Source organism: Lygodium microphyllum, chromosome 9 (assembly GCF_053477565.2).
Source record: "Lygodium microphyllum isolate KBCC chromosome 9, Lygodium_microphyllum_v1.1.10, whole genome shotgun sequence".
In the NCBI taxonomy this organism is placed as follows: Eukaryota; Viridiplantae; Streptophyta; class Polypodiopsida; order Schizaeales; family Lygodiaceae; genus Lygodium; species Lygodium microphyllum.
Genome location: NC_141143.1, coordinates 144,227,974 through 144,372,152, shown reverse-complemented (window position 1 = coordinate 144,372,152; position 144,179 = coordinate 144,227,974).

Here is a 144,179-nt window from a genome sequence, read left to right as displayed (position 1 = left end):
TTGTCAAGATATGGCCTAAAGATATCTTACATTAACCTGTTGAAGGTGGCAAGTGCACTTGTTAGCCCGAATGACATGACTAGGAACTCAGAGTGTCCATATCTTGTGTTGAATGCCATCTTTGGTATATCTTCTTCCTTGATCCTTATCTGATAGTATCCAGACCTAATATCAATCTTGGATCAAAATCTTCACACCTTGAAGAGGGTCAAGAAGTTAATCTATTCTTGGAATAGGGTACTTATTCTTAACGGTTGATTGGTTCAACCCTCTGTAATCAATACACAGTCCAAGCGTTCCATCCTTCTTCTTCTGGAACAACACTGGAGCTCCCCATGGTGAACTGCTAGGATAGATGTAGCCATGATCTAACAGTTGCTTGAGTTATTCCTTCAACTCAATTGCTTCTGGGATGGACATTCTATAAGGCTTCTTTGCAATTGGCACAGCTCCCGGCACTAGCTTGATCTCATGATCAACTTTCCTTTGAGGCAGAAGTTCTGTCAGCTCTTCGGGAAATACGTCTACGTACTCCTTTAGCCATCAAGGTTTTTCACTAGACTCCTGATTGTGATCTAGCTTGTTAAGCTTAATCAAGTAGACATGTAGTCCCTTTCTAACTCCCTTTATAATCTGAGATGCCTTGGCCAATTGAATTTTCGGCTTTCCAGCCTCTCCTTGAGTTGTGACCAATTTCCCTTCAGAGTTTCGAAAGGAAACTTGGCCATTTCCACAATGAATGTGGGCGTCATTAGGTTTAAGCCAATCCATTCCGAGCAAACACTCATGGATACCTAGGTTCATGACCCTGAATCTGACCGAAGTCGAATTTCACATTACATTACATGTCCACTTCAGCTTTTAGCTAAGTGACCAAATCACTTAACTTCTTTATGAATACTCATAGTCAAGACAATCCTTGATAAAAAAAAAGTCTTATTCCATTCATATGGGCATAGCCCTTTCAAGTACAATCATTCTTGGGGAGATGGAACAAGCTGATACATTAATTCGAGAAGAATAAGATGTTGTTGCATTTAGCTATGGGAACTGTGTAATAGTATGGATTGGGATCATGGATTTTCAGGAACCGATAAGTCATTGGAAGATTAGAGTATCTTTTCCTTTGATATCCATTCTTCTCATGACGTCCCAACACTTTAATTCTGTCAGCAAGGATTACTCGAGTCACTTCCCCGTACACATACTTATTCTGATTAACCCTTCGACCTACGACATGTAAGGTTGCGTTTGCGTGAGCCTCAACAAAAATGAATAGCTTTACGATCTTTAAGTCCTCCATCCACTTGATTCTCTTCAAGTTGGTTTGAAGGTACGCAAGTCGGTGGGTAGCTATGTAATAGATCCCTGAAACACCCATCCATCTCCGTTCCATGTACAAGGGTGATGGATTGTAGATGTGGTCTAGCATATTCATCATATCGATCCTTCGTCGATAATCCGAGGCATGCATTGCGGTCATAAACATGACTTGGAACACCATGAACCTGTTCCATGCTTCATGACTCTGCAAGACAGCATCGATAATTAAGGAAATGTTCTTAAAAACAACATTTGCTTTACTTCTTCTTATTAAGTTTTCTTATAAAGACAGATTGTTGGTTTTCTCTGATACCAACTATAACGTGTCCACCTATTCCCTTTTACGACACATCTTAGCAGTCCATCGGAAAGAGAGTCTAGAAAGCTCCGCCCGACACTCCCATGGAATGTTACGGGGTTTGCGATCTAGGAATTCCCGAGTCTGCCACGTAGCAGAAGTATTCCGGCCATTTTCACTTAGGACCGACCTAAATCAGGGTTTTCCTATTGGTCCAGTACCTATAAAGTAACTAGCGTCGAACCCTAGGCGACAAACTACTTTATGCAGAAACGTTAGGGTCGAAGCCGATTCATGCTGCACTTGGTTTAAGGATAATGGGAAACGAGAGGGATACAAAGCTCGATCTCTCAGCCCATCTGGCATAGTCCTATTTCGTTCCCCTAAAATAGCATAAATTGAGATTCTAGGAGCCTAAACTCTGGGTCAGGGCCCTTGCTTTTTATTTCCTTTGAGATGAGCTCCTTACTGTCCATTTCAATTAAGAAAATTTCCCGGCCAACCGGAACCACCCATCCATAGGACGGACCCATGGCCACATCAACCGCACTTTCCTCAATGTTGCTTTAGTTGTCTAATTACCTACCACATTTATTTGGACACGCATAAAACAACTTCCTTAATTAGCCAGTTAGACACCGATTTCTTCAGGTAATCTTAGCACTTGACATAGAAAAACAATGCCAAACAAGTTCCTTTTCAACAGTTTATCTTACTTATCTTTGGAATACATCCATATAATCTAGCACTCACGTAGGCTAATCCATAATCGGCCCGAAGGCAATCCATAATCTACCTGAAGGCTATCCAACAATCCACAGGGATTACTAATCCAAGATTCCGCCCGTAGACTAGTATGCGGGCCTCAAGATCCAATCCTAAGTCGCGTTGACCTCTTGTGCATGGCCCGAAAGGCAAGGGATTTACGGCCAGAGCCCCCCCTGGCACCCAAGTCCTCTTGCTCCAAGTAGTGCCCAACGGAGAGACCTCTCACGGCGGGTTCGGTCCACGTTCTTGGTGCGGCTAATAACCCCCTTCGTTAGGGTTAGGCAGACAGTCGGGGGTAACTGATGTTGCTTCTCCCTTTAGGCCTTCAACCTGAAGCATTAATTAACTTTCCATCTTTTAGTTCTTTGAGCAAACAATGCAAACAGTGCTCCTAAACTGTTACAAGCACAATCAATCCAGTGGTCGTTTATTTGGCCAACTGCTAAGGTGTGAATCCTTATCTCCGAATGCATCCAGCATTCGATCCCGGATCAATTGCAACTTGGCAAGATCTCCAAGGGTTTGTTTGTTCACCCTTTTGTCCTTGAGTTAGGGCCATACCCTGTTAACCCAACTTAACCAACACCTTAGTTTCATAAATCAATAGTAAATCCTGGCGACCATGTTGCTCTAACTTGGTTGATCCTTTGCTTCCAAGAAAACACATAACTTCCCTTAACTTGGCAATTGTCCCTAAGAAAGGTGATGTAACAGGATGATTACTCATCCTCTTGCAAGTTAAACTTGCGCAAGAACCTGCCAACCTCATTCCAAGGAATGGAAAAACTCTCTTGTGATCAAACCACAAGGCCATGCGACATTGCAACTTGTTGTACAAGTGTCGCATCTATTCCATGGGATCATTTCACCCATTGAAAGGCATTTCCTGGTCAAGGAATTATGTTTAGATAAGAAGCAGGGTTTAGGGTTTCTTCTTACCCAACCCAATCCTAATTGCACTAGGTCGACAACGTTCGGTCCTAGGGATTCCAAACTCAAACCGAGTTTTAACATTAAGTCGGTTGATCCTTAGGGTAGAGACTCTAGATCGTTGTTTGCATGGGCGTCAAATTGACCCAAACATTCCGTGAATGTGGGTAGGACCTTTGGGTTTGAGGATTTGGACTTGGCAACAAGTGCAAAACTAGGCCGAATCCTTAATGTGCTAAACCCTAGTTAGCACTTGGGGTATTTATCGTATCAACTGAACCATGCCTATACGAATCCCTTGCGGGTTAGGTGATTTAGATAATTCGATCTACTTATATTGTGACAAAGATGAGCCTTTCCTAGAGATGATAAACTTGATCCAAATGAGAAAAATAGTTGCAAAATGTCACAATACATGTAAACATGCGATTCATTTCTTCTACATACCCCTAGATTCGCAATAACCCTTATCTTTTCTAGTTAAAAGTCAAAACGCATGATAATTTGCAGAATAACTTTCATAGGACCTACTAGGACTTACCTCAAAGAATCATGACTACAACCTTTTTGTCTAGGCATTTGAGTTTCATGCTTTGATAAGCCATGCAATCCTTTCAAAATGCCACTCGATGAATTGAAATTTACGCACGACGATTGTGCAACATGCAACCCTTTCCTAACTACAACATAGTTAATGAAGTTCATGCAAAGTGAATATTGTAGGACTAGTGTTGGCTTATTCCATTTTGCAAGCACATGCTACATGCAAGTCCATATAATCATTTTTGTGCTTTTCTATTTCTTTTCGGATAACATCGTACGGGTGTTAACGAATTTTCCTCATGAATCATTACAATGAAGATATTGCCTAAAATGCAACATACATTTATTCCTTCCATGTCCAGTCAAAAATGCCCTTAACAATTTCATTCCTTTGCCCTAAGTGATAGGCATTTAGACTCATTACTTTGGAAATGCACCAAAATAACAACATGCAGCTAATCTCCTAAAACGGACAACTCTGGAAATGCAAATGATCCAATTTCATGATATGCACCAATCCTTATCTATCTTTCAAAGAGATAATTTATCGAATGTACTTTTATCACTATTATTTGAACTAACAATAAGTGAGAAATGCATTATCCCTATGCTAGGTGAATTAGAAACATGCATAAGTGCTTTAAAGCATTTCTTTATGTGGAAAATAAATTTGTGGAACTTGGGTTTGTGGATCCTCGGTGATGTCCACGTGAACGTTAGGGGAAGAACCTCCCGTAGGTGCGCCATGCAACTTCTTGGGAGCCATCGTGGACGTGATTATGGACTTCGGGTTTGCCTTCACCCTTATGCGATCAGTGAATTTCCTCCAGGCTTGGTAAACAGCCTTAAGATCTACCCTTTCCCCCCCGTGCGTAGGAAAATCTTCCACCAAAATGGGGTTCTTTAAAAACCCGGGAAGGCTTGTGGGAATGGGACTTATAGAAGCCCCCTCCCTTAGAAGTTGTGGGAATGGGACTTATAGAAATCCCCCCCTTCGAAGCCATGGGAATGGGACTTATGGAAGCCCCCCCCTTAGAAGCTATGGGAATGGGACTTATGGAAGCCCCCCCCCACCCCCTAGAAGCTTAATAAGAAGCTTCTAAGAAGCTTCTAATGTATAAAGAAAATGTGACGGAAGGAAATGATTGGGCAGGAGGTTGACGGCATCGAATTTAAAGGAGACCAGGATGAAGATGATGACTATGACATTGAGGGTGGCGCCTGGCACAAGCGGCGATGGCGAATGGGGGTTGGCGTCGAGGACAGCCTTCCTTTAGTAGCACGACCACCTCATTCCTCCCCTTCCATTTGAATGATAGCGTGGCAGCCTGCCCTCTCTTCTCCCTGATCCTTTTCTCCCTTTGATCCCACTAGCACGGCGGCCTCCCTTCTTCTCTCTTATCCTCCTCTCCCTTTAATACCACCAGCACGGCAGTAGCCTTTCCTCCTCACAGCACGGTCGCCTCCCTCCTCTTCTCTATCCCCCTTATCCCCACAGGGGAGTGCTTTTATAGGCCAAGGGGAGGAAAGAGAAGCTCACCACGTGGGTTGTGCATGGCTCCCCCCCCCCCCATGCAACCCACACCACTCTACCTAGCCCATTCCTCCCCACACTCCTTCTCCTCCAGCCATGTATCAGCTGGGGGAATTAGTTAAAAAAATTACTTTTATTTTCATCATTATTCATTTTTCCCCTTTCAAAAAGGGTGTTTCCCCACGGCTTCCACGGTCTTAAATCCCAACCTCGATCTCACAACGCGAAGGCCTAATTTTTGCGCGTGTGGGGTACAGATTAAGCTTCTGGTAATTACGATGCGAGAGATAACCTTGCACAAGTTTTATACGGGGTGTGGGGAGTCAGTTTTAATAATATGTTTTTTGAGTGGAAATATTACAAGTTTAGAGTGCACTCATTTTAAATTAAGGTTAGTTCAGAGTTCCAACCTATTTATCTATTTTTAAGCTAAAGATTGCTGGGTATTCACTATTGTTTGTTTATTTTATTCATAAAAATTTGTGAATGCTTCAGTTGATGTGTAGAGTAGGCAGCGGTGGCTTTGGGTAGAATTGGGCGTTAGCATAAGTCAAAGCATAAATTTCATTATTAAAATTATTACTCTATCTATGAGTTATAAGTTTAAACTTCTTTAGTAATAATTAGATCATTGTCCTTAGTACTATTGACTTATTTGCTTTTTTAAAATATCGATTATTTTAGAATATGAGATTTAAGATATGTTTTTATTTAAATAATCTTTCTTTATGGAATACTTGTTATTTTCTTAATGTGGTTAAGTTTAGACGGATTTTCTAGCTTTCTTTATAAAAAGCAATAAGATCGCACACAAAACGGGAGAACAAGGTGAAAACTTAGTTTTTTCATTTCTCCCTCATCCGGAATCGAAATTCAGAGCTTCAAGAGTTGTTTTGGGGATATTTGCATGCTCCGGATGATGTGATGGTGATGTCAAAACATTAAGATTCAGAGCATAGAATTTTCTACAGCAACTGCAACATACTACAAGATACCTCTTGACTCTTAAAACTCTAATTTCAATTGATATTTGTATTTTTTTTGTAATTATATGTAAGATATGTATGAAAATATCCATGTAAAACTATAATATATAATTAAGGATGGCAAACCATGGCTTTTGGCATGGGGGAGGTTGGGCCCAATCATGCGTTTTTCTCTTGTCTTTCTCAATCTATTGAGTTATTCAAATACTCTTATGTATTATAATGTTGTTTGTATTCAATAGTTGAGATGTTTGATTTATTATATTTTTCCACTAAATTTTTTGTTTATGATTGAGATTTGATTTGCTAGATTCGCCATGTGTTCCGCCTTACAGCACAAAATCCTATGTTTCATGTTCACATAAAACATATTGAGGCACATTACCATTGTGTCAAAGAGACATGTTGGAGAGATCAGCTTGACAACTGGCTCCTTTACCCTAAGAAGAAAAAAACTTGAAGAAGAACAAGAACAAGAAGAATGATTATGATGATGATGATGTCAATAATAGTAGTAGTAGAACTAGGAAAATGTAGAAGACAAAATTAAAAAGCTTAGGAAAAATCGATATGATTGTGAATATATTAGGATTTTAATGGCATAATTTTATAAGTCGTAAGAAGTGATGTGACTTGTCAAATAAAGTCTCGTGCACAGATCGGATGCTATAAGCGCGTGTAGTGAGCGTCAGAAGGTCCCCAAGAAGAAAAGAACTCTACTTTTTGTACACAAATCAATGTAGAAAGCTTGCATGACATGAACAAGAGACCAATTGGGTGCAATCTTCCCCCATGCCTTGTGTGAGCGCTCCACAAAGCATGTATTTCATATATTAATCATCTTCAAGCTCAAAAAATAGCCCAAATTACAAAATAGCACGCTTTAGCTTTTGAGTTTGCTTTTGTGCCAAATAGAGATAAAGCTAATGGGCGCCCAAGAAGTCAGGCGTGCCCAAATACAATGTCCAAATACAAATATCTAAATTGTGCGCCCATGTGCATACAAAAATAATAAATAAATATCAAGCACCTTGATAAATAAGCGCGATAAAATATAGGTGCCATGCCTAAGACACGCGCCCATCAAAATATTGACGATAAATTTGAATACATGCTATCTTCCAATGCTTTCCATTGCCACCGCTGCTATCTCTACACATCAACTAAAGCATTCACAATTGTTAGTAAAATAATACAATTAAACCGACAAAAGTGAATACCTAATAGTCTTCAGCTACATAAATAAATTGGTTAGAAATCAATCCTAACCTTAATTTATCACGAGTGTGCACTCTAAACTCATAAACGTTTATTAATTAAATATGTATTTTGCAGAATCACCCGCTATGGAATCACCCATGTATACATAAAATTAACGAAACGCCCGAAAAGGATAGGCATCCCCATCGACTTCTCGCACAAAGAATCCACTTTTTGTATGAGCCCTGGTAATAAAAGTTTACGGAATCCACTATAAAACCTCACGGAATCCACTGTGGCATGGAATCTGCCGTGTAATATGTCTCCTGGCATCATACCCCTGGGGTGGGATAGCAATGGTCCTCAATTGCTATTAGCTCAATGTGGAGCTAGCAGAGTGGGAAAGCATTTAAGTCTCTAGCGTGCATCCATTGGGCCTCTTCAATAGGATGGTTTTTAAACTTGACCAAATATCTAGAATATCTACGTCTAGTTCTAGTGGTCATAAAGTCAGTATCTATAATAGTATCAGGCTCAAGGATTTCAGTTTCCTCATCTAGTAAAGGTGGGTTTTCGTAGATAGGGTGTACAAATAGTTGGCCTCTAAAGGGTTGTAGTAAACCGATATGAAAGGTGTTGTGGATTTTCCAGTGTTGTGGTAGTTCTAGTTTAAATGCATTGTCATTGATTTTGTGTATAATCTTGAATGGTCCATAGAATCTAGGTGCTAATTTCACAACTGGGTGTTTATCTACACTTTGTAATGTACGTTTTTCTATGCGTAACCAAACATAGTCATCAACTTTAAAATTCATGGCCTGTCTTTTCTTATTTGCTTGTTTTGTATATGATTGCTAGGCTTTGACAATCATATTTTTAACTTCATAAAAAATAGTAGCATGCATGTTAGCAATATCATTAGCAGTCTCAATTTTATTTGATAATGATGCAACACGTGTAGGCAATCTATATCCATAAATAACTTCAAATGGTGCTTTCTTTGTAGCTGTGTGTGGTGTATTATTATATGCAAACTGAAGTAAATGTAGACATGTATCCCATGTGTGTAGTTTTGAAATAGTGTAAGCACGTAAAAGATCTAAAATAGTACTGTTAGTAGCTTCTGTTTGACCGTTTGTTTCAGGATGAAATGCAGATGAAAAATCAATCTTTATTCCTAAGTTAGCAAACAAAGTAATCCAAAAATTATTACAAAATCTAGAATCACGATCATAAATAATAACTTTTGGTAAACCATGATTAGTAAACACAGTTTTCAAAAACAATTGAGCTGCTTGAGATACAGTTAAAGTTTTCTTGCATGGAATGAAATGTGCTTGTTTTCTAAACGTGTCGACAATAGTCCAAATCATATCATGGTTAGCTTTAGTATTAGGTAAACCAGTGATAAAACCCATAGAAATGTGTTCCCATGGTCATGATGGAATAGATAATGGCATTAGTAAACCATATTGTTTACCATGGTGTCTAATAACTCGTTGACAAACTAAACATTCAGATACAAAGTTAGATACATCAGTGTCCATATGTTGCCAATAAAAATCTTTAGTTAATGTACGCAAAGTAGATATAATACCTCTATGATCTTGATATGGAGGACAATGAATTTCATTCAAAACAAATGATCGAAATGGAATTGTTACACATAATCTTTTTTCATAAAACATGAATCCATTATTGTAAGACAGTGAATCAATAGGAATCCAATTATTTGCAACTAATTTATTCCAATCAGCTTGAAAAGTAAGATCATGATGATAAGTATCTTTCATAGGGATAATGGAATCAAATGATATCACAGAAATATTATGAATTGTCGATTTTCTACTCAAAGCGTTGGCTACAACATTCTCTTTTCCTGGTTGATATTGTATAAGAGGATGAAGACTTTGAATGAAAGCTGCCCATTTAATATGTCGGTCAGATATTTGGGGTTGACTAAGGAGATGTCTAATGCTTTGTTGGTCAGTTTTAATCATAAATTCAGAACCCATTAAATAATGTTTCCATTGACATAAGACTTGTACTACATCTAACAATTCCTTATCATATGTAGAATATTTAAGTTCAGATGGTTTCAGTTTACAGCTAGAGTAGGCTATGGGATGATTATCTTGTATAAGGATGGCTCCTATTCCAGATCCACTAGCATCAGTAACTACTAAAAAGAATGGTCTATTGAAATTAGATAGTTGTAATACAGGAGCATGGGTTAATGCATGTTTCAATAAATCAAAAGATTTTTGTTGATTGTCAGTCCAGTTATAAACAATATCTTTCTTTAAAAGTTTAGTCAAAGGTAATGCAAGTAATGAGAAATTTCACAAAAAAAATTTGTAGAAACTAGCAAGACCTAGAAAAGAACGTAACTCATGCACATTTTTGGGTATGGGCCAATTTAAAATTGCTTCTATCTTTTTAGGGTCAACCTTAATACATTCTGATGAAATAATATGTCCTAGATATTCAATTTTTATTTGAAAGAATTCACTCTTTTCTGGATTAGCATACAATTGATTATCTTTTAACAACTTGAAAACTAAAGACAAATGTTCATAATGCTCATTCTCATTTTTACTGAATACCAATATATCATCAAAGAATACTAAAACACAATGTTGATATTTCATAAATATGCGATTCATCATTCGACTAAATGTAGCTGGCGCATTAGTTAAACTGAAAGGCATCACTAGAAATTCATAGTGTCCAAATTGTGCTCTAAATGCAGTTTTGAATATATTAGATTTATCCAATCTTACTTGATGATAACCATATTTAAGATCTATATTACTGAATATGGCAGAACCTTGTAGTTTATCCATAAGATCATCTATCCTAGGAATTGGATATCTATTCTTAACAGTAATTTTATTCAGGGCATGATAATCAATGCACATGCGATAAATATTATTATTCTTCTTTACCAATAAGACATGTGTACCAAATGGAGAACTACTAGGTCTAATTAATCCTCGATTAAGAAATTCTTCTATTTGATTTTGAATTTCTTTTTCTTCAATTCGGTTATGCCTATATGGTGCTTTACATGGTGGTTGTGTACCAGGAATTAAATCTATTTTGTGATCTTCAGGACGTGAAGGTGGTAGTCCAGGTGATAAATCATCAACAAAACAATCTTTAAATTGAGCAAGAAATTGTTTATGCCTAGGATGCATATGTTTTTCTTTAGCTTGAAGTTCATTTACCCATATTAAATAAGATTTGCTACTTTTACGTAATGCACGTTTAGCCTGAGTATGAGTAAGAAGTGGAAAATTATTAGAAGTGTGCATACCTAAGATAATATCACTAGACTGCAAGGCATTCCTAAGATAATATCACTAGACTGCAAAGGTACAACTAGGAAATTCCTTTGTTCAGTGTATTCACCAATTTTAATTTCTAAATTATGCACCTCTTGTGTGCCATTATATCTCGTGCCTAGGAATGCTACTTTAATGCGATAATGTGTAGAAACAATTTATAATTTCAATTCTTTCACTAACTTTACAGAAATAAAATCATGTATGCTACCATCATCATGTAAAATAATCTTTTCTTTACCATGCACAAAACATTTCATTGTTAACAAAGAATGTGGAGTTGGCATACCAGGTAAAGTATCCGAGTAGTACCAATGTCGTCATCATCTTCTATAAACTCAGGCATTTCTTCACGCTCTTCTTCTTCCATTGCTCAAAGATAATTGATATGGACAGGTGGCTTTTTCGATTGGCAATTGGCTGCTAGATGTCCAAGTTGATGGCATTTGTAACAAACTATGGATTTGGCTTTAGATACATTATTGGTAATGGCAGAAAGTTTAGGAATATTGGGATTTGGCTGTGAGGATGGCTTATGGTTTGGATTGGTATTTGATGGCAAAGCCGGTGGTCGTGTCCAAGACTTACGGAATGAAGATGGAAGAAAATGACTTTGATTGAATATTCTAAAATTTGAATTGAATTGTTTGGAACCATAGTTACCATTAGTTTAAAATTGTTGTGGTCGCTTGCCTCTTCCGTGAATCTTTTCTTCAGTGTCATGAGCTAAGGAAATTGCATCTTCAAGGATTGTTGGCTTGAACATATTGACTTCAGCATAGTAATGTCCAAGTAGGCCGGACATAAACTTGCATTTGTGAGTCACTTCAGGTACATCTTCGATCATGCGTAGTTGCAGTAGGGCATTCCAAAAACGTTCAGTGTATTGGGAAATAGGTTCACGTTCTCTTTGCTGAAGAAGATCCCATTGCTTTATGGCTTTTTCATGGAACTGAGAAGGAAATTCTGCAAAAACTTCTTTTGGAAACTCTCCCAAAGTAGTGAGACAATCAATGCTCTTGTGGACCACAGTCCACCATAAAGATGCTTGATCAACTTAATGATTAGTGACACATTTAATTTTGTCTTTTTCAGCATATGTCTCTTTATGAAAGTAATCATCAAATTGATTGATAAATGCAAGTACAGTCTTTCCATCTCGAGATCCATTGAAAGTACAAAATTTGAATTTTCTTTTACTTATCTTTGTTTCTTTGCGGATGGATTGAGCTTCGAGTGTCACATCGATGGTACGTCGTATAAGATCTTCGGGTTGCGGTCCATCTTTGTCAGTGGAAGATCGTTGCAAATTGGCCAATTGAGCTTGCAAAGCTTGTCGGGCTCTTCATTATTCTTTGAGCTGCATCATAATCAAATCTAACTTTTGTTCCATCGTTGGTTCGGGTAAATCACCTTCAGACATTAAATCATCTATGTTTTGTTCCGTCATCTGTCTTTGTTTGGTTGAAAAATGACTTGAAGAAGGAGATGTCCACGTGGTCCTCTGCCTCCTCAAGCCGGTCCTTCGCAATTAGAGAGTGCAGAAGGGGGTTCTTGACCGCCAAGAACACACCGGTATCAATCATTCGCGATGAAACTGACTGTAGAGCTTGACTGTTCCAGGAGCTCCGCCTTCGCGCAAGCTGGTAAGCAATTGGAAGCTCTTGATCTCAGCTTCGATCTGATACCAGTGGTGCACAGATCGGATGTCGTAAGCGCACGTAGTGAGCGTCAGAAGGTCCCCAAGAACAAAAGAACTCTACTTTTTGCACACAAATCAATGTTGAAAGCTTGCACGACATGAACAAGAGACCAATTGGGTGCAATCTCCCCCCATGCCTTGTGTGAGTGCTCCACAAATCATGTATTTCATATATTAATCATCTTCAAGCTCAAATAATAGCCCAAATTACAAAATAGCATGCTTTAGCTTTTGAGTTTTCTTTTGTGCCAAATAGAGGTAAAGCTAATGGGCGCCCAAGAAGTCAGGCGTACCCAAATACAATGTCCAAATACAAATATCTAAATTGTGCGCCCATGTGCATACAAAAATAATAAATAAATATCAAGCATCTTGATAAATAAGCACGATAAAATATAGGCGCTATGCCTAAGACACGCACCCATCAAAATGTTGACGATAAATTTGAATACACGCTAGCCTCCAATGCTTTTCATTGCCACCGCTGCTATCTCTACACATCAACTGAAGCATTTACAATTGTTAGTAAAATAACACAATTAAACCGACAAAAGTGAATACCTAGCAGTCTTCAGCTACATAAATAAATTGGTTAGAAATCAATCCTAATTTTAATTTATCACGAGTGTGTACTCTAAACTCATAAACGTTTATTAATTAAATATGTATTTTGTGGAATCACCCGCTACGGAATTACCCATGTACACATAAAATTAACAAAACGCTCGAAAAGGATAGGCATCCCCATTGACTTCTCGCACAAAGAATCCACTTTGTGTATGAGCCCCGGTAATAAAAGTATACAGAATCCATTGTAAAACCTCACGGAATCCACCGTATAATATACCTCCTGGCATCAAAGTCTTTTATAAATAGTTGATGTTAAAGAGAAAGAAAGGATGGAATAGAAAAGAGAGAGTAGCTGCTATCATCTATGGAGATTATGACCAACTTAAAATATAAAATAAAAATTTATAAGAGGAGTTGCTTTTCCTTTGAAAACTAGTTACAATTTGATCAAGAAGTTAACCTAGGAAACAATTTCAACCCTTTTGGTTTAAAACATTTGACTATTGCCATGACCCTTGGCTTCAAAGTGCCACATCCTACAACAAGTCAAAGTCTAGTCTTCTCACATATTATACAAATTGATGCTTAGTAAGGGTTAGTATCTCCATGATAACATCACAAGTCAAGACATTGAGTAACAATTAGTTCTTTACTTATATTTGGATATGAGATAAGTAAAGAACAAATTGAAATTATATTCATTAGTGAGGTAGATTGACTTCAAGAGTGCAAGCTCAATAAAATGAAGACAAGGGTTATGTTGGCATATGTACCTTGGTTGCCCATAGGGATTGGATGTGGCCATGGCGGCACCATCTTTGACTCGCTTGCCTGCTATGGGCTATCGTTCGTAGACAGGCCACGTGTCAGCGACCCCGCACTTTTTAAGAGTCGCATTTGTTTTTTCTCTGTCCACACCGTTGACCTGCCCCGTGTGCCGCCCATCACCTTCCACCTCGGCGGCGTCGACATGGAGTTGGACTACCATAGCGTCCTGGTCCCCGACCACACCGTTGGCGATGTCGTGGTCGTCTGCCTCGCCTTCATCCCTGAATCACCCGGCCAAACCTCCATCAACATCATCGGCAACTACCAACACCAAAACTACTGGATCGAGTACGACCTCAGCAACTCTCGCCTTGGCATTGCTAAAGCCAACTGTGCCAAGTTTTCGACCTCAGCAACTCTCACCTTGGCATTGCCGAAGTCATCTGTGCCAAGTTTTGATCAAGTTTGCAGATGCGAGCACACACACATACACATATATATATACGTGCAGCTCATGATGTTTTTCATAAATGATTTTCTTGTTCCATGTGTGCTAAATTTAAATTACGCTCATTAAAAAATTTGCATCGAATGCTGGAAAGGCCATTTCGTTTAAAAAGGGCAATTGCATTAAATGGAATGCTAAAACAAATGATTTAGTTTAAAAAGGATATATTGATTTTCCATCGATATAGTTAAAAACACCTTCAATTAAGCAAGACTAATATCATACATGAGAAAGGATACCTTCAGTACTTGTACATAGTTCAAAAGATACACATTCATTTTGCTTACCTATGGCTTAAAGCAACTTCGACTCCATAAGATTACTATAATTCATAAGGTGAACAATTTTATAATTTTTAGAGTATGCAACTCCATGCATTAACATTGTAATCAAAGGATATGATACTCATTTTTCTATGTAGAAACATAAACTAAATTCAACAAAGACGTTCTAAAAAAACATGTAGGTTTTTCAAACATAGAGAGTAAGATGTAAAATCATATCTCCAACCAATATAATGTTAGCGCAAAAAATGAAACAAGCTAGGGTCTGCTCAATAATATAGTCAACCTAGGCCAATGATAGGCATTCCAAAGAGTTGATCGATATGAGTTTGCATGCATTATCATGTGGTACAGTAATCACCTTCTAGAAATAACATCAACATTCAAAACAAATTTCTTGCCTATAAAAAATCAATCTCATCCCAAAGAAGGCACCTTCTTACGATAATACATGTATGTAATTGTCTCCATAAAGTGCAAAATGCTACATACATGGAAAACACATATGTAATAACTATCATATATGCCAATTTTGTATAATTTCAAGACACCATGTAAATGGAAAGAAGAAACCACTTATCCAATATCCTATGAAAATGTGTCTAATACATATACATCTATCAATAATGCATCAACAATAGTCTAGTATTGGAAGCCTTTTAAAACATAACACTTGTGTTAGACTAATTTTCATGGTAAGCAAGGCATCATGATTTTTGTGGACTCATCATCTACAACAAGTAATAGAAATATCTTCTTGTCGCTTAGTTGGGTTTCTTGAAAACTCCTCAAATGATATGGAAGTGAGGGATACCAAGGAGCAGTCTACTAATGGAGTTTGCAATGCTTGCTTGCTATGCATATTATGGCTATTTTTCTTTTAGTGTTTTCTTTTGCTTATATTGGAAAATAACATTCAATCATGACTTAACAAGGTACACATAAGCTTAGTTGCTAGACATACCCTTGGTTTTTGATTCCTCACTCTCTAGATTATGTGCTTTGATGTCGCTGAAATTGTTGTGCCCCCCTTGTTGCCTTCACAACCTCTTTTTCTACACCCATGATATTAGTGCCATTTTCTATCACATAATAGATTAAGACTTCTAACTACTTGAAATGAAAAATACACATAGTCCATGAGCATTAATGATAATCTTTGATAGTCTCGGTTTTTGAACTAATGAAATGCAACGACATTGCTATCACTCTTTTAACATTAGGTAACTCCCTTTTTTTCTTAAGAAAAACCATTTTTATTGTTGCTAAAAACCGTACACCCTAGATAAAAGTTTCTTAAGATATTAATTTCATAGATGGGCACCTTTTTCATTGAATTCTTTGAACTATTAAGCTCTAATGCATTCGCACCATCATCCACATTTGTGGGCCTTGTAGCTTCATGATGTAGGTTGTGATGGCATGTCTAAAATTGGAATCTTGCAATCAAACATCAACACAATTATCAATGAATGGTCGCATAACCATCACCAAGAATAAAGGGAAACCTTGACATGATAACACACTAGTTGCTCTTCCAAAGGTCAATCTCTTGTCTTAGTGTATCACCCAATGGATACTCTAACCACCATGGGCATCACTAGCACTAGCATGGTGTTATTTCCCACTCCAACATTGTTTTGGATTACATGCAACTATCACTTACAAAGGTCCAACCACTCCTCTAGTAGAGAAGACTGATCTCAATGCTTCCATCAGATAAAAGACCTCCTAGCTATCTACACTACACAAACATCTACTCCATTTAAATGAACATGTGCCAACAATAAAAACAATAAATATATGATAAAAAATAATACTAATCTACGTGCCACATGTTTGCTAGATTGCATTAACTTTGGCATCTTGTTAGAGTTTGTAACATTCTTTATGTCTGCAAGAAAATGGGAGAATGCTTTCAAGACATGGTGCCACCTTTTTACCTTGGAAAAAGCTTAAAATCCATATGTCAAGATAGTGCCATCCACTTGTAATCATCTAATGAGTAATAATGACTCACCAAGAAGGTGGTCCTAAAATATCTCTTGGTGCATATAAACTCAAAATTTCTTTGGATTGGCTATATGTGATATAGAAGGGTATTTTTTATTTGCACATGTTAAAGTGAATAAAATATCATTTTTCCTATTAAAAAAACAAATCATTGGGTAAACAATCTTGACATTACTTTACACATCACAACATATCCAAGATTTCTAAATAGTCTTAAATCTCTACCTTTCTAACAAAACAATTGCACTACAAATGGCATACAACTTGTCTTTTGTGATTGCCATCATGTTTTTTTCTCCCACCTAATCTCATAAAGCACAAAGAAAAAATCCTCCTTATGAGCAGGTTTGGCTATGTCAAGAGATTTGCATCCATTGTCTCTAAGCTTATTAAATTATTGGGTATTAGATTAATTTAATGTGCACATGGATGATTCCATAGAGGGTGATTTCATAAAATACATATTAAATTATTGGACGTTTATGAGTTTAGAGTGCACTTGTATTAAATTAAGGTTAGGACAAAGCTCCAACCTATTTAATTATTTTGTAGCTGAAGACTGCTAGGTAATCACTTTTGTGGGTTCTATTTTATTATTTTCTAACAATTGTGAATGCTTCAATTGATGTGTAGAGTAAGCACTGGTGGCACTGGGAAGCACTAAGCGATGGCATGTATTCAAATTACCTAGAATAATTATTATTTTTAATGGGCATGCATCTTATAACTAAAGGTATGGCATCAATATTTATTTAAGCGTGCTTATTTATTAAAGTGTTTGATAAACATTTATTATTTTGTATGTGCATAGACACTCGGTTTAAATATTCCATTATTTGACATTGTATTTGGGCACAGGTTGATTTTTGGACACCCAAACGCTTTACTCTTTATTTGGGCAAAAGCAAACACAAAAGCCAAAAGCATGCTAATTGTAAAGTGGGCTATTTTTTAGCTTCAAGATTAATAAATCTATAAATACATGCCTTGTGAAAAGTGCTTACACAAGGTATGGGGGGAGATTGCACACAATTGGTCTTTTTGTCTCATGTCATGCAAACTCTTTTTTTGCCTTTATGAAGCTTTTATAGAGTTCTTTGTTCTTGGGGGACCTTCCGGTGTTCACTACGTGCGCATACAACATCTGATTTACGCAGCACTAGTGTCAGAGTGAAGTTGAGATCAAGAGCTTGATGCTAGGTGGCATATTCCATGGTGGATTGTGTGAGGTTTTTATTCCACGGTCGATTTCGTGAGGTTTTTTCGGTGGATTCCATAAAACTATATTTATTTGCTAGGGCTCGTACATAAGGTGGATTCCTTATGCGAGAAGTTCCTTGTCATAAACCAACACCCAGTCCCCTTTTTGTATAGCTCGTGGTCAAAGTCTGTGTTGCTTGCCAAACCTCTTCTTGTTCTTGATCCTTGCAGTCTAGCCTTTTCATAGCTGTCTCAATGTCTTCAGGCATTCTTTCTAACTATGTAATGTGTAGGACCAGAAACTCTTCTCTATTCAAACCCTCTTTCCATGGTAAAACACTCCAAGTAGCAATAGTCTCCTCAATAGGCATGATTGGTTGTTGTCCATACATTAATTCAGCAGGCATATACATTGTAACTACACTATGAGTGGTCCTATCAGCCCATAAAGCAAATAGTAACATTCTTGGCCACTCTTTCATCTTGCCCTTGCATGAATTTGCTAATGCCTTAGTGATAGGCCGATGACCTCTTTCACTTTTGCCATTTTCTTTAAGATTATAGGGTAAAGTTAAAGTCAGCTTGATACCCAATCGTGAAAAGAAGTCACAAGCCTCATCTACATCCAATTCTCCTCTATTGGAAACCACTTTACCAACACAACCATACCTACAAAAGACTTCTTTCAATAAGAACCTGCAAACTCCTTGAGAGTAGTCTTTGTATTAAGAGCTTGACCTTCCACTTGATTTGTCAAGTCTTCTCATGCAAGCACAAGATATCTCATATTCCATAAACCTATAGGCATGGTAACCAAATCAATTACCCATTTGTAATGCATAGACAATGGATAGGTCAGTTGCAACCCATCTCTATGCTTTACCATCGAATACATATGACATACACTGCATGATTCCACATAATGCTCCACATCTTTATACATGTTTTTCTACCAATACTTCTCTTTGATCTTGGCAAACGTACGTCAAACTCCTCTGTGTCCAACCCATAAGCTTACATGAAACTTTTGCAGCACTTGTTGTTGAGAAGCCCTATCTCCCAATAATCGTACTGGAGCTCCTCTCTTTTTATTTGCATGCTTCCATATATATCCGTCTTTCAAGAAAAGCCCATAAGATTTTCTTTTAATCCTTTTGAATTTAGCTTCAGACCACTTAGCCTTCTTTGTCATGAGGCCGAGATATTGACCTATTTTTAACCAATCATTCTCAAAGAACTCTTCCAAAAATTGTGTTCTCATAGAACCATAACACTGATGATGCTTTCTCTTTACTGCTCATCTCTTCTCCATGGCTGTAAGTTCTTTTCTTACCACTGAAATCCCTGTTACAACAGTTGTACCTATAGTAACAATAGCTACACACTCATTCCTTGTTGTCATAAAATTATTTTCAACATCTATCACATCATCCTCTTCATCTTCTATCAACTCCTCTTCATCTTCAAACCTTGCTTATGAAAGCATGTTAGCCATGGGTTTTTCTTTACCTACAAGATGCTAAAAATCAGGGTTAAGTGACTGTATATATACAATCCACTGTAACATGACAATATCAAGAGTTGAGCAATTTACTATCATGCCCAATAGAGGTAGACAATTAGTCTCTACCACTACATGAGCTCCCATAAAATACTCCCTATCACACTTAAGGGTTATCACTACACCCAGAGCTCTCTTTTGACTTGAAAATACCATTGTTTCCATTCATTGAGGACCTTTGCTTCAAACCAAATGGCATACCTATTCCCATCAGCATCATCTTGACCCACTGCCCAGCCAATGCCAATTGAGCTTGTATCCATGGTGAGAATAATAAGCCGCCCATTCTCATAAATTTATCTCTTTAGCATTGGGATTGAAATCAATAAGCTCTTTAACTTCTGAATTGCCTTCATATGTTGTTTAGCCCACCAAAACTTTTTCCCTTTTCTCAAGAGCTGATATAATTTTCAGCCACATGAGCAAATGTGGAGTCCATATCAAGTAAAAGACACATGCACCCAAAATCTTCTCACCTTGGATACATTCTCCCGCATCATCCTACTTATGGCATCAATATTTATTAGTGAGGGATTTCTCCCATATGGTCCACACATGTGCCCAACAACCAAAACTTCCACTCCAAAAACTAGCTTTTCTCCTAATGAAGTCAAATGCACTTCTTCAAGATGGCTCAAAATCTTATCATAATCAACAATATGATCGGCCACAAATCTTCTACATCCATGCTCATTCAAATCTTCATTCTTCTCACAGATATCACATTCTTTGATCAGCGCATCATCAAGAAAGGGTAAGGTTAATTGAGGAAAATACTCCCTTAATACTTTATGCATAGCATTCATCATATGTGCCACTAAATTGGTTGCTTCCTTTGGAAGCATACACATCCTAACCAATGTAAGCAATGTCTTCATGGTAGTGACATCTCGGCTTTCCAATGCAAGGTGGAATTGATCATATCCTAAATATAAATCTCCCATAGAGTAAATTGCCTTGCCTGCAAATGCTTCTGCAAATTCATCCACTATCAGGCCTGATCCAACATTCCTTATGGTGACCTTATTAACTACTTGTAAATTTTGTATAAACCTCAAAGAACCATTCTTCTTTTGAACAATAAACCATCGATTCGAATATGGAGTTGAAGAGGGCTCAAAAATCTGCATCCTGATCTTCTCATTCAAAAGCTCCAGAAGCTTAGGCAAATATACCTGACGTACTAGAATAGGCTTTAAATTCCATGGCATATAAGGTACTGTAAAGATCACCATAGGTGCAACTATGGTTGCGGATCATCACATCCAATTTCATCTGTCTGAAACATAGAGGCTTTCCCATGCCTTACCAACATCTGCAAACAAAAGCTCTTTCTACAAGCAAAAGAAAGCTTGTTTTATCCATTTTCAACTTTTGTAAAGCTTCAGTTGTAAACTTATGTCCTACTCCATGTGGATCCCATAAACTAGCATGTTGAGCCACTTTTTCAACCAACCGATTACTTTTAGGCGGTAAAAGGAAAAGCCATAAGCTTAACCTTCTTTACAACTATTTTGTACTTTGTATCCACCCTTGCTTTAACCTTGTTTTTTAGCCCATAATATTCATGCTCAACAAACTCTTAAATGACTTCATACATCTCTAAAATGTCAACATAAATAACCTCTTTTTCTACCCTGTTTTCTACATTAATTATTACAGAAATTTCAGCCACTATATCAACATCAACCAGCCTTGAAAATAGCCTTGAAATACCTTCATTTGCAGCCATCAAACCATATGCCTTTAGCTCTTTTTCAGCCCATCCTACAGATTTCTTTTAAGCCATGCACATGGCTGAAATATTCTTAAAATTGCCAAGACTACATGTTGCCCATTCCTACAATCTAGACACAAACATGGTTTTCGCCTTTCTTGGAGACATAATTATATTCCTAGAGGCATTGCCATAGCCTCCACTTACATCAGTGCTATCTAAAAACCCCTAAACTCTCGTACATCAGGTGGCATGGGGTTATTCCGCAGCCTATCCAGATTGCAAGGATGATTCACACAAACAGTGATAAATTGTATTTCCTTTGTATTGTCTTTACTCTGAACCCAAGCATATGAAGAACCATCCTCTAAAGCTTTTGTTTCTAGCCTTGATTCCGAAATATACGGCTGTCCCAAAATCACTGGATAACTACATGAATCCTAAACAAAAAAATGATATTCATCCCTAACATCTCCGATAGTCATAGGTACATTCAGACAAGCCGCATAAAGATCCCGTGATAAATTGTTTGTTGCCCACATGTGCCATTCAAGATCCACAACAATCTGCCAACCTCCATTCTCATATAAGCTACATGCCATAACATTGATTTTGGAACCATGATCCAAGAGAGCTATGCAAGGTGTCTCTCTTTCTTCCACTTTAATAATTGTCTCTATTGTAGCACGAGCCCAATGTGTTCCTGAATAATGATAGCTTGGAATAAAATGAGCATCTTCTTCTTCATGTCCTTGTTGATGGACATCCCCATTATACATAGCCTTCTCTCTATGCTTATTGTTGCCTATATAAGACCAAATTTAGCCACAAGCTTGCTATCTACACTCCCATTTAACCCATTTTCAACATCAACCTACTCCAAATCAGTATTACATGCATCATCATATTCCCTCTAAAGTTATTTTTTCTATGTCTTTTTCAACCTGCATCAATGCTTGTAAAACTTCACTATCAAACTGTCTTTTTCATTTCAACATATCAATGATTGCATCATGAAATTCATGCTTTGCGATTCCAAGAACTTTGCCAAGTGTGAATTTCACTCTACTACCAAGTATGCAATTGGTCCAATACCTTTTTTAAGGTTTGTGGCAGTCTTAAGATCTGATTGTAACTTGTAAGTGGGATGCTTGTCCCTTTTCTTTCCTTTTTGTTTCTTCTCTTGAGATGCATCCTCCATAACATGCTCAGATATGGCTTTTTCAGCCTATTTTTTGCTGCCCCATTTTACTTTCTATTATGCGGTTAGATGAGCCTTAAGAGGAAGGACTAGTAGTGTCCTCATCTCTTCTCTTTTCTTCCACAAGAGCTTCTTAATTATGAACCTTAGCCAAATAAGCATAGGCTGAAAATGAATCCACTGGTGCACTCCATCCTATTCTCCCTCATATACTCCGACTTAGCTATTTTTCCCTTTTCCATACAATCTAATGCTTGCATCCAAACATGAGATTTTTCTTCAACCATGCCTCTTTTACGAGCTTCATCAATCCTTTCAGTTTTCAACCCATATGTGGATGCATTTGTGGCACCAAATGCTATCCTTGTAGCCATCTCTTCCAACCTCTTCTACATGCCACTATTTCCAAAATTTGGCTCTATTGGAAGACCGATTTCTGTTGCATATATTTTGTCATCTTTCCAAAAGACTAACCTTTTTTCTTCCTCATCATGGTAGGTTTTACAGGCTTGCTTTTCATGATGTAAACTATCACACCAGATGCATCTCCTCTTGTATCATTCTTATATGGCCTTTGGGATGTTGCCCAAGCCTTCTCTTCTACTTTAGCATCCAAATTTTCAACCTTTGCATAGATATTTGTCAAATTCAGTCTCAAATCATGCATGCCTTTGATTAATTCATCCACAACATCACCTTTAAGAGTCGAGACCAACAGGTATAGCTGGTTGTTCTGCCATAGCCATAGGCACCTTAGATGCAATTTCAGCCACCTTTTGAGCATTGGTAGGTGTGGTGCCTGTACCCCATGTTAATTTCATCTGCTCTCTCTTTACCAATATATGCACTACCTCAGTTACATTAGCTCAATCTTATTTCAGCCCCACTTCAGATGAGGCATATTCTGAACGATCAGTTAGCTTCTCTTGTAAGACATGATCTGTAGTCTTAAAAAACAAACCAATTTTCTAACTCTCCAATGATTGCTGCTCATTGGCATTCAATTGTGCATACCAACTTTCAAATTCACGGAGCAAAGCTGTAACAACAAACCCTTTATTGAACTTTTCAATCCAATCTATAAATGTATTTTTAGTTACCAATCTTGCATCTTTCAAGAAAAATGCCTCTCAAAGCTTTCTTAAAAGCTGCCCAAACATCATCTCTTCTATGTAACTCATCAATCCGATCATGCAATGCATGCATTGCCAAACAAGAGAAATAATGACTCCATGCATACTGTAGTACCCCATGAAACAACATCTTTTCTTCATACAATCGGATGAAGGCCGAAACATTTTGACCCTTAAACTGCTTCAATTCCTATCCCATTGTCTGCAATACATTCACAGCTAAGGAATCAATTCTTTCTGCTTCCTACTGAGTTTGCATATGTTGTTGTAATAACAACTGATGCTGTTGTTGTTGCTGTAACAAAGCAATCATTTGTTGTAAAGCATCACCACTATACTTGAACTTGCAGAATCCCCCATCTTTAGACACTTGTTGCAAACTTTCACATCGGGTTGACCATTGTTGCACCATTTAGGGTAGAAAATCTACCACGGGGGTAAGAGACAATAGGGTGAAGGGACATTTAGGGAGAGGAGTAGAAGAATACTCATAGAGGTGAAGCCTGTCAAATTATTTTTGCATTCTAAGAAGATATATCTCTTGTAGACAAAAATGAGCATAAAACAATAACTTCCTCTATGCTACTCAGACCACCAATCTGATGCTTCTATTGGCTCTGAAAGGGGGGGTAAAGTTCCAAGACACCTAACTAGAATTATCCCAGATCACTCCATCTTCTTCTCTTAGTTTAGGGTATTGTTCACTGCCTGAAAACTGCGATCACACGTCGCATGATTTTGCCAATACTTCTTTTTTGCATAAAATCCCCAAAAAAATGGTTGAAAGTTACTTGTTTTTTCTTACATGTCATCCTTTAGCTTTTGGATATTTACAAGAGATAATATCTAAAATATAAAAAATTGGTTAAACTTGTCCGAAATCCTAGTATTTTTGAACCATCCACACTACGGACATTGACATTAATGATTAATATGGCATCGGCTCTCTAGATCAATAAGAAATTCGAATGATGATGCACTCTAGAGTTTTTCACACTGTGACTGTTTAGCGGCATGACACTGCCGCTGGGAAATTGTCCCTAGATCCCCACCAGGGGCGCTCCTCTCCCACCCCCCTGCTCCCCCCCCTGCTCCCCTGCTACTAGGGGCGTTGCTCCTAGACCCCCACTAAGGGGCACTACCCCCCAGACCCCTAGTGGGGGTATTATTCCCAACCCCCCACCATGGGCACTACCCTCGGCCCTCCATTGGGGATGTTGCCTCTAGAATCCCATAAAGGGGTGCTACCCTTTGGACCCCCTATTGGGGGTGTTGTCCCTAGATCCCCATCAAGGACACTGGCCCCAAACTCTCATTGGGGGCATGTTTACCAAATTCCCCTCCCCCTAAGAATCCATGATTGGGATACTAGGATATTGCCCCTATTTCCACAACTAGAGATATTGCGTACATACTCTCTATCCTTCCATGTTAGAGATTCTACTATCGAAGTTAGCTTCAAAATCCTCAATGACATTATACATTACATATTGGACAAATTAAATATGCATAATATTATAATATATGATTTAATATATTTTAGTTATATTTATTAAGTATTAATTTAATTAAATTAAAAAATATTTTTAATTATATTTTGATATTATATTCTATAATATGCACATAGTATGATATATTAATATAACATGATTTAGACTTAAATAGTATAACATAAAAATAAAATGTAATATGTTACATTTTACCACTATGTATAAGTAGGTACTATAAGATTTATAAATATTTAACCATGATAAAAATTATATTTTATTCTCAAATAGCTTCTAATTGATGGTAAAATTTCCTTAATCTTTATAGCCTCATGTCATAGGGAATGAAATATCCTATACTTTGGAGATACTTCTGGTTTCAACATTTAAGCAGGAGGTCAATGTTTCTCATAAAATATCTTTATTCTTGTTGTCATACGAAGTATGTTTATTCTTTCAAGGTCCTTGTAGTTTCAACATTTAAGCACAAGGTCAATGTTTCTCATAAAATATCTTTATTCTTATTGTCATGTGGAATACATGAAATAAAGGTTTTGATCATTTGATCAAATATTTTCTTAGAGAGATCACAAAGACTGTTTATCCTTGTTGGCATGCAATAGAGGCTTTGACCATTTGGCTAAATCTTATTCTATGGACGTCACAAATAATTATTATCCTTCCTATCATCTAGGTATACATGTTTTGACCATATGGCTAAATATTTTCTTGTGAACATCATAAAGAATTTTAGTCCCAAGTACTCTTGTGTAAAATACTTGCAATAGAGGTCCTGACCATCTGATTAAATATTTTTCCATAAAGTTCATAATGAATTTTTATCATTCTTGTATGTATTTTGCTTAAGATTTTGACCATCTAGCTAAATATTTTTCTATGGAGTCCACAATGAACTTTTATCCTTTTGTCATGTGAAATACATACAACAAAGGTTTCAATCATTTGACTATGTCTTTTTCTATGGGGATCATAAAGGATTTTTATATTTGCTATATTGTGGAATACATACAATAGATTTTTGATTAGGTGACTAAATATTTTCTTATATACATTATAAAGAATTTTAATCATTGTTCTCATTTTGAATAGATATAGTACAAGTTTTAACCATTTGCTATATCTTTCCCCAATGAGAACACATAAAGAAGTATTTGCTTACACAAAGAGTAGCTAATAAATTAAAGAAAAATCAAGGGCAACTAAAAATAATAGAATAATAGGACATACATGAGAACATTTATTTTTGGCCATATGGTCAAATCTATCCCCTTTTTCTATAAGATGTTTAAATTAATACTTTATATTATGGATATTGGACTCATTCTATATAATGTCTTAGTGCTTTTTTCTTTTCAATGAAACTTGATACTTTATTGTATTGAACAATTTCATTACTTTTTTCTTCTTTCTAAGAGGTAACAATATACAAATTATGAAATCTCCATTTTCTCACTTGTATAGGTATCATGAATAACAAATTTTATTTTGGAGAAACTATGAATTTTCTAGTTGATGATGAGATTGTTGCACTTGGGAGAGTGCATGCAATACATCCAAATGAGACATGCCATGGAGAAACACTTCAAGTTTGATATATTTCAGTGGCTATTGATAAATGTCTAAATGTAGCCGCATATTTGCCATTCCCAACAATTGATGCAATGAAGGTTCATAAAGCTGTATAGGTGGTTTTGCAAAATGGGAAAATAAAGATGTAGTGGTTGTTTCAAACTCAGTAACAATTCATGACGATGAAGGAGATGATTACGAATCAAACCATGACCTACCTTCTGAGGATACAAAATTTTCTGTCTTTGCAACACATGAATGTTCTAATATTCCATCCTCATGTAGTGGATGGCAAATAGAACTCTCACGATTAGCAATCACAAAACCATCAGGAAGTGAAACACATTGGTGGCATTGAACAAGTATTTTTTCTATTGGTAAAAGGCCATATCTTTCCTCATGTAGTGCTTTAAATGCAACGGTAAATAACTTTCTAGTATGAAAAGATACATAAGATATCTTTTTTTTCTAGCAATTTGTTTCAATCCCTATATATGACGATACCATGTGCTCAAAGGTATAACACCAAAAAATGTAATGCGTGCCACGTCTCAAAATGTCATCTAATAACACGCCATTTCCTCTTACATGCTCTAGTGGTGAAGAGGTATCTAATTATCTTAATATTTGGAGTTTGTGTCTGGAGTTTTGATTGACTAAGAAGTAGGCAGAGCTTTCAATGTTAGAGTCTCAGGAATGTCTCTAACATATGTTTGTTTGATTCGGAATTTATCTAATTATCTTAATATTTAGAGTTCATGTTTGGAATTTTGATTGACTGAGAAGTAGGCCAGAGTTTCAATGTTAGAGACTTAGCAAAAATTGTAAGTTTCAAGATTGAAGTATCTCAGCAAAAAACTGAAAGGGATAAATTTCATCTCAAGTATTCGAAAGATGGAGTTTACGAAGTGCATGCATCAAGAGAAGTAGATTGCTTCACGTTGATATGCGTTAAAATCTATGCATAGCATAAGTAGCACATAAGATTCTAAAGTATCAAGCATCTCAATTAGTCTTTACTTAAGACAATATTGTTTAAGGTTCACAGATACACATAGACGGTACATGCATGGAGAAAGGTTATATGAAACATACATAAATGGTACATGAAAAAATATTGCATTAAAGCCTTGCATCCATTTCTATGAAGGTTTCGCAATTAAATAATGGTTAAAAATTTCACATTGTGCTGCCAAACCATGAATTGAGTACAACTTGCACAATAAATTTGGGAATTATTTTATATTGAAATATGGTCTTGCGTCATATAGGAGTTACAAATTTTTCTCGCATTCCTTGTCTTGGGAGAAAGGAAGATAAGGCCAAGTTAAAAGTTCTGCATAGTATTGTGCTAGGGAAAGGCTAGAAGATAAATGCCACTTAGAGAAGAGGCATAAATGCTCTTGCCAGATTGATTATCTCGCATTGAAATGATAGGACTTAGGTCTTGTATAGTGTTTGAAACCGAGAATATATATATCCTAGCTAAAGGAAGGAAGTGTTCAGTAAAGTTTACATAGAATTGCTCTTTGACCCCAAGGGAGAGAGCAAATATGCGATGGAAAGGGTATCACGACTATTCTTGCAATGTTTGGAAAATAGTACGATTGTTTTGTTGGTTGATTGAATAGCACCCTAAATGCTTTTACATTCAACTAATTGTTGGATTGTGGTTTGGATGATTATTCCAAGTGCTTGTGATTGATGGTAAATGCATGGTCGGGGTCTATGACAACAAGTTGCCATGGGGATAAATGAATGTTTTCTTAGAAAATGATATTAGAGCTGATTGCCTTGATTGTGCTTGATTCTTGATTGGATTAATTAAGGAAATGATATTTTGTGTGGGTGGATCATCTCCAAGGTCGTACCATGGATTAAACCGAGAAGGGCACTGCTTAATTCACGAGTTGAAGGTCGAGTGGTGAAAAGGCCAACCATGGAAATTGTGTTTCACTCCTAGGCCAGTTGTGGGTCAGGTGGAGCTCTGGACACCCCTTGCCTAGTCCAGAATGGAGTTGAAGACTACCAGGAGCCCAACGTGTGTGGCGTTGAAAGATCCTATTCTAGATAAAGGATGGAAATTGTGGTGCCATGTGATTTGGACCAGTTACTTCTGCACAATAGAAGGGATATACAATTTCTCTTGTATGGGCACAGGAGACAAAGATTAACTGAAAGTTAAGTTAAGGAACTTGTTTGAAAAAAGGACTGATTGCTCTATATTCGTGTCAGTGCTGTAAATTACGTAAACGAACCATGTTCCCTAAAAGAATCAATTAAGGAAGTTGACTTAAAATGTCACACATAAATGTGATAGGATCTAATTAGATAACTAAATAATGTCTATTGAGGGAAGTGGGTGGCGGAACCCTCGATGTTGTTTGAGCTTTAGGTATTGTTAAGTTAGAACCTGATTCATGCCTTTTTAGGGGACTGGCATGGGACTATGCCCTATGGGTAGAGAGATTGAGCGGTGCATCCCTATTGTTTCCCATTCTTTTTGAACCAAGTGCAACGTGGGTCTACTTTGGGTTCGGTAGGATGTCTAGGACCTAATGCTAGAATGCTATCAGGAGACCTTGACCACTGGGGACCCAAGTTTTAGTTCAATCCTAATGGATTTGGCAGTGAATGTTTCATTGCGAGGCAGACTCAAGAAACCCACATTCAAGAGTGGTTATCTCGTACACCTCTAGATGTGGAAATGTGTATTCCTACAAATGCCAAGTTGTGCTTGGGAAGAGGTGTTTTCCTCAACGCTAGATCTACTAACAATGGCAAGTTTAAAGTTTAGGGTTTTAATTTTGTTTGCACAACTTATTTGTTGGGGAAATTGGTAATGGACTTGTGAGGATGTCTAAGAAGACTGACACAATAATCAAAGTAGTAGTTTGTGAGAATGAAGGGTAGAATATTATTACAAGTGGAACATCAAAGGGCTCTTATCCAAATTTTCCACTGGTAAAATAGCGCAGGCATATAAAAAAATTATGATTTTTATTTTACTAATTAACTTGTACTATAGTTTTTTTGAAACTATTAGTGCTATACAATAATATTTTGTTGTATTAATGGTTCTGACTAGTTTTGTTATATAGGAAAATTTTACTATATCTATGGTTCTAACTAGTTTTCTCATCTAGGAAAATTTTACTAGATCATCAAATATAAAATTTTCCTATTTATAAATATTTTATTTCATCACTAACTTGTAAAGTATTCCACTTTCACTACTTGAGACATTTTCTAGATACTTTGACAAGTATCTAGAGAATCTCTCTTTTTCTACTATATGGGAAAGTGTTTATAGTTCCTTGTGTATGCAAAAACAATAAATTTTTGTTTGATAAATAGTACTTGAATGCTTTTTGATGAGGTCCTAATCTCCACATTTGCTTCCAAGTACACATGCTAAAGTCTACTAGAGAGCCAACAGTGCATCAAAGTGGCAGCAACTATCTTGGTATTTGAAGGAGTTAGCCAAGTTGTGTGGCCACTATTGGTGGTGGCTATTTGACTTATGGTGTGAACATTTTTGGTTGGAAATTTTATTGATGGTGTATGTTTCAAGCAAAGTTGGCAATTTTGGTGTTGAAGGCGAGCTTTTTCACCTAAGTTATTTTTCAAAAAAGACATTTGAAGTATCTATTAGTTAGAAAAGTTAAAATTTTGGAATTCTTTGTAAATAGAAAAACATGTTTCAAGGTTTAATACACAGAGAGAGAGAGAGAGAGAGAGAGAGAGAGAGAGAGAGAGAGAGAGAGAGAGAGAGAGAGTATGCTCCATCCATAGCTCTAAGAATAAGATTCACATTATTGCAAAACTTAGACCAATCATGTTGCTTTAATCCTCACACATCCTCATAACTATTGAATGTGCCCCTTAATTTGTGCATTGCATGTGAGGGGCTTATGGAATAATGATATTGTATCCTTGATATGAATTTTCTCTTTCATGGCTCATACCCATGGTGCCACTTATAGAACTAGTGTATCAACCATCAATAGCTTGAGCATTCCCTCTATATGTTTCCATATTGTATTGCCACATTTTTAAACATGTTCATTAGATCATGCACATAATTTATATGGAGATTGTCCCAATAAAAAAGTATATCATTTACGAGGAGGATGTCCCAATACAAAAATACATAATCACAAAAATATGTGAAAGTTCATGAAATATGTCAATATTTTCATGTCATCAAGGCAGTCCCCTTTGATTCCTACCCATGCAATGTGCCAACACCATGCATGCCATGGAGCAAGAAGCATTGGTATGTCTACACAATGTTGTGGATGCACTTTGAGTACTTTTCATTTCCCTTATATACTACCCTTCTATGATGCATGAATTGATGCATTTGAAACTCAAGTCAAACATGATATTCAACTATGGATGGCCTAAACATGAAATTATATTTGTGTATATGTCTAGGAAAAACAATCATATGGTAGAAAGAGACTAAATAGAACTACCTTCTCCAAATGATTGATTAAGTTTCATTGAGGCATCTATGCACCATGGTGAAGAGATTGATACGATGAGCTTGAGAAAGAGCTTAGGTGTGGGAAAGACCTCTACTTTCTTGCCTATTGGCCTTGATGAGTTAATTATAATGAGGAGTCTATTGGAGGTGATAGGATTTGTTTAGCAACTCTTCCACAGTGGTAGGCTTGCAACATTCTTCATGTTAAAATCTTGTCCCCAATATAGGTTAAGATTACAAAGTGTATCTCTTGTGGTTTTAGCCATATCTTGCCCAATTAGATGGCTTCATGGAGAGTAGAACAATTTTATGGTTGTCCCCTTAGATAAAAGATATGGTTTCATAATACCAAATATGTGGTTTTTTCAACTTGACCACCTAAAATATCACCCTCATATATAGATATATATTTAAGAGGTTCTACTCCCTTTCACCCTAGTCTCTTGATCTAGTCCATGCCACTTTCTCACTTCAAATTTTAAACTACCCCACCAAGGTGGAAATTTCTATCAAATCCTCCCTATATATCTCCACACGCACACACAAGCGACATAGAGGAGATAGAGAGAAGTAGAGGGGAGAGAGAGAGTGGGAGAGAGAGAGAGAGGAGAGGAAGAGAGGGGGATAGAGAGAGAGAAAGAAGAGAGATAGAGAGAGATGAGTAGAAAGAGAGAGAGAGAGAGAGAGAGAGAGAGAGAGAGAGAGAGTTGGAGAGAGGTAGAGAGAGAAGGATGGTTAAGACAAAGGGAGAGAGAGAGAGAGAGAGAGAGAGAGAGAGAGAGAGAGAGAGAGATGCATGCACACACACACACAAAGGAAACAATGTGATAGGAAATGAGAGTTAGTAAGAGAGAAAGAGGGGACTTATTGCAAAGAGATATTAATTGCCCAATAAATATGCATTTCCCTACCATCATATGACATGCAGTAGAGCAGGATTATTAATTCTAGGATTCTAGTGGCTAGGAAATTAATACTACTTTGAATGAGATTTAGAATAATTTCCATAAGACACAACAACTGATTAAAAAAGTTTTGTCCAACATTAAAAGAATGAAGAACTATATGGACTATGCCATCTCCAAAGGTTTGGAGTTGGACCTTAAGAATATGTATAGACATCCCTTTTTTCACTATGTATTAGCACATTAAGATTGAAAAAATAATTCCAAAAAAATATTTGAAGAATAGCACATTAGATGGAAAAAATAATACATAGGCCATTATGTTATGCAACCAATCATATGTGTTCTACATTTTCATAGAAGGGAACAAAGATCTAGATGTTAATTACTACATACCAATTACAAAGGAAGGTCATCCATAGCCATGATGATGTTTTTTGTGAATAGAAAATATATAAGTAGGATGAGTAGGTAGTTGAGGTATGCATGGTGATATTTTAGGAGCCTCTGTTAATGTATAACTACCTAGACAGACTGTAGCAAGTGTTTCTCGAGTGGCCGATAACAATGATATTAGACAGGATGTATAAGTCCCACAGCTTATTTTGCGATGATCTACTAGAGATAGATATCAACCTAATTGGTTTGTGCTCTTTGTGGATTATGTTATGGTGATAGATGCTAGTGAGCCTCTTACTTATGATGAGGCCATGCATAGAGGTGATAGTCACTCTTGGGAGAGGGTCATTGCAGTCAGGGTATGAGTCATGACTCATTACAAAAAAATAATACATAAGGTTTAGTTTCTTTGCCTAATGGAAATCATGCTTTGCTATGCAAGTGGGTATATAGGTTGAAGAGTACCCATGGGTGTTCCAAGTTAGTGTATAAGGCTAGATTGGTTGTTAAGGGTTTTAAGTAGGAGTATGGTGTTAGACTTCGATGAAGTCTCTCTCTTGTAGCCAAGATGATTGCCCTACGCTTAATATTGGCCTTGGTTGCATTTTTAGATATGAAACTTTATTTGATGGATGTCAAAACGGTTTTCTTACATGGGGAGTTGCATGATGAGATTTTTATGTAGTAGCCTAAGGGCTTTGAGAAAATAGGCAGGGAACACCTTGTGTGTGAGAAAGAGACTTTATGGCCTTAAGGAGGTACTTAGGAAATGGTACCACAAGTTTGATGCTTTTATGAATTCATAGGGATATATTTGGAGTGATATGGATGCATGTTAATATGAGAAGAAGGTTTGTGATGACAGCCTTATGATTTTGTTACTCTATGTGGATGATATGTTGATTGCTGGGAGAACTCATGATGATTTGGATGCCTTGAAAAGTCAACTTAAGAAAAGTTGTAAGATGAAGGACATGGGATAGGGTTCATATATTCTTGGGATGCGCATCATGCATGATCGCTCTAAGGGGCTCCTTTACTTGTCACAAAAGGAGTACATCTTGAAGGTCATCAAGTAGTTTTATATGCAAGACGTTAAGCCTATTGGTTGTCCTTTACCTTCTTAGGTTAGTTAGGTCAATTTTCCGTAGTCTAATGAGTAGAAGGTGGAGGTGGCCAAGATTCCTTATGCATCCACAATGGGTAGTTTGATGTATGCCATGATAGGCACTTGCCTTGACATAGCATTTGCAATGGAAGTTGTGGCACACTATATGGCTACACCTAGCATACAGTCATAAGAGTACATCTTGAAGGTCCTTGGAGCCTCAAGAGGAACACCAAGAAAAAAGAGATTCTACTTCAAGAAAATCTATATTGTAACATCAACAAGCTTTTATTTCATTCTTTTGATGACCAAAACAAACAAAACAACAAATCTTCACGCACATCATAGTAGATAACTCCCACGGATTTGATAGAATCAACCATAATCTTCAACATCTTCATAGAATCCATCAATAGAACAAAGAACATAAAAGAATACACCATTTTTGAATGGAAATCAATCAGAGAGTTTTCATCTTCAATGTCTTCATAGTTTTCTTTCTCAATCTCTCACATACATTTACACTCACTATAAGATATAGACCTTATACCGATGTTTAAAGCGACGAAAATACAAACAACAAAATTTTCCCCCCTCGTCGCAAAAAGCGTCATTATTGACGACGCCATAGAAATGTTGCTATTGGCATCACTATATGCGTAGCATTTGCGACACATATAGCGACGCAACCAGTAAATTTGCGACACACATAGCGAGGCCAATAGTGACGCGAGTAGTAAATTTGCGACGCAAATAGCGATGGTAACAGGGAAAAAAAAATTTGTGGCAAGGCAGCAAGCTGCCTGCCACATATAGCACTGTGTGCTGTATGAGAGCCATACAAAATAGTTTCTGCACTACTGCATACAAAGCGCTTGCAAACAAAAAGAATGTATATTGAAATCATAAAACTGATACATGAAATAAATACATGATCGCATAAAATGCGATTGGTACAATCATGAAAGGATATCACTAATACATAGAAATGTCTACATAGATCAGGCGACTAAAAACTAAAGGTGTGTGAGCTCCAAGGATCCAAGGGCGAGCTACAAATCCTCGTCCCCCAAAAGCTCGTCCCACCGGAAAGGAGCATCGAACGGATTCTGCAGAAAAAGAAACAACACATCAATCCACCATACAATAATGCATTCAAATATCTCATGGTAACTACAGACAAGAAAGATGAGTGACTTACAGGGCTGCCGCGTCTATACAATCGGTTGATCAATGCATTGAGACCGTGCCTCTCTACATATCGAGTCTCAGGCCTTGCGGATCGCGATTTGTAATGGAGTGCTGCAAAGAAAACAAAATGCTAACTGTTAGAAACATGATTGTCAGTACAAATAATATTTCAAAAAAACAAACAAGCAAAACAAAAGAGAAACTTACAAAGTCCTCCAAATATGTCATGTGGCCGCCACTCCCAAGATGATGGACCACTCCGGCCTCGAGTCGTGCCCTCGCTGCCTCTCGCTGCTGACTCCAACGTCCTGGAAAATCTGTAGCCTCCTCCCTCAGTCGACGCTAGTCGTCTGCATCTAACCACTCGGGCTTTGCAGCCCCACTCTTGATTGCCTTACGTGCGTCGGATCATCTATGTGACATTTATGCACGCATGCAATCCATCATCCAACCCGTAAAGAATCTATCTACTGTGGCTGGCACTGGAAACTCCTCGTGCAAGGATGCTACTATGTAGTCCTTGCTCCCCTCCGGTATGTTCTTCCAATGATGCAGGACGTTGTGCCAAAAAACTTGTTGGCACAACTCTCTCATGCGAGCCATCACCCTCCTCCCCTCATCATTCATGATGATGGCTCCTGACCTAATATCAACCAGGTATCCATAACCCCTAGGAGTCTGCCTAAGATGGGTCCTCTCCCATCTCCGTCCACGCTCCTGGGCATATCCAGGAGACCCCTCTACATCCGGTGTACTGACGGGGGTAACCTCTCTCGGAGTGGCACTCAAAGGGATGCCACCAAAAGGGGTGCCACCTGCTGAAGGCTGTGCAAAAGCCGGAGTAACTGGAGTAGACATCCCCACAGGTGTGACAAATCCTGGAGGTGACGCAGCTCCAGCTGAACGATGAGACGGAGACACCACATCCGTGTCTCCACAGCAGCATCCCCCTGATCCCGATGCAGTCCCTCCCTCTGGCCCAAGTCGTGAGCGTCGAGATCATCTGCTCGAAGCTGAAGCATCTGATCGCGCTGAAGCAGATTTAGCAGAGCGCCCTAACGAAGAACGAGACAGCTCCTGGTCTGCCATCTCTCTGAATCTCGCGAGCTGGTCTGGAGACATGCGTGCCATCATATTTTGAAACTCCTCATCGCTCATCCCTCAACTCATCCTGAAAATGTTACCTACACAAATAAAAAATGATATTAGAATAATCAATTTAAACTATACAAAGCACAGTAATATAAATCATTTATGAAAAATCCCTCTTAAAATGCATATCTTATGTATCTTTATGGAAGATCTAAACAACGAATTGAGTAATACAATTCTCCAAGAATGAACTATCATATGGTCCCATGTTAATCTCCTGACACAACTCTGTATACACTGGAAGGTCGATAGACATGTCACCACAGAAGAATGAGTCTACCTCATTCTCAAAAAATTCTTGGACTCCTATATTTCCATCATTGTTAGCCGATGCGGGCTCCAAGCTTGCGGCGGCCTCCACCCCTTGTAATATCGACCCCTCTATTTGCATATTATCTTCATCTATGCCCGGAACATCGCTTTGATCATATACTCTCACACTTCGAGGAGTTGAAGGTATAACATACCACCATCGAGGTTGTTAGGGGTTTGGATAGAAGATTACCTGTTCACAAACACGTACAAAGCGAGTTCAAACCATTGTGACATAAACCATGTTGTATTATAATTAGCAAGCAAATGACTCTATGCACCTGTTCACAATGGGCCGGCAACACAAAGGTGTCATGCAAATCCGTCCATTTTTTTTCGGAATCTATTTCGAGAAATCTAGATAGACCTCGTCGAATTGTTGCTCCAGCTCCTCCAAGTACCACTTTGAACCACTGCACATCGAATAGTATCATGGAGAAGCTACGGTAATCCACCGTAATAATACTTTTCAAGTTTCCAAAATACTCTAGCTCATCCACAACCGTGTTCAGATCCGTTACTCGTCGTCGGCTCTCTTGCTCAAACCTTACCATGACACCAGAGTCCATTGTGGAGCGCATTTTGTCAATACGCTCCACGCAAAAATGCCGTCTGCACGACCATGCTGCACTATATATTTTGTACTGTACATTAAAAAAACTCAAATTAGATGTTGCATATAAAATTTAGATACGACATATTCTAAACCCCTCATCACCTTTGGACTACATCCCCTCGAGAACTCCAACTCCTCCATTGAGACCTCTGTCCCTTCGCTAGATGCTACGGTCAAGGCTCCATGCAACCATCGTATTGATATAAACTACGGCATCTCCTCCATGCCTTCGGGATATCGAATTGGTCGATGATGCGTACTGCGTCAGAATTCAGCTCGCGCTTCCTCTCCATCTTGCCTTGCAATCTGGTACTTGGCGAGCCACTTCTCCATGGAGGCATGGTGCAACATACAAAAGCGATTCACCTTCTCTTCCATTGAAGCATCGATTCTTTTTTCTACCCCATTTCCAACCACCACATCTGCAGTCAGTCTATCATCATCCTTCAACGTCCATAGCATTTCATTGTTTGATTCCACCGTTGGTAGCCATTGTGAGATATGCACTAACGCCTCTGACACCAACCAACCTTCCGCCATGCTACCTTCTAGACGAGCTCCTTGTCGCACAAAGCCTTTCAGGGTTTTCATGAAGCACTGTAGGAAGAACATCCATCGCGTATGGACAGGTCTAGCAATCTCCACTTCGTCCACAAGATGCACAAGAAGGTGAACTTGTATCGTGAGCATGCTAGTGGGCAGGTATTTCTCAAAGAGACAGACCGTCTCCACTACTCCTCGCCTCACGGATTCAATAGAGGACATCTTAATCTCTTTCTGTGAGATCCATTGCACCAAAGTCGACAACTTGTAAATGGCCTCGCGAATTTCTGGAGTAAGGCATCCTGTGATTGTGATGGGTAGGACAAACTACCACAAATGAGAAAGCATTATGAATAATGGCCACTTTTCAAATTGCAAAATGCCCACGCTAATTACAATCCATTCTCTTCACAAACCTGACATATCTTATGCTAATCATGGGATTTTAGCCCTGACAATTGGTCATCTTTAGAAAATGCGGACCTGAGAGAACACATCATACCCGTCGAAGTGCGGATAGACTTGATTACTTGCTTCACAATGCGCTCTTCTTTGATGGACAAAACCCAAGGAGCGCGAGAAAGCTACACTCCCCCTTCAGCACTCGACTACGGCCAAAGCGCCTCCATCTTACCTACCTCCTTCAAATCCATTCGTGATAGTGTCTCTCTTTCTTGTGATGTGTCTCTCTTTCCTGTGATGTGGTCCCATAGCAAGCTGCCCACATTCTTGAAAATATGCATGGGATCCAACAAGTGGTTGACCTGTAAGTGGGTCCAATATGGCAACTCGTAGAAAACTGAGAATCGTCGTATTCCATTTGGATGTGATTCTAGGTTTACCATTTTTAGCTCGTACCAACTTGCATCGTTCATACGTGTTGGAGGTCGTCCAAGAAAACCTTCCCTGAGTGCATAATCCTCCGGCAAGAAAGCGACGTGTCCTTGATATACCATCTTCTTCATGGTTCGTGACCTTCGAGAGTCTAACTGTGGCCCACACAATGGACATGCATGATAACTTGAGGTAACCAGATCTGTAAGGCGAGGCACGACCTAGTGAATACTTGATTGAATGAAATAAAATATAGATATTACCAGCGAGAATGGAGGTCTGCTCACCTGAGCACTCTCCCAATCACCGGAAAGTCATGCGTCGTCCACATGAGAATGGCTCGAATGTTGGCTAATCGGCGACCATCACGCCTGCTCATATCTTGCACAGTGACCCACTCCTCCCACAAAATCTTAAGCTCATCGACTAATGGACGAAGATACACGTCCATATTTTTTACTTTGTAGCGGCCCAGGACGAGCAAGCTAAGGATGAGATGTCCTTTCTTCGTAGAAAGCCATGGAGGGATGTTGTAGTTGACAAGCACTATAGGCCACACACTGTAAGAAGTCGAGCACAGACAGAATGGGTTCACACCATCCATGGCGAGACCGAGCCGAAGATTCCTTGGCTCTCCCGCAAAGCCTGGGAAGGTAGAGTCAATGTGGCTCCATGCGCACGAATCCGCTGATATTCGTTGAACTCCATCCATGGACCTATTCTGCACATGCCACGTTATCAAGCTTGCCATGCCAGACGTGCAAAACATGTGGTTTATGCGGGGGGTGAGCGAAAAGTGTCTGAGAACTTTTTGAGGGATGGTTTGTCCTTGCAAGTCCTGTTGATACCTGTAAGCACCACACTTTGGACATGTCTCCATAGTCTTGTATTCATCTCAAAACAGTATGCAGTCATTGATACATGCATGGATGTTATTGTAGTCCATGCTAAGCTTTCGTAAAACATGTCGTGCATCATCACGAGACTCATGCATGGTATTTGCATATATGATATTTCAATAACCTGAAAAAAATCATAAAACACCTTAAAAAGCACAAATATTTGCAATAATACTGTAAAAAATAATAATCAATGAAGCCTATGTGCAAGGTACCTGAATAACTCGGTCACACTCGTATCGCTCCAACCGTATTTTGCTTGCACACTTAAGAGTGCAAGCAATGTCTTCAACCGAGATACTCGGCACCCATCATATAATGGTATGGATGCTTCCTCTCTAAGCGGGTCAGATGTCTCAACATCCATGGGAATCAATGCATTGATCATTGCCTCCATCTCAGGCTCCAAGATTGTAGGTAGGTCGGGAAGGTTGTCTATCTCCTTTGGCATTGATGGTATTGACGGTATATCCTATACTCAATTTAAGGGATTTTTCTTCTATAACAATACTTTTGGGTTCATTTTGATGAAGTACCGTAATGACCATTAGCTAGGGTATCATTTTCTTTTAGTCCTTCCGTTGACTAGTTGGCATGATTTCTAATTTGTTATGCCTATAAAGTTAATACAAAAACAATGAACTATGCATATCACAATTAGATCCCCTTCTTGGACATTATGAAGGACATGACCAATTTTAAGCCATCTTAAAGAGTCACCAATGTACGTGGCCCATGGCAAAGCACATTGCATACCATTATCGATAAGTCTATTATCGTGCATCTTAAATCACCTAATTAGACTTTATAAACGGTATGACTAATTTTCAGCCCCCTTAAGGAGTCGATGTAATGGTACCCATAAAAAAAGTAAAGTGGATACCATTACCATAATCATGGATATGCTATCATTCCAATATATGTTATCTTTCTCTTTCTCTCCCTCTCCCTCTCGCTCCCTCTCTTTCTCTTTCTCTCGTATTTCCTCTCCCTCTCACAATATATCTTAACACTCTCCAAAAGCAAAAGGGAGAGGGAGAGAGAGAATGCACTCTCCCTCCCTCTCCCTCTCCCTCTCCCTCTCCCTCTCCCTCTCTTTCTCTTTCTCTCCCTCTCTCATTTCCTTCCCCTCCCTCTCCCTCTCTTTCTCTCCCTCTCTCTCCCTCTCCCTCTCTTTCTCTCTTTCTCTCTCATTTCCTCTCCTAAACAAGCAAAAAAGAAAGTGATTCAAACATTAAACAAGAAAGAGGGAGAGTAAGTGAGAGAATGCACTCTCCCTCCCTCTCCCTCTCCCTCTCCCTCTCTTTCTCTTTCTCTTTCTCTCCCTCTCTCATTTCCTTCCCCTCCCTCTCCCTCTCCCTCTCTTTCTCTCTTTCTCTCTCATTTCCTAAACAAGCAAAAAATAAAGTGATTTAAACATTAAACAAGCAAAAGGGAGAGGGAGAGAGACAATGCACTCTCCCTCTCCTCCTCTCCCTCTCCCTCTCCCTCTCCCTCTCCCTCTCCCTCTCCCTCTCCCTCTCTTTCTCTTTCTCTTTCTCTCCCTCTCCCTCTCTCTCCCTCTCCCTCTCCCTCTCCCTCTCCCTCTCTTTCTCTCTCATTTCCTCTCCTAAACAAGCAAAAGGGAAAGTGATTTAAACCTTAAACAAGCAAAAGAAAGAGAGAGGGAGACTCACCGATGAGATATGGCGAGCGTGAGGCGGCTCCTCTTTGCGATGAAGGCTCCTCCTCTCCTTCGCGAACAACGGCGGCGGTGGCGACAGCAAGTCTTCTTCCTCTCCTTCTCTCACGACGGTCGCTCTCGCTCTCAAAACTCACAAGCCGCAAACGCGAAATGAAAACCGCGCTCGGTTTCGGCCACTTTTTTTCCCTGTGGAGCGACGCCGCTATCCGCTGTCGCTAATCGGCGTCGCTACTAGCTCAAATCCTTGTAGTGACTGTTTTCATAGAATTGGCTATCTCTAGCTCTCTCTCTCTCTCTCTCTCTCTCTCTCTCTCTCTCTCTCTCTCAATAATACATCATCTCCTCACTACAATACTCAAAAAATGACTCTCAATAATCCTTCTTAGGTCATGGATACACCTCCCAAGAGGTATATCTAATGTGAAGAGGCACCAAAGCCACTACAGTGTCTCTTCATAGCTCACTACTGTCACTGTCACTTCAGTCTTTTCTTCAGTCTTCAGCAACTGCTTCTTCCATTTGTTTTAGCTCTTTTGAACTTAGATTCATCATTTTCAAAAGTTATAAAACTTTTCCAAAGTCACGCATAAATTCTACAGAACACTTAGAGAAGATCTACAAAACAACACAAAACAGGAATAGAGCAGAAGCAGAACAGATACAAAGTAGAGACAAAGGCTCTACAGAAGGTCTATAGAGGGTTACAAAAGGTCATTAGAGAACAGTAGATCCTCATAACTCATACTAAAACCATTCCAAACTATAAAAAACTATTCAATAAGCTTTCAAAATATTTCAAACTCCATCAATCATCAATCCATGCTTCATACAGAAGAAAATCATAACAAAATAGAAGCTATACAGAAGGTATCAGAACTAATCAGAACCTCATATTTCCACTAAGAATCATCATGAGCTTTCAAAACATAATCAATATCAGCCAAAACACTCTTAAATACTTCCATTAACAACCATACATCACTCTAAATCCATAAAAAATCAACCATACATCACTCTAAATCCATCAAAAATCAACCATTCAGACCTTAAAAACAACAAAAATCAGTAAAAAATTCAATCTTTTTCCACTCTCAACATATCCCCACACTTAGAAAGGAAGCGTCCTTGCGACCTAAGGAAAAGAAGAATATAAGTTCACTAAAGAGCTCAATTTAATCTTCTTCAGTATCTTCAATAATCACTCCACCACGATTCCAACTCATCACCTGTATCTCTAGAAAAGAATACTACTAAATGAAAATTTCATTATTCATTAACACATTTGATAAACAATAAAAAGTCATAACAAATTTGTAAAGGATATAAGAGGTTCTTCAGCTTTTCATCATAGCTTTCCATCCACCATCAATAGTTGAAAAGAGAGCTCTCGAACAAATTATTCGACCAGTACGAACTCATCACATAGAAAATTAATACAACACACACATAAACACAACCATCTGAATGGCATCTCCAAAAAAAAAGTCTCATTAAGGAGCACAAAAATAACATCCAGGGGTATCAATGAAGATGATCCCTCTTAAAGGCTTGATGATTTCGAAAGAGATCCAAGGATAAACACTTATCTGGAAAGGATTTTGGAGGATTCTGAAAGAATTGAAGGCAGCACATCCGTTCTAACAAAACAAGGTATCTGCTAGGTAGGCAAAGAGTATGAAAATATAGGATATCCAACTGTTGGGAATCAGTGTTCACATTGACATTCATACAAAGCTTTGGAATGGTCTTTTGATCGTTATGCGAATTCCTATGCATATATGCTAAGTACCAAGCAAAATGGGCTATCAATCTGACTGAAAGATCTAGAGATTGTGAATATTGTTGAGAAAAATGGAGGTAATTTTGGTATGCTTGACTAGCAGTTGTCCAGTCCCCTGGAATTAATGGCCAATTAATCTGTGGTCCCGTGAGAGAATCAGTTGAGCTCCATCCTCTTCTTCTCAGAATCTGCTGATCAAATCCGTCATACCCACTAACCAACTAAGGGGGTTGAGAAATAGAAGTGGCAGGAGATGAAAGTGGAATAAATAAAAGAGGATGAAGAGACGGGTATGCCAAATCATAAAATGAGAAATAAGCTAAAGAAGGAGTGGCTGAAAATTTAAGCGAATCAATTAGGAAAGGTGTCAATTGATAAGCAGAAAAAGTAGAAGGTATATAGATAGATGGAGAAGGACGTGGCGGAGAAGGGGAAAAGACTCGATCTTCAATGAAAGAACAATAGGTAAAGATTGGAATTTAAGGAAAACCATGAGGTTGGAAAAGGAGAGGTAAGATAGTTGTTGAGTTGGATTGATAAAGGAAAAACTAAGCATCATAGCGATGCGACATTTGTTGATAGTACAATAAGAGAGGAACAGAGGAACCTAAAACAAATTGTCGATGGTAGGCATCAAAGAAGGATGAATCAAATGGATGGTTCTTGTAAAGATAAACCAGGAGATCCACCCTCAGTTGGTTAGTGTTCTGCACATGAGTAGAAGTTGTATTCTAGCGTTGGTTCAAGACTATAAAATCAATCATTGAATGCCATGAAGTGCCAGGGCAAGTAGCCACTTTAAAAGAATAGCAGTGGAACATGTCATCTATCCTCAACTACAAATAGTTGACATATAAGACAGCTTGTACGACCACATCCCCCACATACCAAGCCAGATCTACATCATCTGAAATTAACAAATCACCTCATAGATACATATAAGACAACAACATGGTATCCGTCATCATAGAATCTTCAAAGACCATACGGACAACTTCTATCAGCAAATAAAAAGACCAAGCCCCCACTCCAACCATCCTCTGGAAGAGGGAGATCCATCGTTAAGAGCTTAATATAGAAGGCCAACTTTTGCAGCTGATAGTGGACAAAAAAAGAATGGTCTAGAGGAACATACTCTTGAAATTTCTTAAATGTAAACCATAATAAATCCATCCTAGACTACGATCTTTCCACTTTATCTTGAAACTTCAGACATAATGTGGCCTATATCTCGAGAACTTCCAAGTCCTGTTGAGATATAGAAGGATTCATAGGAACACTGGGACTTGGAGGAATGGATCGTGATTGCACCAGTTAGTCCTCCAACTGCTTAATCTGGGAAGCTTGGGATTCCAATATATTGTGAGCAGTCTGCAAAGCTAACAGTTTTGTATCTAAAAGAGTCTTAAACTCATGAGCTTCTTTAGATATTTTCTCTTTCTCTTCCGAAACTCTAGTGACCTCTGATTGAGCCTCTGCACAACTGAATTTTCAAAGAAGATATTTTTTCTCTCTTGGTCTTAATCATTTGGGTCTACTGCTCCATCTGCTTAAATAGATAAGTAAGAGTGTCTTTAGCAGAGGCTAACTTTATGGTTGCCTTATGCATCTGGTCTTTGGATTGCATCAATTCTTCATAGAAAGACGCATATAACTGTTGAACACAAGCTGTCTCACTGAGAGTTCAATAGAACTCTGGATGTCGTTACAAAGGAAAGGAATGACATTCCCTAACACTAAAGTGTTTAGTGAAGGAACAGATATTTCCAAAGAACCCTCTTGATGTGCCATGAATAAATTGTTGCATGTGAGATAGGCAGGGAGGTCACTTCCAGAGGTAGCAGGAACTGTTACTGAAGAAATGACTAGGTGAGTTTTCTCTGCTACATGCTTCAAGCGCTTCCGTTGAATGACCAATGGAGGAGGGGAATCAAGATCCTCTATGTCAATGGGTTCTAAATCTTCTGAAGGTGGAGGGGGAGGTACTTGATTAGATGGAGGAGGAGGAAGCAAACCCTTCTTAAGGCCTAAGTATGTCAAGAAAGCATAAAAATATGAACCATAGGTTACATTGGTAGCATTCCCTCTGGTCACTTTGACAAAATGTTGGTCTATCTTCGTAAAAAGGTAAGTACTCCAATCAATGGAAACCCCTTTTATCACCATCCTGGAAGTTGTGAAGAGCTCCTTGGATAAATAGTGGGATAGTGTTTTGACAGGCGTGAACCTGTCCTAGAGAAATTGGCAAACTAGCTTCTAGAGAGGATTAGTGATCATTGAGAAAGACACTCCTGAAGTGTTAATCACCTTCTTGACATCAAGGACCTCATTAGTCTGCTTCTGTAACAGTTTGAGAATCTCGTCATTTAAGAATAACTGTCTGGTTGTAATAAAGGGTTCTCCTTTATAGGGAAGAGACAAAGCCTTCCCTAACCCTCTAGGTATCAAAACCATGGAAGTACCACAAACCAAGCCTGATTTCTTACTGTATGATGCAAGAAACTCATCACATAGGGCTTGATCGTCTGGAATAAAAGGGAGTGAAGCAGTCACAAAAGTTGCAAGGCCTGCTTTCGCGATAGGCTCAAAAGTCAGTAGGGAAGAATAATCCCTATTGATCAATGGGACATACTGAACAGGAGGAGGAGCTTGAGGTGCCATTCAGATGGAATATACACACACCACAAACATAGACAATCACATAGAATGCCAGCAAAACAACAAAATAGCTATAAAAAATAAATTGATCAAAATAAGCACACATAAACGTAACTAACCAATTGATGGCCCACCCCAAACAACCCACATCCTAGAAAAAAATCGGCATGACCCCTACACATATGCGACCAAAAGCTTCATGCTATGCAACAAGTAGGCACCCAAGACCCTGTATCAGGCAAAAAAGAAGAAAACTACAGACCGCACCTGTAATCATATCACACAAGCAAACCATTATACCTTGAAAACCTAATCAGGACATAACCAAAACTTTGATAAACAATATCAACTTAAAGGACTATACGCCCACCCCATGAAGCGTATTTATTAAAAAGGAAAAAAAGTGCAGTGAGAAGAATGATTTTAGTGAAGGGTTTATTTTAATAAATTATTAACAAAGATTGAAATTTTATTAGGTTGTAGACCTTAATAAGAAAAATGTGGTTCATTTTTAAATTTTTAGTTACAATTTATTAATGTAAAATAGTGCTTTTAATGAAACCCGAACTGCGATCCCTAGATTCAGGTCTCTAAATGCATATTCATTGATTAAAAATTTAATGTGTCTGAAGCACTCTTCTTTTTCAGCGCGTGTATTTTTTTGTGACGGCTGATTCGTTTTTATTTAAAATATTAAAGTGGTTCTAAAGTACACATAGCGCATGCAAAGTGAACGACGGGTTGATTTTAAGTTATTAGAAAAATGTGTGTTTAGCATGACGACGCGTGAAAAAATGGGCGAATAAAGTTAATTTTAACAATTAACTGTGGTTAGGGGATGACCAAAATAAATAAAGCACAAAAAATAGATACGTGGTAGGGGTGTGTATGCAAGAGACTGAGGGCGCATTGAGTAGTCCCAAATGTAAGGAATCCAATAAAAAAGTAAAAACCACTGATTGGAAAAAAATAAAGCATCTTAGTTTTTTTTAAAAATTTAAAACAAAATAAATATCAAAGAAATATTGGAGAGATTACATTTGGTTCAAATTTTTTTAAATTTAATTTTGATTTTTAGGGATTTTTAATGAATTTTTGTCAATTTTAAGTGAATTTTAAAAGGATTTTAAATATTATTCATTTTTTACAATTAATTACCTATATCATAATCAGCAAGATTAGCCAAAAATTTACCCAATTCAGGAAGGAAACTTTCAATAATTTTTTTGTTTTTAAATTAAATTTTTATGAAATTTTTAATATTTTCAAGTGTTTTTAGGTGTTTTTCTTAGGTTTGTGGTAAATCAAAGAAGATACTTGGGCTGCATGTGAATAGTTGTGTGTGCTCGGGGATGACACGCACAACCGCATGGAGAAGACCCAATGCACATCCTCGCGCGAAACACTCGCGGGCCACTCCTGTACGCACAAGCACACCTGGACGGCTGCACTGCATGTGGAGGGTGGGGGAAGAGTGGAGAAGGGGCAGGAAAGGGGGCTAAAACAGGGGGAAACAAGAGTTAGTTGAGGTTTGTTAATAAGGTGGTCTAAGTGAGATTATGTTAGGTTAAGTAACTTAGACTAGTTAAGTGAATTAAATGAGTTAAGTAAGTTAGGTGAGTTAAATTAGTTAAGTGAGTTAAGGTATGTAGGTTAGGTAAGTTATGCAAGTTTGTTAAGTTATGTAAGTGAATTAGCTGAATTTGATTAGTTAGGTTAATAAGTTAGTTGGGTTACTAGAGGGAAGAAAAAGGAAGGAGATGGGGGGCGGGGCGGCGTGGGAGGAGGAGAGGAGGGGGAGACACTGCTGGAGGGGATGAGATGGTGGAGATAGGAGGTGTAGAGGTAGGCATTGGAGGCAAGAGCCACAGGGAAGAAGGGAGAGGCGGAGAGCGGCAGGGCACCAGAAAAGAAGGGGAGGAGGAGGAGGGGTAGGCGTGGGTGGCTGCGAAGAAGAAGGAGGAGGGCAAGATATTCATGGAGCAGGAGGAGGAGGGGCGTGGCAGCGGGAGGAGGAGAGGAGTGGTGGTGACGAGAGGAAGGCGGGGACGAGGTGGGGCAGCGGCGCTGCAGTGAAAGGACGAGGTGGGGCGGCGGTGCTGTGGCGAAAGGAAGGAGGGAGGGCAAGGGCATCGTCGCGGCGGGCGCTGCATGGTGCTACGATGGAGAGGGAGGGAGGCGAGGTCATCGTCGCAGGGTCTGCACGTTGCGATGGAGAGGGAGGGAGGTGAGGTTCTCGTCACGGCCTCTATGCATTGCGATGGAGAGGGCTACCGCGAGGAGAAAGGAGGGGACGTAGGGGAGACGCCGCGAACAAGTAAGGTCGTTGTTTTTTTTTCTTTTAAAAAAATAAGTTTTTTGCATTTTTGTTTAAAGGTGTCTTTTATGTTTTGTTTAAAATTTGGGGTTTTTTTTTGTTTTTTTGTGTTATTTGTGTTTAATATGATAGTGTGTTGTGAAAAATGGGTTTTAATATGTGTGTGTGTTTATGGTTGTTTTTTTGTTTGTTTTTTTTTCATTTTTTTGGTTTTTTTTGCTTTTATTTGTGTTGTCAAAATTATTATATGTTATTGTTTTATTGTTGAACTATGTGTGGGTGTGTCGGTTTTTGGGGATTGTTATTCTTTGTGTCTTGTGTGTTTTTTTTCCGTGGGTTGCACTAATTGCAACAAAGCTTTGTCGCGTCAACAACAGAGAGACTTCTGCATGGGTTGTTGTTCTGACGTGACACTCTATCCCTCTTTATATAGTAATCGGGGGCGAGGGGGGGGGAGGGAAGGGAATGGGGGGAGGCGGTAAAGAGAGAATGCTTGCTTTTAGCATTTTCATTGATATCATCGATGATATCATGTTAGAGAGGGGCTTCGTTTTTGAAATGTAGCATGGAGATAAAGATATGATGAGCACCATGCATTGTGTCATTGGGTGAATATCACTCCAAGAAGGCTCACGACCAAGTCAGCGACCAAGGCATAGATCTTGGTATCTTGCCCTTGGCATACTTGGCAATGGGTTACGAAGGCTTCGTTGGCACCATTGGCTATGCGCGAGAAGCTCCCACTATCTTGTAGGAAAAGCTTCTCGGAAGGTCATCCATCCCAGCAATGTCGTCACCCAAGTGCACTTAGTTGCCAAGTGACTATCCACTTGACTAGTTCTTTTTTTTGTTTTATACTACAAACATAGTTTTGATAAGCTTATCTTGGGAGGGTTTCCCAAGCCTTCCTTCCATGAATGGGCATATAATACCTCATTAATTATCTTCAAATGTGCAATCTTTACTATTTCGTTTTCAATATAAATCAATTTTTGGAATGTATATGCACATTCTTTATTAAAATAAACAACGTAATGGGGACATTATAGAGGGTGGTGCTTTTTTTGCTTGATAGTGACCCTCCCTCCCTAGAACTTATACTTAGCACTTAACTAATTCGATCTCTTTTCTAATGTGCATCATATTATTTATAGCCATGGCCCCTAGTTTGCAAGGGAGTATAGGAGTTTGTCGATTTGGTCCACCTAAGGAATGGAGAAGTCTCATTACCAAGTAAGGACTGAATACTTTAGGCATACAAGACATAGTGGTGGTGCACAAAAGGCAAACATCCTATTGGAAGTTTTCCAATGGTTTTGCATATTAATTTGGCACAAAACGAGGTTACAACAAGAAAAAAGGATGTGCCAAAACTTAGACATTGCTCTTGTTTATTGATATTTCCTCATGCTCATCACTCAATGGAGGCAATTACTCTATACCCACTAATCCTAGAGGAGGGGTGTGCTCGATAGAAACCCTACACTTTGTCCCCCTCAAGAATTCTCATTTTGCACAAGGATGCAATTTTTCCAGTTCCCAGACACCTACTACAATGGTATGAGCAATGTATGATACATAGTACGGGTCCCTCAAAACCTACAATGTATACTGCTTTTCAAATTGAATTTCATCATTTTCAAGCAACCGTGTTGTCCAAAAAGGGATTGTGCAACCCTTGGATTCTTGTGGCATTGATGTTTTATGTCCATTTCTACAGGCTACCTCTCTTGCTCATTGGTAGCCCTTGTCCCTTGTTATTGACTTTGGTAGTCCCCACCCGAGCGGTGTGTGGCCAACCATTACCAGCGGAAGCCTCCCTTGTAACCCATCGCCAAGAGAAGTTGCCCTCACTCAGTGGTGGTCCATGTTCCATATCTTCAAGGTCACCACCAAATTTCACTTGGCCACAATCTACGATGGGAAGCCTTTGTGGCATGTTGGTGGCCTCGTCACCTATAAATGTTCTAGAAGATCACCGTCGCTAAGTAGTGCACTACTATCCACTACCAAGGAAAGACTCCATGACTTGGTGGTGACCCTCTTCTATTGTTATTATCTTCGAGAGTCACCACCAAGTGGTGCATGGCTATCCATTGCAAGGGGAAGCCTCCCTCGCTTTGGTGCTGGTCCTCATCTCATGTTATTGTCATCGAGAATCAACTTCTCCGAGTATGTAGTTTGTAATTGTAAGCCAGTAGCCTCTATCACTTGGTAGTGACTCTATTTGGTCTTTGGTTTAAGCCTAATGCCTCTATCTTGCTCAGGTGCATAAGATACTATTACTCTTATTTTTGGGCATCTTAATCATTGAGCTCATTGCTATGTTATCTTAATCATCTTTTTTTTTACTCCTTGTGTTTGTTAGCTATGTAATATCACTATTGCCATTGGAGATCTAGAGATCCATGTATAATCTTGACCCACTACTATCACATCCCCTATAAGTTGACAAAGTCTCATGGACTAATGCTTTGAAGTAATGGAGCTACATCTCGATAAATGACGAGTTAACTATCTTCATTTTGTGACATTAGAAGTAAGTGTTTGCTTAAATAGCAAATGTGGAAATAGCTCCTCAAACAAGATCCATATCTAGGTTTTGTTAAGTTTGATACTAAAAATACACAAAATCTTGCTTCGTTAGACAATGTATACTACGTCCCCAATTTTGAGTAAATCTCTAATTTGTTCAATAGCTTTGCCTACTGGGGTAAGTAGTCTTCTTCAATGCAACCATCGGGGTTTATTAACTCTCAAATTGGTTTATTGATTACTCATGGCACACAAACTAAATGCAATAATCAAACCCCTACCCCTCAATCAAACAACCAGAGGCAAATTGGTGGTAGCCAAAATCACGGATATTTCAGGATGTAGACCAACACAACAACTAGTTAGTCATCACATTCGCTAGATCATGTGTACTTTGAGTCTATGTCTACAAGCTATGGTAAATCTCTTACTCATTTAGTATCTTTGTTGATTGAAGCAAGAAATCTTGGGTACTGCAGCCATACTTGAGGTCATTGACACTCATACTACTTTAGTGATTGCTTGTAGTGAGGCACAGTCTAGTGGCCTCTATATGATGACTCATTTTCTCTCCGAACCAATTTCTCAGGGCTCTAAGTTCCACTACTTGCAACCTTTAGCCACAACTCAAGAGCCTATGAATAATGGGCTTCTTGGACATTTCCACTTCAAACACCTTGGGTATGAGTCTCTTTATGAGTTTCCATATCATCAATTGATTGAGGTGCTTAAAACTATCCAATTATATCTGCAAAGCCAATCAACTTAGAAAATAGCACCACACACCATTCCCTCAACAAACCTCTGATAAATCTGAGGCGCCTCTTAGGTTGATTCCTTTTTATCTTTATGGGCTAGAATCCACTACCATCATTATAAACACACTGTACTCCTTTTTTATATTCAACGACTTCTCAATATATGAATGGCAATACCCTTTAAAGCATAAATATAAATATGATGGCTTCACATATTTTTGAGCTTGGATTTATCTAGTGTAGATTCAAATAGGTCATTCTATAGATACTATGAGGAGTGACAATGGTAGTGGGTTTACCTTCCACGAGCTCATTGCGTTCTTACATGAGCATGGCATCTCTTGCTAGCTCACCTCTATCAACTCCCCCTCTCATAATGGAGCTAGAAAGCATAAAAACTATATAGTGATGATGAACATCACCCGCTCTATTATATTCTCAACAAATTTGCTCGAGTGCCTATGGACTGAGGCTGTTAACATATCAATATACATCCTCAATGGGTATCCAACTATGATAGTCCCTCAAAAGAATCCAATGCATTTTTTGGCATTCTTCCTCTTATTTCCCACCTTAGAGTTTTCGAGAGTTATGCTTACATGCACATTGTTAATGATCACATAGGGTAATTCAAGCCTCAAACTACTCTCTTGATTTTTGTAGGATGCTCCTCCAAGGCAAAGGCCTATATAGTGCTTGTTTGACCCCATGACAAATAAAGTTATTACCCAAAGAGATATAGTTATTAATGAGAGGGACATAGCGGAGTGCATTGTACCATCCTTCAAGCCAAGTTTGTCTCCGTACATAGTATGGACTAATCCATACAATACGTTACATATTAGTATGATTTCGTATGAAAAAGTAGGGCATTTTTTGCTACACCCCCATAATCCTTATTTTTTCAAGTATCAACCTTTGGTTCTCTCTCTCTCTCTCACACACACACACACACACACACACTCTCTCTCTCTCTCTAGCATACACTTATCAATATTATTTTTATGATCATTCATGTATGATGTACCCACTCCCCTCAACGTAATTGCAACTTGTAAGTCGTAGCATGTATTGTGCATGAAGCATATACCATAGAGAGTTTGGCATTTGACCCTCAAGTAATCATCTTGTATACTCTAATAGCATTATTGTTTAGACTTTAGAAATATGCCATATCATCTTTAGTCCAAAATACTCAAGATGAAATTTTTTTCATACTGATATTGTACTCCACCTTATAAAATCTTTAGGTACAATTTAGGATCGTACTTTATTGTATTGTACAAAAATGTACCTTTTGTACTTGACAATTATGCTTTGAGCCAATTCCTCAATCTACATTGCCTGAGATAGTTTCATTTGGGCGAAGTCTACTATCCACTCGCAACCCATCTACAAAGGTGTCTGCTCCTAGGTCATCTTCCAAGGACATGTTATCTCACTCGTACCAATAAACCATATAAGATTTGAGAACCCTTCCAGCAAATTCCATCCTTGAGGTCGTGAGAGTCTACCAAATGCTAGATTTTTTCAATTCTAGGTAGTGACCATGTAATTTGTGTTAAGAGAGAGAGAGAGAGAGAGAGTACGAGAGAGATACACAAGACATACTCCCAAAGAATGATTCATATTGATGTAGAGTTAGTATATATAGGTGAGACCCAAGTCAAGTGAGAGATGATATATATAGTTGTAACATCCCCACTCAAACAAAGGTCTCTTGGCTCTGTGAGTGAAAAAACCCTTGGGGAGAACAAGGGAAAAACTCGAGCCCCTACACATACCTACGATACAAAAATGATTTACTATAAAGTTTTCTTGAATACAATGATACATGCCTCAATCAGTGAGATAAGAACTTGGAACAATACCAAGCACATGTCTTAATGAACTAAAGCAAGCTTCACTAAGAGCTTTTGTGAAGATGTCTGCAACCATTTGATCACTGGGACAATGCTCCACCATAATGGAACCTTTCTTGACTTCATATCGTCGAACATAATGATAATGAATAGCAATATGCTTTGATTTACTATGTTGTATATAGTCTTTGGTAAGACTAATAGCACTTTGGTTGTCGCATTGAAGACGTGTACTAGATGATGAAGGATGTCCCAAATCTGCAAGTAGTTGTCAAAGCCAAACCTAAAAATCAGATTGTTACTCAACTTCTTCATACCATCAAAGATCCTTTATATGACAATATCATCACTAATTTGTCTAACAAGGATGATATCCACTTTGACAAAGCATGTATATCTCTTATTGAATATTCTCAATGTCATGAGCATCATTTGGAAAAGTCTGATGCTGTTTTGGTCACTCGCGAACAAAGGGATTTTGATGTTGCTTTTGTTGCTCACAAGAGTCCCTTCAAGTTTTTAGCAGGGTGGACGCCCTAATCAAGGTGGTAAATCTTCTCGTCTTGCTTATCCTAGCAAACATTGTTCTTATTGTGATAAGAAAGGCCATGTGTCTTCTGATTGCTGGGCACATCAATATGATGAGGAGCATGGAGTTACTACAAAGCAACCTCGCTCGTCCAAAAGCTTTCCTCCTTGTGATTATTGTGCACATATAGATCATCCATCTCGTCGTTGTTATAAACACATATATGATGAAGAATGTTCTCGAGCTTATATTGTTCAACAAACTACAACTGATGATGATCATACTCATCAGAAGCTCAATTTCGTCCATCATGATATCTCTCTAGAAAAGGTACTTCATGTTCATGATGGTTCTCTATTCATTGTTGATTCAGGTGCCACTGGAAACATGACATACCAATCGTAGTGGCTGCACAATTATCATTCTCTTCATATCAAGAAGTTTGTTTACCTTGCGGATGATACGACTTGTCAAGTCAAAGGAGTGGGTGATTTATATCTGCGGACTGTTTCATCCACTAGAATATTAAGAGGAGTTCTTCATGTTCCAGATTTACAAAGAAATCTTCTTTCTATTGCTCGTCTAGTTGATCTTGGTTTGTTTGTTGGCTTTGATCATAATCAATGTCATATAGAGAAAGACAAACATACTATAGCAGTGGCTCCTCGACATGGTAATCTATTTGAGCTATCATTGAATGATACGGTTGCAAATGTTGTTACTGCCCCTGGAGATGCGGATTGCAAATTATGGCATCAACAATTTGCACACTCCGATTTTGCCAAAATTCTTAATCTTCATCATCATGGTCTTGTGCAAGGTATGGATCTTAAATCTCATCCAGGTATGGGAATATGTGAGTACTGTGCACTTGGAAAACACCATCGTTAGCCTTTCCACACTTCTACTTCACAGAGGATCCAATATCATATATGGAAGCTATCAATTTGTCTCAAAGGGATCAATGGCAAGAAGCTATGCAAGCTGAGTACGATTCTTTAATCTCCAAAGGTACATGGTTTCTTACTGAACTCCCCCCAAATTGTGTTCCTATTAAATGTAAATGGGTTTATAAAACCAAGACCAAAGCTGATGGCTCGTTTGATAAGTTCAAAACACGACTTGTTGCAAAAGGTTACTCATAGATTGCAAGAGTAGATTATCAAGAAACATTTTCTCTTGTTGTGCGCTCCACAACTGTTCGTATGCTTTTGGCTTTTGCAACACTATTTGATCTAGAAATTCACCAAATGGATGTTAAAATGGCTTTTCTCAATGGAGATCTTGAAGAAGAAATCTATATGGAGCAACCTGAAGGTTTTATGGTTGCAGGAAAGGAGCATCTTGTATGTCAGCTTCATCATGCATTATATGGATTGAAGCAAGCCTCTCATACTTGGTATATTAAGATTGATTAGTTCCTCACATCTAAAGGTTTTGTTGCATGTTTTGCTGACCCAAATCTTTACATCAAAATGGAGGACAAATGTTTTATTATTCTTGCTCTATATGTTGATGATACTATTCTTGTGTCAAATAATATTGATTTCTTGGATGCTATGAAGAAGCTTTTATTGATTGCATTTGAAATGGTGGATCTTGGCGAGATACATTCTTGTTTGGGTATTCAAGTTCAATGACACTGACAACAAGGCATTCTTCTTCTTAACCAAACAAAGTTTATTAATGATATTGTTGAGAAGTTTGGGTTGACAAATGCACACTCTGCCAACACTCCCATTCTTTCGAGCTCTACCAAGGGTACATCTACAACATGCAATGAAGAATCAGCTATTCATCAACCTTTTGCTAATCTTGTTGGTTGTCTTCAATTTATTGGTTTAAACACAAGACCAGATATTTTATTTGCAGCTAACTTTTTGGGATAGTATCTTTCTTCCCCTTCCACTATTCATTGGAGTGCTGCAAAACATATTCTTAAGTACCTCAAGGGTACTAAGGAGTTTGGTCTTATTTATCGTCATCGAGAGGATTCTTCTTTATCTTCTTCAACTTCTCTTGACCTTATTGGATGTACAGATGCTGATTGGGCAAGTTCATATTTATCCATGCGATCTACAAGTGGGAATTGTTTCATTGTAAATGGATGTTTGGTTTCTTAGTCCAGCAAGAAACAATGATGTGTTGCGGTTTCTACAACTGAGGCCGAATATGTTGCTGCATCATTAACAGCTCGCGAGCTAGTTTGGCTTTGACAACTACTTGTGCAGATTTGGGACATCCTTCATTATTTAGTACACCCACGAAAGCCTTGTCCTTGGAAGAAGGGAGCCGAACGTTGGCGAGACAGATATCCGTTAACAATTACCCAATTGGCCATGCCTGTATCTAGAGAGAAAACAAATAAGATGAGATTGCACAATCTGCAAACCATGAACAAGACGAGCATAGTTGAGACGCATGACAATAAAAATAGGGAGATGCACGTAAGAACGATGAAAAGTATTGAGTGACTAAAAAGAAAGCCCGAAATAAAGAGACGTAACATGCAAGACAAGATGACGCGTATAAGAAAAGTGCTATTTCGATTGAACAAAGAACGTGAAAGAGAATAAAACATCGCTAAAAATAGCAAGATGTTTGCTTGTCATAATCAACGTCATTAACAAAGACAAGCGATTAACGAACTGTAATTGGGGATTAACGAACTGCAATTAGAATTACAATTTTAAATAAAGAATTGCAGATTCGAGCAGAATTGTTGTCTTAAATCCTGAACTATCATAACTTTTGATCCAGAACTCCGATTGACAAGCAGTTTTGACATGATTAAAGTCAAAATTAACTAGTACTTCTAATTTGAACAAGTTCATGTATCAAATCATCACTTGTGCAAAGAATTCAATCAAGTATAAACAATGAAACAACTTATCTTCCTTGTTGTTGCTATACATCCATAGCTCTGATACCATGTTAAGAGAGAGAGAGAGAGTACGAGAGAGATACACAAGACATGCTCCCAAAGAATGATTCATATTGATGTAGAGTTAGTATATATAGGTGAGACCCAAGTCAAGTGAGAGATAATATATATAGTTGTAACAATTTGTGTGGTGTGGACACTTTTATAAGTGTCACTTAAGTGTGTACGTGTGTGTGTACGAGTGCCTTGACATTAAAGTAGTGACACTAGGGACTAGAGTAAGCTAGCTTAACTATACTCAATTGGTGGAGCGTTGGCTAGGTCCGCCCTAACCTAAGTTCTATCCTATTGCTGTTCTATAGAGCTAGCACGGCCAAAACCACCAATGTTGCCATTATTTCCTTCAGCTTGGTCTACTCCTCTTACACCATTAGTAGTACCACCTGTGCCCCTAGCGAGCTATGCCTTTGCCCGCAAAGCTAGTGCTTGCCGCTAGCACAGTCACATACCCTAGCCACCAGGGCTCACTCTTGTCACAATGCCTTCACACTATATCCTATAGCCACCCACTTGATGGCCACTTGTGCACTTCATGCACCTCTGTAGCAGCACGCATCGCCATGCAGTCATGAACCTCACTGCCAACACCTTTATCCTCACCACCATCTTCTGCCTATGTGGAGCATCGCCCGCACAGCCTGCAACACCCGACAACCCAACACTATGCAATTATATCTCTATTTGGGCAAGAAATTTGGGACTTTTCATTATGAGGCTTTGGCATGCATCATGAGGTAGATTTCAATTGATGTTCATTGTCGACATGCATGTCAAGGTGGCATTTGTGCAAAAATTCAAGTTCAGGTATAAATTTCTTCAATTTTTTTAAATTTTTGTTAAGAAATCTAGGACTTTTTCCCAACACACATTCCAATCTCATTCTAATGCATAACAAGCAACATAATAACAATTAATTGCTATCACAATCAGATTGAGCATAAAACTTTAGGAAAATTTAGTAACTTTTGTTGAGACTCTGCATTTGGCTACTAATTTTTGTGCATTGTTGAAAACATGGCATGTCAAGGGCATAATGACTAGAGGAACATTCTTGGTGTCCTCACTCAAAAGGACAAACTAAATGGCAAGAACTACCCATGGGGGATTCACTAGTAGTAATATTAAGGAGACGTCACCTGCGTGCAAGAAATATATGAAATATCCCTTATCTACCCCCTATTTATGGGACCTTACCTTGTAAAATGTATATTCCTTCCCTTAAATAACCCCCCTCCCTTACACTCACTGGTACCATACAGTAAAACCTAGTGGATCCCCCAAGGAACTACCAATTGTGGGGTTTTATGTTCCATAACCTTCTTGTAGCAAAGCACTTGTGGGACTATGTCACAAGTGATTTGCAATGACCAAGAGTTCTTGCACCCCTAACTCCTCAGTGTAATGCTCAACGACAGATTGCTGACACTATTGTTATACGGCTACTGCCTCTCCTCCCCCTCCTACCTAAGATTAGAGAAAGTGGGACTCAAAGGATGCACATGTACTTTCTTTGATTGTCTTATCAATAAAAATGGCAATTATTATGCACATTCGATCTTGTAGGACCTCAAAATTTACATGGGGTGTAGTTGAGTATATATTTGTAGCATGCAATGAGACCACAATATCCTATCTCCATAGAGAGCTGGCCAATGTGAACATAGATGAGGGATATAGCATGAGAGATCACCTTACTCACATACAAGATTTGTGTGAACAACTACTCCATGTGTTGATGAGGTTATTCAAGATGTTGAATTGGTAAACATCACATAGAGCTCTCTTCTTGAGTCATATCTTGGTTTCCACAAATCTTTGATGTTGTCTTTGAGGAGGGGCCAATAGACCCTTACATTTGTGGGTATGAAAGCATCTTGCTGCAAGAGAAACAAACTAAGAAGAATGTTGCATTACATTCAGATGATGTGGCTATGCTTTCTAAGTTTCAAGGCAAAGGAAAAGTCAAGTAAAATGTAACAAACCAACAAAAGACTGATACTAGACACCCATTAAATAAGGCTTCTTGAGAAAAAAAAAAGTTAAAGAACACTATAAGATATAGACCTTATACCAATGTTAAAAGCAACGAAAATGTTCATAAAGAAATTTGCCCCCATTGTTGCAAAAAGCATCGTTATTCGAGATGCCATAGAACAATCCGTATCAGCGTCATTATCAGTGTCGCTATTTGCATCGAATACCAACACAAATAACGACGCTGATAACGATGCTTTGCAATGCATTTTGCAACGCTAATAGCGACGCATGTAATAAATTTGTGAGGCTAATAGCAATGGTAACAGGGAAAAAAATTTGTGGTAGGGCAGTACAAAATAGTTTCAGTAATGTGTACAATGCTCGTGTAAATAAAGGCAAAGTATACTTAAATTATAATACTTATATATGAAATAAATACATGATCGCATAATGAAAGCGACCAGTAACATCATGGCAAGATACTACTACTACATAGAAAATGTCTACACAAATCACATGATAAAAAAAAAGGGTATGTAAGCTCCAAGGATCCAAGGGTGAGCTATAGATCCTCGCCATCCGAAACCTCGTCCCACCCCGCAAAGGAGCATCGAATGGACTCTGTAGAAAAAGAAACAACTACACTTCAGTCCACCATACAATAATGCATTCTAATTAAACATGGTAACTACAGATAAGAAAGATGACTTACATGGCTGTCGCATCCATACAATTGGTCGATCAATACAGTGAGACCATGCCTCTATGCATATTGAGTCTCAAGGCCGATGGGATAGTGATTTTTAATGGAGTGTTGCAAAGAAAACAAAATACAATTTTTAGAAATGCGATTGTCAATACAAATGATATTGCAAGAAAAAAAAAGCAAGCAAAACAAAAGAAAAACTTACAAAGTCCTCTAGATATGTCATGTGGCCACCACTCCCAAGATGATGGATCACTCCGGCCTCTAGTTGTGCCCTCATCGCCTCGCATTGCTATCTCCAACGTCCTGGAGAATCTGTAGCCTCCTCCCTGAGTTGGCACTAGTCATCCGCGTCTAGCCACTTGAGCTTTGAAGCCCCACTCCTCAGTGCCTTGCGTGCATCCGATCATCTGTGTGACATATATGCACGCATGCACTCCATCATCCAGCCCGTAGAAAACCTATCTGATGTTGCTGGTTCTACCAGAAACTCCTCATACAAGGATGCTACTATGTAGTCCTTGCTCCCCTCCGATATGTTCTTCCAGTGATCCAAGACGTTGTGCTAAAAAACTTGTTGGCACAACTCTCTCATGCAAGCCATCACCCTTCTCCCCTCATCATTCATGATGATGGCTTGCCCTTGCAAGTCCTGTCGATACCTGTGAGCACCACACTTTGAACATGTCTCCATAGTTTCATATTCTCCTTGAACATTATGCAATCATTGATACATGCATGGATGCTATTGTAGTAAGCTATACAATCTCGCTGTTCATGTTGTAAACTATCACACCAAATGTGTCTGCTCATGTATCCTTCTTTGTACGGTCTTTGGGCTGTTGTCCGAGCCTTCTCTTCTACCTTAACATCCAACTTTTCAACCTTTCTATAGATCTCTATCAAATTTAGCCTCAAATCATGTATGTCTTTGATTAATTCATCCACAGCATCACCTTTAAGAGCTGGACCAACATGTATAATCAGTTGTTCCACCATAGCTACAAGTGCCTTGGCTACAATTCAAGCCCCCTTCTGAGCACTGGTAGTTGTGGTGCATGTACCCCATCTTAATTTCATTTTCTCTCTCTTTACCAACATATGCACTTCTTTAGTTACATTAGCCGAATCTGATTTCAGCCCTGTTTGAGAAGAGGCATCTTCTAAACGATCAATCATCTTCTCCTACAAGATAGGATATGTAGCCTTTAGAAACAAATCAATTTTGTGACTCTCCAATGATTGCTGCTCATCGGCATCCAATTGCGCATATCAACTTTCAAATTCACAAAGTAAAGCTGTAGTAGCCAACCCTTTATTGGGCTTTTCAATCCAATCTATAAATGTCTTTTTAGTTACTGATCCTGCATCTTCCAAGAAAAACTATTCTCTCAAAGCTTTCTTAAAAGCTGCCCAATCAACATCTCTTCTATGTAACTCATCAATTCGATCATGCAAAGCATACATGGCCAAACGAAAGAAATACCCACTCCATGCATACTACGGTACCCCATGAAACAACATCTTTTCTTTAAAGTTGCCCAATCAACATCTCTTCTATGTAACTCATCAATTCGATCATCCAAAGCATACATGTCCAAACGAAAGAAATACCGACTCCGTGCATACTACGGTACCCCATGAAACAACATCTTTTCCAACATCTTTTCTTCACACAACCCGATGAAGGCCAAAAAATTTTGACCTTTAAACTACTTCAATTCTTGTCCCACTCACTGCAATGCATTCACCGCTAAGGAATCAATTATTTTTACTTCCTATCGAGTTTGCATCTGTTGTTGTAACAACAACTGTTGTTGTTGTTGCTGCAAAAAAGAAAACATTTGCTGTAAAGAATCACCACCACTTGAAGCTATAGAATCTCCCATCTTTACACACCTCTATTGTCGACTTTCACGTTGGGTTCACCACTGTTGGAGCGTTTGCAGTCGAAAGTCTACCGGGGGGTTAGAGACATCAGGATGGAGGGAGATTCATGGAGTGGAGTAGATGGAAGAGAAGGGTTTGAAAGAAAGAGGAGATATCAAATAATACTCGCAGAAAGAAATAAAAGATGTAGAATAATACTCACATAATTGAAGCCTGTTAGTTTATTTCTCCATTACGAGAAGACAAATCTCTTGTACACAAAAATGTAAACAAAATAATATCTTTCTCTATGCTGCTCAGACTGCTAATCGAATGCTTCCATTGGCTCCAAAAGGGGGGTAAAATACCAACACACCTGGTCAGAATTATGCCAGATCACTCCTTCATCTCCCACTTCAAAGTGCTATTCACTACCTGAAAATAGCAATTGCAATGTGCACGATTTCGTCCATCTCTCTTTTTACATAAAATCCTCACAGATGGTTGAAAGCTACATGCTTTGTTTTGCATGTCATCCTAATCTAGAAGTTGTCTACAGTTTTTGGATTTTTATAAGAGATAATATCTAAAATATCATAAATTGGCTACACTTGTCTAGAAAACTAATATTTTTGAACCATGGACACTAACACTAATGTCTGAAATGGCATGGGCTCTCTAGATAAAATAGAAAGTCGCACTTTAGAGTTTTTCACATGGTGTGTGCGTAGCGGCATGACAACATCTCTTGGAAGCCATGGAAGAACCTTGATGGATTTGAGCAGTGCTTCCATGTAGGTGTGGAGAGAGAGAGGCTCGACTAATTACAATAGAGCTTTGTCGCATCAACAACAGAGAGACTTCTGGATGGGTTGTTATTCTGACATGATGCTCTATCCCTCTTTATACAATAATTGGGGGTGAGGGGAGGGGGGAGGGAAGGGAATGGGGGAGGTGGTAAAGAGAGAATCCTTGCTTTTAGCATTTTCATTGATATCATTGATGATATCATGTCAGAGAGGGGCTCCGTTTTTCAAATGTAGTATGGAGATAAAGATACAATGAGCACCATGCATTGTGTCATCGGGTGAATGTCACTCCAAGAAGGCTCATGACCAAGGCATAGATATTGGTATCTTGCCCTTGGCATACTTGGCAATGGGTTATGAAGGCTTCATTGGTGCCATTGGCTACGCGCAAGAAGCTCCCACTAGCTTGTAGGGAAAGCTTCTCGAAAGGTCATCCATCCTAGCAATGTTGTCACCCAAGTGCACTTAACTGCCAAGTGACTATCCCCTTGGCTATTTTTTTCATGCAATCGTTGATACATGCATGGATGGTGTTGTAGTCTATGCCAAACTTTCGTAAAACATGTCGTGCATCATCACGAGACTCAGACATGGTATTTGCAAGCGGCAATATATGATACTTCAATAACTTGAGAAAAAATCATAAAACACCTTGAAAAAGCACAAATGTTTTTAATGATAGTGTTGAAAAGAAATCAATGAAGCGTACGTACAAGGTACCTGAACAACTCGATCACACTTGCATTGCTCCACCCGTATTTTTCTTGCATACTTAGGAGTGCAAGCAGTGTCTTCAGATGAGATACTCGGTACCCATCATATAATGTTATGGATGCTTCCTCTCTAAGCGGATTAGAAGTCTTGACATCCATGGGTATCAATGCATTGATCATTGCTTCCATCTCAGGCTTCAAGATTGTAGGTAAGTCTGAAAGGCTGCCTGTCTCCTCTGGTATTGATGGTATAGATTGGGTAGTACCTTTGAAGTGAAGAAAACTAAACAACAATAAATAAAAGAATTAAAAAAATTATTACTACAACAACAACAACAACAAACAAGAAAACCACCACTACTACTACAACCACGACTATGACGACTACGACTAGACAATGACTACGACTACAACTACCACAATAACAAACCACTACCACTACTACTATCACTATAATAAACAATAAAAGAAGAAAAAACAACAACAACAACAACAACAACAACAACTACTACTACTACTACTACTACTACTACTACTACTACTACTACTACTACTACTACTACTACTACTACTACTACTACTACTACTACTACTACTACTACTACTACTACTACTACTACTACTACTACTACTACTACTACTACTACTACTACTACTACTACTACTACTACTACTACTACTACTACTACTACTACTACTACAATAACAACAAACAAGAAGACTAAACAACAATAAACAAGAAAAGAAAAAAAACTACTACTACTACAACAACAACAAATAACAAAACTACTATTACTACTACTAGTACTACTACGAGTACTACTACTACAATCACGACTACGACGACTACGATTACCATAACAACAACAACAAATACTATCGCTATTACTACCACTATTGCTACTACGACTACCAAAACAACAACAAATAAGAAAATAAGAAAATAAATAACAACTACCATTACGGCTACGGCTACGGCTACCGCTACTACTACTACTACTACTACTACTACGACTACCACAACAACAACAAACAAGAAAAAAAGAAAAGAACAAATAAAACAACAACAATAATAACAAAAATCTCTCCCTCCCTCCCTCCCTCTCTCCCTCCCTCCCTCTCCCTCTCCCTCTCCCTCTCCCTATTATGTTTAATGTTTTCTCTCTCTCTCTCTCTCTCTCTCTCTCTCTCTCTCTCTCTCTCTCTCTCTCTCATTCCTTCTTTCCTTTTCTCTCTTCCTCTCCCTCTCTCATTTCCTCTCCCTCTCTCAATACACATGATTTTCAATAAAAACAAGTAAAAGAAAAAGAGAAAAAACAGAAACAAAGCAAGAAGGAACAATGCACTCACCGTGAATGCCCGAGGATGGATTCGGTGGCTCCTCTTCGCCCTCCGTACACTTCCTCCTCTTCTTCCCGAACGACAGCGGTGGTGGTGGTGAGAAGCTTTCCTTCTCCCTGTTTCTCTCTTTCTCTCCCTCTCCCCTTCAAATGCAAGATGAAGTTCGCTCTCCCTTTCACTCTCTCTTTCCTTCGTTCGCGCAAAATAACACACTCGGGTTTCAGCCTGCATTTTTTCGTCTGCACACTATCACTATTTGTGTCGCTATTTGCGTCGCGTTTGTGACGCAAATAGCGGTGCCACTATTTTTTGCGTCGGAAAGCGTCGTCGCTATGCCTCCTTATCCTTGAAGTGGAAGAATAAAAATATCATTATTGCAAAAATCATGGTCACTATATTGATGAATTTGGGAAGAGAGTGGCCAAAGAGAAGAGTAAGCCTCCAATTTGGTTGTCCCAAGGAGACATCAACTAGTAAATTTGTTGATGGTGATGCTTTAACCAACTTTGTGGGGGAGAACTATGCCTTTCTTACATGCAGTTTTGATTCTTCGATAGTAGTTGATTCAATATTTAATGTTGTTGAAACACAGCACACATTGTATTTTTACAATGGGGCATCAAACCACATCACTTTAAGGAAATGTCTGCTTACCTATTTGCATTCAATCCCTACTCAAAAGCATGTTACATGTGTAAATAGCAACAATTATTATGTATGTGGCATTGATACAATCACTATTATTGCTAAAAAATGGTTCTAATTTCATGCTTATGGATGTCTTGTTTATGCCTAATATTACAAAGAACTTATTGTCTATCTTTTCTTTTAGTAAGAATGGCTTTTAGGTCATCTTTGAGGATGATAAATGCATTGTCAGAGACAAAGAGATGGATTATGTACTCAGGTAGTTTAACACCTGTATAGTGGTCTCTTTTTGTTGGATACTTATGATAGACAGTCTCATGATGCTCTCACAATAGTTACTACTCTTTCGCCTATTACAACAAAAAAAGAAAAGCTATGGTATGCTTGTAATGAACATTGAGATTTGGGATTTTGATGACCCTTCAAATAAGTCATATGGTACATGTATTGCCTTGAATGGAGACCCCACCTCCTCATGTATATGAGGGATGCATTTTGGACAAAATGCACACATTTGCTTTCAAAAAGGAAGGTGCAATGTGTGTTTTGAGAAAAATACAGCTTATTCACTTTTATCTTTGTGGTCCCATGAGGATACTTACACTTGCGGATCATCTTTACTTCGTCACATTTATTGATGACTACTCTCAATATACATGGATGCATGGGATGAAATAAAAAACCGATTTATTTATGTATTTTAAAAATCTTGTTACAAAGCTTGATGCTAGAACTGGCTTGGAAGTGCAGACACTTCATATGGGTAGAGGGGGGGAGTACATGCCTTGTGCTTTTGAGACATATTTGCTTGACCATAGCATTACGCATCAAGCGTTAGAATGATACCTCAGTAAAATGATATTGTTAGAAGGAAAAATTGGAATATCATGGAGATGACTTGTTGTTTGCTGAAAAGCAAGGGGATACCTCAAACACTTCATATGAGTAGAGGGGGGAGTACATGTCTTTAGCTTTTGAGACATATTTGCTTGACCATAGCATTGCGCATCAAGACATTATTAGAATGATACCTTAGTAAAATGATGTTGCTAGAAGGACAAATTGGACTCTTATGGAGATTACTTGTTGTTTGTTGAAAAGCAAGGGGATGCCTCATAAATTTTGGCTAGAAGGCCTTCAATGTACTAATCATGTGTTAAATCATGCACCCACTAAGAGTCTAAAGATGATCACACCATTTGAAGCTTTCGCATAGCAAGAAACACAAGGTTGACCACTTTTGTTGTCTTGATGCATAGCCTATGTACATATTCCAAAAGAGCTTCATAGGAAACTTGATGACAAGGTTGTAAAATGCATATTTATTCACTAATGTTTGGAGAGAAAGGGCTATCGCTTGTATACCCATGCACGAAGAAAGTTTTCGCAAGAAACCCAAGGTTGACTACTTTCATTGTTTGGATGCATAGCCTATGCACATATTCCAAAAGAGCTTCATAGGAAACTTGATGACAAGGTTGTAAAATGCATATTTATTCCTGAATGTTTGGAGAGCAATGGCTATCACTTGTATGGCCCAGGCACGAAGAAAGTTTTCATTCATAGGGATGCCATATTTACTGAAAATGTTACATTTTCACATGATCAATTTCAAGTGCTAGCCACCCATGACATTGATGATGTCTTTGAGGGTATTTTTGTGATTTCCTTGAGTCCATGCCTACTATAAATCGCAAGACAAACATAATACAACAACCTATTACTACACCCCATGCTCCGAAACAGCAAGGTTTTAATGATGGCTTAGCACATGTAGTAAAAGAAGCAATAGAGCATGAAAGGGTTGCTATAAATGCAGCCAAAACAATCACTAGATGGCTATTACACACTCTCAAATAGAATAAAATGGATGCTCCTTTGCCTCAGTATACACTAAAAAAGCTGCTAGGCATGCAATAGCACATTATGCAAGAGGGGTACATTTGGTTGATTTTACAAAAGTAGATCATTGTGATGAGCATGTATTTATGACCTCACTGTTTGATAATGACCTTGTGGCTTTACCACCTAGTAAGAAGGCCGTTGGCACAAAATGGGTTTTTAAATCTCAAATGTAAGGCTGATGGAACTATTGACAAGTACAAGGCACAATTGGTAGCAAATGTCTATATGCAAAAAAAGGGCATAGATCATGAGTAAACTTTTGCTTCTACATCGCGTATGAGTATGGTGAGATATATGATTTTTATGGCTGCAAATCATGGCTGGAAAGTACATTAGTCAAAAATTAAGACAATATTTTTGAATGGGTACTTGCATGAGGATGTTTATGTGTTACAACCTCCAAGGTTTGTTGATAAGAGGAAAGAGCACATGGTATGCAAGTTAAATAAATCTCTCTATGTTCTCAAACAAGCTCCTCATGCATGGTACTCCAAAATTGATGCTTATTTGGCCAGCAACAAAATAGTCCAACTACTCCCACTCCTTACATTAAGAATGAAGGGGGGGAGGGGGACTTGCTGATTATCATTCTTTATGTAGATGGCATGCTACTCACTAGACCTACAAGGAAAAAAAATTGTAAAATTAAAGGTTGAATTAAAACATGCATTTGCTATATTGTCAAATATGGGTTGCCTACACTATTATTTGGGGATTCAAACACACTAAAAATTTGTATGGTATTATATTGTCACACTCATAGTATGTGGATAAGCTATTATATAGTTTTAACATACAAGACTGCAAACCTATGTGCACTCCTATGGAGCCAAGCTTAAAGCTTTCTATGCATTGTGGTGAAGAGATGTTTGATGTTACAATTTACAATTATTTACCTTTGCAACATATGCCTTGACATTCATTATGCAATATCTTAGGTGAGTAGGTATATGTAGAGTCCATGGACCTTACATTGGCAAGCTATTCAGCAGACATTCTGATATTTGTAAGATACTCAATCATATGCATTATTATTTTCCATGGGGAGACTTGCACTTACAAGCTTACAAATGATTCAGATTCGATTGGTGATGTAGATACTAGGCACTCTACTAGTGGACATTGTTTCTTTCTCAGTAATTGATGCATTTTATGGCTAAGCAAGAAACAAACTACAATGGCTACCTCATCTTGTGAGACTCAGTACGGGGCAACCTTCACAACAACAATGGAATGTGTATGGCTACACAAATTGTTGGTTGATCTACATTTACCATTGGAGGGTCCTACACACCCATTCCTTTTTATAGTTAAAGTGCAATTGTAGTAGCACAAAATGATGCCAGGAAGCATATTCCATGGTGGATTCTGTGAGGCCACGGTGGATTCGGTAAGGTTTTGCAGTGGATTCCATAAAACTATATTTATTTGCCGGGGCTCGTACACAAGGTGGATTCCTTGTGTGAGAAGTTGACGGGGACGCCTGTCCTTTTCGAGCGTCATGTTAATTCAATGTGTAAGTGGGTGACTCCACAATGGGTGATTCCACAAAATACATATTTAAATTAATGGACGTTTATGAGTTTAGAGTGCACTCATATTAAATTAAGGTTAGTTCAGAGTTCCAACCTATTTATTTATTTTGTAGTTGAAGACTGCTAGGTATTCACTATTGTTTGTTTATTTTATTTATAAACAATTATGAATGCTTCAGTTGATGTGTAGAGTAGGCAATGGTGGCTTTGGGTAGCATTGGGTATTAACGTAAGTCCAAGCGTAAAGTTCATTATTAAAAGTATTACTCTATTTGTAAGTTATAAGTTTAAACTTCTTTAGTAATAATTAGATCATTGTCCTTAGTATTATTAATTTATTTGTTTTTTTTAATATAGATTATTTTAAAATATGAGATTTAAGATATGCTTTTATTGAAATAAGTTTTCTTTATGGAATACTTGTTATTTTCTTAATGTGGTTAAGTTTAGAAGGCTTTTCTAGCTTTCTTTATAAAAAGCAATATGATCGCGCGTAAAATGGGAGAATAGGGTGAAAACTTAACTTTTTTGTTTCTCCCTCCAGAATCGAAATTTAGAGCTTCAAGTGTCGTTTTGGGGGTTTTGGCACACTCGAATGCGATGGTGATGTCAAAACGTCAAGATTCAGAGTACGAAATTTTCTGCAGCAATTGCAGCATGTTACATGATACCTCTTGACTCTTAAAACTCTGTATTTCAATTCATATTTATACTTTCTTTATAATTATATGTAAGATATGTATGCAAATATCCATGCAAAACTATAATATATAATTAAGGATAGCAAACCATAGCTTTTGCCATGGGGAAGGTTGGGCCCAATCGTGTGTTTTTCTCTTGTCTTTCTCAATCTATTGAGTTATTTAAATCCTCTTATGTATTATAATGTTGTTTGTATTCAATAGTTGAGATGTTTAATTTATTAGATTTTTCCACTAAATTCTTTGTTTATTATTGAGATTTGATTTGCTAGATTTTCCACGTGTTTCACTTCGTAGCATTGGTATCAAAGGTTGGCTACGCTTCGAGTTTTCAATTGTATGATATTAGTATATAAAGACATACACCGTGAAACAATCGCAATCTACAAGACAAAACACTACAGATGAGCATTACAACTGCATTTCTTGTGTTTTGGATAGCCTTATATCCATAGTTGATTGACTCGAATCGATCCAATTTGTTCTTCTCTAAATTTGGATTATAGGATGGACTTGGCTATGCAAACATGATGTTATAGCCAAAAATATTTTGAAGTTTATTTCATAGCTTTGTTTTATTTTATAAAATTTTCAAGTTTTAGCATACTAAGTCTTTATTTTGAGGATGGTGTAAAAACAAAAGTTTTAGTCCTTAGAAAGATCTACAATTGTTATTACACACATATTTTACAAATTTTGAATATTTAGTGAGTTATTTTAGTCCTAAAGAGACCCTAAATGCAAATTTCGTAGCAATATGTAGAAAACTGTGTAGTAGTCAACTTTGAGCCCTATTTTTTATGACCTTACCTTCACATTTGGTAATCGGTCATAGGGACAAGGGTTGTAGACCTTTTTGGACATCACTATCGCATTCGAAATTCGAGTAAACTCCCAAAAGAAAAATTTTAGCTTATACAAAGATCGAAAACTTATATTAGACATGGTTTTGTCTAAATATGCCATAGAACTTGAATATTACTATTTTTTACCGAGAGACTAGTATTTTATCCAACTTTAGTATTATCTTTAATGTGTTTCTTTTTAAATTTTAGTCTTAGTCATAAGTAAATGTTTTGTAAAATTCCTTATAAGCTCCAACTCTCTAGTTATAGACTAACTTGATTCACAAGAAGATATAAATATAGTTTTTTATTCAAAGTAGGCCTTCAATATGATTCTCACTCTAATTTTTGACGATCATAGTATGCCTTTAATGTTGTTATCTTTTGATTTGATAGACATTGAGACTAACAAATTTTTCTTAAAAGTACTTTGGAAAATTCTCCAACTTCCTCATTCTGCTATGAATTCACGCTTTCTAATAAAGATAGAGATCTCCAATCAAGGTAAGATAGGTAAGTCTTTTTTTTTCTAAAATTCTTATCTTTTGACTCTCTTACTCCCATCAAAGATATCTATAGCACTAACACTAGTTTTTAATCTTATTAGAATCAATTTTTTGTTAATAATTAGACTCCGATTGATTCATTATCATATACTGGATACTTGGTTCAGTTGAAGACATGCAACGAATAACCGCCCGCATTCTTTGTGCTTACCCTACACTACTAGCTCCACATTGAGCAGCTAATAACAATTGAGGATAATTGCTATCCCACCTCGGGGGTATAATGCCAGGAGGCATATTCCACGGTGGATTCCATGAGTTTTTTATTACATCGTGGATTCCGTGAGGTTTTTACAGTGGATTCTGTAAAACAATATTTATTTGTCGGGGCTCGTACACAAGGTGGATTTCTTGTGCGAGAAATTGACGGGGACACCTGTCCTTTTCGGGTGTCATGTTAATTTAATGTGCACGTGGGTGACTCCATAGTGGGTGATTTCGCAAAATACGTATTTAAATTATTGGATGTTTATGAGTTTTGTAACGTATCCACCTCTTCCCTTTCACGACATGTCTTAGTAATCCATCGGGAAGAGAGTCTAGAAAGCTCCGCCCGGCACTCCCATGGAATGTTACGGGGTTTGTGATCTAGGAATTCCCGATTCTGCCACGTAGCGGAAGTATTCCGGCCGTTCCCACTTAGGACCGACGTGAATCAGGGTTTCCCTATTGGTCCAGTACCTATAAAGTAATTAGCATCGAACCCCAGGTAAACTACTTTACCCAGAAACGTCAGGGTCGAAGCGGATTCATGCTGCACTTGGTTCAAGGAGAATGGGAAACGAGAGGGATGCAAAGCTCGCCCTCTCTGCCCATCAGGCATAGTCCCATTCTGTTTTCCTAAAATAGCATAAATCGGGATTCTAGTAACCTAAACTCTAGATCAGCGCCCTTGTTGTTCATTTCCTTTGAGATGAGCTCATTGCTGTCCATTTTGATTGAGAAAAGTTCCCAGCCAATCGGAACCACCCATCCGTAGGACGAACCCATGGCCACATCCTTTGCACTTTCCTCAAGGTTGCTTTAGTTGTCTAATTACCTACCACATTTAGTTGGACACACATAAAATAGCTTCCTTAATTAGCCAGTTAGACACTGGTCCCTTCACGTAATCTTAGCACTTGACATAGAAAAATAGTGCCAAACAAGTTTTCTTTCAACAGGTTATCTTACTTATCTTTGGAATTCATCCATATAATCTGGCCTATAGGTTAATCCATAATCCCCTGGAAGGCAATCCATAATCTACCCGAAGCTATCCAGCAATCCATAGGGATTACTAATCCAAGATTTCGCCTGTAGACTAGTATGTGGGCTTCGAGATCCAATCCCGAGTCGCGTTGGCCTCTTGTGTAGGGCCTGGAAGGCAAGGGATTTACAGCCAGAGCCCCCCTTGGCACCCAAGCATCCTCCTGCAAACACTACTCCTAAACTGTTACAAGCACAATCAATCCAGTGGTCATTTATTTGGCCAATTGCTAAGGAGTGAATCCTTATCTCCGAATGCATCCAGCATTCAATCTGGGATCAATTGCAACTTGGCAAGATCCCCAAGGGTTTGTTCGTTCACCCTTTTGTCCTTGGGTTAGGGTCATACCCTGTTAACCCAACTTAACCAACACCTTAGGTTTCATAAATCAACAGTAAATCCTAGCAACCATGTCGCTCTAACTTGATTGATCCTTTGCTTCCAAGAAAACACATAACTTCCCTTAACTTGGCAATTGTCCCTAAGAAAGGTGATGTAACAGGATGATTACTAATCCTCTTGCAAGTTAAAATTGCACAGGAACCTGCCAACCTCACTCCAAGGAATGGTAAAACTCTATTGTGATCAAACCACAAGGCCATGCAATGTTGCAGCTTGTTGCACAAGTGTCACATCTATTCCATGGGATCATTTCACCCATTGAACGACGTCTCCTAGTCAAGGAATTATGTTTAGACAAGAAGCAGGGTTTAGGGTATCTTCTTACCCAACCCAATCCTAATTGCACTAGCTCCGGTCCTAGGGATTCCAAACTCAAACCAAGCTTTAACATTAAGTTGGTCGATCCTTAGGGTAGAGACCCTAGATCATTGTTTGCATGGGCGTCCAATTGACCCAAACATTCCGTGAATGTGGGTAGGACCTTTGGGTTTGAGGGTTTCGACTTGGCAACAAGTGCGAAACTAGGCCGAATCCTTAACATGCTAAATCCTAGTTAGAACTTGGGGTATTTATCATATTGATTGAACCATGCCTATACGAATCCCTTGGGGGTTAGGTGATTTAGATAATCCGATCAACTTGTATTGCAACAAGGACAATCCTTTCCTAGAGATGATAAACTTGATCCAAAGGAGAAAAATAGTTGCAAAATGTCACAATACATGTAAACATGCGATTCATTGCTTCTACGTACCCCTAGATTCACAATAACCCTTATCTTTTCTTGCTAAAAGTCAGAACGCATGATAATTTGCAAAATAACTTTCATAGGACCTACTAGGACTTACCTCAAAGAATCATGCCTACAACCTTTTTGTCTAGGCATTTGAGTTTCATGCTTTGATAAGCCATGCAATCCTTTCTAAATGCCACTGGATGAATTGAAATTTACGCACGACGATTGTGCAACATGCAACCCTTTCCTAACTACAATGTAGTTAATGAAGTTCATGCAAAGTGAATATTATAGGACTAGTGTTGGCTTATTCCATTTTGCAAGCACATGCCACATGCAAGTCCGTAGAATCATTTTCTTGCTCTACTATTTCTTTTCGGATAACATCCTACAGGTGTTAACGACTTTCCCTCATGAATCATTACAATGAAGATATTGCCTAAAATGCAACATACACTTATTCCTTCCATGTGCATTCAAAAATGCACTTAACAATTTCATTCCTTTGCCCTAAGTAATAGGCATTTAGACTCATTAGTTTGAAAATGCACCAAAATAACAACATGCAGCTAATCTCCTAAAATGGACAACTCTGGAAATGCAAACGATCCAATTTCATGATATGCGCCAATCCTTATCTATCTTTCAAATAGATAATTTATCGAATGTACTTTTATCACTATTACTTGAACTAATGATAAGTGAGAAATGCATTATCCCTATGCTAGGTGAATTAGAAGCATGCATAAGTGCTTTAAAGCATTTCTTTATGTGGAAAATAAATTCGTGGAACTTGGGTTTGTGGATCCGCGGTGATGTCCACGTGAATGTTAGGGGAAGAACCTCCCGCGGGTGCGGCATGCAACTTCTTGGGAGCCATCATGGACGTGATTATGGACTTCTGGTTTGCCTTCACCCTTACAGATCAATGAATTTCCTCCAAGCTTGGTAAACACCTTTAAGATCTACCCTGTCCCCCCCGTGCGCAACAAAATCTTCCACCAAAATGGGGCTCTTTAAAAACACGGGGAGGCTTGTGGGAATGGGACTTATGGAAGCCCCGTCCCTTAGAAGCTGTGGGATTGGGACTTATGGAAGTCCCCCCTTTAGAAGCCGTGGGAACGGGACTTATGGAAGCCCCCCCTTAGAAGGTTAATAAGAATCTTCTAAGAAGCGTTTGATGTATACAGAAAACGTGACGGAAGGAAATGATTGGGGCAGAGGGTGACGGCGTCGAATTTGAAGGATGCGAGGATGAAGATGATGACTACGACATTGAGGGCGGCGCCTGGCACAAGCGGCGATGGTGGATGGGGGTTGGCGTCGATGGGCAGCCTTCCTTCAGCAGCACATCCACCTCATTCCTCCCCTTCCCTTTGAACGATAGCGCAGCAGCTTGCCCTCTCTTCTCCCTGATCCTTTTCTCCCTTCGATCCCACCAGCATGGCGGCCTCCCTTCTTCTCTCTAATCCTCCTCTCCCTTTGATCCCACCAACACGGCGACAGCATTTCCTCCTCATAGCACGGTCATCTCCCTCCTCTTCTCTATCCCCCTTATCCCCATAGGGGAGTGTTTTTATAGGCCAAGGGGGGGAAAGAGAAGCTCCACCACATGGGTTGCGCATGGCTTCCGCCCCCCCCCCCCCCCCCCCCATGCAACCCACACCACTCTACCTAGTCCATTCCTCCCCACACTCCTTCTCCTCCAGCCATGTATTTGCTAGGGGAATTAGTAAAAAAATTTACTTTTATTTTCATTATTATCCATTTTCCCCCCTTCAAAAAGGGTGTTTCCTTGCGATTTCCATGGTCTTAAATCCTGACCTCAATTTCACAACGCGGAGGCCCATTTTACATGGTAACCTTGCACAGGTTTTACATGGTGTCGTGATGTTATGAGGACATAGTGTGAAAATGTATGGAATGAATCATCATTCGACTTCTCTATTGATCTAGAGAGTCAATGTGATCTGAGCCATTAGTACTAGTGCGAGTTGCATGGATTATCCGAAAATACTAGATTTTTGGATAATTTTAGTCTATTTTTTATATTATTTATTATAAAAATTCGAAAAAGTTAGAAAAAGCTTCTAGATTAGGATGGCATGCAAAAAGCTAGTTGCTTTTTCAACCAATTAGGAGATTTTTCATAAGGACAGATTGACGAAATCGCGCATGTCGCGATCGCTATAAACATGCTGAAAACTACAGACTGAATTGAAAGAAGGAGTGATCTGGGAGATTCGTGATGATCAACTGTCCTAAGGTTTTACTCCCCTTTCGGAGCCAACGGAGCCATCAGATTTGGGTTTTGGGAAGCATAGAAAGAGTTGATTCTTCTAATCCAAGTTTTGGGTCTATGAAGGAGCCCCAAGAGAACTAATGCCTAGGGATTACTTCTTAGTAGAGCAAAGATTTCAGGTTCTTTCAATACATATTGTTTCAATTCATTGTGATTTGTTTTTTTTGTGTTTACCACTTGGGTATTTTCTATCTTCTCTTCCATCTCCTATCTCTACTTCCTTCTACTTTTGATCCTTGGTGCATTCGACCTTTTGACAAAAACCCCTCTGATATTGGTGAACCCGACGTGAAAGGTCGTCACAAAAGAAGGAAAGATAAGATGGGAGAACCTTCAAATACAATCTCCAATGATGTTTTGCAATAATTGGTGCAAAATATGAATATGCTTATGCAGGTACAACAACAACAACAGGTGATGCAAGCTTCAGCTCAAACAGAAAGTGTTGTGATGAATGCTTTGCAAGCAATTGAGCGTGAGGTGAAGTTATTCAATGGCAGGAATGCATCTGCATATGTACATACCTATGCTCAGAAGATGGAATTTTTTGGAGTGGCTCAATCTGCATGGAGATGGTATTTTGTATGTGTTACTGTTCATGAACTGAAAGCATGGATTATTGAATTATACTTGCAAGATGCTGACTGGGTAGCCTTCAAGAAGACACTCAGGGAAGAATTTTACATTGAGGACATCAGTTTGATTATGCGCAAGACTTTCAGGAGTGGGTCATACAACCCAATAAGGGTCTTGTGGCTACAGAATTGTTAATAGAATTTGAAAGTAGATTTGAGTAGTTGGATCTTGCAGAACAACAAGCTCTTGCAAGCCAAAATATTGAATTGTTTCTATAGGCAGTTGATTTTGAGCTTCAAGAGAAGCTTGATGATTTGCTGGAGGATCTGACTATACAGACACGTTTGAAAACAGAGTGGCAACATGTCAAGGAAGCTATTATTGCGCTTATGAAGAAACATAGAAGAAGAGAAAGATTGCATGTCTCTATCTTGCCCACTGTTACGGGTAAGATAATTCAAGTATCCAATAAGCCACCCGCTTCTGTGGCTAACCCTATGGCTATACCTGCTATTGTTCCCTCTGTTAGGGAAGATGTCTTAGATGAATTGGTCAAAGGGATGCGGAATCTTCAATTGAAGGTTGCAAAATTGGATGAAAAAGGATAAGAGAAAAGGGGACAGGCAGCAGCCCCTAAGCCTGGAAAAAGATGTATGTGGTGTGATAGTTTGCAGCACGAGAGAAAGGATTGTACTACCTATCAAGAGGCCTTGGCATGACAGCTTATCTTTTGGAAAGATGGCAAGATCCATGCACAAGAAACGGGATTGCCTCTTGCTTTCAATTTTGGAAAGGGAGGTATGTAGAAGTTGTTGGAAGACTTGGCTGTTGAAATGCTTATGGGGTGGTACATGCTTCTACTTTTGGTCTACACTTGGATAGAATGCATGGCCAAGTGATGGTAGGTCCAAAGGCTAAAATATGGACACATACTTTACATGCAGCTGAAAAGAGAAAGGTCATTGATAGTGAAATGTCTCATGCAAGGCAAGACATTCGTGGCATAACTGGTTGGGAATCACTGGTACAAAAAAGAAAAACACTGGTACAAGAGGCCTTGGCATGACAGCTTATCTTTTGGAAAGATGGCAAGATCCATGCACAAGAAACGGGATTGCCTCTTGCTTTCAATTTTGGAAAGGGAGGTATGTAGAAGTTGTTGGAAGACTTGGCTGTTGAAATGCTTATGGGGTGGTACATGCTTCTACTTTTGGTCTACACTTGGATAGAATGCATGGCCAAGTGATGGTAGGTCCAAAGGCTAAAATATGGACACATACTTTACATGCAGCTGAAAAGAGAAAGGTCATTGATAGTGAAATGTCTCATGCAAGGCAAGACATTCGTGGCATAACTGGTTGGGAATCACTGGTACAAAAAACGGATGTACTTGTGGAAGAAAAACAAAAAAGAGATGAAGATATTGCAGGGACATCTAAAAGAATGACAAAAAGAAGTATGGATTAGCCTAAAGCTGCAAATCAGCCACCTCCCGAGCATGATATGGAAGAGGTCAGTTAGAAGCAAAAACATGATAACAAACAAGAGGGCAAAAAGAAGGGCAAATAGCCAAGATATAAGCTACAATCTGACATTGAGGCAGCCACCACAGATCTTAAGAAGGTTCTTGAAGAATGGATCTTAAACAGTCGGGTGGAATTTACCTTGGAAGAGGTGCTTGGCATTGCCAAGTGAGAATTTCATGATGAGATCATTGATATTATTAAAAGGAAGCGTTAGTTTCTTGGTGATACCACTAGTGCATTGCTACAATTTGAAGAGGAAACTGGTTTGTTGGGTATTCGAGCTGAATATGAGCATGAAGTAAGTACATGATTGTCTATGCAAGATGCTACTTATCAATGGACATCAAGTGAAAAAGAGAAGAAAGTGGCTGAAAATTCATTGTCTTATAGCAATATGCATGGTGGAATAAGGCAAATGCAACGATATGGAGAAGAGACTCTAGGATTTATTCCTCGAAGTCACTACATAAGAAATCATTGGGCTAGAGCTACCACTGAAACGGTAGTGAAAATAGGGGAGCGTGAAACTCCTTGTGTTGCTTTACTTGACCATGGGTCTGAGATAAATATCATTGAGCGGGGATTGTATGAAAATGGTGCATGGCCTGTGGACACTGATTATGGTTGGCGTATGAGGGCTACAAATAATTCTTCAGGGAAGATCTATGCTGCATGTCCTAATGTAAAAGTGACAATTGGTGATGTACAGGAAGAGCAACACTTCTTTGTACAAGATAATTCCTTATACGCAATGATTTTGGGACAGCCCTATATTACAGGTGTGCGTATGGAAACAAAGGTGCTTGATGATGGTTCCGCTTATGCAAGAGTCAGAAGCAAAGATGGGAGGAAAGAAGTCCCATTTCTTACTGTTTGTGTTAATCATCCTAGAAATCATGATATGCTTTGAGAGTTTCCTTTGGTTCCAAATGCAAGGGAATTCAAAGATCTAGATTTTCATTAAGCACTGCTGTAATGCGGGGCTAAAGTAGTGTTGTTTCAGAGGGTATACTCGCCTCTTGATGAAATGAAGCATGTATTTACTATTGCTAATTCTCAATTTACGGAAAATAGTTCATGTTGGTTTAAGCCTATGGAAGCTATGTGTAGGGCTGAACGTATATCTATGAAACGGGCTATTAAGAAATTGAGATCATTGGGGATGTTAGCTGAAAATGATGGCATTTCAGGCATCTTTTATGGGCTGAATATTACTGACACTATGGCTGAAATTTCAGCAATTATACATGCAAAAAATGAGGCTAAAAATAGAGTGTTGTCAGTATATTCTTTGGATATGTATGATGTTATAGTATTGTTTGCTCAACAAGAAGGATTACAATGGGCTCTGAAGCACTTGTGGAGACAAAGTATAAGACAATTGACAAAAAGGTGAAACCAATTGCTTTGCCACTTCCACCACAGAGTGAGGGTATGTATGAAAAAGTGTCAAGGTAGCCAAGCTTACGGGATCCTAAAGATATAGGTCATTAGTTTACATCTGAAACATTACAGGAATTGAAAGTTGGTGCAGAAGGGTTTCTTTTGCTTGCTGAGAGAAACTGTTTTATGCAGATGCTGGCTAGACATGGGAAGGCATTTGCATTTCAGCCAAGTGAAATAGGTTGTGTGGACCCAAATGTTGTCTCTCCTATGGTCATATTTACTGTGCCACATGTACCATGGAACTTGAGGCCTATTCCAGTACCTAAAGCTTACTTGCCAAAGCTGATGGATTTGCTAAATGAAAAGATTCGCATGAAGATCTTAGAGCCTTCTTCAGTCCCATACTCAAATCGTTGTTTTACTGTGCCCCAAAAATAATGGGGCTTTGAGATTTATTCAAGACATGCAACCGGTCAATAAAGTGACCATAAGAAATGTGGGTGCAGGTCTTGTGGTTGATGAATTTGTAGAGGCTTTTGCAAGCAGAGCAATCTATTCTTTGGGTGATCTTTACTCGCGGTATGATCAATTTCAGCTTGCAATTGAAAGTAGGGATATCACAACCATGAGGACTCCTTTGGGGTTAGTACAGATGTGTACTCTCCCACAGGGTGCAACAAACTCAGTGGCACACATGAAAATGCTATGAATAGGGTACTCAGGGATTTTATACCACAATTGACTATACCCTTCTTGGATGATGTTTCAATCAAAGGGTGTGTAGTGGATGAAAAGAATGAAGAGATGGATGCTCATGGATATAGACAATTTGTTGCAAATCATATTGTGGATTGTGAGAGGATTTTGACACGTCTAGAAGAGGTGCATTTAACTCTTTCTGGACAAAAGTCTATCCTTGGAGTTGAAGAGGTTTTGATTGTTGGGCATATGTGTGGGCCTTATGGGCAAAGGCCATCACGAGCAAAAATAGATGGGATTGATAGAATGCAACAAGTATGCACGAATGTATCAGAGGTGCGTAGATTCTTGGGTGCATGTGTGTTCTATTTGATATGGATTCCTCAATTTGCACATGTAGCCGATGCTCTTTATTAGCTTTTACGGAAATGTCACAAATTTCATTGGGAAAAGAAGCATCAGAAAGCAATGAAGAAATTGAAGCAACTCTTAAAATCTGCTCCTACGTTGAGAAAGGCTGACTATTCACATGGAAACCCTATCATTATTACTATTGATACAAGCCCAATCGGGATTGGATGGGCAATTGGGCAAGATGATGAGGAAGGGGAAAGGCATGCAATACACTTTGGTGCAAAAGTATTTACTGAATGACAGAGAAGATATCCACAAGTAAAAAGAGAATTATGGGGAATTGTGACAGCCCTTAAATGTGATGAGTATTTTATGGGTCCTCATGTAGTCATTGAGACTGATTGTTTGCCAATATTGGGTATGATTACTAGTTGTGCTACCTCGAATATTGCTATGCTCTGGTGGATTGCATACATCAAATCTTTGAACCCTGAATTTCAACATATTGCAGGAAGAGATAACCCAGCGCGCAGACATGCTATCTCAAGCACATTATGAGAATGAAGATGGGATGATGGATGAGGAGGAAGAAGATGACTTTCTTATGGCTGAAAATGATGTTGCAAGAGTGAATTTAGTAATGCAAAGTGTTGCTACAGTATTAACAGAAGCTTGGAAAACAAAGAGAAGACACTTTAGATGTTTTGCATCTTGTGTAGACGTGTTTCTAGAAGACAAATATGCAAGAGAATGGCTGAGAATTGGTCAATATCTCAATACATTAACAAAGAGAGATGAATGGTCAGATGAGGAGTTTAAGAAGATAAAGAGGAAAGCCTATGGATTTTTCTTAAAAGATGGATACTTATGGAAACATGCTAAAAAGAAACAAGGTATACCATTGCGAGTTTTGGGTGACAGAGCTTCACAAGTAAAAGTAATGCAAGAATTTCATGAAAGCTTGTGGGCTGGTCATAGAGGTGTTTGTGGTACTTTTACAAAGATTAAAGAAAGATATTGGTGGTAGGGTATGTATAAGGATGTTGCTCACTTTGTGGAAACTTGTATGACATGTCAAATGTATTCAAATGTGAAACATCCGGATGGATTACAACCCACATATCCATTGTCTCTTCATTTTAAGTGGGTGGTGGATTTGGTCACAATGCCTACAGGTCTTTGGCAAATGAGGTATCTTGTGCGTGCTCATGAAGACTTGACTAATCAAGTGGAAGGGAGAGCTCTACGTAAGACGACAAATGATGTATGTACTTTTCTCTTAGAAGAGATCTTTTGTCGATATGGCTATGTGGGAAAAATTATAGCAGATAGGGGTGAGTTGGATGCAGATGAAGCTCATGATTTCTTTGCATGGTTGGGAAGGACCTACTAGGACTTACCTCAAAGAATCATGCCTACAACCTTTTTGTCTCGACATTTGAGTTTCATGCTTTGATAAGCCATGCAATCCTTTCTAAATGCCATTCGATGAATTGAAATTTATGCATGACGATTGTGCAACATGCAACCCTTTCCTAACTACAATGTAGTTAATGAAGTTCATGAAAAGTGAATATTGTAGGACTAGTGTTGGCTTATTCCATTTTGCAAGCACATGCCACATGCAAGTCCATAGAATCATTTTTGTGCTTTGCTATTTCTTTTCAGATAACATCCTACGGGTGTTAACGACTTTTCCTCATGAATCATTACAATGAAGATATTGCCTAAAATGCGACATAAGCTTATTCCTTCCATGTCTAGTAAAAAATGCACTTAACAATTTCATTCATTTTTGGCCTATAAAAACACTCCCTTGTGGGGATAAGGGGGATAGAGAAGAGGAGGGAGGTGACCGTGCTATGAGGAGAAAAGGATACCGCCGTGCTTGTGGGATCGAAGGGAGAGGAGGATTAGAGAGAAGAAGCGAGGCCATCGTGCTAGTGGGATCGAAGGGAGAAAAGGATCAGGGAGAGGAGAGGGCACGCTGCTGCACTATCGTTCAAAGGGAAGGGGAGGAATGAGGTGGTCATGCTGCTGAAGGAAGGCTGCCGTCAATGCCAACCCCCATCCACCATCCCCGCTTGTGCCAAGCACCGCCCTCAACGTCATAGTCATCATCTTCATCCTCATCTCCTTCAAATTTAACGCCGTCACCCTCCTCCCCAATCATTTCCTTCCGTCATGTTTTCTGTATACATCAGAAGCTTCTTATTAAGCTTCTAAGGGGGGGAGCTTCCATAAGTCCCATTCCCACAGCTTCTAAGGTGGGGGTTTCCATAAGTCCCATTCCCACGGCTTCGAAGGGGGGGGGGGGGGGGGGGACTTCCATAAGTCCCATTCCCACAGCTTCTAAGGGAAGGGTCTTCCATAAGTCCCATTCCCACAAGCCTCTCCGGGTTTTTAAAGAACCCCATTTTGGTGGAAGATTTTCCTGTGCACGGGGGGGAGAGGGTAGATCTTGAGACTGTTTACCAAGCCTGGAGAAAATTCATCAATCGCGTAAGGGTGAAGGCAAACCGGAAGTCCATAATCATGTCCACAATGGCTCCCAAGAAGTTGCATGGTGCACCTACGGGAGGTTCTTCCCTTAACATTCACCTGGACATCACCGCAAATCCACAAACCTAGGTTCCACGAATTTATTTTCCACATAAAGAAATGCTTTAAAGCACTTATGCATGCTTCTAATTCACTTCGCATAGGGATAATTCATTTCTCGCTTATCGTTAGGTCAAGTAATAGTGATAAAAGTACATTCAATAAATTATCTATTTGAAAGATAGATAAGGATTGGTGCATATCATGAAATTGGATCGTTTGCATTTCCAGAGTTGTCCATTTTAGGAGATTAGCTGCATGTTGCTATTTTGGTGCATTTCCAAAGTAATGAGTCTAAACGCCTATTACTTAGGGGGGGAAAGAGAAGCTCCACCATGTGGGTTGTGCATGGCTTCCCCCCCCCCCCATGCAACCCACACCACTCTACCTAGCCCATTACTCCCCACACTCCTCCTCTAGCCATGTATCGGCTGGGGAAATTAGTAAAAAAATTGCTTTTATTTTCATAATTATCCATTTTTCCCCCTTCAAAAAGGGTTTTTCCCTGTGGCTTCCACGGTCTTAAATCCCGATCTCGATTTCACAACGCGGAGGCCTAATTTTTGCGTGTGTGGGGTACGGATTAAGTTGCTGGTAATTACGATGTGGGAGATAACCTTGCACAAGTTTTATGTGGGGTGCGGGGAGTCATGTTTAATAATATTTTTTTGAGTGAAAATATTACAAGTTTAGAGTGCACTCGTTTTAAATTAAGGTTAGTTCAGAGTTCCAACCTATTTATTTATTTTTTAGTTGAATACTGCTGGGTATTCACTATTGTTTGTTTATTTTATTTATAAACAATTGTGAATGCTTCAGTTGATGTGTAGAGTAGGCAGTGGTGGCTTTGGGTAGCATTGGGCGTTAGCATAAGTCCAAGCGTAAATTTTATTATTACTCTATTTGTAAGTTATAAGTTTAAACTTCTTTAGTAATAATTAGATCATTGTCCTTATTAGTATTGATTTATTTATTTTCTTAAATATAGATTATTTTAGAATATGAGATTTAAGATATGTTTTTATTAAAATAAGCTTTCTTTGTGGAGCATTGGCTAGGTCTGCCTTGACCTAAGTTAGGTTGTACCTTCACTCTTTTTAGTTCAGTATTGAGTAAGTACAATTGACTCTCTTTCTTCAGCTTACTGTCATTGTCTCAATTACCTCTTCTCCGTAACTGGTGCATTTTTCTCATATATGGTATCAAAGCAGCTTCGACATGGGTTCTTTTCAGCCATCGCGAAACCACTGCTCAACTCGAGGTTTTGCTGCCATCAACCCATGCTCTATGGGAAGAAGAGATTTGATCTGCCCGAAGACTAGCTGCTGCCTAGTTCTATCCTATTGCTGTCCTATAGAGCTAGCACGGCCAAAACCACCAATGTTTCCATTACTTCCTTCAGCTTGGTCTACTCCTCTTACACCATAAGTAGTACCACCTATGCCCCTAGCGAGCTATGCCTTTGCCTGCAAAGCTACTACTTTTCGCTAGCACAGTCACATACCCTAGCCACCAGGGCTCACTCTTGTCACAATGCCTTCACACTGTATCCTATAGCCACCCAATTGATGGCCACTTGTGCACTTCATGCACCTCTGTAGTAGCACGCGTCACCATGCAGTCACGAACCTCACTGCCAACACCTTTATCCTCACCACCATCTTTTACTTGTGTAGAGCATCTCCCGCATAGCCTGCAACACCCGACAACCTGACACTATGCAATTACATCTCGATTTGGGCTAGAAATTTGGGGCTTTTCATTATGAGGCTTTGGCATGCATCATGAGGTAGATTTCAATTGTTGTTCATTATTGACATGTATCTCAAGGTGGCATTTGTGCAAAAATTCAAGTTATGAGGTATAAATTTCTTCAATTTCTTTATAATTTTGTTAAGAAATCTAGGACTTTTTCCCAACACACATTCCAATGCATAACAGGTAGCAAAATAACAATTAATTGCTATCACAATCAGATTGAATAGAAAAATTTAGGAAAATTTAGTAAATTTTGTTGAGACTCTGTATTAAATTGTTGTAAACTATACATTTGTGGGCACATATTTTCGAAGCAAGTGTAGTAAAAGACTTGTATTACATTGAGCACATTTTGGCATATTAGTGAAAGTTTGGTACTTGCATCCGAATCCTATGGGGATTCTTGGTACTAAGAGAAGTACACTCTATACTTTAGCTATGAAGTATTTGACTACTAATTTTTGTGCATTGTTGAAAACATGGCATGTCAAGGGCATAATGACTAGAGGAACATTATTGGTGTCCTCACTCAAAAGGACAAACTAAATGGCAAGAACTATCCATGGGGGATTCACTAGTAGTAATATTAAGGAGACGTCACCTGCGTGCAAGAAATATATGAAAATATCCCTTATCTATCCCCTATAATTTATGGGACCTTACCTTACAAAATGTATATTCCTTCCCTTAAATAACCCCCCTCCCTTACACTCACTCGTACCATACAGTAAAACCTAGTGGATCCCCCAAGGAACTACAAATTGTGGGGTTTTATGTTCCATAACCTTCTTGTGGCAAAGCACTTGTGGGACTATGTCACAAGTGATTTGCAATGACCAAGAGTTCTTGCACCCCTAACTCCTCAGTGTGATGCTCAACGACAAATTGCTGACACTATTGCTATACAGCTACTGCCTCTCCTCCCCCTCCTACCTAAGATTAGAGAAAGTGGGACTCAAAGGATGCACATGTACTTTCTTTGATTGCCTTATCAATAAATATGGCAATTATTATGCACATTCGATCTTGTAGGACCTCAAAATTTACATGGGGTGTAGTTGAGTATATATTTGTAGCATGCAATGAGACCACAATATCCTATCTCCATAGAGAGCTGGCCAATGTGAACATAGATGAGTGAGATAGCATGAGAGATCACCTTACTCACATACAAGATTTGTGTGAACAACTACTCCATGTGTTGATGAGGTTATTCAAGATGTTGAGATGGTAAACATCACACTGAACTCTCTTCTTGAGTCATATCTTGGTTTCCATAAATCTTTGATGTTGTCTTTGAGGAGGGGCCAATAGACCCTTACATTTGTGGAGATGAAAGGCATCTTGCTGCAAGAGAAACAAACTAAGAAGAATGTTACATTACATTTAGATGATGTGGATATGCTTTCTAAGTATCAAGGCAAAGGAAAAGTCAAGTAAAATGTAACAAACCAACAAAAGTCTGATACTAGACAGCCATTAAATAAGGCGGCTTGAGATACAAAAAAGTTTAAGAACACTACAAGATATAGGCCTTATACTGACGTTAAAAGCGACGAAAATGTTCATAAATAAAATTTCCCCCATTGTTGCAAAAAGCATCGTTTTTAGCGACGCCATAGAACAATTGGTATCAGTGTCATTATCAACGTCGCTATTTGCGTCAGATACCAACGCTGATAACGATGCTTTGCAATATATTTTGCAACACTAATAGCGATGCATGCAATAAATTTGCGATGCTAATAGCAACGGTAACAGGGAAAAAGAAATTTGTGGTAGGGCAGTATAGCACTATGTACTTTATTTGGAATACAAAATAGTTTCAGTAATGTGTACAATGCTCGTGTAAATAAAGGAAAAGTGTACTTATATCATAACACTTATATATGAAATAAATACATGATCGCATAATGAAAGCAACCAGTACAATCATGGTAAGATACTACTACTACATAGAAAATGTCTACATAGATCACGTGACAAAAAAAAAAGGGTATGTGAGCTCCAAGGATCCAAGGGTGAGCTATAGATCCTCACCATCCAAAACCTTGTCCCACTGCAAAGGAGCATCGAACAGACTTTGCAGAAAAAGAAACAACTACACTTCAATCCACCATACAATAATGCATTCTGATTAAACATGGTAACTACGGACAAGAAAGATGACTTACAGGGCTGCCGCATCCATACAATTGGTCAATCAATGCAATGAGATCGTGCCTCTATGCATATCGAGTCTTAAGGCCGGTGGGATAGCGATTTATAATGGAGTGCTGCAAAGAAAACAAAATACAATTGTTAGAAACACAATTGTCAGTACAAAGGATATTGCAAAAAAAAAAGCAAGCAAAACAAAAGAAAAACTTACAAAGTCCTCTAGATATGTCATGTGGCCGCCACTCCCCAGATGATGGATCACTTCGGCCTCTAGTCGTGCCCTCGCCACCTCGCACTGCTATCTCCAACGTCCTGGAGAATCTGTAGCCTCCTCCCTGAGTCACAGGTCCTCCGAGTCTAGCCACTCGAGCTTTGAAGCCCCACTCTTGAGTGCCTTGCGTGCGTTCGATCGTCTGTGTGACATATATGCATGCATGCACTCCATCATCCAGCCCATAGAAAACCTATCTACTGCTACTAGTACTTATAGAAACTCCTCATACAAGGATTCTACTATGTACCTTGCTCCCCTCCGGTATGTTCTTCCAATGATCCAAGACGTTGTGCTGAAAAACTTGTTGGCACAACTCTTTCATGCAAGCCATCACCCTTCTCCCCTCATCATTCATGATGATGGCTTGCCCTTGCAAGTCCTGTCGATACTTGTGAGCACCACACTTTGGACATGTCTCTATAGTTTTATATTCTCCTTGAATAGTATGCAATCGTTGATACATGCATGGATGCTGTTGTAGTCCATGCCAAGCTTTCGTAAAACATGTCATGCATCATCACAAAACTCGAACATGGTATTTGCAAGTGGTAATATATGATACTTCAGTAACCTAAAAAAAATCATAAAACACCTTGAAAAAGCACAGATATTTTTAATGATAGTGTCGAAAAGAAATCAACGAAGCGTACGTACAAGGTACCTGAACAACTCGATCACACTTGCATTGCTCCATCCTTATTTTTCTTGCGTACTTAGGAGTGCAAGCAGTGTCTTCAGGTGAGATACTCGATACCCAACATATAATGATATGGATGCTTCCTCTCTAAGCGGATCAGAAGTCTCGACATCCATGGGCGTCAATGCACTGATCATTGCTTCCATCTCAAGCTTCACGATTGTAGGTAAGTCTGGAAGGCTGCCTATCTCCTCTAGTATTGATGGTATAGATTGGGTAGTACCTTCGAAGTGAAGAAAACTAAACAACAATAAATAAAAGAATAAAAAAATTTATTACTACTACTACAACAACAACAACAAACAAGAAAACCACTACTACTACTACTACAACCACGACTATGACGACTACGACTAGACGATGACTACGACTACGACTACGACTACCACAACAAAAAACCACTACCACGACCACTATCACTACAATAAACAAGAAAATGAGAAAGAACAACAACAACAACAACAACTACTACTACTACAAACAAGAAAACTAAACAACAATAAACAAGAAAAGAAATAAAACTACTACTACTACAACAACAACAAACAATAAAACTACTATTACTACTACTAGTACTACTACTACAATCACGACTATGATTGCCACAACAACAATAAACAAGAAGAGAAGAAATTAAACAACAACTATTACTACTACTATGACTACCAAAACAACAACAAATAAGAAAATAAGCAATTAAATAACAACTACCGCTACGGCTATGGCTACCACTACTGCTACTACTACTACTACTACTACTATGACTACCACAACAACAACAAACAAGAAAAAAGAAAAGAAGAAATAAAACAACAACAACAATAACAACAACCTCTCCCTCCCTCCCTCCCTCCCTCCCTCCCTCCCTCTCCCTCTCCCTCTCCCTCTCTTTCCCAATTATGTTTAATGTTCTCTCTCTCTCTCTCTCTCTCTCTCTCTCTCTCTCTCTCTCTCTCTCTCTCATTCCTTCTTTCCTTTTCTCTCTTCCTCTCCCTCTCTCATTTCCTCTCCCTCTCTCAATACACATGATTTTTAACAAAAACAAGTAAAAGAAAAAGAGAAAAAACAAAAACAAAGCAAGAAGAAACAATGCACTCACCGTAAAGGCCCGAGGATGGATTTGGCGGCTCCTCTTCACGACGGTGGCTCCTCTTCCACTACAAGGGTACACACATATAGCGATGCTAAGTAGCGACGTTTTTTTTTCGGCGTCACTATTTACATCGCTAATCCTCGAAATAGCGACGACTTACTCTGGTAACATTTCACGAAAACCCGAATGTTTCTTTCAAACGCGCGCGCGAACTACAGAAGCAAGGCGAAGGCGGAGAAAAAGAGAAAGGGAGGTGAGCAAGAGAGGGAGGTGAGCAAGGAAGCAAGCCGCGAGCCACACGCGAGGAGAGGAGTGTCGCCCACACGAAGAGGTCATGGAAGAAGAAGAGAGCACGACGGTATGCCCTGTTTTGGTTTCTTTATAATCTTTGTTTTGCTTTGTAATGTAGGTTAGAAAGTGTTGGTTTCTCTTCGATCTTTGTGTTGCTTTGTGTTGCTTTGCAATGTAGGTTAGGAAGTGTTGAAAGAGAGAGAAATGGAAGCGAGTGTTTTCAAAATTTTTCTTGTGTTGGTTTTTATTCTTTGCAATGTAGGTTAAAAAGTGTTGGTTTTTCTTCAATCTTTGTGTTGCTTTAATTTGCAATGTAGGTTAGGAAGTGTTGAAAGAGAGAAATGTAAGAGTGTTTTTATATTTTTTCTTGTGTTGGTTCTCTTCAATCTTTTCAATGTATATAGGGGTAGGAAGTGTTGAAAGAAAGAGAAATGGAAAGGAGTGTGCAGGGGGATGCTTGTTTTGCTTGATTATAATTTTAGAGAGAGAGTGAGAGAGATAGAGATGTAGAGAAAGAGAAATGAGATGCTTGTTTTGTTTGGATTGTATCTTATGCAAGATCTTTCTAAACTACATATTCATCCACAACGATATTTCTAGATGGAATACATTTGAGGGATTTAAAGTCTAATTTCTTTCTATGAGCATAAGTAATGCTTCCAAAAACTTTTAAACAACTCACTACTAGCGTTTGACCAATAAAGGCTTCAAAAGGAGTTGTGCCTTTCAAGGCATAGTGGAAGATCTATTAACTGTTATAAAAATGTATGTGTGTGAGCATAGTTTAGAGCCGACCTCAAAGATAGATAAGTTTAGAGCCAAACTCAAAGAGATAGGTACAAAAATTAAAAAAAAAAGACCTAAAATATATATAGTGGAGTGGTCCCAATATACAATATAGAATCGTTATTAAATTATCATTCCATTACATCGCAGTCAAGATGTCTAGCACTCACGACCAACATGGTGGGGATCGTGAGGCTTGGCTCAATCAACATGTCCCCTGTCCATGCACGCAATGCGAATTGGCCATTCATCGAAAATGTCGTTTGTCCATAGAGTATGTGCAACGGTATGGAGAGTTTCGAGTTGAGATAATCGACCAAGCAATGTGAATTACGAGATTGCGATAAGTTCTCTCTCATTAATATATGACATGTAATTGATTTAAGTATAACAGTTTGGGGTTATCTTAGAAGTTAGCTCCTTAACATCCTTTACAGGGTCAGGGCCATGTTGATACATTGTAGTCCGCAGATCTCTTGCGTCCAGTAAGACGGGTTCGTTCGTGCTCTATACAAATGCCGTCTGAGATAACTAACTATCTCATAGAAGGTGATAACTCTCAACCCCCTTCTATGGGTGAGAATGCTGGAGACATGGACGATCCTCCTGCTTTTTCGGAGCCCGAGTTAGAGGACATGATCGAATCATTGCTTCCAATAGACTCGAAATCCCAAGATCCTTTAATTGCAGAGGCTGCCATTCCATTGTATGATGGGAGTCGGGTATCCCGTTTGAAGAGACTTCTTGCATTGTTGAGCATACAAACAAAGTATGGATGGAGCGATGCAAGTGTGAGAGAGCTATTCAGGTATATTATGATGTGTATGATTCTTTATTAAAAGCCATTAAAATATGCTATGTAGTACTCTAATAACGTGCTTCATTGCAATTTATAGAACGTTGAAATCTTACATTTTGCCTACCCAAAACATGATGCTTGAGTCTCGTGATGATGCAAGACAAGTGCTGCAAAAGCTAGGCATGGATTATAATTGCATTCATGCTTGCCCCAATGATTGCGTTCTCTTCCAGGGAGAGTTTGAATTGTTGGCCACATGTCCCAAGTGCGGTGCGGACAGGTATCGAAATGACTTGCAAGGACAGACTGTTCCACAGAAGGTTTTGAGGCACTTTCTGCTCATACCGTGTGTTCGTCACATTTTTCGTACCAAGAGTTTTGCAAAGTTGACTACATGGCATGCGGAAAATCGATCCACTGATGGTGTACAGTGTACACCAGTTGACTCAGAAGCACGGCATCACATTGACAAGACTTTCCCTGACTTTGTAAAGGAGGCGAGGAATCTACGATTCGGTCTTGCCATGGATGGGGTAAATCCTTTTGGTTTACGTTCCACCTCCTATAGTGTATGGCCCGTGGTCCTTGTTAACTACAATATACCGCCATGGCTTTCCACCAAGAAAGGACACCTTTTGCTCAGCTTGCTTGTGCATGGATGATACAAAGTCAAGAATATGGATGTCTACCTCTCTCCACTGATTGATGAGCTAAAGGAGTTGTGGGAGGGAATTGTAGTGGAAGACATGAGCAAACATATTGGTAGGCGATCCAAAACTATAAGGGAAATTCTTATGTGGACCATGCATGACTTTCCAGGTTATGGAGAATGCTCTAGTAAAGCGTGTTTTCTTATTTTGCTAGTTTTCTTTAAGCAATGTTGGTGTTATGACATGCCTCATTGTAAATGTGTGTTCTGTAGGGCTAGTAAGGTCCATGGGCTCTACATATACCTACTCACCTGAGATATTGCATAATGAATGTCAAGGCATATGTTGCAAAGGTAAAAAATTGTAAATTGTAACATCAAACATCTCTTCACCACAATGCATAGACAGCTTTAAGCTTGGCTCCATATGAGTGCACATAGGTTTGCAGTCCTGTATGTTAAAACTATGTAATAGCTTATCCATATACTATGAGTGTGACAATATAATACCATACAGATTTTTAGTGCGTTTGAATCCCCAAATAATAGTGTAGGCAACCCATATTTGACATAGAAAATGCATGTTTTAATTCAACATTTAATTTTACAATTTTTTCCCTTGTAGGTCTAGTGAGTAGCATGCCATCTACATAAAGAATGATAATCAGAAAGTCCCCTTCCCCCCCTTCATTCTTAATGTAAGGAGTGGGAGTAGTTGGACTATTTTGTTGCTGGCCAAATAAGCATCAATTTTGGAGTACCATGCATGAGGAGCTTGTTTGAGAACATAGAGAGATTTATTTAACTTGCATACCATGTGCTCCTTCCTCTTACCAACAAACCTCACGCAAGTACGCATTCAAAATAATTTTCTTAATTTTTGACTAATGTACTTTCTAGCCATGATTTGCAGCCATAAAAATCATATATCTCACCATACTCATACGGGATAAAGAAGCAAAAGTTTACTCATGATCTATGCCCTTTTTTTGCACATAGACGTTTGCTACCAATTGTGCCTTATACTTGTCAATAGTTCCATTGGCCTTACATTTTAGATTTAAAAACCCATTTTGTGCCAATGGCCTTCTTACTAGGTGGTAAAGCCACAAGGTCATTATCGAACAGTGAGGTCATAAATACATGCTCATCACAATGATCTACTTTTGTAAAATCAACCAAATGTACCCCTCTTAGATAATGTGCTATTGCATGCCTAGCATCTCTTTTAGTGTATACTGAGGTAAAGGAGCATCCACTTTATTCTATTGGAGAGTGTGTAATAGCCATCTAGGGATTGTTTTGGTTGCATTTATAGCAACCCTTTCATGCTCCATTGCTTCTTCTACTACATGTGCTAAACCATCATTTAAACCTTGCTGTTTCGAAGCATTGTCAAGAATGTGGGAGAGAAGGAAGGAGTCTCACTTGTAGCTTTCTTGCTTGCACAATGGGGGAATACACACAGAGGTGGAGGCTGAAAACAGTTTTCCTCTTCTTAGTTGTGTAAGCAAAAATAACTCTAGTACAAAGAAATAGAAGAACCCTATATATGGGTCTCAAACCAAACTCAACTAACTAAGGTGGCATACTAACTGAGCCACGAACTAGAGTAGATAAGGATAGCTATCATGTAGCTATTATTCATGGGCGGTGTACCAACCGCGTCTGCAACTGACACGTCGGTGACATAAATACACAACGGTCACCCTGGCGTATCACGAGTGGATCTCGATATCTCAACACTCCCCCTCGAGCTCAATCCCAATTCCTGCACACCAAGCAGGTCTCTAAACTTGCGCAACTTCTCTGCGCCCAATGCCTTCGTGAATATGTCAGCTACCTGATCCTCTGTGCTGACATAAACTAGATCAATAAGACCTAGTAAAACCCTCTCTCGCACATAGTGATAATGCACCTCAATGTGCTTTGTTCTAGCATGATAGACTAGGTTATTTGCCAAGTGTATACTACTCATGTTGTCACAATAAATGACAACTGGCCCATCTGTAGACTGATGCATATCATAAAGTAGCTTATGCAACCAAGCTACCTCACATGCAGCCATTGTTGCACCCCTGTACTCAGCCTCTGTGCTCGACAAGGCAACTGTAGGCTATTTCTTGCTGCTCCAAGTGACTGCATCACTCCCAAAAGAGAACACATATCCACTGGTAGATCGTCTATCAGAAATACTACCAGCCCAATCAGCATCAGTGTATCCATGCAACTGTATCTGAACCCCAGTCACATAAAATAGTCCATACTGCAATGTGGACTTCACATACCTGAGTATGGGTCTAGCCGCATCCAAATGCGGTTTCCTTGGAGCCTGCATAAACTGACTTACCAATCCAACAGCATAGCTCAAATCTGGCCTGGTAATAGTCATATAAATCAAACTTCGTACTATGCGTCTGTACATAGTAGGGTCTTCTAGAAGCTCACCTGTATCTGTGCTCAGCTTCACATTCTGCTCCAAAGGAACTGAAATAGGCTTACAGCCTATCATCCCATATTTGGACAGCATGTCCAATCCATACTGCCTCTGCAAGAGCTGTATCCCACTTGGTGATCTAATCACCTCAATGCCCAAGAAATAACGCAGCTCTCCCAAATCCTTCATCTCAAACTTCTGCTTCAATAGCATTTTCACATGAAGGATATCTTCATTACTGTCACCTGTCATAATCAAATCATCAACATAAATTACAAGTAGCATAATACCTTTCTCTGTTTTTCTCACATAAAGTGAGAAATCTGCCTTGGAAATTTAAAAGCCAATAGTGACAAGATACTGTCCTATCTTGTCAAACCATGCTCTAGGTGCTTGCTTCAAGCCATACAAGGCTTTCTTCAACCTGCAAACAAACTCAGGATGAACATCGTGCACATAACCTGGTGGCTACTCCATATACACCTCTTCTTGTAAATCACCATGCAAGAAGGCATTCTTTACATCCATCTGATGTAAAGACCATCCCTTTGATGTAGCCATAGCAATGACTGCTCTTACGGTTGCCATCCTTGCAACCGGACTGAATGTTTCTTCATAGTCAATGCCATATTTTTGTGCATACCCCTTGACTACTAATCTTGCCTTGTATCTGTTCACAAAGCCATCTGCATTGTGCTTCACCTTATAAACCCACTTACAGCCAATTGCATTTTTACCTTTAGGCAAAGGTACCAATTCCCATGTAGCATTTGCTTCCAAGGCATCCATTTCTTCATCCATGGCTTTCTCCCATTTTTCTTTTCCCATGGCTTCCTCAAAAGAAGTGAGTTCTGGTTCCTGTATCACTTTAACCATATATGCATAATGAATGGCTGTAAATCCATCATATTTGAGCCTATCCACAGGATACCTAGCTCTCATAGACCTACGCAAAGTAGGTTCACTCCCAGATGCTCTCAAAACATCCTTGGTCTTCCTTACTCTAGGTGTAACAATAGAAGGAATACCCAACTCATCATCAATGCTCTATTCTGAGCCACTAGATTCACCATCCACATAAGAATGACTTGCATTCACATCAAACATAGGCTGATCAACCTTCTCTTTTTCTTTTCGTGATACCTGCATACCACTATCTGCATTGCTTTGAGAAGATTCTCCTTATCTCAATCTGCCTGTCCATGGCGAAGAATGTGAACCACTGTTAGAGGACGCTCCAAGTCCACTAATATTTTGTGACTGTTGCTGTGAATTCTGTCCAGCATTACCATTTTGTGCATCTACATCATCAATCACATTTACTGATTTATACTAGCTACTCATCTCATCAAAAACAACATCTCTGCTCACTGTAAACTTACGAGTAGAAGGGTTATAACATCTATACCCTTTTTGCTGCAGAGTAACCAATAAAAATGCACTTCTCAGCTTTTGGATCCAACTTGGATCTCAACTCATCTGGCACATGTACATAGGAAATGCAACCAAAAATTTTCAAATGAGAAATATCTGGTTTCCTACCAGTATACCTCTCCTCTAGAGTCATTCCATGTATTGCTGCAGTGGGAGTCGTGTTCATTATGTAGACTGCTGTAGCAACTGCTTCAGCCCAATAAAAATCTGGCAAGTCTTTTTCATTGAGCATGGCACAAGATACCTCTCCAATATGCATGTTTTTCCTTCCTGCAATTCCATTTTGTTGTGGGGTATGACTACATGAATATTGTTGCTTTATGCCATGCTCCTGCAGGAACCTTGCAAACTCATTTGAGAGGTACTCTCCCCCTCCATCTGACGTTAGGCACTTTATCTGCAGGCCTGTTTCTTTTTCAACCATCGCTTTAAGAGTTTTGAAATGCCCAAAAACTTCACTTTTCTTTTTCATAAAATACACCCAAACTTTCCTGCTATAGTCATCAATAAAATTGACAAAATAATGACAGCCTCCAAGAGATGCAGCTTTAGTTGTCCACACATCAGAGTGGATTAATTCCAATGGCTTCTTACTCTCTTGAACATGTCTAGGAAATGGTTTCCTTGCCTGTTTTCCAAACTGACAGGCTTCACATACCTTATGCATTTTTGCAACCTTGAATTTGGGCAATCCTGCAACAATATTTTGGGCCTGCATTGATTTAAGTCATTGTACATTAACATGACCAATGCGTTTATGCCAGATATCAATATCTGCAACTACACCGGTCCCATGTGCAAACATTGCTGCACTCAATTCAGACATGTCTGCATCCAATGTAAACATTCTGCCCTTCTTCTTTCCTTTTGCTATCAATCGACCTTTATTTTTCATATCCTCAACAAAGCATCCATGAGAATTAAATCTGACCTGCAAGCCTTGCTCAACCATTTGACCAACAGAAACCAGATTCTTGGTGATATTCGGGACATGAAATACATCGGACAGGTATTTATTTTTCCCATCCTGCATAGACAAAGGAATTTTTCCAATCTGCACAATAGGATGTGCAGTATCATCACTAGTCTCCACAAATCCTGATTTTTCCATTTTCCTTGCATCCTCCATTTATTCTGCATGACCTGTCATGTGGTTTGATGCACCTGAGTCAACATACCATACATCATTGCTTTCTTCTGCACTTGTCACAGAATTGTTCATGTGCTACACCATAAACAAATGCTCATTTCTGTCATCACCCTGTCTACTAGAAGATGCATAATTCCCTTGTTGCAGTTTTCCATTCATGATGTCATTCTGCTTTTTATAGCAGTCTTTAGCCATATGACCCATTTTACCACAGTAGTAGCATTTAACATTACTGTTTGCATTTTGGCCTCTTTGCCATCCACCATGACCTCTTTGGCTCCCCCTGCCTCTAGAGTTACCACATCCTCCTCCATAGGACTGGTTTTCTTGAGTTTGCTGCATATTCTGATGTCTACCACAGCCTCCATATCGGCCTTCTCTACCTCTGCCTCTACCTCTTCCAGCATTTGAGTAGAAGACAGCTTCTTTTGAAGTTCCTTCTAAAGAAGATGCACCACCATTTCTCTGCTCCTCAGAAATTAGAAGAGCAATCAACTCCTCAAAATCAGGAAATCTTTCACGGACAGAAATGGATGTTCGGAACTGTGCATAATCCTTTCCTAGACCATTCAAGGTCACAGAAACTAGATCATCATCTTCCACTGGCAACCCAATGGAAGCAAGTGCATCTGCAATCTTCTTCACCTTCATGTGGTAGTTATTGATGCTTATATTTTCTCTTTGCACGTTATGCAACTCTTGCTTGAGCTGCATTTTCCTGGCTTGCGTATTTGTGCTATACATTTTTGACAAAGTATCCCATGCCTCCTTTGGCGTACTTGCATCTTGAATATGCACAATCATAGAGTCTGAAATGCTGATAGACAACCAGTACATAACTTTCCTGGCTCTCTCATGCCATGCTTTAAATGCCTGCATTTGCTGTTGATTGGGAACATCAGGAAGAACTGGTTCTTCTTCATTTCCTGCAACAAATTCCCAATATCCTTTTCCCATAAGGAAATTCGTCATTCTAAACTTCCATGCTTGGAATTTGTTCTTGCCAAGCTTTTCAATGACAATTTGTGAGAGAGAATTAGACGCCATTACAGAACACTGCAAAAAATTCCGTCACTGCAAAGAACACAGCTTCAGCCTCACAAAGGCAAATCTGCAAAACTGACGAAAGTGGTATTTGACCACACAGTCACTTCCTAGTGACGATTTTGCATCAACAGGCAACAGGGATGATTCTGTAACTCCCAATGTCTCTGCGCACAAGCATACGATGCAATTTCTACAGTAACTTTTCACCGACCTGTAGAACAGTGGCTGCACAACATAAAACTGGGCCTTTTCCTGAGTGCGTGTAGAAAACTTCCACCTCCAAAACAGGCCCCGAAATGGCCTCAAATCAAAAAAACAAGGTCGCCGAGGGTTAAAGCCCCCCCACGCAACATATACTGTCCTCTTGCTTCACCGCGAAGGGCGTCTCAACCTGAGACAATGCACTCCTGCACTTTTCGGCTGTGCTACCTGCAGAGATCTGCTTCCAAAACAGAAAATGAAAGCAACACTACTCCTCTTACCAGAACACCGCGAGCATGGCTTGCTTTCTTGAGCTCCTTACAACGAACAAGGCTCTGATACCATGTCAAGAATGTGGGAGAGAAGGAAGGAGTCTCACTTGTAGCTTTCTTGCTTGCACAATGGGGGAATACACACAGAGGTGGAGGTTGAAAACAATTTTCCTCTTCTTAGTTGTGTAAGCAAAAAGAACTCTAGTACAAAGAAATAGAAGAACCCTATATATGGGTCTCAAACCAAACTCAACTAACTAAGGTGGCATACTAACTGAGCCACGAACTAGAGTAGATAAGGATAACTATCATGTAGCTATTATTCATGGGCGGTGTACCAACCGCATCTGCAACTGACACGTCGATGACATAAATACACAACGGTCACCCTGGCATATCACGAGTGGAGCTGGATATCTCAACAAGCATGTGGTGTAGTAATAGCTTGTTGTATTATGTTTGTCTTGTGATTTATAGTAGGTGTGGACTCAAGGAAAGCGCAAAAAGACCCTCAAAGACATCATCAATGTCATGGGTGGCTGGCACTTGAAACTCATCATGTGAAAATGCAACATTTTCAGCAAATATGGCATCCCTATGAGTGAAAACTTTCTTCGTGCGTGGGCCATACAAGTGATATCCCTTGCTCTCCAAACATTAAGGAATAAATATGCATTTAACAACCTCATCATCGAGTTTCCTATGAAGCTCTTTTGGAATATGTGCATAGGCTATGCATCCAAACAGTGAAAGTAGTCAACCTTGGGTTTCTTGCGAAAACTTTCTTCGTGCATGGGTATAAAAGCAATAGCCCTTTCTCTCCAAACATTAGTGAATAAATATACATTTTACAACCTTGTCATCAAGTTTCCTATGAAGCTCTTTTGGAATATGTACATAGGCTATGCATCAAAACATTGAGAGTAGTCAACCTTGTGTTTCTTACTATGCCAAAGCTTCAAATGGTGTGATGATCTTTTGAGTCTTAGTGAGTGCATGATTTAACACATTATTAGTACATTGAAGGCCTTCTAGCCAAAATTTATGAGGCATCCCCTTGCTTTTCAACAAACAACAAGTAATCTCCATAAGAGTCCAATTTGTCCTTCTAGCAACATCATTTAACTAAGGTATCATTCTAATAATGGCTTGATGTGCAATGCTATGGTGAAGCAAATATGTCTCAAAAGCTAAAGACATGTACTCCCCCCTCTACCCGTATGAAGTGTCTGAGGTATCCCCTTGCTTTTCAGCAAACAACGAGTCATCTCCATAAGATTCCAAATTTTCCTTTTATAAATATCATTTTACTGAGGTATCATTCTAATAATGGCTTGATGCATAATGTTATGGTCAATTAAATATGTATCAAAAGCACAAGGCATGTACTCCCCCCCTCTACCCATACGAAGTGTCTGCACTTCCAAGCCAGTTCTAGTATCAAGCTTTGTAACAAGATTTTTAAAATAAATAAACAAATCAGTTTTTTATTTCATCCCATGCATCCATGTATATTGAGAGTAGTCATCAATAAATGTGACGAAGTAAAGATGATCCCCAAGTGTAAGTATCCTCATGGGACCACAAAGATAAAAGTGAATAAGCTGCAATTTTTTGACAACACACATTGCACCTTCCTTTTTGAAAGCAAATGTGTGCATTTTGTCCAAAATGCATCCCTCATATACATAAGGAGGTGGGGTCTCCATTCAAGGCAATGCATGTACCATATGACATATTTGAAGGGTCATCAAAATCCCAAATCTCAATGTTCATTGCAAGCATACCATAGCTTTTCTTTTTTTGTTGTAATAGGCGAAAGAGTAGTAACTATTGTGAGAGCATCATGAGACTGTCTATCATAAGTATCCAACAAAAAGAGATGACTATACAGGTGTTAAACTACCTGAGTACATAATCCATCTCTTTGTCTCTGACAATGAATTTATCATCCTCAAAGATGACCTAAAAGCCATTCTTACTAAAAGAAAAGATAGACAATAAGTTCTTTGTAATACTAGGCATAAACAAGACATCCATAAGCATGAAATTAGAACCATTTGCAACAATAATAGTGATTGTATCAATGCCACATACATGATAATTGTTGCTATTTACACATGTAACATGCTTTTGAGTAAGGGTTGAATGCAAATAGGTAAGCAAACATTTCCTCAAAGTGATGTGGTTTGATGCCCCATTGTAAAAATACAATGTGTGCTGTGTTTCAACAACATTAAATATTGAATCAGCTACTATTGAAGAATCAAAACTACATGTAAGAAAGGCATAGTTCTCCTCAATAAAGTTGGTTAAAGCATCACCATCAACAGATTTATTGGTTGATGTCTCCTTGGGACAACCAAATTGGAGGCTTACTCTTCTCTTTGGCAACTCTCTTCCCAAATTCATCAATATAGTGACCAGGCTTTTTGCAATAATGATATTTTTATTCTTCCACTACAAGGATAAGGAGGCATAGCGATGACGCTTTTCGACGCAAAAAATAGTGGCACCGCTATTTGCGTCACAAACGCGATGCAAATAGTGACAGTGCTCGGACGAAAAAATGCAGGCCGAAACCCAAGTGCATTATTTTGCGCAAACGAAGGAAAGAGAGTGAAAGGGAGAGCGAACTCCATCTTGCATTTGAGAGGGAGAGGGAGAGAAAAAGAGAAACAGGGAGAAGGAAAGCTTCTCACCGCCACCGTCGCCATTTGTGAAGAAGAGGAGGAAGTGTATGGAGGGCGAAGAGGAGCCGCCGAATCCATCCTCGGGCATTTACGGTGAGTGCATTGTTCCTTCTTGCTTTGTTTTCGTTTTTTCTCTTTTTCTTTTACTTGTTTTTATTAAAAATCATGTGTATTGAGAGAGGGAGAGGAAATGAGAGAGGGAGAGAAAGAGAGAAAAGGAAAGAAGGAATGAGAGAGAGAGAGAGAGAGAGAGAGAGAGAGAGAGAGAGAGAGAGAGAGAGAGAGAGAGAGAACATTAAACATAATAGGGAGAGGGAGAGGGAGAGGGAGGGGGAAGGGAGGGGGGAAGGGAGGGAGAGAGGGAGGGAGGGAGGGAGAGAGAGGTTTTTGTTATTGTTGTTGTTGTTTTATTCTTTTTTTCTTTTTTTCTTGTTTGTTGTTGTTGTGGTAGTCGTAGTAGTAGTAGTAGTAGTAGCGGTAGCGGTACTGGTAGCGGTAGCCATAGTGGTAGTTGTTATTTAATTTCTTATTTTCTTATTTGTTGTTGTTTTGGTAGTCGTAGTAGTAGTAGTGGTAGTGATAGTGATAGTATTTGTTGTTGTTTTTAAATTTCTTTTCTTCTTGTTTGTTGTTGTTGTGGTAATCGTAGTCGTCGTAGTCGTGATTGTAGTAGTAGTACTAGTAGTAGTAATAGTAGTTTTGTTGTTTGTTGTAGTAGTAGTAGTAGTAGTTTTTCTTTTCTTGTTTATTGTTTTTTAGTTTTCTTGTTTGTTGTTATTGTAGTAGTAGTAGTAGTAGTAGTAGTTGTTGTTGTTGTTGTTGTTGTTTTTTCTTCTTTTATTGTTTATTGTAGTGATAGTGGTAGTGGTAGTGGTTTGTTGTTGTGGTAGTTGTAGTCATAGTCGTCGTCTAGTCATAGTCATCATAGTCATGGTTGTGGTGGTGGTGGTGGTGGTGGTGGTGGTGGTGGTGGTGGTGGTAGTAGTAGTAGTAGTAGTTGTTGTTGTTGTTGTTGTTGTTGTTGTTGTTGTTGTTGTTGTTTTTTCTTCTTTTATTGTTTATTGTAGTGATAGTGGTAGTGATAGTGGTTTGTTGTTGTGGTAGTTGTAGTCATAGTCGTCGTCTAGTCGTAGTCATCATAGTCGTGGTTGTAGTAGTAGTAGTGGTTTTCTTGTTTGTTGTTGTTGTTGTTGTTGTTGTAGTAATAATTTTTTTAACTCTTTTATTTATTGTTATTTAGTTTTCATCATAGTCGTGGTTGTAGTAGTAGTAGTGGTTTTCTTGTTTGTTGTTGTTGTCGTTGTTGTTGTAGTAATAATTTTTTTAACTCTTTTATTTATTGTTATTTAGTTTTCTTCACTTCAAAGGTACTATCCAATCGATACCATTGTTACTAGAGGAGATAGGAAGCCTTTTAGACTTACCTACAAACTTGAAGCCTGAGATGGAAGCAATGATTAATGCATTGATGCCCATGGATGTCGAGACTTCTAATCCGCTTAGAGAGGAAACATCTATACCATTACATGATGGGTACTGAGTATCTCATCTGAAGACACTGCCTGCACTCCTAAGTATGCAAGAAAAATACAGGTGGAGCGATGCAAGTGTGATCGAGTTGTTCAGGTACCTTGTACGTACGCTTCATTGATTTCTTTACAACACTATCATTAAAAAAATTTGTGCTTTTTCAAGGTGTTTTATGATTTTTTTCAGGTTACTGAAGTATCGTATATTACCACTTGCAAATACCATGTCTGAGTCTCATGATGATGCACGACATGTTTTATGAAAGCTTGGCATGGACTACAATAGCATCCATGCATGTATAAACGATTGCATGAAAAAACTAGCCAAGGGGATAGTCACTTGGCAGTTAAGTGCACTTGGGTGACAACATTACTGGGATGGATGACCTTCCGGGAAGCTTTCCCTACAAGCTAGTGGGAGCTTCTCGCGCGTAGCCAATGGCGCCAACGAAGCCTTCATAACCCATTGCCAAGTATGCCAAGGGCAAGATACCAAGATCTATGCCTTGATCACTGCCTTAGTCGTAAGCCTTCTTGGAGTGACATTCACCCGATGACACAATGCATGATGCTCATCGTATCTTTATCTCCATGCTACATTTGAAAAACAGAGCCCCTCTCTGACATGATATCATCGATGATATCAATGAAAATACTAAAAGCAAGCATTCTCTCTTTACCACCTCCCTCCATTCCCTTCCCTCCCCCCTCCCCTCGCCCCCAATTACTGTATAAAGAGGGATAGAGCATCATGTCAGAACAACAACCCATCCAGAAGTCTCTCTGTTGTTGATGCAACAAAGCTCTGTTGTAATTAGTCGAGCCTCTCTCTTTCCACACCTACACGGAAGCACTGCTCAAATCCATCAAGATTCTTCTATGGCTTCCAAGAGATGTTGTCATACCGCTATGCACACACCATGTGAAAAACTCTAAAGTGCGGCTTTCTATTTTATCTAGAGAGCCCATGCCATTTTAGACATTAGTGTTAGTGTCCATGGTTCAAACATATTAGTTTTTTGGACAAGTGTAGCCAATTTATGATATTTTAGATATTATCTCTTATAAAAATCCAAAAATTGTAGACAACTTCTAGATTAGGATGACATGCAAAACAAAGCATGTAGCTTTCAACCATCTGTGAGGATTTTATGTAAAAAGAGAGATAGACGAAATCATGCACATCGCAAGCGCTGTTTTCAGGTAGTGAATAACACTCTGAAGTGGGAGATGAAGGAGTGATCTAGCATAATTCTGGCCAAGTGTGCTGGTATTTTACCCCCCTTTCGGAGCCAATGGAAGCATCCGATTAGTAGTCTGATCAGCATAGAGAAATGTATTATTTTGTTTACGTTTTTGTGTACAAGAGCTTTGTCTTCTCGTAATGGAGAAATAAACTAACAGGCTTCAATGATGTGAGTATTATTCTACATCTTCTATTTCTTTCTGCTAGTATTATTTGATATCTCCTCTTTCTTTCAAACCCTTCTCTTCCATCTACTCCACTCCATGAATCTCCCTTCATGCTGATGTCTCTTACCCCCATGGTAGATTTTCGACCGCAAATGCTCCAACAATGGTGAACCCAATGTGAAAGTCGGCAACAGAGGTGTGTAAAGATGGGAGATTCTATAGCTTCAAGTGGTGGTGATTCTTTATAGCAAATTATTTCTTTTTTACAGCAACAACAACAACAGTTGTTATTACAACAACAGTTGTTATTACAACAACAGATGCAAACTCGATAGGAAGCACAAAGAATTGATTTCTTAGTGATGAATGCATTGCAGGGAGTGGGACAAGAATTAAAGCAGTTCAAAGGTCAAAATGTTTTGGCCTCCATCCAGTTATATGAAGAAAAGATGTTGTTTCATGGGGTACCGTAGTATGCATGGAGTTTGTATTTCGTTCGTTTGGCCATGCATGCTTTGCATGATCGAATTGATGAGTTACATAGAAGAGATGTTGATCGGACAGCTTTTAAGAAAGCTTTGACAAAATAGTTTTTCTTGGAAGATGCAGGATTAGTAACTAAAAATACATTTATAGATTGGATTGAGAAGCCCAATAAAGGGTTGGCTGCTACAGCTTTACTTTGTGAATTTGAAAGTGGATATGCGCAATTGGATACTGATGAGCAGCAATCATTGGAGAGTCAGAAAATTGATTTGTTTCTGAAGGCTGCATATCCTGTCCTGTAGGAGAAGATGATTGATCATTTAGAAGATGCCTCTTCTCAAACAGGGCTGAAATCAGATTTAGCTAATGTAACTGAAGAAGTGCATATGTTGGTAAAGAGAGAGCAAATGAAATTAAGATGGGGTACAGGCACCTCAACTACCAGTACTTAGAAGGGGGCTTGAATTGTAGCCAAGGCGCTTGTAGCTATGGTGAAAAAACTAACTATACATGTTGGTCCAGCTCTTAAAGGTGATGCTGTGGATGAATTAATCAAAGACATACATAATTTGAGGCTAAATTTGACAGAGATCTATAGAAAGGTTGAAAAGTTGGATGTTAAGGTAGAAGAGAAGGCTCGGACAACACCCCAAAGACCGTACAAAGAAGGATACAAGAGCAGACACATTTGGTGTGACAGTTTACAACATGAAAACCGAGATTGTATAGCTTACTACAACAACATCCATGCATGTATCAATGATTGCATAATGTTCGAGGAGAATATGAAACTATGGAGACATGTCCAAAGTGTAGTGCTCACAGGTATCGACAGGACTTGCAAGGGCAAGCCATCATCATGAATGATGAGGGGAGAAGGGTGATGGCTTGCATGAGAGAGTTGTGCCAATAAGTTTTTCAGCACAACGTCTTGGATCACTAGAAGAACATACCGGAGAGGAGCAAGGACTACATAGTAGCATCCTTGTATGAAGAGTTTTTGGTAGTACCAACAACATCAAATAGGTTTTCTATGCGCTGGATGGAGTGCATGCGTACATATATATCACACAGATGATCGAACGCACGCAAGGCACTCAAGAGTGGGGCTTCAAAGCTCAAGTGGCTAGACGTGGATGATTGGTGCCGACTGAGGGAGGAGGCTACAGATTCTCAAAGATGTTGGAGATAGCAGTGCAAGGTGGCGAGGGCATGACTAGAGGCCCGAGTGATCCATCATCTTGGGAGTGGCGGCCACATGATATATCTAGAGGACTTTGTAAGTTTTTCTTTTGTTTTGCTTGCTTTTTTTTCTTGCAATATCATTTGTACTGACAATCGTGTTTCTAACAATTGTATTTTGTTTTCTTTGCAGAACTCCCTTACAAATCGCTATCCCACCGACCTTGAGACTCAATATGCATAGAGGCACGGTCTCACTGCATTGATCGACCAATTGTATGGATGTGGCAGCCCTGTAAGTCATCTTTCTTGTTCGTAGTTACCATGTTTAATTAGAATTCATTATTGTATGGTGGACTGAAGTGTAGTTGTTTCTTTTTTTGCAAAGTCCATTCAATGCTCCTTTGTGGTGGGACGAGGTTTCGGATGGCGAGGATCTATAGCTCACCGTTGGATCCTTGGAGCTCACATACCCTTTTTTTTTGTCACGTGATTTGTGTAGACATTTTCTATGTAGTAGTAGTATCTTGCCATGATTTTATTGGTCACTTTCATTATGCGATCATGTATTTATTTCATATATAAATGTTATGATTTAAGTACACTTTGTCTTTATTTACACGAGCGTTGTACACATTACTGAAACTATTTTGTATGGCCCAAATAAAGCACATAGTGCTATACTGCCCTACCAAATTTTTTTTTTCCCTGTTACCATTGCTATTAGCGTCACAAATTCATTGCATGCGTCGCTATTAGCTTCACAAAATGCATCGCAAAGCATCGTTATTAGCGTCGCTATTTGTGTTGGTATTCGACACAAATAACGACGCTGATAATGAGGCTGATACCGGCTGTTCTATGGTGTCGCTAATAACGACGCTTTTTGCAACAATGGGGGCAAATTTCTTTATGAACATTTTCGCCGCTTTTAACGTTGGTATAAGGCCTATATCTTGTAGTGTTCTTAAACTTTTTTGTTTCTGAAGCAGCCTTATTTAATGGGTGTCTAGTATCAGTCTTTTGTTGGTTTGTTAAATTTTACTTGACTTTTCCTCTGCCTTGATACTTAGAAATCATAGCCACATCATTTGAATGTAATGCAATATTCTTCTCAGTTTGTTTCTCTTGCAGCAAGATGCTTTCATCTCCACAAATGTAAGGGTCTATTGGCCCCTCCTCAAAGACAACATCAAAGATTTGTGGAAACCAAGATATGACTCAAGAAGAGAGCTCTATGTGATGTTTACCAATTCAGCATCTTGAATAACCTCATCAACACATGGAGTAGTTGTTCACACAAATCTTGTATGTGAGTAAGGTGATCTCTCATGCTATCTCCCTCATCTATGTTCACATTGGCCAGCTCTCTATGGAGATAGGATATTGTGGTCTCATTGCATGCTACAAATATACACTCAACTACACCCCATGTAAATTTTGAGGTCCTACAAGATCGAATGTGCATAATAATTGCCATTTTTATTGATAAGGCAATCAAAGAAAGTACATGTGCATCCTTTGAGTCCCACTTTCTCTAATCTTAGGTAGGAGGGGGAGGAGAGGTAGTAGCCGTATAACAATAGTGTCAGCAATCTGTCGTTGAGCATTACACTGAGGAGTTAGGGGTGCAAGAACTCTTGGTCATTGCAAATCACTTGTGACATAGTCCGACAAGTCCTTTGCCACAAGAAGGTTATGGAACATAAAACCCCACAATTGGTAGTTCCTCGGGGGATCCACTAGGTTTTACTGTATGGTACCAGTGAGTGTAAGGGAGGGGGATTATTTAAGGGAAGGAATATACATTTTATAAGGTAAGGTCCCATAAATAGGGGGTAGATAAGGGATATTTTTATATATTTCTTGCATGCAGGTGATGTCTCCTTAATATTACTACTAGTGAATCCCCCATGGGTAGTTCTTGCCATTCAGTTTGTCCTTTTGAGTGAGGACACCAAGAATGTTCCTCTAGTCATTATGCCCTTGACATGCCATGTTTTCAACAATGCACAAAAATTAGTAGCCAAATACTTCACAGCTAACGTATAGAGTGTACTTATCTTAGTACCAAGAATCCCCATAGGATTCGGATGCAAGTACCAAAATTTCACTAATATGCCAAAATGTGCTCAATGTAATACGAGTCTTGTACTACACTTGCTTCGAAAATATGTGTCCACAAATATATAGTTTACATCAATTTAATGTAGAGTCTCAACAAAAGTTACTAAATTTTCCTAAAGTTTTATGCTCAATCTGATTGTGATAGCAATTAATTGTTATTCTATTCCTTGTTATGCATTGGATTGAGATTGGAATGTGTGTTGGGAAAAAGTCCTAGATTTCTTAACAAAATTATAAAGAAATTGAAGAAATTTACACCTCATAACTTGAATTTTTGCACAAATGCCACCTTGAGATGCATGTCGACAATGAACAGCAATTGAAATCTACCTCATGATGCATGCCAAAGCCTCATAATGAAAAGTCCCAAATTTCTTGCCCAAATCAAGATATAATTGCATAGTGTCGGGTTGTCGGGTGTTGCAGACTGTGCAGGTGATGCTCCACATAGGCAGAAGATGGTTGTGAGGATAAAGGTGTTGGTAGTGAGGTTCATGACTACGTGGCTACGTGTGCTGCTACAGAGGTGCATGAAGTGCACAAGTGGCCATCAAGTGGGTGGCTATAGGATACAGTGTGAAGGCACTGTGACAAGAGTGAGCCCTGGTGGCTAGGGTATGTGACTGTGCTAGCGGCAAGTAGTAGCTTTGTAGGCAAAGGCATAGCTCGCTAGGGGCACAGGTGGTACTACTGATGGTGTAAGAGGAGTAGACCAGGCTGAAGGAAGTAATGGCAACACTGGTGGTTTTGGTTGTGCTAGCTCTGTAGGAAAGCAATAGGATAGAACTAGGCAGTAGTTAGTCTTGGAGCAGATCAAATCTCTTCTTCCCATAGAGCATGGGTTGATGGCAGCAAGACCTCGAGTTGAGCTGCGGTTTAACGATGGCTAAAAAGAACCCATGTTGAAGCTGCTTTGATACCATATATGAGAAAAATCCACTAGTTATGGAGAAGAGGTAATCAAGACAGTGATAGTAAGCTGAAGAAAGAGAGTCAACTGTACGTACTAAATACTGAATTGAAAAGAGTGAAGGTACAACCTAACTTAGGTCGGTCAGGCGGACCTAGCTAACGCTCCACCAATTGAGTATAGTTAAGCTAGCTTACTCTAGTCCCTAGTGTCACTACTTTAATGTCAAGAGACTCGTATCACACACACATACACACTTAAGTGACACTTATAAAAGTGTCCACACCGCACAAATTGTTACAACTATATATCATCTCTCACTTGACTTGGGTCTCACCTATATATACTAACTCTACATCAATATGAATCATTCTTTGGGAGCATGTCTTGTGTATCTCTCTCGTACTCTCTCTCTCTCTTAACATGGTATCAGAGCTATGGATGCATAGCAACAACAAGGAAGATAAGTTGTTTCATTGTTTATACTTGATTGAATTCTTTGCACGAGTGATGATTTGATACATGAACTTGTTCAAATTAGAAGTACTAATTAATTTTTTCTTTAATCCTGTCAAAACCGCTTGTCAATCGGAGTTCTGGATCAAAAGTTATGACAGTTCAGGATTCAAGACAACAATTCTGCTCGAATCTGCGATTCTTTATTTAAGATTGTAATTCTAATTACAATTTGTTAATCCCCAATTACAATTCATTAATCGCTTGTCTTCATTAATGGTGTTGATTATGACAAGCAAACATCTTGCTATTTTTAGCGATGTTTTATTCTCTTTCACGTTCTTTGTTCGACCGAAATAGCACTTTTCTTATATGCGTCATCTTGTCTTGCATGTTACGTCTCTTTATTTCGGTCTTTCTTTTTAGTCACTCAATACTTTTCGTCGTTCTTACGTGCATCTCCCTATTTTAATTGTCACACATCTCAACTACGCTCGTCTTGTTCATGGTTTGCAGATTCTGTGATCTCATCTTATTTATTTTCTCTTGAGATACAGGCATGGCCAATTGCGTAATTGTTAACGGATATTTGTCTGGCCAACGTTCGGTTCCCTTCTTCCAAGGACAAAGCTTTCCTGGGTGTACTAGATGATGAAGGATGTTCCAAATCTGCAAGTAGTTATCGAAGCCAAACTAGCTCGGGAGCTATTAATGATGCAGCAACATATTCGACCTCAGTTGTAGAAACCGCAACACATCATTGTTTCTTGCTGGACCAAGAAACCAAACATCCATGTACAAAGAAACAATTCTCACTTGTAGATGGCATGGATAAATGTGAACTTGCCCAATCAGCATCTGTATATCCAATAAGGTCAAGAGAAGTTGAAGAAGATAAAGAAGAATCCTCTCAATGATGATAAATAAGACCAAACTCCTTAGTACCCTTGAGGTACTTAAGAATACGTTTTGCAGCACTCCAATGAATAGTGGAAGGGGAAGAAAGATACTATCCCAAAAAGTTAGCTGCAAATAAAATATCTCGTCTTGTGTTTAAACCAATAAATTGAAGGCAACCAACAAGATTAGCGAAAGGTTGATGAATGGTTGATTCTTCATTGCGTGTTGTAGATGTACCCTTGGTAGAGCTCAAAATAATGGGAGTGTTGGCAGAGTGCGCATTTGTCAACCCAAACTTCTCAACAATATCATTAATAAACTTTGTCTGGCAAAGAAGAAGAACGCCTTGTTGTCGGTGTCGTTGAACTTGAATACCCAAACAAGAATGTATCTCACCAAGATCCACCATTTCAAATGCAGTCGATAAAAGCTTCTTCATAGCATCCAAGAAAGCAATATTATTTGACACAAGAATAGTATCATCAACATATAGAGCAAGAATAATAAAACATTTGTCCTCCCTTTTGATGTAAAGATTTAGATCAGCAAAACATGCAACAAAACCTTTAGATGTGAGGAACTGATCAATCTTAATATACCAAGCACGAGAGGCTTGCTTCAATCCATATAATGCATGATGAATGTGGCATACAAGATGCTCCTTTCCTGCGATCATAAAACCTTCAGGTTGTTCCATGTAGATTTCTTCTTCAAGATCTCCATTGAGAAAAGTCGTTTTAACATCCATTTGGTGAATTTCTAGATCAAATAGTGTTGCAAAAGCCAAAAGCATATGAACAGTTGTGGAGCGCACAATAGGAGAAAATGTTTCTTGATAATCTACTCCTGCAATCTGCGAGTAACCTTTTGCAACAAGTCTTGCTTTGAACTTATCAAACGAGCCATCAACTTTGGTCTTGGTTTTATAAACCCATTTACATTTGATAGGAACACGATTTGGGGGGAGTTCAGTAAGAATCCATGTACCTTTGGAGATTAAGGAATCATACTCATCTTGCATAGCTTCTTGCCATTGATCCCTTTGAGACGAATTGATAGCTTCCATATACGATATTGGATCCTCTATGAAGTAGAAGTGTGGAAAGGCAAACGATGGTGTTTTCCAAGTGCACAGTACTCACATATTCCCATACGTGGATGAGATTTAAGACCCATACCTTGCACAAGACCATGACGATGAAGATCAAGAATTTTGGCAAAATCAGAGTGTGCAAATTGTTGATGCCATAATTTGCAATCTGCATCTCCAGGGGCAGTAACAACATTTGCAACCGTATCATTCAATGATAGCTCAAATAGATTACCATGTCGAGGAGCCACAGCTATAGTATGTCCGTCTTTCTCTATACGACATTGATTATGATCAAAGCCAACAAACAAACCAAGATCAACTAGACGAGCAACAAAAAGACGATTTCTTTGTAAATCTGGAACATGAAGAACTCCTCTTAATATTCTAGTGGATGAAACAATCTACAGATATAAACCACCCACTCCTTTGACTTGACAAGTCGTATCATCCGCAAGGTAGACGAACTTCTTGACAGGAAGAGAATGATAATTGTGAAGCCACTGTGATTGGTATGTCATGTTTCCAGTGGCACTTGAATCAATGATGAATAGAGAACCATCATGAACATGCAGTACATTTTCTGGAGAGATATAATGATGGACGAAATTGAGCTCCTGATGAGTATGATCATCATCAATTGTAGTTTATTGAACAATATAAGCTCGAGAACGTTCTTCATCATATCTGTGTTTATAATAATGATGAGATGGATTATCTGCATGTGCACAATAATCACAAGGAGGAAAACTTTTGGACGAGCGAGGTTGCTTTGTAGTAACTCCATGCTTCTCATCATATTGATGTGCCCAGCAAGATCAGAAGCCACATAGCCTTTCTTATCACAATAAGAACAATGTTTGTTAGGATAAGTAAGATGAGAAGATTTACCACCTTGATTAGGGCGTCCACCGTGCTAAAAACGTGAAGTGGGACGCTTGCGAGCAACAAAAGTAGCATCAAAATCCCTTTGTTCGCGAGTGACCAAAACAGCATCAAACTTTTCCAAATGATGCTCGTGACGTTGAGAATATTCAATAAGAGATATACATGCTTTGTCAAAGTGGATATCATCCTTGTTAGACAAATTAGTGATGATATTGTCATATAAAGGATCTTTGATGGTATGAAGAAGTTGAGTAACAATCTAATTTTTAGGTTTGGCTTCGACAACTACTTGCAGATTTGGGACATCCTTCATCATCTAGTACACCTCTTCGATGCGACAACCAAAGTGCTATTAGTCTTACCAAAGACTATATACAACATAGTAAATCAAATTATATTGCTATTCATTATCATTATGTTCGACGATATGAAGTCAAGAAAGGTTCCATTATGGTGGAGCATTGTCCCAGTGATCAAATGGTTGCAGACATATTCACAAAAGCTCTTAGTGAAGCTCGCATTAGTTCATTAAGACATGCACTTGGTATTGTTCCAAGTTTTTGTCTCATTTATTGAGGCATGTATCATTGTATTCAAGAAAACTTTATAGTAAATCATTTTTGTATCGTAGGTATGTGTAGGGGCTCGGGTTTTTCCCTTGTTCACCCCAAGGGTTTTTTCACTCACAGAGCCAAGAGACCTTTGTTTGAGTGGGGATGTTACAACTATATATATCATCTCTCACTTGAATTGGGTCTCACCCATATATACTAACTCTACATCAATATGAACCATTCTTTGGGAGCATGTCTTGTGTATCTCTCTCTCTCTCTCTCTCTCTCTCTCTCTCTCTCTCTCTCTCTCTCTCTCTCTCTCTCTCTCTCTCTCTCTCGTACTCTCTCTCTCTCTCTCTCTCTCTCTCTCTCTCTCTCTCTCTCTCTCTCTCGTACTCTCTCTCTCTCTCTCTCTCTCTCTCTCTCTCTCTCTCTCTCTCTCTCTCTCTCTCTCTCTCTCGTACTCTCTCTCTCTCTCTCTCTCTCTCTCTCTCTCTCTCTCTTAACACAAATTACATGGTCACTACCCAGAATTGAAAAAATCTAGCATTTGGTAGACTCTCACGAGCTCCAGGATGGAATTTGCTAGAAGGGCTCTCAAATCTTATATGGTTTATTTGTATGAGCGAGATAACATGTCCTTGGAAGATGACCTAGGAGCAAACACCTTTGTAAATGGGTTGAGAGTGGATAGTAGACTCCGCCCAAATGAAACTATCTCAGGCAATGTAGATTGAGGAATTGGCTCGAAGCATAATTGTCAAGTACAAAAGGTACATTTTTGTACAATAAAATAAAGTACAATCCTAAATAGTACCTAAAAATTTTATAAGGTGGAGTACAATATCAGTATGAAAAAATTTTCATCTTGATTATTTTGGACTAAAGATGATATGGCATATTTCTAAAGTCTAAACAACAATGCTATTAGAGTATACAAGATGATTACTTGAGGGTCAAATGCCAAAGTCTCTATGGTATATGCCTCATGCACAATACATGCTATGACTTACAAATTGCAATTACATTGAGGGGAAGGGGTACATCATACATGAATGATCATAAAAATAATATCGATAAGTGTATGCTAGAGAGAGAGAGAGAGAGTGTGTGTGTGTGTGTGTGTGAACCAGAGGTGGATACTTGAAAAAACGAGGATTATGCGGGTGTAGCAAAAAATGCCCTACTTTTTCATACAAAATCATACTAATATATAACGTATTGTATGGATTAGTCCATACTATGTACGTAGACAAACTTGGCTTGAAGGACAGTACAATGTACTGCGCTATGTCCCTCTCATTAAAAACTATATCTCTTTGGGTAATAACTTTATTTGTCATGGGGTCAAACAAGCACTATATAGGCCTTTGCCTTGGAGGAGCATCCTACAAAAATCAAGAGAGTAGTTTGAGGCTTGAGTTACCCTATGTGATCATTAACAGTGTGCATGTAAGCATAACTCTCGAAAACTCTAAGGTGGGAAATAAGAGGAAGAATGGCAAACAATTCATTGGATTCTTTTGAGGGACTATCACAGTTTGATACCCATTGAGGATGTATATTGATATGTTAACAACCTCAATGCATAGGCACTCGAGAAAATTTGCTGAGAATATAATAGAGCGGGCGATGTTCATCATCACTATATAGTTTTTATGCTTTATAGCTCCATTATGAGAGGGGGAGTTGATAGAGGTGAGCTAGCAAGAGATGCCATGCTCATGTAAGAGTGCAATGAACTCATGGAAGGTAAACTCACTACCATTGTCACTCTTCATAGTATCTATAGAATGACCCATTTGAATCTACACTAGATAAATCCAAGCTCAAAAATATGTGAAGCCATCATATTTATATTTATGCTTTGAAGGGTACAGCCATTTATATATTGAGAAGTCGTTGAATATAAAAAACGAGTACAGTGTGTCTATAATGATGGTAGTGGATTCTATCCCATGAAGATAAAAAGGAATCGACCTAAGGGGCTCCTCAGATTTATCAGAGGTTTTTTGAGGGAATGGCATGTGGTGATATTTTCTAAGTTGATTGGCTTTGCAAATATACTTGGATAGTTTTAAGCACCTCAATCAATTGACGACATGGAAACTCATAAAGAGAGTCATACCCAAGGTGTCTGAAGTGGAAATGTCCAAGAAGCTCATTATTCATAGGCTATTGAGTTATGTCTAAAGGTTGCAAGTAGTGGAACTTAGAGCCCTGAGAAATTGGTTGGGAGAGAAAATGAGTCATCATATAGAGGTCACTAGACTATGCCTCACTACAAGCAATCACTAAAGTAGTATGAGTGTCAATGACCTCAACTATGGCTGCAGTACTCAAGATTTTTTGCTTCAATCAACAAAGATACTAAATGAGTAAGAGATTTACCATAGCTTGTAGACATAGACTCAAAGTACACATGATCTAGCGAAGACAAATCTTGAGCCCTATCAATATCAAACTTGATGCCACCTAGGCTATAGACCTAGACAAGGAGTTATTTCCACATTGGACATTCTCGGTTATAGGGGCTTGGGAGACAAAAATGTCTTGAATAGGGATCATGTGATAGGTGGCTCTAGTATCCACAATCCAAACATTTGAATTGCTTAGTTGGATAGAATGGGCTACTACAATTGACTCATTATGAGATAACTCACAAATGTGGACTAAGCTTGCATCCTCTAATATGTTTGCAAAAATGAGGTGGTCCTATGGTTCGGCAAACTGTTAGAAATGCCCTATAAAGTTGAGAAAAAAATTGCTTGTGATGACTAATTAGTTGTTGTGTTGGTCTACATCCTCAATTATCCGTGATTTTGGCTACCACCAATTTGCCTCTGGTTGTTTGATTGAGGGGTAGGGGTTTGATTCTTGCATTTAGTTTGTGTGCCATGCATAATCAATAAACCAATTTGAGAGTTAATAAACCCCAATGGTAGCATTCAAGAAGACTACTCACCCCAATAGGCAAAGCTATTGAACAAATTAGAGATTTACTCAAAATTGGGGACATACTATACATTGTCTAACGAAGCAAGATTTTGAGTATTTTCAGTATCAAACTTAACAAAACCTAGATATGGATCTTGTTTGAGGAGCTATTTCCAGATTTGCTATTTAAGCAAGCACTTACTTCTAATGTCACAAAATGAAGATAGTTAACTCGTCATTTGTCGAGATGTAGCTCCATTACTTCAAAGCATTATTCCATGAGACTTTGTCATCTTATAGGGGATGTGATAGTAGTGGGTTAAGTTTATACATGGATCTCTAGATCTCCAATGGCAATAGTGATATTACATAGCTAACAAACACAAGGAGTAAAAAATTAGATGATTAAGATAACATAGCAATGAGCTCAATGATTAAGATGCCCAAAATAAGAGTAATAGTATCTTATGCACCTTGAGCAAGATAGAGGAATTAGGCTTAAACCAAAGACCAAATAGAGTCACTACCAAGTGATAGAGGCTACTGATTTACACTTACAAACTACATACTTGGAGAAGTTGATTCTCAAGGACAATAACATGAGATGAGGACTAGCACCAAAGCGAGGGAGGCTTTCCCTTGCAATGGATAGTCATGCACCACTTGTTGGTGGTGACTCTCGAAGACAATAACACTAGAAGAGGGTCACCACCAAGTCATGGAGTCTTTCCTTGGTAGTGGATAGTAGTACACTACTTAGCGACGGTGATCTTCTAGAACACTTATAGGCGACAAGGCCACCAACATGCCACAGAGGCTTCCCATCGTAGATTGTGGCCAAGTGAAATTTGGTGGTGACCTTGAAGATACGGAACATGGACCACCACTGAGTGAGGGCAACTTCTCTTGGCAATGGGTTACAAGGGAGGCTTCCGCTGGTAATGGTTGGCCACACACCGCTCGGTGGGGACTACCAAAGTCAATAACAAGGGACAAGGGCTACCAATGAGCAAGAGAGGTAGCCTGTAGAAATGGACATAAAACATCAATGTCACAAGAATCCAAGGGTTGCACAATCCCTTTTTGGACAACACGGTTGCTTGAAAATGATGAAATTCAATTTGAAAAGCAGCATACATTGTAGGTTTTGAGGGACCCGTACTATGTATCATACATTGCTCATACCATTGTAGCGAGGGTCTGGGAACTAGGAAAATTGCATCCTTGTGCAAAATGAGAATTCTTGAGGGGGAAAAAGTGTAGAGTTTCTATGGAGCACACCGCTCCTCTAGGATTAGTGGGTGTAGAGTAATTGCCTCCAACATGGAGCCAACACCACTTGTATAACTGCCAACCTCGGGTGATGAGCATGAGGAAATATCGGTAAACAAGAGCAATGTCTGAGTTTTGGCATCCTTTTTTCTTGTTGTAACCTCATTTTGTGCCAAATTAATATGCAAAACCATTGGAAAACTTCCAATAGGATGTTTGCCTTTTGTGCACCACCACTATGTCTTGTATGCCTAAAGTATTCAGTCCTTACTTGGTAAGGAGTCTTCTCCATTCCTTGGGTGGACCAAATTGACAAACTCCTATACTCCCTTGCAAAATAGGGGCCATTGCTATAAATAATATGATGCACATTAGAAAAGAGATGGAATTAGTTAAGTGCTAAGTATAAGTTCTAGGGAGGGAGGGTCACTATCAAGCAAAAAAAGCACCACCCTCTATTATGTCCCCATTACTTTGTTTATTTTAATAAAGAATGTGCATATACATTCCTAAAATTGATTTATATTGAAAATGAAATAGTAAAGATTACACATTTGAAGATAATTAATGAGGTATTATATGCCCATTCATGGAAGGAAGGCTTGGGAAACCCTCCCAAGATAAGCTTCTCAAAACTATGTTTGTAGTATAAAACAAAAAAAGAACTAGTCAAGTGGATAGTCACTTGGCAATTAAGTGTACTTGGGTGATGACATTGCTGGGATGGATGACCTTCCGAGAAGCTTTTCCTACAAGCTAGTGGGAGCTTCTCCTGCATAGCCAATGGCACCAACGAAGCCTTCGTAACCCATTGCCAAGTATGCCAAGGGCAAGATACCAAGATCTATGCCTTGGTCGCTGTCTTGGTCGTTGCCTTGGTCATGAGCCTCCTTGGAGTGGCGTTCACCCGATGACACAATGCATGGTGCTCATCATATCTTTATCTCCATGCTACATTTCAAAAACGGAGCCCCTCTTTGACATGATATCATCGATGATATCAATGAAAATGCTAAAAGCAAGCATTCTCTCTTTACCGTCTCCCCCCATTCCCTTCCATCCCCCCCTCCCCTCACCCCCGGTTACTATATAAAGAGGGATAGAGCATCACGTTAGAACAACAACCCATGCAGAAGTCTCTCTGTTGTTGACGCGACAAAGCTCTGTTGCAATTAGTGGAGCCTCTCTCTCTCCACACCTACACGGAAGCACTGCTCAAATCCATCAAGGTTCTTCCATGGCTTCCAAGAGACATTGTCATGCCGCTACACACACACCATGTGAAAACTCTAAAGTGCAGCTTTCTTTTTTATCTAGAGATCCCATGCCATTTTAGACATTAGTGTTAGTGTCCATGGTTCAAACATATTAGTTTTTTGGACGAGTGTCGCCAATTTATGATATTTTAGATATTATCTCTTATAAAAGTCCAAAAACTGTAGACAACTTCTAGATTAGGATGACATGCAAAAGAAAGCATGTAGCTTTCAACCATTTGTGAGGATTTTATGTAAAAAGAGATCTCAATGAAATCGCGCGCGCCGGAATCGCTGTTTTCAAGCAGTGAACAGCACTCCGAAGTGGGAGATGAAGGAGAGATCTGGCAGAATTCTGGGTAGGTGTGCTGGTATTTTACCCCCCTTTTTGAGCCAATGAAAGCATCCGATTAACAGTCTGAGCAACATAGAGGAATGTATTATTTTGTGTACATTTTTTGTATACAAGAGATTTGTCTTCTGATAATGGAGAAATAAACTGACAGGCTTCAATGATGTGAGTATTATTCTACATCGTCTATTTCTTTCTGCGAGTATTATTTGATATCTTCTCTTTCTTTCAAACCCTTCTCTTCCATCTACTCCACTCCATGAATCTCCCTTCATCCTGATGTCTCTTATCCCCGCGGTAGACTTTCGACCGCAAACGCTCCGACAATGGTGAACCCGACGTGAAAGTCGGCAACAAAGGTGTGTAAATATGGGAGATTCTATAGCTTCAAGTGATGGTGATTCTTTACAACAAATAATTTCTTTTTTGCAGCAACAACAACAACAGATGCAAACTCGATAGGAAGCAGAAAGAATTGATTCCTTAGAGATGAATGCATTGCAGGGAGTGGGACAAGAATTTAAGCAATTTCAAGGTTAAAATGTTTTGGCTGCTTCATCCAGTTGTATGAAGAAAAGAAGTTGTTTCATGGGGTACCATAGAGTATGCATGGAGTCGATATTTCTTTCGTTTGGCCATGCATGCTTTGCATGATCGAATTGATGAGTTACATAGAAGAGATGTTGATTGGGCAGTTTTTAAGAAAGCTTTGAGAGAATAGTTTTTCTTGGAAGATGCAGGATTAGTAACTAAAAAGACATTTATAGATTGGATTGAAAAGCCCAATAAAGGGTTGGCTGCTACAGCTTTGTTCCGTGAATTTGAAAGTCGATATGCGCAATTGGATGCCGATGAGCATCAATCATCGGAGAGTTAGAAAATTGATTTGTTTCTGAAGGCTGCATATCCTGTCTTGTAGGAGAAGATGATTGATCGTTTAGGAGATGCCTCTTCTCAAACAAGGCTGAAATCAGATTCGGCTAATGTAACTGAAGCAATGCATATGTTGGTAAAGAGAGAGCGAATGAAATTAAGATGGGGTATAGGCACCACAACTGCCAATGCTCAGAAGGGGGCTTGAATTGTAGCCAAGGCGCTTGTAGCTATGGTGGAACAACTGACTATACCTATTGGTCTAGCTCTTAAAGGTGATGCTGTGGACAACCCCTCCCCCCCTTCATTCTTAATGTAAGGAGTGGGAGTAGTTGGACTATTTTGTTGCTGGCCAAATAAGCATCAATTTTGGAGTACCATGCATAAGGAGCTTATTTGAGAACATAGAGAGATTTATTTAACTTGCATACCATGTGCTCCTTCCTCTTACCAACAAACCTTGGAGGTTGTAACACATAAACATCCTCATGCAAGTACCCATTCAAAAATATTGTTTAATTTTTTACTAATGTACTTCCTAGCCATGATTTGCAGCCATAAAAATCATATATCTCACCATACTCATACGGGATAAAGAAGCAAAATTTTACTCATGATCTATGCCCTTTTTTTGCACATAGACGTTTGCTACCAATTCTGCCTTATACTTGTCAATAGTTCCATTGGCCTTACATTTGAGATTTAAAAACCCATTTTGTGCCAACGGCCTTCTTACTAGGTGGTAAAGCCACAAGGTCATTATCAAACAGTGAGGTCATAAATACATGCTCATCACAATGATCTACTTTTGTAAAATCAACCAAATGTACCCCTCTTGGATAATGTGCTATTGCATGCCTAGCATCTCTTTTAGTGTATACTGAGCTAAAGGAGCATCCATTTTATTCTATTGGAGAGTGTGTAATAGTCATCTAGGGATTGTTTTGGTTGCATTTATAGCAACTCTTTCATGCTCTATTACTTCTTCTACTACATGTGCTAAACCATCATTAAAATCTTGTTGTTTCAGAGCATGTGGTGTAGTAATAGCTTGTTGTATTATGTTTGTCTTGCGATTTATAGTAGGTGTGGACTCAAAGAAAGCGCAAAAAGACCCTCAAAGACATCATCAATGTCATGGGTGGCTGGCACTTGAAACTCATCATGTGAAAATGCAACATTTTCAGCAAATATGACATCCCTATGAATGAAAACTTTCTTCGTGCATGGGTTATACAAGTGATAGCCCTTGCTCTCCAAACATTAAGGAATAAATATGCATTTTACAACCTTGTCATCAAGTTTCCTATGAAGCTCTTTTGGAATACGTGCATAGGCTATGCATCTAAACAGTGAAAGTAGTCAACCTTGGGTTTCTTGCGAAAACTTTCTTCTTGCGTGGGTCATACAAGCGATAGCCCTTGCTCTCCAAACATTAGTGCACAAATATGCATTTTACAACATTCTCATCAAGTTTCCCATGAAGCTCTTTTGTAATATGTACATAGGCTATGCATCAAAACAACGAAAATAGTCAACCTTGGGTCTTCTAGCCAAAATTTATGAGGCATCCCCTTTCTTTTCAACAAACAACAAGTAATCTCCATAAGAGTCCAATTTGTCCTTCTAGCAACATCATTTTACTAAGATATCATTCTAATAATGGCTTGATGTGTAATGCTATGGTCAAGCAAATATGTCTCAAAAGCTAAAGACATGTACTCACCCCTCTACCCGTATGAAGTGTCTGAGGTATCCCCTTGCTTTTCAGCAAACAACGAGTCATCTCCATAAGATTCCAAATTTTCCTTCTAACAATATCATTTTATTGAGGTATCATTCTAATAATGGCTTGATACGTAATGCTGTGGTCAAGCAAATATGTCTCAAGAGCACAAGGCATGTACTCCCCCCCTCTACCCATATGAAGTGTCTGCACTTCCAAGCTAGTTCTAGCATCAAGCTTTGTAACAAGATTTTTAAAATACATTAAAAAATCAATTTTTTCTTTCATCCCATGCATCCATGTATATTGAGAGTAGTCATCAATAAATGTGACGAAGTAAAGATGATCCCCAAGTGTAAGTATCCTCATGGGACCACAAAGATCAAAGTGAATAAGCTGAATTTTTCTGACAACACACATTGCACCTTCCTTTTTGAAAGCAAATGTGTGCATTTTGTCCAAAATGCATCCCTCATATACATGAGGAGGTGGGGTCTTCATTCAAGGAAATGCATGTACCATATGACATATTTGAATGGTCATCAAAATCCCAAATCTCAATGTTCATTGCAAGCATACCATAGCTTTTCTTTTTGTGTTGTAATAGGTGAAAGAGTAGTAACTATTGTGAGAGCATCATGAGACTATCTATCATAAGTATCCAACAAAAAGAGACCCTTATACAAGTGTTAAACTGCTTAAGTACATAATCCATCTCTGTCTCTGATGATGCATTTATCATCCTCAAAGATGACCTAAAAGCCATTCTTACTAAAAGAAAAGATAAACAATAAGTTCTTTGTAATACTAGGCATAAACAAGACATCCATAAGCATGAAATTAGAACCATTTGCAGCAATAATAGTGATTGTATCAATGCCACATACATGATAATTGTTGTTATTTACACATGTAACATGCTTTTGAGTAGAGGTTGAATGCAAAGAGGTAAGCAAACATTTCCTCAATGTGATGTGGTTTGATGTCCCATTGTAAAAATACAATGTGTGCTGCATTTCAACAACATTAAATATTGAATTAGCTACTATCGAAGAATCAAAACTACATGTAAGAAAGGAATAGTTCTCCTCCACAAAGCTTGTTAAAGCATCACCATCAACAGATTTACTGATTGATGTCTCCTTGGGACAACCAAATTGAAGGCTTACTCTTCTCTTTGGCCACTATCTTCCCAAACTCATCAATATAGTGACCAGGCTTTTTGCAATAATGATATTTTCATTCTTCCACTACAAGGATAAGGAGGCCTTGCGACAACGCTTTCCGATGTAAAATAGTGGCGTCGCTATTTGTGTCGCAAATGCGATGCAAATAGTGACATAAATAGTGACGGTGCTTAGATGAGAAAATGTGGGCCGAAATCGGAGTGCATTATTTTGCGCGAACGAACGAAAGAGAGAGTGAAAGGAAGAACGAACTCCATCTTGCATTTGAGAGGGAGAGGGAGAGAAAGAGAGAAACGGGGAGAAGGAAAGCTTTTCACCACCGCTGCCGCCATTCACGAAGAAGATGAGAAAGTGTATGGAGGGTGAAGAGGAGCCACCATCGTGAAGAGGAGCCGTTGAATCCATCCTTGGGCATTTACAGTGAGTGCATTGTTCCTTTTTGCTTTGTTTTTGTTTTTTCTCTTTTTCTTTTACTTGTTTTTGTTAAAAATCATGTGTATTGAGAGAGGGAGAGGAAATGATAGAGGGAGAGGAAGAGAGAAAAGGAAAGAAGGAATAAGAGAGAGAGAGAAAACATGAAACATAATTGGGGAAGAGAGAAAGAGAGGGAGAGGGAGAGGGAGAGGGAGAGAGGGACGTAGGGAGGGAGAGAGGGAGGGAGGGAGGGAGAGGTTGTTGTTATTGTTGTTGTTGTTTTATTTCTTCTTTTCTTTTTTCTTGTTTGTTGTTGTTGTGGTAGTCATAGTAGTAGTAGTAGTAGTAGTAGTACACTACAAGATATAGACCTTATACCGACGTTTAAAGCGACGAAAATACAAACAAAAAAATTTACCCCCGTCGTCGCAAAAAGCATCGTTATTGACGACGCCATAGAAATGTTGCTATTGCCGTCACTATATGCATCGCATTTGCAACGCATATATGCATCGCTATATGCGTTGCATTTGCGACGCATATAGCAACGCAAATAGCGACGCAACCAAAAAATTTGCGATGCACATAGCGAGGCCAATAGTGACATGAGCAGTAAATTTGCGACGCAAATAGCGACGGTAACAGGGAAAAAAAATTTGTGGCAGGGCCCTACCACATATAGCACTGTGTGCTGTATGAGAGCCATACAAAATAATATAGGATTTGCAACCAGTAATAAAGTCACCATAAGGAATGTTGAATCAGGCCCGATAGTGGATGAATTTTCAGAAGCATTTGCAAGCAAGGCAATTTATTCTTTGGGAGATCTATGTTCAGGATATGATCAGTTCCAGCTTGCATTAGAAAGCCGCGATATCACTACCATGAAGACACCACTTGGATTGGTTAGGATGTGTACACTTCCGTAGGGTGCAACCGATTCAGTGGCACATATGATGAATGCTATGCATAAAGTTTTGAGGGAGTATATTCCTCAATTGACTTACCCTTTCTTGATGATGTGCCGATAAAAGGGTGTGATATCCATGAGAAGAATGAAGAGCTGAATGATTAGGGATGTAGAGGATTTGTGGCTGATCATATTGTTGATTGTGATCGGATTTTGAGCCGTCCTGAAGAAGTGCATTTGACTCTGTCAAGAGAAAAATAAGTTTTTGGAATAGAGAAAGTACTGGTTGTTGGGCACATGGGTAGACCATATGGAAGAAAGCCCTCACGAGTAAAGATTGATGCCATACACAAGATGCAGGAGACATGTTCGAATGTATCCAAGGTAAGAAGATTTTTGGGTGCACGTGTCTTTTACTTGATATGGATTCCGTATTTTGCTCATGTGGCTGAAAGTCTATATCAGCTCTTGAGAAAAGGGCAAAAGGTTTGGTGGGGAAAACAACATATGAAGGCAGTTCAGAAGTTAAAGAACTTATTGACTTTAGTCCCAACACTAAAGAGAGCAAATTATGAGAATGGGCAATGTATTATTCTCACAGTGGATACAAGCCCAATTGGCATTGGTTGGGCAGTGGGTTAGGATGATACTGATGGGAATAGATATACCATTCGGTTTGGAGCAAAGGTCCTCAATGAATGCCAACGACAGTATTCTCAAGTCAAAAGAGAGCTTTGGGGTTTAGTGACAGCCTTTAAGTGTGATAGGGAGTATTTTATGAGAGCTCATGTAGTGGTAGAGACTGATTGTCTTTCTCTATTGGGCATGATAGCAAATTGCTGAACTCCTATATTGCCAAGTTACAATGGATTGCATATATAAAGTCACTTAACCCTGATTTTCAGCGTAATGCAGGTAGAGAAAACCCAGTGGCTGACATGCTTTCACGAGTGAGGTTTGAAGATGAAGAGGAGTTGATGGAAGATGAAGAGGATGATGTGATAGGTGCTGAAAATGACTTTGTGACAATAGGGAATGAGTATGCAGTTGTTGTTACTGCAGGTACAACTGTTGTAACATGGATTTCAGTAGTAAGAAAAGAGCTTACATCCATGGAGAAGAAATGGGTGGTAGAGAGAAAGCATCATCAGTGTTATGCTTTAGTGAGAACACAATTTTGGAAGAGTTGTATTAGGATGATTGGCTAAAAATAGGTCAATATCTCAGCCTCATGGCAAAGAAGGCTGAATGATCTGAATTCAAAAGTATTAAAAGAAAATCTTATGGGTTTTTCTTAAAAGTTAGATGTTTATGGAAGCATGCAAAGAAAAAGAGAGGAGCTCCAGTACGTGTTTTGGGAGATAGGGCTTCTCAACAATAAGTGATGCAGGAGTTTCATGAAAGCTTATGGGCTAGACATAGAGGAGTTTGGGACACATTTGCCAAGATCAAAGAGAAGTATTGGTGGAAAAACATGTATAAAGATATGGAACATTATGTGGAATCATTCAATGTCTGTCAGATGTATTCCATGGTAAAGCATAGAGATGGGTTGCAACCAATCTATCCATTGTCTATGCATTACAAATGGGTAGTTGATTTGGTTACCATGCCTACAGGTTTATGGAATATGAGATATCTTGTGCTTTCATGAGAAGAATTGACAAATCAAGTGGAAAGTCGAGCTCTTAGTACAAAGACTACTCAAGTAGTTTGCAGGTTCTTATTGGAAGAAGTCTTTTGCACGTATGGTTGTGTTGGTAAAGTGGTTGCTGATAGAGGAGAATTGGATGTGGATGAGGCTCGTGACTTCTTTTCACGATTGGGCATCAAGCTAGCTTTAACTTCATCCTACAATCCTAAAGAAAATGGTAAAAGTGAAAGAGGTCATCACCCTATCATTAAGACATTAGCAAAGTTATGCAAGGGCAAGATGAAAGAATGGCCAAGAATGTCACCCTTTGCTGTGTGGGCTGATAGGACCACTCATAGTGTAGTTATAGGGTATATGCCTGTTGAATTAATGTATGCATAACAACCAATCATGCCTATTGAGGATACTATTACTACTTGGAGTGTTCTACCATGGGAAGAGGGTTTGAATAGAGAAGAGTTGCTAGTCCTACGCATTAGATAGTTAGAAAGAAAGCCTGAAGACATTGAGACAACCATGAAAAAGTGATGACTGCAAGGATCAAGAACAAAAAGAGGTTTGACAAGTGACATAGACTTCAACCACAAGCTATACAAGAAGGAGACTGGGTACTAGTTTATGACAGTACCTTAGAAAATCAGCATAGTGCCAGTCAGAAGATGACAAAGCGATGGTTTGGTCCATATGTGGTAAGATTTTTTTTTTACAATGCTACCTATGCATTAAATGATATGGATGGGACAACTCTAAGGATTCCAGTGGCTAGAAAACATATCAAACTCTTTAAACATAAGGAGTCTTTGGCATATGAGTTGAAGGAGTTGGATACTTAGCATGAACATGAGAAAATGGAAGAAGAAGAGGTAGAAGATGAGGACATTGACATGGCAGAGGATACTTCTTTTGACACTGCGGATCCATAAGACTTTGGCACATGCCAGAGGATGTGCAGGTTAGGAGGGGGTGGATGCCATGCTGCTACGCACACACCATGTGAAAAACTCTACAGTGGGCTTCTTTTTTATCTAGAGAGCCAATGCCATTTTAGACATTAGTGCTAGTGTCTATGGTTCAAACATATTAGTTTTTTGGACAAGTGTAACCAATTTATGATATTTTAGATATTATCTCTTATAAAAATCCAAAAATTGTAGACAACTTCTGATTAGGATGACATGCAAAAGAAAGCATATAGCTTTCAACCATATGTGAGGATTTTATGTAAAAAGAGAGATGGATGAAATCGTGTGCGTCGCAATCGCTATTTTCAGGTAGTGAACAGCACTCCAAAGTGGGAGATGAAGAAGGAGTGATCTGACAAACTTCTAGCTAGGTGTGTTGGAAATTTACCCCCCTTTCGGAGCCAATGGAAGCATCCGATTAGTGGTCTGACCAGCAAAGAGGAAGGTATTATTTTGTATACGTTTTTGTGTACAGGAGATTTGTCTTCTCATAATGGAGAAATAAATTGACATGCTTCAAATATGTGAGTATCATTCTACATCTTCTATTTCTTTCTGAGGAGTATTATTTGATATCTTCTCTTTCTTTCAAACCCTTCTCTTCCATCTACTCCACTCCATGAATCTCTCTTCACCCTACTGTCTCTCTTACCCCCATGGTAGACTTTCAATCACAAATGCTCCGATAACGTAGAGATGCTGAGGGAAGTCATGCTTGAAGAGCTCCCCAATGCAAGGAAGTAGTCACTGCTGAGGGAACTCAACAAAAAGATAAAGCACAAGCAAAAGCTACCCTTAAATCCATTGAATTTGAAGGATCGGTTATTCTACAATAAACCTCGAGGAAGTTACTATATGTATATCCTCTACATCACGTACATTCAAGACCTATTTATAAATATCCTTATCTGTGAATTTTTTCTAAATAAAAACTCTATTTCCTCTTGGATGGATTCAGCGAATATAACCAAGTCCAAATCGCAGAAGAGGAGCAATCCAAATCAACCTTCACCACAAAATGGGGAACCTATGCCTATAGAGTGATGCCGTTTGGGCTTTGTAATGCTCCTGCAACCTTTCAACGATTAATGATGGCTGCCTTTCAGAATCATATGCATGATTTCATTGAGATATATCTCGATGACTTATGTGTCTATAGCTTAATACGTGAGCATTGGGGACACCTAGAGCAATGTTTTGACACATGCTGAGAATATGGGATTTCTCTCAACCCTGACAAATGTGTCTTTGGCGTCTCATCAGGAGTTCTTTTGGGCCATATTGTCTTTGCACAAGGGATTGCAACAGACCTGGCAAAGATTGAGAAGATTGCCACCTCGACAGCACCAACGAACCTCAAGCAACTGAGAGGATTTCTTGGCCATGTGGGCTACTACAAAAGATTTATTGCACATTTTACAACCAAGGCAACCCCTCTGCACAAGCTCCTAAAAGGAAATATGTGGATTTTCTTTGGATTGATGACTTCAAAGAAGCCTTTAATACCCTAAAATAGTGCCTTATCAAAGCACCTATTTTGCAGCCTCCTGATTGGACGAAGGAGTTCTATGCGCACACAGATGCATCAGTTGAAGGGCTAGGTGATGTCCTATGTCAAAAGGGCCCCTCTAAATTAGATCAACCAATATATTATGCAAGCCGAAAGGTCACCGATAGAGAGTGGAACTACACAGTGACAGAGCTTGAGTACTTAGGAATGGTGTTTGCACTAGAGAAGTTTTGACACTAGCTACTATCAATACATTTCAAGCTCTACGTGGACCATGAAGCCCTATCCTTCTTGATGAACAAAGTAGATGTTAAAGGACGATTGATGAGATGGTTGCTCCTATTCCAAGATTTTGATTTTGAAGTGGTCACTAAGCATGGTCGTTCCCATGTCCAAGCCCATCATCTGTCACAGATCACTCAAACTACAGAAGAGGAACAGGATGATCTAGACCTTCTTGATGCTTCCTTGTTTCTAGTTGAAACACTTACTCCATGGTATGCAAACATAGCCAACCTCCTAGCAACTCAACGGTATCCTCTTGGCATCTCAAGCTATGAGAAGAAGAAGCTTCTATTACAATCAGCCCCCTACACCTTGTTACGTGGCGCACTGTACAAGAAGGGCAAAGATAAAGTGCTGAGAAAATGTGTTGCAGGAGATCAGATTGGGATTGTTTTGAAGGCTTGCCATGACAAGCCATGTGGAGGCCATTTTGCATATGACTACGGCAAGAGATGTGATGCTTATATACGAATGGGGAAACCCACCAAAACAAGTGCTATGCCACTGCAACCTATTCTTTCCCTAAAGCCATTCGAGAAGTAGGGATTGATTTCGTGGGTCTCATTGATCCACCCACTAGATGGAAGCAGAACAAATACATCTTAGTATATAAGGATTATGTCACAAAGTTGTGTGAAGCTAAAGCTCTGAAGCGGAATGATGGTAACAACATAGCCTTGTTTATGTACGAGAATATTATCACCCGTCTTGGCAGTCCCCTCAAGTTGGTAAGTGATAGAGATACTCATTTCCTTAGAAAGATCATGGAAGAGTTGACAAAACTGTATAAGATCTGCCATCGCAAGTCTACTGCCTATTACCCCAAAGCCAACGGCCAAGTCGAAGTCACCAATTGCATCCTCTACTCGAACCTAACAAGGATGATTACCGCACATCATCGTGATTGGGAGGATCAACTTACAGAGGCCCCTTGGGCATACAAAATCTCCCATAAGGCTATTACAGGACAAACTCCTTTCCAGCTAGTGTATGGTACTGAAGCCATCTTCCCTATTGAACTCGAATTTCCCTCTCTACGAGTGGCAATTAAAGAACGCTTGGGAGATGATGAGTCACTTCAATGCTGCCTCCTACACTTTGAATGTTTGGATGAGATTTGACGGATGGCCCTACAGTGCATGGAAACCACTCAAGCTTGACGAAAGGCCTATCATGACAGTTTCATCAAGCACAAGGAGTTCAAAGAAGATGATCTTGTCCTCGCCTATGATTCAAGATTTGGCAAGCTTCAACAACAGTGGATGGGCTCGTACAAGGTACTTGTTGTCAACCCAAATGGCTCTGTCCAAGTGCAAGCTATCGATGCTTCTTAGGATTCCTTTTTTATAAATGGCTATCGCCTGAAGAAGTGCTTTCCTCCCTGGGAATCTTAACAATCACAGTCGACCCACCCTTTCCCTTTTGGGTGTCGCACTATCCTTCTCTTCGTGCTCCTGATAGCCTTGATGATCTTCCTCATGAGGCAGTCTCGTTCTACTAGCCCCTCAAAGATACCTCTCAACCCTACCTTGTTCTCTTCTCGTATGATCCAACAACGATGGCGAGGTTGGTCCCAACACATGGTATTTCTACCATTCTCTTTATTAATGAAAGAAAAAAATAATAATAATAATAATAATAAACAAAACAAACAAACTATTATGGGAGAAAATGAAGAAATTCCATGTCATAGCAGGCCTCGTTCCAAGAAAAGGTGGAAACACCCTTGGGCGGGAAGTTGACTCTGAAAAAGGTGATAACACCCCACAATTTAGGATAGCTCATTCATTAGCAAAACCTTTCTGCAAGTAATTTTAAGCCACCTCCCTTGGTGTGTTGTCTCTACAATATCAGTCCATCTACCCTCCTTATTAGCAGACGACCTTTCATACAAATCATTGAAGTACCAGACTTGTTAGTTGGCTCCATGGGTACGCCTCGTCTTCAACATCTTGATGAAAAAAATAGATAAAGCGATCTTGAAGCCCCAAGAGTAACATCAAGGAAAAAGGGATTCTACTACAAGAAAATCTATCTTGTAACATGAACAATCTTTTATTTCATTCTTTTGATTACCAAAATAAAGAAAACAGCAAATCTTCAAGTAGCATCATAGTAGATATCTCCCACGGATTTGATAGAATCAACCATAATCTTCAACATCTTCATAAAATCCATCAATAAAACAAGGAACACAAAATAATACACCATTTTTTAATGGAAATCAATCACATAGTATTCATCTTCAATGTCTTCATAGTTCTCTCTTAATCTCTCATATACAAATACACTGTTTTGATAGAATTGACTATCTCTAGCTCTCTCTCGCTCTCTCTTTCTCTCAATAGTACATTATCTCCTCACTAAAATACTTAATAATGACTCTCAATAATCCTTCTTAGGTCGTGGATGCACCTCCCAAGAGGTATGTCTCATGTGAGGAGGCACCAGAGCCACTAGAGTGTCTTTTCATAGCTCACTACTATCGTTATCACTTCAGTCTTCTCTTCAGTCTTCAACAGCTGCTTCTTCCATTTATTTTAGCTCTTTTGAACTTAGATTCATCCTTTCCAAAAGTTAGAAAAATTTTCCAAAGTTACATATACATTCTATAGAACACTTATAGAAGATCTACAAAACAGGTACATAACAAATATAGAACAGATACAGAGCAGAGATAGAGGCTCTAAAGAAGATTCACAGAGGCTTATAGAAGATCATCAGAGAACATCAAATCCTCATAACTTATACTAAAATCATTCCAAACTATCAAAAACTATTCAATAAGCTTTCAAAATATTTCAACCTTCATCAATCCCATCAATCCATACTTCATACAGAAGAAAATCAAAACAAAACAAAAGCTATACAGAAGGTGTCTGAACCAATCAGAACCTCAACAGAACCTATCAGAACATCACAAAGCTTCATATTTCTACTAAGAATCATCATAAACTTCCAAAACATAATCAATATCATCCAAAACACTCTCAAACACTTCCATTAACAACCATACATCACTCTAAATCCATCAAAAATCAATCATTCAAACCTCAAAATCAACAAAAATCAGTTAAAAGTTTAGTCTTTTTCCACTCTCAACATATCCCCACACTTAGAAAGGAAGCATCCTCCTGACCTAAGGAAAAGAAGAATATAAGTTCACTAAAGAGCTCAGTTTTGATCTTCTGTAGTGTCTTCAATAATAAGTCCAAACCAGTCCCCAACTTATCACCTGTATCTCTAGAAAAGAATACTACTAAAGAAAAACTATGTTATTCATTAACACATCCGATAATCAATTAAAGAGTCATAACAAATTTGTAAAGGATATAAGAGGTTCTTCAACTCTCCATCGTAGGCTTGCCATCCATCATCACCATCAATAGTTGAAAAGAGCTCTCGAACAAATTATTCAACCAACACGAACTCATCACATACAAATTATTACAACACACACAAACACAACCATCTGAATGACACCTTCAAAAAATGTCTCATTAAGAAGCACAGAAGATACATCCAAGGGTATCAATGAAGATGATCCTGTTTGAAGGCTTGGTGATTTTGAAAATGATCCATGGAGAATGGCTCATCCACAAATGTCTTTGAAAGAACTGAAGGCATCACATCCTTTCTAGCAAAACAAGGTATCTGCTAGGTAGACAAAAGGCATGAAAATATAGGACATCCAACTGTTGGGAATCAATGTTCACATTGACATTCATACAAAGCTTTGGAATGGCCTTTTGATCATTATGGGAATGCCTATGCATATATGCTAAGTACCAAGCAAAATAAGCTATCAATCTCACTGAAAGATCTAGAGATTGTGAATATTGGTGAGAAAAATGGAGGTAATTTTGATAGGGTTGATGTAACATTCTAAATTTCTTTTTTCGCATGAACTGCCTCTAATAGGAAATAAGGATAATGATATAGTATTTTTTAAAGCATGATGGCAAATTCTTTTATCCTTATTCCCCTCCCCAGTCGACTGTCATGCTGGAGAGGAAGTGGAATAGAAAGGATGCGAAAGCTCCTCAGTGGAGCTTGCAGGTATGTTACACCCATGCCCGTCCACATGTTAGGAGAGGGAGGATCCCCCTTCCCTCCTATTTAAACCAAGCGGTGAGGGGACAATAAAGGAAAGAGAGGCCGCCACAACACTGTGCTACGGCCGCCCTGGGGGTGTCGTGAGTCACCGCCATTCAGCTGTCGTCCGCATGCTTGTCCTCCCAGTGCCGCTGCCTGCAGCCGCAGGCCTCACTACCTGGCCAGCACATCACTCGGGAAATCATTTTCCCCCCCACGTGGAAAGCTTCTGGAAGCTTAGAAGCTTCCAAGGGGGGGGGGCCTTCTTAAGCCCCCTTCCTATGCCTCATCAAATCCCCTCCCCCAGGTTTTAAAGTTCTCTTAGCCCCCCTTCTCTTGGGCTCCCCTCCATATTTAAAACCCTTAAGCCCTTCCCTTGGGCTTTGGAACCACCCCTTTCCCCCCCATGTTTAATCCCTTAAACCCCTATCCCTTGGCTTTGGAATCACCCCCCCCCCCCCCCCCCCCGTGTTTATCCCTTAAGCCTTTCCCTTAGGCTTTAAAACCCTCGTGTTTTAACCCCCTTAGCCCCCTTCCCATGGATGTAGGAAACCTTTCCTTTGGCCCCTCGTGTTTAAAATTTTCTTCTAGCCTCCCTTCTCTTGAGGCATCTTGAAACCCCTTCCCGTGGCCTCTTTTGAAACCCTTTCTTCCAAACTTGCCTAAGCGTCCTTAGACCCTTCCTTATAACCTTTAAGGTTACTATTTCCCTTGGAGTTTCCCCCTTAGGGTTTTCCCCCCTATAAAAGGGTTTTGACCTTTATGGTCTTATATTCCCGGTTTTTCTTTAAATCCTCCTTAAGGCCCTTCCCTTGAGGCATCTTGAAACCCCCGATCGTAAAAACCCCCTTAAGCCCTTCCTTTGTGCTCTTGAAACCCCATGCAAAATACCCTTGGAGCTTTGTTCTTTTCCCCCACTCGAAAAAGACAAGAGAGTGTTGAGGGCTTTTAACACCTCCCTGTTCCACTCAAAAACCCTCGTAAGGGATTCCACACCTTGTTATTCCCCGTTCATGCGAGTCCTTACAAAGGCCATTAAGCCTTCCCCATGGCTTAATGGGTCTTAGTCATGAAAGATTCTGAAACACCTCTTTCGAATTCCCGACTCCAAGGAGGAAGCCTTCTTAAACTGCTTTCGACGAACGGTGCCAGTTATTGCAAAAGAGAGCCACGGTGGAATATCAAAAAGGAGTTGTAAAGCTACTTCCACAGTGGAAATGCCTCCTAAGAAAGTCCAAGGCGCAGCCGCGGAAGGGTCGTCTCCCAGCATCCACGTGGACATCTCACCCCAAGCCCAGGTTTTCCTTCCTAATTTTTATTTGGTAATTGTTGTAATTCAATCATGCAAGGTTAATTGTTAGCAATAGGATATATTTTTGTCCTAGATGCTCACAACAAAGGAACTTAGTTATCAATATTTTTAAATGAAACATGCAAATTAAAGAAAGCATAAACGCATTTCTAGCAAATAGCTTTATGCATTGAAATGAATTATAAACTAGATTATTGTCCATTAAAATAGTATACTTTGTTTAAGCCTAGATTTATAAACTGCATATCGCATTGTTAACCCATATCCTCTTCGCAATGAATCATCATGGAAAGTGCAAAGCATGAAATGATTCTTACGATGCATGAACTCTAGGAAAATATCATTTGTCAACTACATAAATTATCAAGTAAAAGGTTGCTTGTTTAGCATGAATTTTGTTCGAAAAATTATAGGAAGATTAGTTGGAATAAACCTAACCTATGCCTGGCCTTAATTGATAAGTTAAGGTTGAAAATTTAATTTATGCATAGACAACGAGTCATGTGGAAATGATCACGAAATTATCTTCTAGAGTTAAAAAAATTGGCATAAACCTAAAACCCCTAAACCACGGAGTACTCATTTAGAACGAGTTAAATTCTAATAAATTCACTAGGAATTAATACATAACCTAATCGTTACATATTGCAAAAATTGAAACTCTTATACCCTAAATACTTGCCCTCTTCCACCGAAATGTAGGGACAGGGAAACATATTTGGAAAGTGAACAAGGATTCTTACAAGATGGAACTTGGAAACCCTAGGTCTAACGACGTCAGTCTAATGTAAACAGGAACAGATTGTTTACATTAGACTGACATCATTAGACCTAGGGTTTCCAAGTTCCATCTTTGTAAGAAGTCCTTGTTCACTTTCCAATATATTTGCGATTGGATCACAAGAGGAATGGCCAAATTCTCGCAACGAGGTTGGCAAGTCCTTACGCAAGTTATCTTGCAAGAGAATGAATAATCATCCTAATTTAGTATCTTTCTTGAGTAAAGAAGATTGATTAGAAACTAAAGACCAGCCAATAAACTGAAATAACTGATGAACTTAAGTTTTGACCAAGTCGGGTTAATAGGGTATGCCCTAACCTAGGATATAGGGGATCTTGCCAGTTGCAAGTCATCCCAGATTGAGTGCTGGACACATTCGAAAGGAAGGATTCATTTCTTAGAAGTTTGCCAACAAAAACGATCAATGGAAATGTTTGTGCTTGCTACAGATTCTAGAGCACTGTTTGGCTTTGTTTGATCAATGAATTAAAATATAAATGGATATCTATACTTCAGGTTGAAGGCATGAAGGGAAAGGTAGCTTCAGTTACCCCCGACTGCCTGCCTGACCCAAACCAAGGGGGTTGTTAACCGCGCCGGGCAAGTGGCCTGAATCCACCGCGAGAGGTCTCTCCATTGAGTACTACTTGGAGCAAGAGGATGCTTGGGTGCCAGAGGGGGCTTTGGCCATAAATCCCTCACCTTTCGGACCCTGCACAAGAGACTAACATAACTCGGGATTGGATCTAAAGGCCCGCATACTAGTCTACAAGTGGAAACTTGGATTGGTGATCCCTATGGATTACTGGATAGCCTTCGAGTGGATTGTGGATAAGTCTACGGGCTGGACTCTTTGTATTTCAAAGATAAATATGATAACTTGTTAATAAGTAACTTTTGTGATATTGTTTTTCTATGTCAAATGATAAGATTATGTGAAGGAACCGGTGCCTAACGGGTTAATTAAAGAAGCTGGTTGTTACATGTCCAACTAATGTGTTAGGTAACTAAATAACTAAAACAACCCGAGGAAAGTCCGAAGGATGGGCCATAGGTTCGTCCTACGGATGGGTGGTCCCGGTTGGCCGTGAACTTTTCTCAAATCACGATGGACAATAGGAAGATCGTCAAAGAACACGAACAACAATAGCATTGACCTAGAGTTATGATTAAACCCGATTTACATTGTTTTAGGGAAACAGAATGGGACTATGCCTTATGGCAGAGAAGTTGAGCTCTACATCCCTCTCGTTTCCCATTCTCCTTGAACCAAGTGCAGCGTGAATCCGCTTCGGACCTGGCGTTTCTTCGTAAAGTAGTTCGCTTGGGTCCAACACTAGTTACCGTTAGGAAATGACCAATAAGGAAAACCCTAATTCAGGTCGATTCTAAGTGGGAACGGCCAGAATACTTCTACTACGTGGTAGACGTGGAAAGCCCTAGATCGCAAACCTCGTAACATTCCATGGGAGTACTGGGCTGAGGTTTCTAGGCATCCTTTCTGATGGATTGCTAAGACGTGTCCTGAAGATACAAGTGGACACATTACAATTGGTATCAAAGCCGATATCAGAGCCGACCAACAACAGAATTGTTTTATGAAATCTTAATAAGAAGAAGTAAAGCAAATGTTGATGTTCCAAACATTTCCTTACCTTCAAATCTGTCTTGCAGAATTACGAAGCGTGGAACAAGTTCTTGGTATTTCGAGTCATGTTTATGACTGCAATGCATTCTCCGCATTATAGACCTTTAGGGTTGAGATGATGAACATCCTAGAGCAAATCTATAATCCATCACCTTTGTACATGCAACAAAGATGGACGGCTGCTTCAGGAATCTACTATATAGACGCCCACCGGTTTGGTTACCTACAAACCAACCTAAAGAGGATCAAGTGGTTGGAAGACTTGAAAGTCGTGAAGCTGTTCATTTTTGTGGAAACTCACGTAAACTCAACTTTACATATTAGAGGTCGGAGGGTTGAGATGAAATCATATGTATATGAGGAAGTAACCCGTGTAATCCTCGCCGACGATAGGATTAAAGTGTTAGGGCGCCATGAAAAGAATGGGTTCCAAAGGAAAGGATACCCTGAACTTCCAATGATTTACCGATTCCTAAAGATCCATGACCCAAAACCATACTACTATATAGTTCATGTAGATAAATGTAATACAACGTTGTTCTCCCCAAACTAAATGTAACAGTTGGCTTATCATCTCAATAAATGTTGTATTCCAAAAGGGCTATACCCATATAAATACGAATAAGACTTCCATTTATCAATGTCTGATTGTGCATGAGAATTGTTAAAAAGTCAAGTAGCTACATTGCTACGTGATAGCAGAATTGAAGATGTAATCAATAACGATTATCGTATAATAACGTTAAGAAACCTTTATCCAGGCACAACCCCAAGTACAGGTTCCTAGTTCACCTCCTACATCAAGTACTGCTATAATCCAGGAGAAGAAGTTTCTTCTCAAACAAATTAAGCCGCCCGAGTTTGACGGGAGAGGTAGGTCCGTCCAAGCTGATGCTGAAATTTGGATTGAATCCATGGAGGATTACTTCAAAGCAGCTGGTATAGCACCCACCAATCAGGCTATGCTCGCCAAGCTAAAGCTCGCCGGCGAAGCCAGGCTTTGGTGGAAGCAATGGTGTAGGGATCAAGGGATCACGGAGGGATCCGTTACCTGGGAGAAGCTGAAGAAAGCCATGCAGGGAAGATACTTACCACCTACATATTGCACGCAGAAAATGAATGAGTTCTACGAGCTAAAACAATTGGGACTCACTCTTTATGCATACTATTCTAAATTTGTCTCACTTCTTAAGTATGCTTCACAAATGGACATGACACAGCAAGTGTCCAAATTTTGTGTAGGTTTAAACCCACCAGTAAATACCCATCTCGAATCTATGCGTCCATCAGATCTTCAAGATGCACTCATTCGAGCGGCGCCTATAATTCAGGAGGTACAGTCTAGACCAAGGGGTAACAAAACATGGTCTTATAATGACTCAAATAGAGGAGCATTCAGGCCTCAAATGAAGAGAGTTCAAGGTCATAATCAGGGACAAAGAAAGAAAGCAAGGACTAATAACGTCAACAACTTTGTTCCTACTTAAAGCAATGGCCGAAACCTCCGTTGTTTCCACTGCAACGAACCCGGTCACTTCAAGAGGCAATGTCCCAAGCTTGGTGTAGGACATTGCCAAGCACCTTTCCAAGGAACAGGATGTGGTCAAGGAGCCACTACCCGAGGTAGAGGAAGAACCGCCTGCGTTGCCAATAGGCAATTGTGCGAAGAAGAAGAAGAAGAAGATCCGACCATGGAAGCAGAGTTCGAAAGGGCGACAGTCCATGCCACTCTTCACAAGAAAGGGCCGAATCGCCAGTTCTCGGCGATTCAGACACCATCAGACTATCAAGGTAAAAGTTTCAAGACCTTGATTAATTGTGGCAGTACACATTCCTTTATCTCAATAGCATGTGCAAAAATATTAGGAATAGGCACAGTAGAAGCACCTACCTTGCTTGTGGAATTGGCAAATGGTCGTGAGGTTACTTGTACCAGGCAAACTGCTAAGGTGGAATTCTTTCTGGGAGGAAAGAAGACTTCGGTCAAATTCAGAGTCATGAATTTAGGTATCCATGAGTGTCTACTCGGAATGGATTGGCTTAAGCCTAATGATGCCCACATTCATTGTGGAAAGGGTCAAGTTTCCTTTCAAAACTTTGAAAGGGAACTAGTCACAACTCAAGGTGAGGCTGGAGTGCCAAGAATCCAATTGGCCAAAGTATCTCGGATCATAAAAGGAGTCAGAAAAGGATTACCTGTCTACTTGATCAAACTCAACAAGTTAGATCAGAAGCAAGAGTCTAATGAAGGACCTTCTTGGCTAAAGGAATACGCGGATGTATTCCCTGAAGAGTTGACAGAACTCTTGCCTCAAAGAGAAGTGGATCATGAGATTAGATTAGTACCAGGAGCTGTGCCAATTGCAAAGAGACCTTATAGAATGTCCATACCAGAAGCAATTGAGCTGAAGGAACAACTCAAGAAACTATTAGATCAGGGCTACATCCGTCCAAGCAGTTCACCGTGGGGAGCTCCACTACTATTCCAGAAAAAGAAAGATGGGACGCTTCGACTATGTATTGATTACCAAGGATTGAATCAATCAACGGTCAAGAACAAGTACCCTATTCCTAGAATAGATGAGCTTCTTGTTCGTCTTCAGGGTGCAAAGACACTACAACAAAAAGGCTCCATAGACGCGCTTGTAGACGCAATATTTGAACTGTGAAAAGAAATATCGGGCGTGTTTATTACCGTGTCTACTCCTGCGTCTATAGTATTGCGTCTAAAAGCACGCTTATAGTCAGAGTTACACGCCCATGTAGACGCGCATATAGACGTGCGTATTGACACACTACGTAAATATATAATCATATTTATAAAAAAGTGGATATATTTATATTGTGTGTCTATACATGCATGTATCTACGCGTCTAAAAAAGCATTTACTCTGCAAGTTTTTGACAAGAATAGACGTGCATTTATCCTGCAATTTAGACACGCAAAACAGAGGTGTGAAAAAAAACCCAGAGAGCATGTGGCTTTGCAAGCCACATGCTCTCTAGTTTTTTTTCCCCCATCAACATCAAATTGTATGCTTAGGGAAAACAGAGAAAGATTATTTCGAAGATTGGATACTAAAAACAAAACAATGTATGTAGAACATGAAATTTCATATATATAGATGAAACGTTTTTACATTATGAGTTATAGTGCTTGTGACCTCAAGCATGGTCATGGTCGCAAGCACTAGCTGAAAGTAATATATATCAAAAATGAAATTTACAAGCCAAGGGGAGGCATGCATGCATGGGGCTCCTCTATATCTCCTCAGAAGAGGCATCATCATCGCTACCACCACCGCTGCCTGTGCCGCTGCCATTGCCACCACCACTACTGCTAGTCCCCCCCTTCACTATCCTCAACTGCATCAGGGTTCGCCTACACAAAGGATTAAGGTATATAAATACCATTACAAACAATAAATTAGATTTATCTATACTTTTCATGTAAAAAATAAAGCATACCTCTTCTGGTGGTGGAATCCTCATGGCACGATTATATTGCTCCTCCCTGATGAGTCCCTCCTCGTAGAAATGATGCCAAGTGGATGCCCGGTTATGACCTCGATGGTAGCCTACCTCACTAGGAGTAGGTATCCTACCAATGATATAATACTACAAAACAATTTAAACATACATCATATTAAAACACACTACATAATGAAGTGAAACAAATTACAAAATTTAATTTTAAAAAAGAAATCAAATAATACTTACAAACTCAGCCTCCCATGACTCCCTACCACCCGATCCATAATGTGACAATCCCATGGTTGCCATCTGAATACGTCGCGCCTCTTCATGCTGGCGACTTGTCATTTTCTCCGCTGCTCTCTTCTTGGCCTCTTTCCACTCCTTACGGTGACAATTTGGTGGTTGGCCATATCCAGGGCGCCCCTGCTCTTGTCTCCGCAGTGACTCCTTGGCACGCGTGATAAGGTGAGACCTCTTGTTATGAATCGCGTCTCTCACCTTTGACTGTCCCCAATCATTTGAGAATCGTGAATTCTCGGGACTAGGGTACCTTCTATGTACTGCCCGCAATACCTCTTGCCACAAACCATTTTTTTGGTGCTTGAAGGGAATCATGCAATCTTTGTATGCGGCATGCATGACACTCCTCAAGTAGGCTATCACTTCCCTCCCCTCAGAGTCATGCAAGTTACCACCAACATCAGTGTGACAGAGTAGTACATTTGTGGAGGCTCACCTCTCTCATTTTCCGGTGAGGGTGATCAAGAGCCACTACCTAGGCAACCCCCACAAAGCCCTCGACCTCCTCGTCCTCCCGCACGACTCTCCCTCCTCCCTCGACGGGCACTACCCTCTACCTCACTCGATACACGTGCTTCTGTAGATGCATGTGCTTCGGCTGATCCATGTACCTCAGCTGATCCCTGTGTAGGCAAAGATGTGATAGGTGTCCCAGACATCACACTGAAAACCTCCTCTACAGTGGGAGGGCGACCAAGATAATTGGTCATCTCCCCCATGAATTGCTCCTTGTTTGGATCAGTGCTGGAGGATCCAGGATTCCACATCTACACAAGAAAAATCATATTACCCTATGCAGATAAAACATATTACATCCTGCGTCTATATCTGTGTCTCTGTGTGCATCTGTCAAAGTGTCTATTTCCACGTCTATACCTGCATCTACACTGTCATCTGGACACACTAACAGACGCGGACAGTCGGACCATTTCTTTTCAAACTTGGTTTAAAAACGTGCAAAAAAACCTCCATAGATGACAGAATCCAACATGTGAAGAGAGAGAAGAGAGAGACAAACAGACAGAGAAAGCAAACAAGATTGAGAGAGAGAAGAAGAACTCACCTTCTTTGCTTGTTCCAACAGGTGGCGGCTAGGTTACAAGCTCCTTGTCCTCCTTCTCCCTTCCCTTGGTAAGTTGCTTGAATCTTATTATCTTCCTTGCTATTTGGCTCTTGTTCTTTACTCTTTGGCTCTTCTTTCCTCCTGTCCTCTTTTTACTCTTTTTTACTTGCCTCATTGTCTTCATGAAGTGATAAATAGACATGAGTAGTGGTGTCGAGCTCGAACTGTAGAAAACGCGTAAAAAACACAAGAAAACACAGGTTTGAAAAGAAAGCCACAACTTTTTTAAAAATAATTTAATACATGTGTGGCGCATCTGTAAGCGCATGTAATTGCGCGTGTATATGCGCAGATAATACATATTACACGCGCTTACAGACGCACAGAACAATTAAACTGATGAGATGCTAGCTTTTCGTTGTTTTTGGATCAAAATGACATGACTTTCCTAGTCTTTTAATGTTAATATGTTTGCCTCCATGTTGTAAGTATCAATGTATGCATTTACGGAATACGACATATATAGATTGTATGTGCATAGTGATCCAACAAATCAAGCCTTTTTCTTATTTGCAGGCATTATATATTGTAGTTAAACTCTAACAGTTTATATTGTGCAAAAAGGTGTCATTGATTTAAGCTAAGATCTTGATCTACATTGCTATTTATACAATTTCATTTATGTTGGGTTGGCCAATCTGCTTGATTAATGCAAGATAGGCTTGATATGATGTTTTTGATTGAGAATACTTGTGAAATATATAGAAAATCTTGAGATAAGAGATGGTACACTAGCAAATCAATTGACCTATGTTGTGACATATATAACAAAGCTTGAGGATAAGAGATAACACATTGGCAAGTCAATTGGCACATATGTGGTGACTTATAGACCATCCCACTTACAATTGCATGCAAGTATCAATAGGTGGATAAAGCACGAATGGTTTTTAGCTAGAGAGAGATAATGCAATGAAGGTGTATACGAAAGAGATAGAGAAAGGCATATTATCCATCAATCAATCAAAGATATGTACATGAAGTGACTTGATATAGTAATTAGAGTATCGTCATTTTTAGGATGCTCCATAGACTTCTGTAAGTTCCTATAACCTTGAAGTAGAATATAGCCAACCACACTATCCATGGAAGGAAAACTTGACCTCATCAAATTAACCAAGTTAATTTACTTATACATTTCATAGATAAGAGATTTGTAGTTGGCTTGTTGGTATTGCAAATTATCCTTACAGTGATCTATTTTAGTCACCAACAAGTGGACACACTGGCTAAAGATATGAAAAGAGGACATGTGTACATTGGCTACATGTGGTCCACCTTATCTAAAATTATATGTGAGCTATAAGTGCACCTTGACATGATTGGAATAGCTTGCACATGCACAAGCCAACTGATTTACATCAATCTACTCATGCTATGAATCGGCATGCATGGCTAGGTTAAGTGCACAACAAATGAGACATGTGAGTGTATTGATCAGTTCTCTCTCTCTCTCTCTCTCTCTCTCTCTATATATATATATATATATATATATATATATATATATATTGCAAATGCACAAGTCAACCTTTGATCTATAAGTTTTAGCCATGGCTAGGTTAAGTGCACAATAGATGAACATGTGCATATATCAATCACTTCTATGATAATTATGTCGTATATACATCCAATCATCATGCCCTATCCAATCACATTTGTATAGGGCATGATTGGATGTATATAGGGCATGAAATCACATATATATAATTAGCTTTGAATGATTGGATGTATATTTGTAATACTCAGAAAGAAGTAAAGTTGGTAATGTATATCATGTCCTATGCATGTATATTCCCTATACATGTATATCATGTCGTATATACATGTAAATCATGTCCTTATGATCCTATACATGTATATCATGTCCTAGCTTATGATCCAGGTGTAATTATGACGTATATACATCCAATCATGCCCTATTCAAACAAATACTAGCTTTTAAGAGGTTTGGTCATATTCAGGGACTTTATGAGAAGTGAAAAATATGTGTGTTTATTTTCGCATCTATAAGCGCGTTTATAAATGCAGATATATAGACGTGTTCTTTATACTAGCGTGAATAGAGGCGCTGATATACGCGCTTATAAACACACCCGCTTTTTCGCGTGTACAATGCGCATCTATAGGGCCTTTCTCTTCTAGTGAGATCTTCTCCAAGATTGATCTTAGGTCAGGTTATTATTAGATAAGGATCAAGGAAGAAGATATCCCCAAGACAGCCTTCAATACAAGATATGGGCACTTTGAGTTTCTAGTTATGTCATTTGGACTTACGAATGTTTCACACTTGAAGGTATTTGGCAGCATTACATATGTGCATATACCGGATGAGAAGAGGAAGAAATTGGATCCTAAGGTAGTGAAAAGTGTGTTTATAGGATATGCACAAGAACGGAAAGCTTATAAGTCTTATGTACCTCCTACGCATGAGACGCTCATAAGCAGAGATGTGGTATTTGATGAGTTAGCATCCTAGTATGGGAATCCTGTGGTAGTGCCTATTGATGGCTCACCTAGTGTGAGTCATGCTGAAAATACTCCTGCAAAGAGTACTTCCATGAGTGGTCAGACAGGTGATGTATCATCTACAGTGAGTCCTTGGACAGGACGGTTACGGAGTCGCACTACTGCATCCACTGACACGATATGTCAGTGAGGGGGAGAACAGATAAGGGAAAAGAAAAAGTTTTTGAAGATGTAACAGGTCCACTCACTACAGGTTATGATTCATCTAGCAGTGACAGCTTTGACAGTGAATTGGGGATTCTGTCTATTATGACGCGAGGTGCTAGGCAAAGCCGTTATGTGCCGCCTCATGAGAGGCAAGCTCACAGTGAGCCACAGCTCAGGAGATCAGATAGGGTCAGACGACCTGTTGACAGGTATACTTACACTGGATATTCAGCCTGTCATTATGCTTATATGACGAAAATAACAGGTTTTAGAGAACCAAGTAAGTTTGATGAGGCAGTTGCAGATGAGAATTGGCGTGCTGCTATGGATGAGGAATATTCAGCTTTGGCTGAAAATGCTACATGGGATTTGGTGCAGTTGCCTAAGGGCAAAACACCTATTGGATGCAAGTGGGTGTATAAGGTAAAATGTAAATCAGATGGATCATTGGAAAGATATAAGGCCAGGCTGGTTGCAAAAGGGTATGCGCAGCAGTATGGTCTTGATTATGAGGAGACTTTCAGCCCTGTAGCAAAGATGGCTACAGTAAGAACTGTGATTGCTTTGGTAGCAGCAGCTAGAGGCTGGAAACTATGGCAGATGGATGTAAAGAATGCATTTCTCAATGGATAATTACAGGAAGAGGTTTACATGGAACAGCCTGAAGGCTATGTACATCCAGAATTTCCAGCACATGTATGTCGGCTGAAAAAGGCATTATATGGGCTGAAATAGGCACCCAGAGCATGGAATGCTCGCATCAGTAGTTATTTACAGCAACATGGTTTCCGATTGGGTGATGCTGATCATAGTCTGTTTGTAAAGAAGACAAATAGTGGCTATGTTTTCCTAGTTGTCTATGTTGATGACTTAATCATTATAGGAGATGATGAAAATGGGATTGCTGAAATAAAGACATGTTTACAAGCTGAGTTTAAGGTCAAGGATCTTGGAGAGTGGAAATATTTTTTGGGGATTGAGGTTGTCTCTACACCTCAAGGTATATGGCTGCTACAGAAGCAATATGCTCATGACATGTTACAGAAATATGGTATGGCTGATTGCAAGCCTATGGATACGCCTTTGGAGCAGAATGTCAAGCTGCAGATTGATGTTGGGACAGAGATTGAGAATGTTACTATGTATAGACAGATGGTAGGCAGCTTGATCTATCTCACAATCACTAGACCTGACTTGAGTTATGCTGTGGGGCTGATCAGTCAGTTCATGCAGAAGCCTCGCAAACCACACTTGCATGCAGTCAGAAGAATTCTGAGATATGTAAAGAGTACCATAGATCATGGGTTGTTTTATGTATATGGGAAACCCCTTGACTGAGTCCAACTAATGTGTTAGGTAATTAAATAACTAAAACAACTCGAGGAAAGTGCAGAGGATGGGCCATAGGTCTGTCCTATGGATGGGTGGTCTCGGTTGGCCGGGAACTTTTCTCAAATCACGATGGATAGCAAGAAGATCGTCAAAGAACCTGAACAACAAAAGCATTGACCTAGAGTTAAGATTAAACCCAATTTACGTTGTCTTAGGGAAATGGAATGGGACTATGCCTTATAGCACAGAGGTTGAGCTTTGCATCCCTCTCATTTCCCATTCTCCTTGAACCAAGTGCAGGGTGAATCTGCTTCGTACCTGGCATTTCTGCGTAAAGTAGTTTGCTTGGATCCGACGCTAGTTGCCGTTAGGAAACGACCAATAAGGAAAACCCTAATTCAGGTCGATCCTAAGTGGGAACAGCCGGAATACTTCTGCTACATGGCAGATGCGGAAAGCCCTAGATCGCAAACCCCGTAACATTCCATGGGAGTGCCGGGCGGAGCTTTCTAGACATCCTTTCTAATGGACTGCTAAGACGTGTCCTGAAGATACATGTGGACATGTTACAGTTGACTAGCAGTTGTCCAGTCCTCTGGAATCAATGACCAGTTAATCTGTGGTCCTGTGAGAGAATCAGTTGAGCTCCATCCTCTTCTTCTCGAAATCTGTTGATCAAATCCTTTGTACCCACTAACCAACTGAGGGGATTAAGAAATAGAAGTGGCAGGAGATGAAAGTGGAATAAGTAAAAGAGGATGAAGAGATGGGTAGGCAAAATCATAAAATGAGGAATAAGCTAAAGAATGAGTGGTTGAAAATTTAAGCAAACCAGTTAGGAAATGTGTCAATTGATAAGCATGAAAAGTAGAAGGTATATGGATAGATGGAGAAGGGCATGGTGAAGAAGGGGAAAAGACTCAATCTTCAATGAAAGAACAATAGGTAAAGATTGGAATTTGAGGAAAACCCTAAGGTTGGAAAAAAAGAGGTAAGATAGCTGCTAAGTTGGATTTATAAAGGGAAAAATAAGCATCATAGCGATGGGCCATTTCTTGATAGTATAATAGCCTAGGAATAGAGGGACCTAAAACAGATCGTCTATGGTAGGCATCAAAGAAGGATGAATCAAATGGATGGTTCTTGGAAAGATAAGCTAGGAAATCCACCCTCAGTTGGTTAGTGCTCTGCACATAA